The sequence below is a fragment of the Leptodactylus fuscus genome, chromosome 8 (assembly GCF_031893055.1).
Source record: "Leptodactylus fuscus isolate aLepFus1 chromosome 8, aLepFus1.hap2, whole genome shotgun sequence".
Taxonomy (NCBI): Eukaryota; Metazoa; Chordata; class Amphibia; order Anura; family Leptodactylidae; genus Leptodactylus; species Leptodactylus fuscus.
In genome coordinates this window covers 53,385,367-53,507,262 of record NC_134272.1, presented here as the reverse complement: position 1 = coordinate 53,507,262, position 121,896 = coordinate 53,385,367, and the positions used below count along the sequence as shown (strand labels likewise).

At 41.2% G+C, this 121,896-nt stretch overlaps 2 protein-coding genes across 2 annotated transcripts; both read left to right on the top strand.

The window, feature by feature from the left end:
- Window positions 1-787: 787 nt before the first annotated feature.
- Window positions 788-6,829, top strand: LOC142216886 (fibroblast growth factor receptor substrate 2-like). Its single transcript, XM_075284983.1, has 5 exons — window positions 788-853; window positions 2,642-2,825; window positions 5,473-5,586; window positions 5,672-5,805; window positions 6,002-6,829. Exons 1-5 carry the CDS (start codon window positions 788-790, stop codon window positions 6,827-6,829), a joined length of 1,326 nt encoding a protein of 441 aa, XP_075141084.1.
- A 5,744-nt stretch (window positions 6,830-12,573) lies between these two features.
- PARN (poly(A)-specific ribonuclease) lies at window positions 12,574-82,464 on the top strand. The gene is made up of 24 exons (XM_075285784.1): window positions 12,574-12,697; window positions 15,423-15,500; window positions 17,449-17,528; window positions 20,491-20,558; window positions 20,648-20,729; window positions 20,917-20,977; window positions 21,058-21,235; window positions 22,222-22,287; window positions 24,295-24,333; window positions 24,817-24,859; window positions 27,368-27,448; window positions 28,058-28,114; window positions 32,256-32,333; window positions 32,991-33,034; window positions 33,177-33,219; window positions 34,028-34,103; window positions 38,070-38,180; window positions 38,281-38,350; window positions 41,113-41,168; window positions 46,799-46,885; window positions 51,853-51,927; window positions 76,457-76,646; window positions 79,144-79,301; window positions 81,444-82,464. Exons 1-24 carry the CDS (start codon window positions 12,679-12,681, stop codon window positions 81,494-81,496), a joined length of 1,893 nt encoding a protein of 630 aa, XP_075141885.1. The 5' UTR covers window positions 12,574-12,678; the 3' UTR covers window positions 81,497-82,464.
- The last annotated feature ends 39,432 nt before the right edge of the window (window positions 82,465-121,896 follow it).

Genomic DNA, 121,896 nt, shown 5'->3' with positions numbered 1-121,896 from the left:
TTTAATGTTTTTGTTTAAAGCAATGGCTACACGGTAACTTTGGCTATGCCTCCTGATGTGTGACAGCAGACAGGTAAGAAAACAGGTAACTGCAGATGCATGCATATAGCACCAAAACGGCATTCTGTGATATTGCATTGCATAAAAATATTTTAGGCTAAGGCCCCTCATTGCAGAAACGCAACCTTTTGCAGATTATTAGAGCTTCCTTTATATTTCCCATTCCTTTTCTAACCATTCTTGGTTTTAACACAAAATATGCAGCAAAATCTGCAACAAAAAAGCTGCATTTCTACAAAGCGGGGCTGAACCTAAAAGATGTTTATGCGGATTGTGCAGCGTGTGCAGGAGGCCTTATGGAATTGTGGGTTGGTTATCCAATTAGACAATCCTATGGGTGGGCTCACATCTTCAATCAATATAAACTCGTTCACATGTAAAAGCATCTTAAGACAGCATCAGTGAATGTGACTATAAAACTTGTGCCTGAAGCTCTTATTTTTATTTACTTTCACCATTTTCTGTGTGTTGCTGGTTGATCGTTTTTACTTTTTTGTGGATCCTATACATTATTGGTTGTTATTTTATATAAGGTATAGATAGAAGATTACTAGTTAATACATTTTTACCATTTTGTGTATAGTATATATTACAAGTTGATACTTTTTGTCCCTGAAATCTTTGCTAGACCAGCAGGTTACCCCTTCTTAATGATTCATTAAATGTGTAACACATTAAACTCCAGAAACCATCATCCGTATTTGTGTCTCCCTCCCTTGCAGGAGTCATGGGTCTCTGTCACTGCAGTATGATCAAATGTGATGATCTTCAAGATGAAGGAAACCGTTTTCGGGTGAGAGTATACACAGGATTACATTTTTAGGACTTGTTCAGCTTTGTTGTAATTTGTTGCCATTGTTCACCTCTGGGGAGCTAGCAGTCTGAGGCAGAGATGCTACACCCTGGTATGCTGTCTTTACTTTCAGGGGGGAATGGTGTTGCAACTAGTACTGTTGTGTTATAAGGGTGCACTTACATAGGGCTATTAAAATTGTTACAGAATAAAAACCCACATGCAACTTTCATACCGTTTTTGGTTTAGTTCTTGATTTTACAGGTGAAACTTGTTTCACTGTTAAAACTGCGGATATCTTTTTTTGATCCGGTTCCTTAATTTTAACTCCAGCCATCTGTACTGTGTGAATGTACCCTTAAAGAAAAACTTCCAATCTGGCTGTAGAAATTGCATGTAAAAACTGTACTGTGTGAATAAGTCTGTTTATACTTCATAAAGGTGAATATAAGTAACCAACGTGTAAAATGTATAAACTGTCATATTATGTAAGCATAGATATACATTAGTTATGGTAGACTCTGTGGTGTGGTTGACAGAATGAAAAACCGTAACTTGTAAAGGTCCTCTCTTACAAAAGTTTGCCATAAATGTAAGATCTTTACTTGCAGACCTTTGGCAGATCCAGTGTAACTTGCTGAGACTATGTAGCCTTGCAAGCCTTGCACATAAGATTTTGGTCTCTTGCACATAGTGTGCGGGCTGACGGGGTTCCTATTTTTTAATGGATGCTTCTGAGTGCCTTTCATGTTACATTGACTTCCATTGGGGGAGGATTTGGTTCTGTTCAGATTGGTTTTCATGGAACAAAATCTGGGAAGCTCCATTCAGAGTAATGGCAGATGCTACTAAGAGGCTGGATCTGTAGATAAATGTTGTCTATACATAGGATATCTGTGTGCAGTCAATGGTTTCCATGAGCCCTATCCATAGAATAGACGAGAGCAGTCCTATTACTAGTCCATTTTTGCAGTTCTATCTTGAATTTTGTGGCTCAGTTCCATGGCCCCCACGCAAATCTGTATAAAATGTTATCAGTTATTCTGAACCTGTAATACTGGATAGCGCAAGATCAGAAATATGGTTGCGAGAATGGGGGGGCCTTTGGCCTCTTACAGACTAGCATATTTGTTTTGCATGTAAACATCCATATTATAGATAGACCAATTTTGACTACCGGTCGTGGAGCATTCTAGAACTGCATGATACGGGGAGTTCAGGTCATCAGACCAATGGTTAGGCTATGGTGCACAGCCGTAATGCAAACACTTATACATATAAGCGTACCCTAGGGCCCCATATGCACATCTGTATCTTTAGTATATCAACTGTCAATATACATAGGTGTGTGCATGAGACATAAGACTGGGTTCACACAGCTCTCTTTGGCTTGGCAGAACTGATCTTATCTTGTCTGTCTTATGCATCCAAGCTGTGGTCAGGCCTACACACAGGCTTTGGGGCAGATTTATCAAGACTGTTGTAGTTAGCAGAGGATGCATTTCATTTATACATATTTAACCGCACTCCCTCCTATGGAAAACTGGCGTATAAGTCTTCTCAGGTATTTTCCTGTCTGAGGCTACTGTATGAACACAGCCTTGTACACGAATTGCTTATCTTTTTAGTATATTGATACATTCTGGTTGTGTTCAGGTACCATTGTGAAATGCAACAGGAAAAAAAATAGTAGTATCTGTTATGTATAGTTTGTGTGTGTGTGTGTGTGTGTGTATACATCCTATAATGCAGCTGTGTTGATCATTCCTTCCTGTTCTTATTTTTAAGGTTACCAACGTAAATGACAATGGCAAAAATGTCTGCCCAGGAATCATGGAACTTACAGATTCCTCCATGATTTTTCATACTAAAGGAGGTTTTGTGAAATGGCCGTACATCAGCCTGCTGAAATATGGCTATGACTCTGATCTCTTTTCATTTGTCTGTAGTCGGAGATGTCAGACTGGAGAAGGTACAGTAATACTTTCAGTTCGCATAACTCTCTAGGGGCTGTACATATTATGTATAACAGACATATCAACAGGATAGCCAAAAAGAGCCTTGGATTTTCATTGTAGCCTCTGTTAGAGTTAAGTCTACTATTCGCTTTACACCAAAAATCTGGTGCAAATGGTAATGGTTGTGGTGCATACTTGTGTGGGCAGTCTTTGCCCCAGAAATGTGCCACTTCCTTCTATTTGTAGGACATGTATGCAAGTTCCTGACTGTTACAGCTTTGTTTTGGTGCTCACAAACTAAGAGGCCACAGCCTCTTAATAATTGAGTTCATTAGCGCAGGTCAGGGACTTCATTAAGACTGGCAAATAGAATGACAGTCTTAGGGTAAGTTCACACAGTTTTTTTGGTCAGGGTTTTGAGGCCGTATTCGACTCAAAACCATGACCAAAAAGATGGCTCCCATTGAAAACAATGGGAGCCGGTCAGGTCTTTTTTTCCGGGAGCCGGAAGAAACGAGAGAAAAAAAGAAGCAAGGTGCTCATTCTTCAGGCCGATTTGCCTTGCGATTCGACCTGAAGACACACCCTCCTCCGGACTAGGCCCATTCATTGGGCCTAATCTAGAGCAGAGTGCATGGCTGGATGCCGGTGCAGTACACCGGCTTTGTTGCGGCTGCCCGGTTTTTTGATCTGAACCTGAGGTGGCCTCCGCCTCAGGTTCCGATCCAAAAACCCCCGTGAACTTACCCTTAAGAGACAGCATGGTGAATTTATGAAGTCTAAACTGATAGTCCAGTGATTCTCTCCAGCAAGTCCTTAGAGATTAGGCTGTTCTTGTGTTGGAAAAGAGACAGGTTTTTGTTTTTGTTTTTCCTGGCCTCATATCTAACCTAATTGCTTTGCAAATAGAAACTGCTGCTGAGCTCCATCTATGATGACTCTGACCAGTCTTGTGATCCCGATACGTCACTTCTAGTTAACAAAGCTTTTGCTTCTCCTTTACTTAGCAATAATTACACCAGGATTACTAGTGTTTAAGGACATCAGAAGCCAAAGGTCAGCAATTTATCTGCATTCCCAACTAGAATAGAATGGCTCAGTAGAACCTATGTGTCATTTTTAAAGGTAACACTTAATGGAGGGAAAAAAAAAACATTTAAAGCCGTAAATCAGAAATGCAACAAGGCTGATTAAAACAGTTTTGTCTTAATGCAAACTTTTACTAACTAACAACAAAACTTTTGCCATCAAGGCAAAACCTGACAAAATGCCACTTGCGCTAGGTTCACACTAACATTTGGGTCTCCAGGACCAAGGCCCTGTCTGTTTATAGACTATAACAAGGTCTGCCGGTTTGGAAAATTTCCTTGCAGGATTTTTGTCAAATTATTTTTATAAGCCATTCAATTAAGTTGTACATGGTTTACCACTTGGTTTTTACTTTAATTTTTATTCCTGAATTGAAGCAGGTGATAACAATCCCACTGTTGGCTAATAAAAATAAATATAATAATAATATAGACCTCAGTCTAGAACCACTAATTTAATAGATTACAAATTAGGCTAGGTTTACATCTGCACTGGAGTCAGAGACTCTGCCACAGAAACCACCAAAAATCAGTGAAGAGAAGTCCTGAACAGAAGACTTTTCTGTGCTGTCTCAGTATTAAGAAAGAATAAATAAACAGCCACACCGAGGCCCTATTATAGACCATGATGTCCATAGGTAACTGCTGTTTGACTCTGTCGTTTGGGTTCCCTGGCACACTTAAACAATGGAGAGCCCAGCACAGCAGGTGTGACCCTAGCCTCAGACCACCAAACTAAAATTAGAGCCAACCCCCAATACAAAATCCATATCACCTAAATTAATTACTGTGGGAGTACAATGGTATTTATGTAGGAGGTTCTTGCTTAGGGTGGCTCAAGTAGGCGACTCAGCCTCCGCTCTGGGCATTCGCTCCGTTCATTCTTGGGTCTCCACCTCAGCATTTGTTGTTGCAGCATGGTGCAACCTTTGAAATGGTATTTTCCTACGAAGTCCCAGGAGGTCATGTGAACACAAGATGGTAACTAAATCGACTAGAAGCACCTTACGCATAAATGTATGCAGGGTTGTGCCTAGAAGGTATGGCTTCTTATGATGATCCAGAAACTACTGTTATCCACCATCCAGTGGCGTAACGAGGAACGGCTTGGTCCCATGGTGAACTTTTGACACGTTGTTATGCCCCATAGTGGCCCCTGCACACAGTATTATGCTGCATTCCAGCCGGTAACTGGGGGGAAGGGGGGACGCAGCGGTAGCAGCTGTCGCCAGGCCCCTAATGTCCCGGGCCCCGTGGCAGCTGCTACCCCGCTACAATACAGCAATGTGCAACAAATCTTTGGGTGCTTGAGAGTCTCAGGCCCAAGGTGTTCATGCTATCCACCACTGGTGTTACAAATGACTTATCAAAGGTTTCCCAGAATATCCAGCAGAACTAAATGCAGGTCTGGGCTATAACAGGATATAACGGTTGTGTGAGGAGTCATGCAGTGGGTCACCCTGGGTTTCCTCTCATGAACCAAAAACCAAATGTGAACCTAACCTTACTCTGCTTTGTGTGTGTTAGGCTACAAAACCACTTACAGTATATTTTATCTTTTTCTGTGATTTAGGGATATTTGGATTCCGATGTAAACGTGCAGAAGAGATGTTTAACTTATTACAAAGCTGCATGGAGAATAATCGAATAAGTGTCATTTCTGACACTGATGGTGACAGTCCAGTAGGTAAGTGGCTGGGTAGCAATTCTAGTTGCTGTTGTCTTGTTTATGGGTGGTTTTACACAAAGCTTTCTTTTTTTCATTTTAGTAGATGCTAAACGACTTCTACCATATCGGTATAGGATTTATCCCTCTTTCCCAGCAGCCTCATCCATCTTACCTTCGCATAGACCTGAGCCTGTCGGAGGAGAACTCATTTCTGCTCCAGTCTCTACATCTTCAGAAGTAAGAATCTTTCCACACTTTATATATATTCTTTATACCTTCTGGGAGAGAAAAAAAAAATAAAAAAAAATAAATATATATATATATATATATATATATATATATATATATATATATATATATATATATATAATTTTTTTTTATTTATTTTGACTGGTATATATGATTTGATTTTTATTTTGCTTTTTCTTTCTAGAGTTCCACATCTGACTTCAAGGAGGCAAAACTGCAATCCAAATCCCATTTATCTTTGCAGCCAAAGGTTTCAGATGGTGGCATGAGCCAAGTATCTATTCGCAGTTACCTTGATGGAGAGGATCGTCGTGGAATTAAACTTGACCAAGCCTGTGTGCTCAAGACAGAAAATGAAGAGATGGAAACACTTGAAAGCATACACTCTGGAGAGTTAAATGGTGCCGTATGGGATACTGGCTATGACACTGATGATCGGCGAGAAACTTCATGTGCGAGAAAAATGGGATATGAAAATGTTCCTGCTTTTCCAAGAGCATTTGTTAGGCCACGAAGCATGTTGGTCTCAGTCAGTAGCTCTGACTCTCAAAGTCCTAGTTTTATTCCATCCCGTTTTCCACCAGGTTATTTTACTAGTCAACCATCTTCTCCTTGTATATTTGAGGAACAAAGTAGCTTAGAACAAAATGGATCCACCAGGAATGGAGGCAGCTATCAATTACGTACATCCATACAACGGTCTTCAGTAAGACACTCTGTAAACCGCTCAGACTGTGCTCCTCTCTATTTTAATTTTGATCTCAGGCAGTCCTCTCAGGAGTCAAAAATACTCAATTACATACAGGTAGAGATGGAAAGTGGCTGCGATTCTGACAACCCAGAAACTCCTCAAAGTCCTGATAGTTCTGGGAAATGGAACACAGGCCAAGAGACTGAGGCTTACGCAGAATTGGACATGGAAAAAACCACCGCATTGTCACTGGTGCATAGAGTCCATTCCAAAGATGGCACAAGGAGAACTAGACATGACAGCAAACTTCTCCCAGTTTGACCTTCTGCTTTTTTCTGACGTTTTAAAATTTTCTTTTTTTTTTATCATTGAGTATATAGTTGTGTATTGAAAATTCAATGTTTGTTACAAGTTTCTCAGATTAGTTCTTAAGAAACAGGAATCAAACAGCAAGCATACTAGTCTAGACTATATCTTGATGGATTGTATTAACGTTTCATCAGGATTATTGGTTTATAAATTATCATTTATTTTGTCATCTACAAAATACCACTCGATCATTTGCAAATATTGAGAAACTTAAGGAATTGGGCCTTAATACCTGCATGTGTTGCTCAGTATTTTTAAACCAAAAACAGAGGGGGGGAAAAAACCCTTTCCATTGTACTTTATTTTTCCAGTTCTGGTTTTGCCTTACAAATTCTGATAAAGGGCAAGCTCTGCTCATGCTGAGCCGTACACGCTGGCACTTCCCATTCACTTCAATGGGACTGCTCACAGTGAAAGAAGCAGCCCATTCATTTCTATGGGGAGCGCTCGTATGCCGGCTCCCATAGAAATGAATGGAGCTGCTTTATACGCCGCTTATTCTGAACGTGTTTTACGTTCAGAATAAGCTTCAGGAAACATAGTGTGAATGCACCCAAATACTGCTGTGTGAGGGTCCATTCACATGGCGTTCTCTGGTGCGGATTCTGAGGTGGGTAAAAAAGGCCTCCATGCGGATTCTGAAACAAATTCCGCCTTGGCATCCGTGCCAGAAAACTCAGTGTGAATGGACCCTGAAATTGTATGAAGGAAGTCGTAGGCCATGTATGTGTGCTGCTGCTTCATTCAATTCTATGCTGGCTATGATGCTCAGGTTCTCTTCTACAATCCTATAGAGATTAATAGAGCAGCATTACACATGTATGACCTAACATTCTGTTCTGGGGCACAAGGGATCCCCATGGTTGTGATCAATAGGGGTTCCAGTAGTCAGCTCTTCAGAATCAGCCAGTTATCCTGTGGATAGGGGATAGATTATAGTAACTGGAATATCCTTTTAACTACATCACATAGTGTCAGGTCAAATAATTCTAGACATAAAAAAACATCCCTCATTCAATAGAGGGCTTCTGTCATTACTAAAACTTGGTTTTTTTTTTTTTTTTTCATGAATTTTGCAAAGTTATATACTTCAATTTCAACTGACAATGTATCTCTGTATGTAGAGGTGTGCTCTGTTATTAGAATATATTGAGTACCTACTCTTTTATTAGAAAATAAAAACTTGTTTAAAAGGATGGCAAAGCTGAAATACTGGGACAGATCTATTAAGTATGGCATGTTACTAGTGGTATATCCTGGGCCTAGGTCATGTGGTAGAACTGAAATCTAAGCCAGCAAAGAGCCCTCTTAGAAGACAGCCATAAATTACTGCTGAAATCTGACAAATTATAAAAACAAAACTGGTTGTGGTGGCGCTGCCTGTGCCCTGCAGACACACACTCTTACTTTTTCCTGAAGAGGCGTGAGTGGTAGATCAAAGTGACACAAATACTGTTGAAAAATGATGTGCCAAAACTGCAACTTTTAAATTTTTTTTTTTTTTTTTTTTTTTTTTTTTTTACAGAGCTATGGTGCATGGCTAGTAGTAATTCTGCCCCATTATGTTCAGTGTAATGTCTGAGTAGATGGTCTATGACTCTGTATCTTCACCTCCCCCTCAAGACTTGACAATTTATTAAAGAGGACCTTTCACCATATCTGGGCACAGGCAGTGTTATATACTGCCAGAAAGCTGACAGTGCGCTGAATTCAGCGCACTGTCGGCTTTCCCGATCCGTGCCCGGTGTAAAGCGCTATCGGTCCCGGTACCGTAGCGCTTTACAGTCAGAAGGGCGTTTCTGACCATTAGCCAGAGACGTCCTTCTGCCTCGCGGCGCCAATTGTGCTGTGGAGCCGGGAGGAACGCCCCCCTCCCGCTCCTGATAATGCTAGTCTACGGACAAGCTGTGTGAGCAGAGGGAGGGGGCGTTCCTCCCCGCTCCACAGCACAGCGCGATTGGCGCCGCGAGGCAGAAGGACGTCTCTGGCTAATGGTCAGAAACGCCCTTCTGACCATAGAAGAGCTACGGTACTGGGCCGTAAGCTCTTCACACCAGGCACAGATCGGGAAAGCCGACAGTGCGCTGAATTCAGCGCACTGTCAGCTTTCTGGCAGTATATAACACTGCCTGTGCCCGGATATGGTGAAAGGTCCTCTTTAAATAATTCTTTCATAGAAATATATAGCCTGCATTTATTTCCTCTGTTTATGTAATGGTAGGGTTTGCAAACCATTACACAATTTGATAGGTGTGTATAGATCTGTATGAAATCTTATAATTTTAAAATGTTATACTTTTATAGTGGCATTGTTCTAGAATAACTGCCAACATCGTAAAATTGCAGTGGGATGGGGGAAGTAAATTAAAGTGGCCAAGTATGGGTTTTGTGCTGTGCACTAGGTCGGTTCCAGATTTTTGGAAAACAGTGTCTTAGAGGGAATAGCATTCATGATACCTGGACACCCCACCACACACAATTTTACTGACACTAGATCACCATAGAATCCCATGGTAACTGGCGTTTAGTTTAGTAGAACTATGCAGGTTCCGGGTCTTGCCAGATTGAAGTCTCTGGATTTCCTTAAGCTGAGTTCACAAGGGTGTTTTTTTTTTTTTTTTTTAAAACTCAGAATCCACTCCAAAATACTTCTCCTGGTGCAGTGCACTGGCATCTAGTCGTGGCATTCTGCTCTGGATTAGGCCCAAATGAATTGGCATAGTAGGGAAGGAGTGTCACGCTGTGGCAAGATAGGGCAGCTCACTTTTTTTTTCTTTTTTTTCCCGTGAGCAGGAGAAAATCACTTTGGGGGGGGGGGGGGCGGGCGAACGGCTCCCAATGAATTCAGTGGGAGGTGTCTTTTGGAGCCTGATTCTGAGGTGGATTCCATGTGAAAATCTGGGCCAAGAAACGGTGTGAACTCCGCTTTAAACAAGCACGTCGTAAAAAAAACCTTGTTGATGACAGTGTAACTTTCCTCTCACTTGCATGCTGTACAAAGGGCCCCATATAAAACACCACATATATAGTGGTCCTTCAGACAAAGTATGATTGGTGGAGGCCCAGGGGAGATGAATAAACCTAATGGTGTTACTCTCCTCCCCTGGGCTATGGCCTCCAGAGATGGCATCATAGCTTTAGGATAGAGTGTTAGGGTAAGTTCACATGGGCTTTTTTTTTTTGGATCGGAACCCGAGGCTGCCTCAGATTCCAATCCAAAAACTGGGTAGTTGTGACTGGAAGCCAGTGCACTGTGTCTTCAAGCCAAATCCTGGGGCAAAATTGCCTGAATGAGCACCTCACTTCCTTTCCTTGGAAAAAGCTCCTGAGCGGCTCCCACTGATTTCAATGGGAGCTGTCTTTTTGGTCAGGATTTTGAGGCGAATACGGCCTCAAAATCCTGACCAAAAAAACTCTGTATGAACTTACCCTTACAATACTGCTAGCATGTGCAGTCGACTCTACCTGAGGCCTAGAAGATTGAAACCCAGGAAGGAAGAACACACAGGAAAAGGGAGTTCCAGAAGAAGATAGCGGTGTTGCTGGAGAGCTTTCTCTCTCAGCATTGGAGATGCCCCCAGTGCTGTTTGAGCACTGAGGACCGCCCCCAATGCTGGGGAGGAGTATTATAGACGAGTATTATCAGGAGGGGAGGGGGCGTTCCTCCCCACTCACACAGCACAGCACGATAGGCGCTGCTTTGAAGAAGGATGTACCTGACTGACTGTCAGGAACGCCCTTCTGACTGTAAAGCGCTACGGTACTGGGACTGATAGTTCTTTACCCGGGGCACAGATCAGGAAAGCCGACAGTGCGCTGAATTCAGCGCACTGTAAGCTTTCGAGCAGTATATAGAACTGCCTGTGCCCCAGACCATGAAAGGTCCACTTTAAGGGACCCCATAGCACCTGGGAGTGAGAGAACGAACTACTCAGTCCAGTGCTGGACTGGTATCATCAGATGTGTGATGGGGACAGATTATTCCATTATACCTAAGGCTAGGTCACATGGCCTGTTTACAGCTCATTGAAGTGAACGGCCAGAGCTATGACACTAACCACAGCCACTATACTATTATGGCTGCGCTTGGCTTTATGTGTAGAAGTTGCAGCACTCGCCAGACCGGTCATGAGCCCAGGAAAACATGTAGAAGGCTTTGTAGATCAGAGCTCGTTCTGACCTAGGGTAGGAAGACCTGTAGGCCAGTGATGGCGAAACTATGACACTTGCATCATAGGTGACACCCCAAGACATTTTAGGTGACACACATACTACTTATTGTGGTATTGAAGTGTACAGCGTCCTAGTGTTCTTCAGCGTTGGCTACAGCCCACCCTGGAGTCGCCAGCAGAAGGTGACCAGGACAAGTGAGTAAAAAGTATTGGCCGCTACTCAATGTGGGAGTGGAGGGATAAAAGGGGGTGGGCTTAAAAAAATAAATAAAAATAAATCATATATTGTGGGGTGGCATAAGATAGGGATCATACACTGTTGGGAACCATAAAAAGTGTGGTCATATACTTTGCAGGGGTAAAAAAGGGGGTCATGTACCGTGTGTGAGGGCTAAAAAAAAAGAGGGGGTCATATACCATGTGTGGGGTATAAAAAAGGGGTCATATACTGATATACTGTGTGATTGGCCACAAAAAGGGGGTCAGAAACTGTGTGATGGGCCAGAAATACATATAATACAAATACACATTACAAAAATATAACTCTTTTTTTTTTATTATTAGAGCTACAAGTATCACAATATTATGGATATTTCTAGATGTGCTATGGCACCCGAGTTAACCTAGGGGCTTTTTTTTTTTACAAATTTTTACACACTGAGCGCAAAAGGTTACTGGTGGATACGGTCACATCACCCCTGCTTTTCCATTAGCTGTTCCATTATACGATCAGAAAAACTGAAAATGTGGCAATGATGGATTCATGATGTGATGAACACTATCAGCAACCAACGGACCTTCTTTTATGGTGTCCAGAGGTGTAATCAGAAGAGATGCACAGGGTGCCTGGGAGCCATTGGGGACCCATATAAACAATACGTTATAGTTTTTTTTTTTTTTTTTGGGGGGGGGGGTATAAGGGCTGGTGCACATTTTGCATTATGGCCTAAGAGCTTCATGTCACTCCTCTGATGGAGCCTCTGAGACAGATATGAACAAAGCCTAGAATGTCATAGTGTAGACATTTTAAGCAGAAATAACTCTGCTACATAAGTCAAATCAAATCAAACAAGCTTTATTGGCACGTCCGAATAGATATTTGGCATTGCCAAGCTAGTAAAATGTGTGTGGGGGAGTTGGAGTGGGTTGATTTGGGGTATAACAGTCCGTGGAGTCTCATCTTCCTCTTACTTGGCGGTCGCTATATGGGGAGGTGGGGCGGGTGTTTTGGGGTATAACAGTCCGCGGGGTCTCATCTTCCTCTTGTTTGGTGACAGCTGGACGCCCGTCACCCCGTTATTCCTCAGACATACAGAACATAGCAGTCAGTGCCAGTTTGGTATGCCTTATCTTATCCTACACATGAGGGCGCTATTTCTTCTATTCACTAAGATGTAGCGCCAGATGTAGCGCAAAGTGACGTCTAACAAGCTAAGCCGGGAGATTGGTCGCCCTCTTCTGATTGGCCGCTCGTCAGAGGGCGAGCCCACCATGTAGGCGGAGCCTCCTCGGATTCCAAGATGGTCAGTGTAGCGCCGGGCTGTGTGAGATCCGGAAGTGTTACCCCGGGGCGGAGCTTCGTGGCCTCCTAGGCTACACAGAGAGTCTGTGCTGGTGCAGTTTACAAGCATGGAAATCACCTGGCGCAGTGAGTGAACCACGTGTGTGCGTCATGTCGCTCTACAGCGTCCCCGCAGGCTGGAGGAGCTGCCCGGTGTGCTGTGTCCGGGCTGCCGCTGCCGTGTGTGCGGCTCATGCTGTGCCGGAGACCGGCGGCTTCTTTTTGCCTTGACAAGCCAGCTGGGCTGTGACTGCGGCTGGCAGCTTGGCCTGTCTGCTTGCAGCCTGTCAGGGCATTGTGGGCCTGACAGTTCTACATGAGGTTATGTCAGTGGGTTCCAGACCACTAATGTATATACTAGCTTATGTGCTTCTCTATGGCAGAAAATGTATCTGTCATGGTTTTGTGTTAAAGGGGTTGTCCAATATTACTCATCTGTATTAGAGACTGTGATCAAGTACATGTAGAGACCATCGCTGGTGCGGATCTGACCCATCACATAACAAGATTTGTTGGGTTGCTACAAATATATCCCCATATGCTAAAACAATGCCAAGCTCCAGATGTTCTACTTTTACTCTCTTTATGACCTACACCTGTTTTTAGCTTCAAAGTTTGCTATAAAAACCAGAAAGCTTTGTGTGTATTGACACTTAGGCCTTAGTCACATCTGCGTTTGGAGTGCATTTGGGGACCCTCCCCAAACGGATGCCTATATGTATAAAAAAGTGGTTATCTAAGGAAACCCGCGGACCCCTAGACTATAATGAGATCAGTGTGGTTTCCGCACAAAATTTGCAAAGAAAAAAATTGCTGCTTGCGTGACTTTGATCTCCGCATGTTTCATGTGGAAACCACAAGGACTCCATTATATTCTATGGAGTCTACGGGTTTCCTTAGGTAACCGCTTTTTTATGTGTACAGGTTTCAGTTCGGGGGTCCCCAAGTGGACTCCCCAAATGCAGATGTGAATAGGGCCTTAGATGTCTCATGGCATTTTTTTTTTTTTTTTTTGTTGGATGACCCACCCGGAAAAAAGTTAACTAGGGCAGAGTCCATGCATATGTATGACCATGGTCATGTATATGTGAAGAAGGTGGAGTGACCCCGAAGAATGAGGGCTGTTTCCAGACATGTAACATATGGTCAGATCAAGCCTGAATCCCCTGGTTCACCATGAGAAAAAAAAAAGAGGCCGGAAGAAGGAGGGTAAATTCCTGAACAACCCCTTTAAGATGTGGGGCTTTGGATCCCTGATGATTTGGCACTTTATTATCACCTGCCCTGTGCATAGAGGTCTTGATACAGCCAATTTAAAAGGATTGTCCAATCACAACAAATTATCTCCTATACACAGCATAAGGGGTACCTTGCTGATTGGTTGGGTCTGTCCGCTGGAGTGCCCACTGATCACAAGGACAGCGATGTTCAGAGGGAGCAGCCAGTTAGGAATTTGTTCTGCAGCTCCATTAATTTCTTTGGAAACTCCTGCAGGTAATCGAGCATTGTACTCAAGCTATTTCCAGCAATTCCCATTGAAATGAATAGGGCAGTGGATCAGCCATCGAAGTTGTCATGATCAGTTGAGATCCCAGTGGTCAAACCCTCCCCCCCCCCCCAACAGGCACAGGGTTTCCCCCTTATTCTTTGGTTCACATCTGTTGGGTTTCCGTTTTTTCTGGTTCTTTGATGGAAGAATAGTGTATGCGAATTGAGACAGGAGACCTCTTTTGTTATAATGTGGTCTATCAAATTTCCATTATTTTTAACTGAAATTGTCAGACAAAAGTCAGGCTTACACAACTTTGTCTGCCTGTGCAGATTTCCAGCATAATTTGTAGTTACCAGGCAATCCCTTTAAGGCTGGATTCACATGCACTTGTTGCCCATTCAGGCATTCCATCCATCATTCCGCTTTAAAAAAAAAAAAAAAAAATTGCAGAGAAAAGTCCTGCAAAGCATTTTTTTTTTTTTTTTGGCATAAACCCAACAAAACCCCATTATAGTCTATTGGGTCTGCGTGTAACCATTTTATTTATTTTAAGAGAATTAGGTTTCTGCTTGTGGGGTCTCCAAGCGGAACCTACAAACAGAAATCCCAATGCAGGTGTGAACCGAACGTAAGATTTTATTTGCTGTAAGTGAACTGGAGCTTAAGGCCTTGTTCACACGGGGTACGGAGTTTATAACAAAGTATTATGACAAGGTGGAGATTTATGGTACTGCTGATGTTTGTAGTTCATTGAAGATTGATATACAGCTGTAGATGGATGTCTTATGTGTTAGATGTGTGCAATCCAGACTACAAAATCCAGTCCATACCCAGTCAGGAGAGTGGGACTCCTTGCATTATGGAGATCCATGGTTCTAGGGGTCCCTGCTTGCCGCTCTACTGCCCATACTATATACTGTTGAGACAGTGAAGCAGAATTATGGGCCATTATGATGCAAAGGGTCTTGGTTGCCTGATTTGGAGAGGTTTTTCCCCAAAGACAAAAATAGAAAATTACCTATTTTTTGATGGTCCATAACAAACCTTCAAAATATAGGTCATGTGAATAGCCCCCATTCCCAGGCAGTGAAATTAGTGCAGCCAATATAGGGTTAATCTTTGCCTCGCTTTGACAGCCATATAGATTATATAAGATTATGTTCACATTGATACAAGGCTGTTTTTTTTTTTTTTTTTTTGTTTTTCATGAAAATAGTGGCAAGAATCATGCTCCCCTCCTCTTCATGTGAATATGCCCTGGTAGCCCAGTTATAAGACAAGTTTGTTAAATGGTTTGAAAATATTTTTTTTATTTTCCAGATTTTAAAGAACAGTTACCGAATGTTTGCCAGGCTATTGCTGATGCAGACTTCTTGGCTATTGATGGAGAATTTTCAGGTATGTGGTGCAGGGATGTCTTGTAGGGGGCCCATCTCTGTCCTCAGCTGTTGCTGCGAGCACTGGCAGTGTATTGCATCCTGAGCTGCTGTGACCATTTAATAACCTCTCCGCTGCCGCTTTCTCTCTTGGGCAATGTGCTATTACTTCTGCATAATGCTGCACCTTAATCTACAGTCAGGACCTCATGGTGCCATCACTCAGAGCACCCTCCTCTGTTTTGCAGTCAGTAGGGAAATGTCTCCTGTATTAATCCGCATAAGGCATTTTTACAATGTGTAAACTTGTATGCAGAGGCGTCTATACAGACATTATTGTGATCTCGGGGCCATAGCGTTTTTAAAGGGATTCTTCAGTTTCAGATCAATATAAAGAGTCGAATGTTATAGATTGTATAATAAAAAGTTTTACAACTTTCCAGTATATTGTCTGTATCAATTCCTCATGACTTTCTAGATCTCTGCATGCTATCATTAATTCTGCTTACTTCCAGAGGATACAAATCAGCCCGTAGGGTGGCAACACGATGGCTCAGTGGTTAGCACTGCAGTGTTGGAGTCCTGGGTTCGTATCCTAACCAAGGACAACATCTGCAAGGAGTTTATGTTCTCCGTGTGTATTTCCTCCCATACTCCAAAGACATGCTGATAGGGAATAGGTAACCCCTATATGGGGCTTACAATCTACACAAAAAAAATAAATAAATAAAATCGGCCGGTGGTCATGTGATGAGCACACAGGTGTATAGCTAGTTACCAGGCAGATGTCTGATTACTGAGCGGTGACTATAATGAGCAGCACCTGCGTCTATCACATGACCATGGACTGATTTTTTTTTTTTTATCCACTGGGATTAAGCAGAATGAATGATTTCAAGCAGAGATTTAGGAAACGGTGAGGAATTGATACGGAATTTTGATTGTACAACTTTTCATTATACAAACAATAATGTTTGTCTTTTAATATTGGTCTGAAACTAGAAAACCTTTAATTCACTTTCATACGGCTGAGCATTGGCAGTTTTGGCAGATCACTGTGAATGCAATGGGTATATGTAATACTGCATTGGTAATAAGACGTTTCTGGTGTCATTGGTGATTGCTGCTACTTTTACTGCCCACTATAAATTCACCTGTGTATAGTTCATATGAAGGGTTCACTTAAAGGGATCCTATCACTCAGACAAAATTTTTTCTAAGTGGCACATCGGAATAGTCTTAAGAAAGGCTAATCATCTACTACCTTTCTTCGTCTTTTCCGCGCCGCCGTTCTCCTACAATCCTGGTATGCAAATTGGCTCTCTCGCAGCACTGGGGGCGTCCCCAATGCTGAGAGAGAACTCTCTCCAGCGCCGCCTCCATCTTCGTCAGCAGCGTCCTCTTCTTCCGGCGGTGGCTTGTATCTTCTAGGCCTCAGGCCTTGGGCAGAGCAGACTGCGCATGACCACAGGCCACGAGAAAATGGCCACTTGCAGAGTATTGCAAGCGGCCATTTTCTCGTGGCCTGTGGGCATGCGCAGTCTGCTTTGCCCGAGGCCTAGAAATTACAAGCCACCGCTGCAAGAAGAGGCTGGCTGACGCTGCTGACGAAGATGGAGGCAGCGCTGGAGAGAGTTCTCTCACAGCATTGGGGACGTCCCCAGTGGTGTTTGAGCGCTGAGGACCGCGCCCAGTGCTGCGAGAGAGCTAATTTGCATACCGGGATTGTAGGAGAATGGCGGCGCCGAGGAGACGAAGAAAGGTAGGAGACGAATAACCTTTCTTCAGGCTATTCCGACGTGGTACTTAGAAAAATTGTGACTGAGTAATAGGATCCCTTTTAAATGCCCATTCAAGTCAATAACATGGACCACTTGTTTACATTGTGATAGTCTTTAGCTTTACCTTGTAAGTCTTGGTTTGGCTTTGTGTAATAACCTGCTCTGCTCCTTTTGTTTTTTGTGTATTAGGTATTAGTGATGGACCATCTTTTACTACTTTAACAAATAGTTTGGACACCCCGGAAGAAAGATATGAGAAGCTTAAGGAGGTCAGTGTAACATTTCCCTTCCTAATGTGCAATTTCCACATAGATAAATGGACATGAGTCAGAATTCACCTTCTTTATAGGTTTTCATTGACACATTTTGAACGCTTCTGTTTACATTATACTGAAATCCCAATAAAATCTAATCTTTCCTTCCCACGCATGTGAAACAAAGGTTTCTACAGCCTTGTTCACATAATACATCTATACAACTTTTGGTGTTCTGTTTGTTCAAATCTGTTCAGCCATTCCAAAGATTTAAGGCTTAGTTCACACGGGGGGCGGTGGGGCAGATTTTGGCACCAAGAGTGACGCGGGGAGCCGCATCACTCTCGGGTCAAAACCTGCCTGCCACGATTGTCGTGGCTTCCGACAGTCGCGGCTTCTCCCTCCGGAGTCTGCTCAAATGAATGGGCCGACATCGGAGGTTGCTGCCGTGGCTCAATTAGCCGCGGAATCCGCCAGAACAAAGGGCAGCCCGCTTCTTTTTTCCGTGAGATGCAGCTTGCCGTTCACGGGGAAAAAGTAGCTTGGCGGTCTCCATAGACTACTATTGTGAGGGGGCGGATTATGATGTGGATTACGCACCATAATCTGCCCCCTTGGTGCCCGTGTGAACGAACCCTAAGGAGGTCGTTCACCCTACCGCTGGTGACCATCAGTAATGTCTGCTGCTATTGCCGTTACAAGATTTTAGCAAAGGACACTAGCTGAACCGTCACAAATCTGTTAAAATTTCCATCTGTCAATGGGATTTCATCTGGTGTCCGTTAGAGGCTGTTATACACACTTTTTTTTTTTTTTTTTTTTTTTTAACGCACACTAACAGATATCCAATGGTAGTGTGAACCCACCCTAAGTCTTTATAGTGATCATTCTCACTCGTGTATTCACTATTAGTGAGTTTTCTGTGCTGTATATTATGGAGTCTTGTTACCTACTTGGCTAGTATACCCTAATTTCTAACACTATCTTTGGAACGGGTATGGATATACAAAATGCTCAGGGTGACGGTACCTTTCAGATAATGTATGTCATTAGGCTTTTCCGACCCGGACACAAGTCCAAAGGAGCTTTTTCAGTTTTGTATAACAGAACGAATAGTTCTGAAGCCCCCATAGATGTGAATGCACTTGGATGACACGGATGTCACTCAATGTCATCCTTGTGCATTCTGCTGCAAACTCAGACCTCAGCCCAGTCATGTCCCTGAGGTTTGAAGGTGAATTTCTGCATTACATGTAGTTGACAGTTTTGTTATATACAGTACTGTTTGTTCAGTTCACAGCATTCTTTTACATCCTGAATCTAAGCATCTTATCCTGCATATGTTTAAGTGACCTAGGTCAGCTGTTTATTTCAGGCCTTGTGAATCAGCGCTCTCTTGAAAGTCTGAGCTCCCACTGTGTAACAGTGATGCAAATTAAACCGTGCCAAATTGCAGATCAACGCAGTTCTCAAATTCCCAAATAGATTTCTGATAAGAGGAGTTTGGCCGTTAAATGACCATGCGGTTTTTCAACAGTTTACAGCTCGGTCATTACTAATCAGTCTCCTTTAATCTGCTGTCCGTTTACAGACTGTGCCAATCTAGTCTGCACGTCACCCGCAATGAGGTACAATGTGAGAAGCTGTCCTAATAAACCATACACCTATGTTAGGTTTCTGTGTTTTGGAGTAAACAACAATGCTTTATTAACTGACTGCATGTTGTTATAATAACTAACATATTAAGCGCTAAATGTCACTATTCTAACTATTTGTCTCTATCTGATAGTCGCTCTGAGTGCTGCAGTCACATTAGTCACACCTGTGATTTTTATAGCTGCTCCTGTAGCAGAGATAAAGTTCTGAATCTCCATGCTGTAGTTATGGTCCTGCAGTTACACTGTGATAAGTGAAGCATTTAAGGTTTATATATATATATATATATATATATATATATATATATATATATATATTCCTTCTTGTCTACAAAATGTAACTCTTTATGGTGACCACAGTGAAGTGAAACAGCCTTCCCATTAACATTGTGCCAGCAGAACTTGCTCCCCTGCCAGACCATCTGTTCCCCCTAGGTTTGCCCTTCAGCAGGGAGCCTAGCTAGTCATAATACCAGCAGTTTACAGCCCTCTACTATACTAAACTACTGGTTAATTTCCACAATTCTAGGGGTCCATAAAATAAGCCATGCTGAACATAAAACATGTAAAAAAAATATATTTTTTTAAACTATATCGATATGTAGCCTCTGTGATCAAAATAACTGTTTATGTGCAATAGTATATATAAAAGTTTGTTTTAGGTAAAAGCAAAATTTAATTTTAGCGAAAGTAATCAACTTTTTTTTAATAAATAATGCTACTTATTTCAAGCACTATGTGTTTCCTTCAAAAACAGGGTAAAAATAGTTGATACGCAAAGCCATTAAAGGGATTCTATTGTTAGATTCCCATTTTAAGCTAAACCCATGTTGAAATAGCCTTAAGAAAGGCTTGTTCCCCTACCTTTAGATGTCTTTTCTGCGCCGCTATTCCTTAGATATCCCGGTTTTCGTCCATATGCTAATTAGATTTCTCGAAGCACTAAGGACGCCCCCAGTGCTGCGAGAAAACTATTCGTTGCCTTCTTGTCCCCCCTCCTCCTTCTTCCTTGTCCCGTCGTCTTCAAAAAGTGCCGACTGCGCATGTCTGTGGCTATTTTCCGGTGGCTAAACGAACATGGTAAAAATAGTTGGCATATGCAACGCGATTAAAAAGATATTGCTGTGTAAAGCAATGCATACAAAAATCCTAAATTTGGCCTGTTTGTTTATTTTATCCGTGGAAACATTTACCATTCTTTTTGGTGAATGAAGAACCTCTTTAAAGTGAAATTCTGCCTTACCGATCTTAAATATATTTCTAGCTATATGCATGATCCTGTTTAATACTTTGCAACTTTTTCCTCTCTTTCAATCTTGTAGCACTCTATGGAGTTCCTGCTGTTTCAGTTTGGTCTCTGCACCTTTAAATATAACAGTACGGAAGCCAAGTATGTTGCTTTTTGCTTTATTTTAATCCTCTATATTTACTCTTACCGTATTCGCTGACTCTGTTTTTTGTCTTTTCTCCTACTTGCAGGTATGTCGTAAAATCCTTTAATTTTTATATTTTTCCAAGACCATTTAATAGAAATTCTCCAGACAAGAAGTTTGTTTGTCAGGTATGTTATATGGTCTTTCCACTTTTATTATCAATTAATTCCTTACTAATGACCGGAATATTATATGTGAACCCGCCCTAACCGTGCAGAATTCTTGTAATGGCCTGAAATATTGTTACTTGTACACCTGATACACTCTAATATCATTATGTACTGCACTAACTATCCCCACCGTCTTCTCTTCCAGAGCTCGAGCATAGACTTTCTAGCCAATCAAGGTTTTGATTTTAATAAAGTTTTTCGTGACGGTGAGTTATAGATCAATACCGTAACAAAGGCTGCAGAATAATTCTATGTGAACAGATGATGATGGCGTCTTGTTCCCTAGGTATTCCATACTTGAATCAAGAGGAGGAAAGACAGCTTAGAGATCAGCAGGAAGATAAGCGTTACCAATCGAATGGTGCTAGCACAATGTCTTATATGTACATTTCACCTGACACACCCAGGGCTCCAGTTGCCCCTGTAATTCCTGATGATCAGAAAGATTTTATCGATAAAATTGTGTAAGTTTGCAGCACCAGTTACTGTATATGGACTTTTATTGAAATAATAGCCTTGTGTCCCTACTAGTTGTATATATGAGCAAAGAGGATCTCGCAATGCCTGACATGTCTGCTTTGGTATATACCTGTGTCCTGTATTCTCCATTATGTAAAAAGTCTGTGAAATTTCTATCTATTTTTATTCCTTCTGAATATTGCTGAAAAACTAGAAGTTACCATCACCTTTGTCAAAGGGGTGCGTCCCTCCACAGTCTGACACTCAGTCCTGATTGTTTAGTCTCGGACTGTGTAGTAACGCCCAGCTGTCAATTCATTGATACATTTCTAGGTAGAATAATGGAGGGTCAATATAACACGGAGCACTAGAATTATGTCTATTTTAGTGAATGTTCTTCATAAAATATCATGAGTTGTGACAGGTCAGTATCTAACCATCTCTGATTTAGGTGAATAATCAAGTAATGCCCTTAGATGCAAACAAGCATGTGTGCACGATGCCCAAGTCCTCACTGTCATACGTATAGCCAAAGATACCCAAGTGACAGATGTTGGCTCTCTAACAGAGTAATGCCATGTTCCTTAGTATTTTTAATGCCAGAATGGCTTCCATTACAAAAAATGTTCTGTTCTAACAAGGAGAATGTGATCAGCAAGCAGCTGATCTGTGAGTAGCCAGACATTCAGATAAATGGCCATCAATGATATATTAGGACAGCGCAGATCTGCCAACACAGGAGACTTGCACAGAGGGGCTCTTGTTCTTGCTCGTAGAGGGTTTCCTGAATTTGGCAACCTGTATGAAGTCTGTCTGCCCTAGCAGGGCGTTATAAGCACTGGGTGTCTTCATGAGACATCCCCTTTAATTTCTTTATCATATAACAGCTATTGGAAATAGAAGTGAGAACCAATCGTGTTATTTGCCTGTACAGTTATTGGGAACGTATTCACATATGAACCATCATTTTTTTTTTTTTTTTTTCTTCTAGAGGATCTGTTGATGAATTTTTAAAAGATGAACAGAAGAAAGTTCTAAAACTAGAACCTTGTACTGGGTTTGTATCTTTAATTTTCAAATTATTTTTTTTCCTGGTTTAATGGCCTCCCGAGGTTGTTTAGGTTTTATGGCAAGCTCACACTGAGTTGTTTAGATTTTTGAGGTAGAATACGCCCTTAGGCTAAGACCCCATGGGCTGGAAACGCAGCATTAAAGCACTGCGGGAACAACTGCAGCATGAACACATCGCAGTTCTTACCGCAGCGCTTTGAACAAAAAGTTCAGAGTTTTCCCTCCATGGACTTTTACAATTATGTCTACGGGGAAGCCGCCGGCATTTCCGTAGATATAATTGACATGCTGCAATTTTCAAAACCGTGACTTTTTTTTTTTTTTCTTTCCGTAAAGTGGGCATGGGATTCCACTTTGCAAGTACTGCAAAACGCCATCATTTTTCCCGAGGTGTTCCCGCTTCTGGCAAATTGTGGCGTTTCAGCCCGTTGGGCCCTGGCCTTAAAGACTTCCCAACTCCTCCATTCATTTCAATGTGAGACTTGCAGATATTCTCAGCTAGAGTGGGGAAAAACTGTTATGATCTATCTTCAGGTGGCTTCTGCCTTGCAGAGCAGAAATGTTTTATTTTTGCCTCCCACTAACTTCACTGAGTTTTGTAAGGTGGAATTCATCTGAAGGTTGTTCATGATGGTTCCCCCCCTCCCCCTTCTAGCGGAATCTGCTATTGAAATGAATGTCACAGTTGAAAGGTGTATTTGTAGGTTTAGTCCGCCTCTAAATCTGACTGCAAGAAAACTGTATGAACATATACTTAGGACTCGTTCACACGTGGGGCGGGTTTTGACACCGAGAGAGACACGGCGAGCCGCGTCACTCTTGGGTCAAAACCCGCCTGCCATGACCATCGCGGTCACGGCTTTCCCCTCCGCAGCCGGCTCAAATGAATGAGCCGACATCGGAGGGTGCTGCCGCTAGGCGGAAGCCGCGGCTCAGCGCGCAGCGTCTTCCGCCTGCAGAAAGGGCAGCTCACTTCTTTTTTTTCCGTTAGCGGCAGCTGCCGATAGCGGAAAAAAGAAAGCTAGTGGTCTCCATAGACCATCATTGAAAGGGACGGATTATGACGTGGATTCCGCTGTCAAAATCCACCCCTTTAGCCCCGTGTGAGCTAGCCTTTAGAGCTTCAGTTTTTGGTGTTTCCTATCTATGTAGAGGATGGATTACATTTTAGTGGCACACATTGCAGGTGTTCTGGTGGAGGAAACAGACATTAGATAACGTTTTATGCTACATATGCAGTGTAGCTTGTAGCTAATATTGGGGAATGGTGTGAGAGTTGACGAAAATCTGGGAAAAAGCTAAACTGATTGTAAATTTGTATGTACAAGTTTTATAGGGAGTCTGTCACCAGGGATGAGCACATATAAGTAGTCACACAGCTAGCTAGATCAAGGTCACCTAACTATAATGGTAGTGGTACCAATTCAGTCCTTCGTACCAAAGATCTCTTTGTAAACTTAATTATGCAGATGAGCTGCCTGGATTATACTATTGATGACTTATAATGGGTCATCAATATCTGATCGGTGGAAGTCTGACACCAGGGACCCCTACAGATCAGCTGATTGCAACCGCGCTCTGCTGAACACTACTGTACTCTTGTCATAGGCCAGTGATGTCATGTGGTCTGAGTGCAGATCAGTCATATTCATGGATCTTGGACTCCCACCAATCTGATAGTGATATCCTATCCTACCCAATCATCGCAATGATTCTCAGAAAACCCTATAAGTAGTTATGTATCTCTCCATAAACTAATCAGCTGTTTCCAGGGGACCTATGGATGTTCAGTAATTCTGGTGTATAATCCAAACTTTAATTCTAGTTGGATGATGGAAGTTGTCTCTGTAGTTTATAGACTTGTCTGGAAATGTTACTCTTTGATGCATTTTTTGTCTATGCATTGCTCATTGTTATCTCTGTGCCTGTTCTGTGTATCGTAAATGTCTTACTACAGGTTTATAGTTATAGGAAAACTTTTCTCTCATTTTAGGTATCAAAGGAAACTTATCTACCAGACAATGAATTGGAAGTAAGTGGGAGTAGATCTCATGTACTGCATGAGATGATCCTAAAGCCAATGAATAGGACTATAAATCTGTTTTGCTTCATGTACGTTATGATAGTTCCCAGCATCTGTCATTCCAAGGAAAGTAATATATCTATTTGGGTTTGAAGTGTGTACGTGCACTACCTTATCAATTTGCTTCTGGGCTTTGCTGCTCATGTTGCCCCTGTGTCACTCATAGTAGTAAAGTCAGGGACTATAGTGTTTGGTTTGGTCACATCACTACTATGTATGTCGGATCAACTGAGTACTGAATCGTCCTCTTTACTATTTTCTCTTAACTGTTGTGTGTGAACATGCTCCTAAGGTTTGGTCAAAAATTCTCCAATTTTCAGATGAGAAAGCTGAATAAACGTTTAATTTGCATAAACTGCAAATCCTTCTTTTTCCCCCCTAAGCCTGAGCTTTGTAGTTACTATAAACTTTTTTTTTTTTTTTTCTTCCTAGGTTTCCACGAGGCACTCATGTAGAAACTGTAGAATCTCCAAATGTAAGTTAAAGTTTTGGAGTTTGGTACATATCAGGGCTGTGGAGGCCACATCACATTGTCTCCACCTTCAAAATACAATAACTTGTAATTGCCATTATTTATATTGTATAGGCTAGACACATAGTTTAGTTCCATATTTATAAGAATTCAAGCATGAGTTTTTTTTGTTAATTTTTTTGCATTTGTGCCATCCTGTTTCACTGCCATTCAGTAAAGGATGTCACTAGCTGTTGGCTATCCAATCAGTGTTGCTGATTTGCAATATTCAATGACTTATCCTAAAGGTGGATCACCCATGTTAAAGAGGACCTTTCATGTCCTCATGCATATGCGATTTTATATACCACTAGAAAGTCAATACACTGTCTGTTTTCCTGTTATGTTCCCTCGGGGAGGAGATACCATTTCTGTTAGTTTCAATACTGATCTCTCCCTGTTGTCAGGAGGGTGTTCCTCCATAGCTCAGCGTCATCTCTGGGCAGTAAGGAATGCCTCCTCTGACAGTACAAGTCTGTTAAAGTACTATCAGAGGGGCACTCCTCACAACCCAGTGATGACGCTGAGCTAAAAGGAACGCCCTTCTAACAGTAGGAAGATATCCACGTCAAAACTAACAGCACTGATCTCTCCTCCTCCAGGGCACATACTGGAAAAGCAGAGTGTGCCGAATTAGCCTTCTGTCTGCATTCTTATGGCATACAAAACTTCACTTTCACAAGGTCCCCTTTAAAAGCACCAAAAACCCTTTAAATGTGAAAACCTTCTTGCTTGTTTTCTTAAAGGGGTTTTACAGGACATATTGATAACTTATCTATTCAGTGGGCTCCCAACACCATCAACTTTACGAATGAGCACCGTGGCCTCTTCACTGATTAGTAAGTGCAGCGCTGTACATTTGATAGGTACTGTGCTTGGTGTTGCACTTTGGCCCCATTCACTTGAATAGAGTTGAGCTGCAAAGGGGCCATGAATGATGGGAGTCAAACACCTGGGAACCCCACAGCTCAGATGCTGATGAACTATCCTTGGTGTAGGTCTTCAATAGGTAGGTCATGGAAAACCCCTTTAATTGACATACCCAGTGTACGGTGATCCTGTACTGCAGTGTTTGTAGTCCCTGTTATTTTCTTGAGATATCACAGGATTCTTTATGCATTAGCAATAAATGAAATCAGTCATTTCTATAGGTCAGTGATGGCGAACCTATGGCACGCGTGCCAGAGAAGGCACGCAGAGCCCTCTATGCCGGCACGCGAGCAGTCGCCCTGATCGTTCACTAACGGGGAATCCAGTACAGGATTCCCCGTTAGTGAGCGATCGCTGCCTTCTGCTGGTTGTGCAAATGCGCGGCCTACACTGACTACAGACTGTGACTTCTGCACCTGCGCGGGTGTGATGACATAAGTCATCAGTGCGCGCAGTGAACAGAAGAGAGGACGCCCAGCAGCTCTTCAGGTAAGTATATTTATGTTTGTGTACTGTCTGAGGAGGGGGCTACTGTGGACCACTTGATGCTGTGTGGGAGGGGGCTACTGTGGACTATTTGATGCTGTGTGGGAGGGGGCTACTGTGGACCATTTGATGCTGTGTGCTAGGGGGCTACTGTGGACCATTTGATGCTGTGTGGGAGGGGCTACTGTGGACCATTTGTTGCTGTGTGGGAGGGGGCTTCTGTGGACCATTTCGTGATGTGTGGTGAGGGGTCTACTGTAGAGTATAATCCTGTGTGGAGGCCACTGCGGGGTAGATTGTACTGTGTGTGTGGGCCACTGCGATGCTGATGGTACTGTGTGTGGGGGCCAATGCGGGGCAGATTGTACGGTGTGTGGAGGCCACTGCGGGGTAGATTGTACTGTGTGTGGGGGCCCACTGCGAGGCTGATGGTACTGTGTGTGGAGGCCACTGCGGGGCAGATTGTATTGTGTGTGGAGGCCACTGCAGGGCAGATTGTACTGTGTGTGAGGGCCACTGTTGGGCAGATTGTACTGTGTGGGGTCCCTTCACTACTTATATAACACAGTATCTGTTTTATAGCTGACGTGATATTAGTACAGGCTGTAATTACATTGCACGGTCACTATAAAACGGATCCTGTGCGATGTAAGTAGTGAACATTAATTGTTCAAAAGAAAAAAATGCAGAGACCTTTACCTTTCAGTACAAGCTCTGTAAAGCCCCAGTCATACGACTGTAATTTGTGGGTCCATAATTGTCCGCAATTGTGGATCCACAGAGTTTTAAGGTTAAATTGCCATGTTGGCACTCCGCTATAATTTATTGGGTTTTGGGTTGCAGTTTGGGCACTCGGTCTCAAAAAGGTTCGCCATCACTGCTATAGGTGCAATACTACAGGTCTGTATAATAAAGCCTTTTCTATTTGTATGTGTTTAACAAGCCGTTGGTACAGCTTTTTGTGTTTTGTAATGGACGTATGGCAGATTTGCCAGATTTATGTTTTAAGCTATACTTGCATGCTGCTCTATGTTTTGTATACATTCTGTATTCCAGAATGAAAGGCACATGGTTATTACCAAGGTAGATGACGATGAGCGGAAGACAAAAGAACTACAGAAAAAAGCCAAAGAACAGGTATAGCTGCAATGTATCTGCTGGGTGGAAAGTATGGTATTTATGGGGGACCCGGGGACGTTCAGGAAGGTAACCCATGGGCTTATTGAAGTCCTTTAGGTCACCTTCCAGAAGTAATTTTAAATGGTGGGATAGTTCTGTGCTCTGCTGGTAGTTGGACAGATGTTTTGGTCCCAGTGACTGGCTGTGATTGGCTGTTCCTGGGTCCGATTGTTGCAGGGTCTCAGAAGGTTTTCCCTTTTGACCCATTAACATGTTTTGAATGGTTGCTGGGGGTCAGGAAAATGTGTTATTTATAATATATATTTTTTTTATTTTTTTTTGTATTTGTTGTCATGGCCATATTAGAAGGGGTTAGTTGCTCATGAAATGAGTGGACAGATTTGATATTAAGTCTTGAGTTTATGGCTAAGATGTCTTTTATGGTTTAAAGTCCTATAAGTTTTGAATTTTAGTTCTGCCTTTAATAAAGTCTGTAGCCAATAAGTTATTACCAATCGTCATTAGCGGTTAAGTTTGGTTTTAGTTATTTATCTAGTAATTACATCTAATCCCATTGTGGTGGGCATTTAGTAACAGCACTATGTATTTTCTATTGTCTTACTGCAGGAAGAGCTGAATGACGCTGTGGGGTTTTCTAGAGTTATACAAGCGGTTTCATCCTCTGTAAGTATTAGGCTCCGTTCTCATGGAGTAACGCGCTGCTCATTTAGACACGTATACACGTGTCAGAGCGTGGTGCTTCAAAAAAGATCCTATTGATATCAATGGGTGCCGGCTTATGCGCGTAACACATGGAGATCAATGGGAGGCTTTGTAACCCATTGATTTCAATGTGTAAGCCGGCACCCGTTGAAATCTGGAATCTGTTTTTAAGCGCTGCGCTTTGACATGTGTATACGTGTCTAAATGAGCGGTGCGTTACTCCGTGAGAACGGAGACTTAATGTGTATGTGATAAACTTTTGTCTATTATTAGAGATATTGCCAATGTAATGGTATCCCCTCTAGAGCTGAAATAGCCATGTGGTAAACTTGTCAAACCTGCCTGTAACATTTCCGCACATACACCTGGCGCCCTGGTATGTCTACAAGCTGTAATGAGCTGGATCTGTTTTTAACAGACTGTCCTTGTGCTTTCTCTTGGCCTACATACAGACAATGCTTTCATTGATCTACAGCTCATAACTGTTGACGGTCTATTTTCTTTTCATTTTTAATTTAAAGTGGTTGATCCAACAAACGACACAGCAGGATGAATGTCTTGTGTCAGATCTTTGCACTCTGCCCCTTTAAATGTCTAGGGAGTTAACAAATGATGGAGTAGACTGCTCACTGCTTCTGTAAGCTCCATGGACAAAGTCTTTGACCTACTTTGCTTTTAGATACATGATTGCAGGTATATCTAGACTTGTGAAACACAATTAGAACATTGTTACTTTCTCCCAAAAGCAGCACAACACTTGTCTGCAGGTGGTTTCTGATATTACAGGTCAATTCCTTCTGAAGTGATTATTGCTGATCTGCAATAGCAGACATAATGTATGCACAGGTGCTGTGCATTTTATTTATTGTGTTTGCCAGAAAGCAGCCTTTTGTCTAATCCGGTACAACCCTTTTGGCAGTTTAGACCATTTGTATCTGTCTTAAGCACTTCCGGACCACCCATTGCGTTTTTACGTCCAGAAGGAGGCTACCTTGTTCTGCAAGGACGTACCGGTATGTCCAGGCAGAATTCAGCAGCTGCACGATATGGTGCAGCAACTGATACTGGGAGCCGGCTGTAACTTCAGGTGGAGCTCCTAGAGAGAAAGCAGGGAAGGTTTATTACCTTCCCTGCCTTCTCGATCGCTGTGTACCCAGCGATCAGTGAGTCACATGATTCACAATAAAACACAGTTATTAACTGTTATATCCCTACCCCGAGGACACCATATACAGTCCTATGAAAAAGTTTGGGCACCCCTATTAATCTTAATCATTTTTAGTTCTAAATATTTTGGTATTTGCAACAGCCATTTCAGTTTGATATATCTAATAACTGATGGACACAGTAATATTTCAGGATTGAAATTAGGTTTATTGTACTAACAGAAAATGTGCAATATGCATTAAACCAAAATTTGACCGTTGCAAAAGTATGGGCACCTCAACAGAAAAGTGACATTAATATTTAGTAGATCCTCCTTTTGCAAAGATAACAGCCTCTAGTCGCTTCCTGTAGCTTTTAATCAGTTCCTGGATCCTGGATAAAGGTATTTTGGACAAACAATTCAAGTTCAGTTAAGTTAGATGGTCGCCGAGCATGGACAGCCCACTTCAAATCATCCCACAGATGTTCAATGATATTCAGGTCTGGGGACTGGGATGGCCATTCCAGAACATTGTAATTGTTCCTCTGCATGAATGCCTGAGGATTTGGAGCGGTGTTTTGGATCATTGTCTTGCTGAAATATCCATCCCCGGCGTAACTTCAACTTCGTCACTGATTCTTGAACATTATTCTCAAGAATCTGCTGATACTGAGTGGAATCCATGCGACTCTCAACTTTAACAAGATTCCCGATGCCGGCATTGGCCACACAGCCCCAAAGCATGATGGAACCTCCACCAAATTTTACAGTGGGTAGCATGTGTTTTTCTTGGAATGCTGTTTCTTTTTGGACGCCATGCATAACGCCTTTTTTTTATAACCAAACAACTCAATTTTTGTTTCCAAAATGAAGCTGCCTTGTCCAAATGTGCTTTTTCATACCTCAGGCAACTCTATTTGTGGCGTACGTGCAGAAACGGCTTCTTTCTCATCACTCTCCCATACAGCTTCTATTTGTGCAAAGTGCGCTGTATAGTTGACCGATGCACAGTGACACCATCTGCAGCAAGATGATGCTGCAGCTCTTTGGAGGTGGTCTGTGGATTGTCCCTGACTGTTCTCACCATTCTTCTTCTCTGCCTTTCTGATATTTTTCTTGGCCTGCCACTTCTGGGCTTAACAAGAACTGTCCCTGTGGTCTTCCATTTCCTTACTATGTTCCTCACAGTGGAAACTGACAGGTTAAATCTCTGAGACAACGTTTTGTATCCTTCCCCTGAACAACTATGTTGAACAATCTTTGTTTTCAGATCATTTGAGAGCGGGCTGTCCATGTTCGGCGACCATCAAACTTAACTGAACTTGAATTGTTTTGTAGAAGGAAATGGTCCAAAATACCTTCATCCAGGATCCAGGAACTGATTAAAAGCTACAGGAAGCGACTAGAGGCTGTTATCTTTGCAAAAGGAGGATGTACTAAATATTAATGTCACTTTTCTGTTGAGGTGCCCATATTTTTGCACCGGTCAAATTTTGGTTTAATGCATATTGCGCATTTTCTGTTAGTACAATAAACCTCATTTCAATCCTGAAATATTACTGTGTCCATCAGTTATTAGATATATCAAACTGAAATGGCTGTTGCAAACACCAAAATATTTAGAACTAAAAATGATTAAGATTAATAGGGGTGCCCAAACTTTTTCATAGGACTGTAAAATAAAAATTACCGTAATGGAGATGAAAAACTATTTTTTCTAAAGTTTTTTTTTTTTTTTTTTTGTAGTAGCACTTTGTTATTAAATATTAAAAAAAACAAAAAACAACTGAGACTCTTTCCCTCCTCTTTTGGTATTTTCCTGGATATAAAAAAAATAAATAAATTCAAACCCTTGCAAAGATAAAAACATAAAAATAAAGTCCTATGTGTCCCCGAAAAAAGACACAAAAATTAGTTGAATAATCCAAATAATAAAATTGTTACAGCTCTCAATACCACACATACAAAAAAATCCTAAAATGTGTCTGGCCCTGGACCACAAATTGGCCCGGTACTCAAGTGGTTAAAGGGGACAATAGACTCAAACGTAATCTCGGCTATAAATGGCGTTTGTTTTCCTTTTTTATTAATGCCAACCTACCCCAGCCCTGGCAGTATCGATAATGAATTATCATGTTCACGTGACCAATGCTTTGGATCATAGGCCTTAGCAGTGACCTATACACAAACGTCACATGTCTGACTGGTCTCAGTAGTGACTTCTGGAGGTCTTGTGATACTTGGTTCATACTAGTATCGCCAACCAGAACAATGGGGAAGTGCACAGATTTAAAAAAAAAATTAAAATAAAAAAGTAACAATTTTATAGTTCAGCATATTATGCTAATTTTCAGTTGGGCACTGTGACGGAATCTGTGAACACAGCTTGAATTGTGAGGTTCTTTATTCATATTTTAAGTCAGATAACCCTTTTAGGCTAAGGCCCCACGGGACGATACGCAGCGCTAAAGGTGTCGCAGTAAAAACCACGGTGGGAATGCTTCGCGGTTCTTCCCTCAGTGCTTTGAACACAAAGCTCACAGTTTTCCTCTGGACTTTATCATTGTATCTATGAGAAAGCCGGCTTTGTTTCCAAAGATATAATTGACATGCTGCGATTTCCAAAACCTTGCCAGTTTTGGAAATCGCAGTGTGTCCGCACGTCGCTTTTTACTGCGAAGTGGGCATGGGTTTTGCATGAATCCTATCCACTTTTCCTGTACTGTAAAACGCTGCGATTTTTTTTTTTCCTGCAGCGATTCCGGCTCATGGGGTCCTGGCCTTAATCTCTTTTAGATGTGATGTGATGTTGAGCAAAAGAGCAAAAAAAAAAAAAGAAAAAAATAATCCAGATCTACAGGCAAAGTTAATTTTTCTGCCAGGCTTCCTTGATGACATATTCAACCTTTTATAGTTTACTAATTTTTTTTATTAAAATGTTTGCTTATTTTTCAGGGTAAACTTGTGATTGGACACAACATGATGTTGGACGTTATGCACACTATAAACCAGTTCTATTGTCAGTTACCTGAAGTAAGAATTTTTCTACTTTATAATCTTAACCTCTTTTTATAAAGGTATCAATGTAATTACATAATTACATTCCTTACATTTAAAGGGGTGCTCTGAGAGGGTCAGATATGTAGAACCCTCTCTGATCAGCACAGTGAAGTAGAAGCACAACTCCTTTAAGTGCTACGTCCTCTTTACACAGATGCCGCTACTTTTTTGTGTAGGCTTGGTGCTAAAATAACCAGTGTTGGCAAAGAGGGAATGGCTGTCGTAGTTGGGGATTTTGGGTATCTGATCCCAATTATCAAACATTGGTAACCCCAATGGCGTAACTAGGAATGGCAGGCCCCATGGCGAACTATTGACAGTCCCCCTTCCCGACCGACGCCAAAGACCCAGGCCTATTAAGAAAAAAAAAACGCAGCGGTAGCTGCTGTCGCCAGCCCCTAATATCCCAGGCCCTGTGGCAGCTGCTACCCCGGTAGTTACGCCCCTGGGTGACCTATCTTATAAATAAGTGATCTATATTTGTCTAGTCCTTACAACAGAAAATTGCAGGACACTCCAGCAGAACTGGTCCACACTGCATTCTGGTTTATACATGGCTGTGGTCTATGTAATGTGTTTTTTTTTTTTTTTTTTTTTTATGTACTCAGTATCTTCGTTTTTCTTATCTAGGACATGGAAGAGTTTAAAAGACTGACAAACTGTGTTTTCCCAAGGTAAAATTTACTACATGCAGTGCTATTGTTTGTTCTGTATGGATGTGCATGTAATATATGTATGTGTATATCTATAGAAAAAGCGATCTATTAATCTATATTGCACCGTTTTTATGGGGTTTATGTTTTTTTTCCCCTCCAGAGTGCTGGACACTAAGCTTATGGCATCGACACAACCCTTTAAGGTAGTAGACGAATTCTTTCTCTTATAGCCTTGTCTTATCGCTGCTTATGTGAACACAAGATGGAAGACATTATTTCAAGGGCCTGTCCAAGCTTCTGAATGACCTATCTTTAGAATGTGTTACTGATGTCTGAACCAAAACTGGAGTTGTCAGTAGGCCGGACAATTGCATGCACACCTCTAATGGATGCCGTTTTTTGGAAGGCCCTATGAATGTCTGTGCACACTTGAAATATATAAAGATAGATATGATTTTGTACTTATGGACTACCCAAATCTGAAGCTATCGCCACTCTACAGGCATAAAATGTGACCACTCTCCCACTGGGTACAGTTTCTCCTGGAAAACCTTTATTGGTCCATTTTCCGTTCTTCTTGTGTTCTGATGGCCCAGAAAATATGAATGTAGCGTTACCTTTCATGTTATGGGCTGGATTTATTTTTTTTATTTTTATTTTTTCTCCCCCGACTCATAAAAATGCCTTTTAGCTCCCAATTAGATTGCCTAGTCTTTTTGGCTGAATGGACTGGTATCTCTTGTTAATACTTCCTAGTACTGCCAACTGTATCTTCATGTGGTACTCTAAACCTACTGAAAAATATTTCATTTTTATTTAGCATTAATTATATTTTTTCTGACACTCTTTATAGGTGTTATGTTGTGTGCATTATTTTCTAATCGCGTTTTTCCCTCTTATGAGTTGTCATGCGTTTTCTAGCCACATGGTGGCAGCGTTGTTGATTGTGGTTTAGCTAAAGCACAATGTACATCTGGCATTAATTGTTCGGTCTCCATTATATGCTCCTAGGCAATTATTTCACACACTGTCCTTGCCGAACTGGAAAAGAGATTACAAATGGCTCCTTTCAAACCTCCTAACGTTGGTAAGAATTCAAGAACCAGTTGGCTTCTGTCAACTATCTATTAAAATCAGTAACTGGCTTCTGTGAATAAACAGCATTTTCAATATCTGTGCTCAGCAGGGCTTTAGAAAACCATTAAGGATATTTATAGGATATCAGTGGTGTTTTCTTAGAGGGAAGGATGTTCTCAAACGCTTTGGCAATATTTTATGGTTTTAAAACACTTAGTTGGCCATTTTTAGTAAGGTGTGTGTGTGTGTGTGTGTGTGCGTGTGCGTATGGTACTTTCAGAGATTATGGATATAGCCGATGCAGGTTTTATGTTTTTAGCTTAAAATATTGTCTCTCTCAAAAGTTCTAACATGTTCATAGTGTTCTGATCCCTAAGCAACTGAGTAGTGAAACTTGTTGAGTGAAATTCTTCTGTACCATCCATTGTATGGTCATTGCTGTCAACTCACATGGTCGTTTTCAGCAGGCCTAAAAGAAAAGGGCATCTCTTCATTCAGATCAATGTATGTGTACCGTTTGGTGAGACTGCTTATAGAATACACTGGATTCAGAGGTGTAAACAGGGGTCCAGTACGGGGGTCGCAAACATGTCCAATTGGGCCCCCAACTTGGGTATACCGGTATATCACCATATGTTGACTGTACAGTAGTATATATATCTGCTCTACACAGGGCTCTGCAGACCATTTTGGTGAATACAGCGCAGTAACATTTGCTCATTTGCTGACTTGCTGGTGATGTCTGACTAATCGTTCCTGTTTCCCTTCTCTTCCATCTGGACCTCCGTGACCACTCTTTTCAATCTCTGTATAGTTTACAACACAGGCATCCTTGGCTCCTTACTTTTCCTGGCACGTTGTCCTTTAACCACACACCCATCCTAATGCTACCCCAATTATAAAATATATAATCTAACCACCCATAATGAATAATACCCCAAAGTGCATCTTTAACTTCCCTATATACTTTCTGTAAATATACTCTCTGCTTATTAATAATGTCCCAGGTATTTCCTGATTAAAAGGTAAAAAAAAAAAATTAGTGTGGTACTGATACCCGGGACCCCCAGAATCAGCTTTTTGAATGAGCCGTGGTACCTGTGTAAGTCTTGTGACCCATTCTCTGTGTACATAGTGTCTTACGTCTCATAGCGGCCATGTAATGTAACTACATCCTTGTCCTATACACGTCTATGTGACAAGACTGTAGTTATATCACACGGTCACTATAAACAGCGTGTGATATAACCAGGTGCCATAGCCCCTTCATACAGCTGATCAGCGTGGAGTCACTTCTCTTATTAATCTATTCTGAGCACAGATTATAAACAAAGATGAGCTGTAAACTCCTTAAGACCAGGCCCCATGTGGCAAAAACGCATTGTTTTACAATTCTGCAAAGTGGATGGGGCTGTTGTGAATCCCATCCACACATTGCATAAAAATATGTGCAGTAGACACAATGCGATATCCAAAACCTTTTTTTCCCCAAATACATTGGTTTTGGAAATCGCTGTCAATTACGCAGGTGGTTTCCTTATAGGTATAATGGAAGAAAATCCACAGAGGAAACCACTACAGACGACCTGTGAAAAGCATTGCGGTTAAAACCTCAATGTGTTACTGCTGTGGTTTTTGCGGAGGCCCACTTTATGGGGTTGTAGCCTTAATAAAGCCAAAGTGCCACCTTAATTTATTTTAATTGAACTCTCATATTATGCCCCTGACATAAATACTACAATACTACACCCCTAAGTCCCCTTATATAAATAACCACCCTCTTATATTCATAAATACCCTATATAAATGATGCCCCCTAGTGGCCCTTATATAAATAACCTCCCCCGTCAGTATTCATAATGCCTCCTAATATCCCATATATAAATGACTCCCTGCTTGTCATAATGCCACTAATTATCTTTTGTCCTCCACCACCAAAGGCCCCCGGCTATGCCAATGGCTGGATTTAAAGGTTCAGTGTATTATTGATGAGAAGACTTCTTCATCCTCCCCTTGCCCTACGTGTATAGTGACTGGCAAGTGTTGCTATTCATTCACCTATACACAGCAGCCTTGCGTGGTGGGGAGAGCACTTTCCTCGTGGGATTCAGAACTCTGCATTTGCTGTATTCTTTCAGTGTCCTTCTTAGAAAAGCAGCGCCAGCCTTCGACCACTAGATGCAGTTTTGGCCATCAGGACCATAGATCTGTAGTTGTAATATACTGCTGTTGCATAGATTAACAGTGACAGATCTGCAATAACAAGTCTGAAACATGAGCAGATTCTACAAACCTTATATTCTAAGTCTTATTTACAAGCAGTTACTTTTACCTCTGCAGAGCCTTTTGATCTAGACCCAGAAGCCAAGAGCCAATGTACTGCTTGAGGACTAGTCATAGCGGTCTGCCTGTGGCTTCGTTTTAATAATTATGATGTCACTGACTTGATTCATGCCCCGTAGTGTCTGCAGTGGTGGAGCCATTGGTTGGGTCTGTTATGCGCTTGTAGATAAGGAATGAATCATTTCAATTTCACTGGTTTGTGTGGTGGGTCTGATTTAACCCTACGACAGCCAGTTATTCCAGTATAAGGCTATACACATCCTTTTCACTTATCATATCTGTCCCAGTAATACTTGCTGAATGTTTGGTCTCCGTGTCAGGGCACTGCTGCCTTCATTGGGTCTTGTGTATGCTTTATCCCTCTACTGATATTTCCTCCTTTAGACCATGAGAAATGGTATTCTATCTCAGACAAGTTTGTATTTCTGCTCTATTCCCATGCATTGGATGCTCTTTTCTTTCTCGCTCTGTACACAGATACACAGCCTGTATCTGCAAACTGTGTTTTCACCTCCTCATCTTTAGTACACGTGTGGTCTACCCTCCTCAGAATATTGTATGCTTTCCCACATCTCCACACTCTGGTCTGCTGTTTACAACCTACGTCACATACCTGCTGCTACAGATGTTGCAATGTTAACTTCAATCTCTCTCGCTGCAGCCCTTGAATTTTTTAAATGACTAAGGTCATAGTAGCGTTTGTTTTTATTGTACCCATCTTGGATACAGGCGCCATCTTATCATTTAACATTATAGCAGTTTCAAGCATAAGCAACTATATCTAGCATTCAGCTTTAAAGGATAACCATGTTTTTTTATACATTACATAATTATAGACGTCACAATTTTCTAAAGTTAAAGCAAACTTTTGGTGTTCCTAAACCCCCCTGCCCCACCGGTAAAACTGGCCCTATCATGTGCAGGATGGATTAATTCCCCTTTCTTTGGTGTGCCTTTCTAGTCAAATAAGGCAAATAATTGAAGACTGTTTTCTGTGATAAAGTATATTAGAGTTTCTTTTCGTATGCACTCTGCATTGATTTATGAAAATATACAGAGTAGGGAGTGAATGGAGAGTTAATGCAACTAGAATCATTGATCTATATGAAAAGCAGCAGGACAGCCAGCTAGGAGGAGCTGCACAGATTCTACATCAGTGAAAGGGAGAATGTTCTAAGGAAGACTATTATAAACTTGCTTTTAATTGTGCATTTGGGAAACTAATAAGAATAAAGCAAAAAAAAAAAATAATTCAGTAGTCATAAAGGTTCCAACAAAAGTGCAACGCAATAACTGAAGACAGAGTAGAACTAAAAATGGAAGCCGCTTGCGCTACTCAGTTATACACTACCAGTCATTCACATTACTCTGACCCCCTCCCCCCCACTCTTGATCCTCAAGGACAAAACCAATCGGAATACTGTCTTATATCCAGCCAACATGCCAATATCTCTAAGAGTAACTGGTATAAGGGGAGAATTTATTCTTTAATAAAAATCTACATTATATGCGACTTTATGTGAAGATACAATTTTGGGTACATGATCGTAAATAAGGCAAACATTTGACACAATTCAGCAATTCTATCCTACCGGAGTCATACATTTCTTATAACTTTCTGTCCCTTCTTCAGAGAGTGCTGAAGGTTTTCCAAGTTATGACACTGGCGCAGGACAACTTCATGAAGCTGGATATGATGCCTACATAACAGGACTGTGCTTCATTACCATGGCAGATTATCTAGGTGATTTTCTGGGCTTTTATAAACCTGTACTGGTAGTGGGTTTACACATTAAATTAAACTTAAATCTTTTTTTTTTTTGTTTCTTTTCTTCTACCACTAGGTACATTTTTGAGTCCACCACAAACTCATGTTACTGTGCAGTCTGATGTCATCACCCCATTCTTTAACAAGTAAGTCACTTACCACAGTCTCGAGATGAATATAAAGTATTTCTGTAAACTTTTCATATTGCGAAGGAATAATATCCTGTGTTGGCACCAGACTTGGCACCGTCCCAATAACATTAATGGCCACCAATGAGACCCTGAGATGGCAGTTCTCGCCTTGCTGTCCTGTACTGCATCTACCTAGTTACACATGACGTATAATTGGAGATTTATCTCTGGATAACTAGACAGGTATGCCATGCAGACCTCATGAGAAGCTGAGTGATGGTCTCTTTGGGCGTGTGACCATGTCAAAGAAAAAATAATTTTGTCTTACAAATGATATAAAAACTTGATCCTGTTGTCCGAGCTGTAATTCTTTTTCTTCTTAAGCAAGGAATGAAGTGTGTGTGGGTTTTTTTTTTCCGTGTTGAAGTCTCTAGATGGTTTCTACACTTGCGTGGGTTAATTTATAGTACTAATTTAAAAAGAATAAATAAAAAAATCCTCCATAGACAGGCCTAGTTTCCTGTGGAGTTGTGCATAGATTTAGAGGCCAATCTGTCCAGGAGGTGCCTTGGGTCTATGATTTTCAGCTGTCGGAAGTCCCTTAGCTGCACGTTTATTTGCCGTTGGTGAGGTGGAGGGGAAGCATGCAGAAGCTGAGTGGTGCATTTGTATGGTGATAAATTTTCCCTCCTGCTGGGCTACTGAGTGCTGAAATGATTATGGAGGCCACTATTTGAGTTATGCGTGAACTAAATGTTTTTGACTTCATAGCGTGTCTTTGGCTCAGAGAAGTAGGTTTAACTGCTTCCTCGTAAATTAGCGCAGCCAACCTGAGAACGGGTATAGGAGATCCACGCAAGCACCATACAAAGGGTTAGTGTCCGACGTGTTGCTCTTGGACCCTGTCAGTGTTTATTAGATAACTGCCCAGCCCATAAAGACAGCGTGACTTTGATTCTGTCCACTTGAAATAACACTGGGCAGGATGAGATAACAAACTTGCACATTTTGTAAAGCTTTTTGGTTAAATACCAAAGTATTGATTTATTTTAAGTAGGAAACTGTGCAAATGTTGTTCTCGAAAGACGTTTTTATTTATCTTGAAAACCACAGTGTAAATGTTCCTCAGGATTACAGTGTAAGACATGGTTTCTGGTGACCCTGTACATTCCCATATAAGTTTCTCCGACTCTCCAGTTGTATCCCTTCTTCTGAATTTAGGTGACCTATACGTAACGGTGTGTGTGTCGCCACACTGTGATTGAATAGCATATAGATGAGTTGCGATCCACCCTGTGCCTCCACGGCCCCATTCATTGAAGTCAGTGAGCAAGGACCAATGACCAGACAAGAATAGGACCTGTCCTGAATTTTTCTCATTAGCCCCATACACGTGAAATACATAGTTGTATGGGGCCCATAGAAATGAATGGGTCAATGGACTAGCACACTGACAGTTGTGTGCATGAGTCCTTACTCCAACTCTTTATTTTCAGTTCCAGTAGGTGAAATGGTATATTTGAGCTGCTCCTTACATACTCTTGTAAATTAGATTATAAGACTGCAAATTTATCTATAAACTAAGATGTTTACTTTAGCTTTAAGATGAAAGTTAAACTTTTGCAAGTGAAGGTGACAAACTTTGTAATAAACTTCATTAAAGAAAAGGGTTTGTTTCTTTATTTTTCTCCTTCTGTCTGTACAATGGATGTCTATAGAGGGGAGGAAGAGGAGAGCTCCTAAAAACATTCTTCATTATAGGGAAGATGGTATGAAAAGCTGGATTTTCATGAATACAATCCAGCTTTCTCCTGGCAGATGAGGCAAACTACAGAACTACCGTTGTCAGAGTGATTTCCATCTCACATTCCTCCACCCTCCCCTCTCCATAGAGTTCTTTGTAAACTGACACTGCTTGTATACAGATCACTTAGATAATAAGTAAAGACAAAGGCAAGTACTTAGACACAGGGATTGTCCAGGCAGAAAAAAAATGTGGAAAAAACTGAGCATATTATGAAATGGCAAGAAATGCGCTCATTACTACCCCTCCAGTATTTTATGTGCTCGGCCATTGTTTTAGCATTGTTCTCAAAAGAATTAAGAAACTAAGTAGATAGAAAATACAAAAACTTTCCATGCTAGGTGTTAATACTGGACTTGTGGGATATTTTAGGCAGATTTCACAGGCAGCACTGCAGTGTTAGACCTGGAGTAAGAGTTGGTTGAGTGTTTCAATAGCTCAGCAGGTAGAGAAAAACGTCAAGGAGATTTGTATTATGCCTGCCTTTGGTCTCAGTTTAGATGTTTCAGGCTTTATTCACATGTAAGTGTTTTGGTTAGTGACTAGCTTGAGCCAATTTCAGGAGTGTATACTACACAGAGATAAGGTATCGTGGAAAGTTTTGCATCTGTTCTATATTTTCTGCCCATTCTAGTTTTTGCTTACATTCACCGATGCAAAGCTCTGACTTGTGTACAATGGGCCTAAGAATTTATGCACAACTGAGAGTGCTTCCAATGTGGGGTCAAGTTTGCAGCAGAATTCACTTGGATGATCGTCTAAGTGTCACCCAAATGCCTTCTGTTATGCATTCACATCTGTAGGGCTTCCAGTTCATTCTTTTCTGAAAGCCCCCATAGACGTGAATGTCGCTCCGGGTGTCATCAGAGTGCATTTTGCCGCACATCAGATGCACACTTGCTTCTTATAATGGCTGTTTATAATGTTCTTCTGTGGTGGAAACTTTTTTTAATTTCTTGTGTCATTCTTTCAGACTGTTCTTGATGAGAATTACTGACATCCCATACCTCAACTTGGATGGTCCAGACTGTAAGTAATTTTGTGAGTGCATCCTTTATCTGAGAGCACCATGTATACTTTATTTATTAGCAATGTATTCTTAGGCAGAAGCACAGGTCACGAGTCTTAAACTGGGCCTGTTGACATTTAACCTGTATAAACAGATGGTGAGGATCAGTATCTATCAGTATTTCAGCTATCTGTATGTTGAAATCTTACTGATTTATATTCTCAATAAGGCGCACTAGAGCATGGGAACAGACATATTAGGGTTTGAACTCGGGGGAGATTGGTCTTGACTCTCAAGCTTACTTTATGTACTGCAAAACGAGATGGGAAATGATGACAAGTAGCAGCTAGTGAGGGAACCACACCTTGGCGTTCTTCATGAAACATTTCTGCAGGAGGCAACAAGCAGAGTAAAAGATGATGATATCTGAACATTGATGTAATATAAAACCTGCGGGGTCATTGTACTCATTTTCTAGTGTACTTTACGCTAAAGATTGCTGCAATGATGTTTTCACGTACTGATGGCCTATACTGTAGACGTAAAATCGATTTTAGAATGGAAAGCCCCTTTAAATAGTACCATCAAAACAACATATAACACTTTTTCCAAAAAATAAACAAAAAACGCCTCACTTGGTTGTGACCCATAGAATATAAGTTTTTAAAAACAAATACTGAAAAAGTTGCCAGTGTCTTCGAGGGGTTAACTGGGAATTTCTGTCTTGCATGTTTCCTGTCACTTTCACACTTAATACTTTTCTGTCCATGCAAAAAAATTTGGACAACTCAATGACATATTATAGGAAATGGAGGCATTCACACGTCTGTTTTTCACAGACCCCAAAAATAAAAATCTTAACATGTAGTTTGGTTTGTGTCCCCCCCCCCCCTCTTCTAGGCCGTTCAAATCTATATAGGCCCATTAAAAAAAGTGCAAGAGTCACAGATGTGGTGGATAAAGGTCATAACTTAAACTCATATTAGGCAACAACCCGTAATGCCCCTTTAAAAGTTCTTGTCCTTTGACGCTATAAATTGAGTGTAATGGCACGATCAATCCTTTCTTGATTGTCGGCTAATTCTGTTCATGTCCAATCAATATAATCATTTCTTCAGCTAATAAATTGCTGCTCCACAAGGTCAAAAGTTCCTTTGTTCCATGTCGGGCCTTAGCTGATTTCCATAAAGTTCTTTTTTTGGCCTTTGTTGGGCCCAGGAGTTACATCATACATTCCTTTCCATCATCCCTCATTATGCACAATAATCATGGCTATAATTTTAGAAGTTTGAGCAATTCCTCCGACATAAATGTAACAACTGGAGCCAAAAATACAATGTCTTATTTTATACTTGTGTGACGGAAAACCGAGCTTGAATAAAGGGTCTGAGCTTCGTGTTGAAAATGCAAAAAAAATAAGATTTCTGGAGTCCATTGAACATGTTGGTAGTAAAGTGGGTGTTCAGTTTTGTACAGGCTGTACTATTAGTACTTGTCCTGAGAAGGATCACATTGTACTTTGTCGTAAAACAAATATTCACTGACGCTTTTGCCCCTTGTCATATGAGAAGTAAACATGTTCTACTCTAAATATGGATTTCTGTTAGATAAATCTCTATAGCTCCTAGTAACATTTCTGAACCCTATAGAGACAGTCAGTCTCTATTCACACTTGTGACGGGTTTTTTTTTTTTTTTGGATATGGCAGATTTCAAAACCATGAAAAGCCGATGGGTCAATTGGCATGTCCATGGTGTGTGTTGACATGTCCTATTTGTGGTCTATAAGGGGTCCATGAACTTTGGATGTCGGCAAGTTCACAGTGGATTTCAGTTCTGCTGAAGGGTTGTAATGCTCTAAGAAAATCGGACATTGACATTCTGCGGATCTTAAAATCCGCACCATGTGTCAATCTCTCCACGCAAGTATCCACAACATGCAAATAAGATTTGTTTCAACCTTAGTACACCATTTTGCCCTTGTAATGTAAAAATAAGAGCAAATGTTAACTTAACTTTGTTCATGTTGGAGTCGTCATTGCCTTGGCAAATTACTTTAGGGAATAATTGACCAAGTCTCGACCACCAGGGCAGGGCTTAAGGAAAGAGGGACACAGTATAGAGGACTGCTGCTCATGTAACTCCCATAGAAGGGACTGGGAGCTATGGAAATGTCCTGCACTGTTATTATAGCTTCCATTCACTTCTGCCTGTTCTGTAAGTCCCGCCATGATGGTTGGGACTTGTGGCCCATTATTACAGTCTCTCTCTTACTGAGATTCGGATAACCCTTTAATTTGTCATTTAACCCTCTACATACCATTCAGTTCAATGGCATGTAACACATTTAATGTCATGGTAATATTGTTAATAGAGATGAGCGAACACTGTTCGGATCAGCCTATCCGAACAACACGCACCCATAGAAATGAATGGAAGCACCTGTGCGGAAACGGGTGAATGTGCTGTTTGCAATTAAAGTATTATATGTGCCATAAATGTCTTATAGATGCAGACTCCACTTCTCTTGAAATTGGGAGTTGTGGACCAGACCATTGCCCTGTGGTCCCTGTGAATGGAGAATTGGCTGTGTCTCTCTTTCCATATATTTCTTCAAAATGAATGCATAGAGCAGTCTATGTTCGCCACCTTTCCATCCACATGGGCTGTGAGACTGGTGTTCTCAGCCACCGTTCTCAAGATGGAGGCAATTTCCAGAGATTGGACCTGCATCTTTAAGAAATTTATGAGATGGCAAGTCCTTTAACCTCCTGTTGACAGGTACTGTCAGGATAGCTTGTCTCACTCATGTATTATCCAATATCTTTGGCTAGCTTACACAATCATAAAAATAAAGCAGAGTCTGCTGGAGTTCTGCCACTTCTAGCTGATATCTGGGGGACTCTTTATATTGCTATCTAGCACTATGGTAGATTTTGGAGATATTCACACAAAGGCACGAGTTGCTGAATTTTATTAAAGCAGATTTTCTTTTTTTCCTCTCTGCTTCAGGAATTTGTATTTGGTTTTAGTCGAGCACAAAAAACTTCAGATTTTGACCCTGAGCTAGGAAGTGGAATTTGGAGACTGTCATTGTATTTTACCTATTTTGTCTATATTGGGCCAAATTCTGCAAGCAGATTTTAAAGGGGCTGGCCACTTTCAGACCAATATTGACAGACAAATGTACAATAAAAAGATATACAATTTTCCAATATACTTTCTGTACCAGTTCCTCACAATTTTCTAGATCTCTGCTTGCTGTCATTCATTCTGTTACTTCTAGAGGATAAAGGTCTGACCATGGTCATGTGATTTACGGTCCATGGTCATGTGATGAGGACACAGGTGCCGCTCGTTAGTCTCAGCACAGTAATCAGATATCAGCCTGGTAATCAGCTGTGCACCTGTGTGCTAGTCACATGACCATGGACCGTAAATCACATGACCATGGACCGTAAATCACATGACCATGGACCGTAAATCACATGACCATGGACCGTAAATCACATGACCATGGACCGTAAATCACATGACCATGGACCGTAAATCACATGACCATGGACCGTAAATCACATGACCATGGACCGTAAATCACATGACCATGGACCGTAAATCACATGACCATGGACCGTAAATCACATGACCATGGACCGTAAATCACATGACCATGGACTGTAAATCACATGACCATGGACCGTAAATCACATGACCATGGTCAGACCTTTATCCTCTAGAAGTAACAGAATGAATGACAGCAAGCAGAGATCTAGAAAACCGAGAGAAAGTATACAGAAAGTATATTGGAAAATTGTATATCTTTCTATTGTAGATTTGTTTGCCAATATTGGTGTGAAAGTGGCCAACCCCTTTAACAAATTTCCCATTAAATTCTTAAATTCTGTTTTCAAATCTGCCTTATATTATGTATAATGAAGAAAATGTTTGTTTTTGTACCGTGTTAGCCAGTGGTTATGAAATATAAAAAAACAAAACACTTGAGTCTTCAGTAGATGATACCTTTTTTAATGGCTAACTCACAATGATGACAGAATATGACGTTTCAAAGCTCTTTGGCTTCTTCAGATATAACTAAGAACAATTTCTGCAGGCTGCATATTTATGTACAACAGGACACATAGGGATAGGATTTCAGGAGGGAGTGGGATGAGAAGAGGCTTATTAGTGTAAACATATAAAGAATTCACAGGTCCCAGGTTCTTATCTTTGTGGCTGTCTTAGTTCAGTGATTTCTATAGCATGACTTGAACCCATGTGATGCATTTATTCCTTTCTCCAGAGTGTTAAATAGGGTCATGCTCTTGTATTCATGAATCAGTCGCTGTTTCCTTGATTTAAAATTCCCTCTTAAAATCAAAATTTTCATGTCATTCGTGATATTATGATCTTCATTGCAGAAATGTTTTGGCACGGGAAGGTCCATTCTCTGTTCTCTAATTGTATGGCGATGTGCGTTCATTCTCATTCTGAGATTCTGACCGGTCTCTCCAACATAGTTTTTCAGTGGAACATTCGGTGCACATTATTAAATACACTACATTAGGTGTGTTACAGGTGAACATACCTGGGATTTTATATTCCCTGTTAGAGTTTGGTATCTCTATCCTGTCAGTGGTCAGTATGTGAGAGCAGGTTTTGCACCTTTTCTGTCCACATGGAAATGTTCCTGTGTTAGTTGGAGGTGACAGTGAGCTGCTAATAATCATATTCCTGAGGTTTGGTGGCTGTCTGTAGCACAGGAGAGGGGGATCCGGAAATATGGATTTTAGACGGTTGTCTTTTTTGCAGTAGTGGATGTAGTTTGCGTGTGATTCCTCTCAGCGTCTCCAGGTGGGGGTTATATGTGACCACCAGGGGCACCCGATTGTTTTCCTGTTTGGTATTGTATTTTAATGAATCCGATCTTGGTATTCTGGTGGCCCTGGTGATTTTGTTTTCAACTGTTCTTGGATTGTAACCCTGCCTCAAGAATGTGTTTTTTGAGGCCTCCAAGGTGTTTGTCTCTATCTGCAGGGTTTGAACATATGCGATGGTATCTGATAGTCTGACTGTAGACAATGGAGTTCTTTGTGTTTCGGATGAAAGCTATCCCATCTTAGGTAGGTAGGGCGGTCTATTGGTTTCCGATACAGTGATGTTTCTATTTTGTTATCCTGTGTCTTGATAACTGCGTCCATGAAGTTTATTTCAGAGAAGGAGTGATTGAGCGTCAGGTTGATGGTGGGATGGAACTGGTTGAATTGTTCATGGAAGGTTTTCAGCAGCTGTTCAGACCCAGTCCAAATGATTAGGATATCGTCAATGAAACTGTAGTAGGCCAGAGGCCTGGTGGTGCAGGTGGAGAGGAAGTCACTCTCAAGCTTGGCCATGAAGAGATTAGCGTACTGTGGTGCCATTTTACTCCCCATTGCGGTGCCGGTCTGCTGTAGATAGATGCAGTCACCAAAAGTCATTTTCTTCTGCTAGCTAAAAAAACAAAAGAAAAACTCTGAAATGAATAGGAGACAGATTTCAGATGGAATTTCAAGGCCGATTTCCATGTGTGAACACCCCTTTTGCTACTTTTATTAATGAACTTATATATGTTTTTTTTTTTTTTTTTTTTTTTTAAATATTTTCTTGTTTTCCAGTGCTCCCAAAAAGAGATAATGTCCTCCACGTGACATTTCCTAAAGAATGGAAAGCCAGTGATCTTTATCAGCTGTTCAGTGCCTTTGGTAAGACTTATTTCTGCAAATATTAATGCTCCATAATTTTTTCTTTTTTTCTCATTGCTTAACTTTGTGAAATATAGAGAGGCTCAGTGTAATGATGTGTCAAGGTCTAAGGCTGTGATGGTGTTCAACAGTCTCCCTCCTACTCTTATACAATTTTCCACTTTTTTTTGCGCATTTGTTTTCATATATGTATGCAGATGTTCCCAATGAAGGAAATATTTTGAGATAAATGGTACTCAATTTTTCATCATCTAAAGATTTGCCAGGCTGTGCGATTTTCCCAAAAACTATCAATTCCTTATGGCTTTCAGCATCCTTTCATACAATCATGCAATTGTTACGTTAATGTTTTGCTTTCCCTGAGTAAGAATCCCTCTCTGGCCACCTGATGGTCACGCAGGTGTATGGCCTAGTGAAGCTATTGGATAGTTATCAGAAATGTTTTGTAAGCGTTTAATCATTATGACTTGTGTAGAATTTGGCCAAAATTAAAAAAAAAAACAAAAAAAAAACTATGGTCCTATTGATTTTTTTTTTTTTTTTTTTTTTTGTCACTGGCTTTTGGAAATACTTGCTGCAGAAAGAAATGACTTGCTGCTCTTTACTTTGTTTTTATGTCAAAGGAGAAGAAAACACTCTGGAAAGCCTCATGGATATAAAGTTAATTGAATTGAGCTTTTCCTATGCGTGGACCCACAACTATAATCTGCCTGTAGTGAATCTACTCTGTTTTAGTTTATTTGCGAAGGCCGGTTAACATCTGCGTTCAGTTTTCCATCCGGAGAGTCTGCTTGGGGACCCCCAGAACTGAAACCTATATTTATTAAAAAAAAAAAAAAAGTCGCCTAAGGAAACCCACAGACCCTATAGACTATAATGGGGTCCATGTGGTTTTTTGCTCGGTTTCCACACAAAACATGTGGAGAGAGAGAGGTCTTGCAAGCAGCACTTTTTCTCTATGGATCTTTCAGGTGGAAATTGAGCAGAAACCACAAGGAACCCATCATAACCCATGGGGTCTGCGGGTTTCCTTAGGTGACAGGTTTTTTTTTTTTTGTCCCCCCCCCCCCCCCCCCCCAAGTGGCCTTCCCGAACATAGATGTGAACCAGGCCTTACGTGATTACACCAAGGACAGACTTGGCACTAAATATACAGAACATTCTCACTTAAAGTAACTTTTTTTTTAATGGTGGTATCCCTTTTACACCACTATTGCAATGTCCAAAGGATGTGTCCTAAATATCTGACTGATGCAGGTCCACCTCTTCAGCCTACTCCAGTGTTTTATAGGCATCCGCCAACTCCTGTCTTGGTTAGAGAGGTGGCTGCCACATACAGGCACAGATTGAATCGAGAGCTTGAAACTGTTTGGTTCGCAATTCCAAATCTTGACATAGATTCGGGTTCTAACTCCTAAACTTGCAGCTAGCAGATATTTATGGCGGCTTCTATGAATATACCCTGAGTATTTGTAGTTGGGACTACTCCTATTAGATATACATGACTTTGGGATGCATTGCCTACTCTTTCCCTTCTGGGTATGGTTTAGCCAGTGTTACAGTAGTGTATAATCTGGAGCCCATTTACAGATTACAAACTGCCGTAAACTGCAATAGGAGAGGAGTACAAGCATGAAAAGTGGAGCTCCAGTTACTTGTTTTATGCAGTACGATGGTTTTTGAACCAAAATTAATGTCTTATCTGCTGGGAACATCTTCGCTTTGTGTGTCTTGCATATATTCAGTTTTACTTGTGGAAACTTGAAGAATCAGATCAATAAAAATGTGCAATTAAAAAAATATCAAGCAGCTGGAGTCCATATTATAGTTTGCTATTGCATTGCTTATTTCATCTCCTCATCTGGCATATAGGATTTCTATAAGAAAGTTGGCTCACACATGAACCTGTGCAACCTAATCTTTACGTCTCTTAGACATATTTTGTTCTGATTACATTAGCTGTCTGACATTCTCAATTTGCTGTTATGTTTCACAGCGATGGAAGGAAAGTTTTGGGGGTTGTACTGAAAATCTGCATAAGTATGAGTAAGTCTTATTTGAATAGGTTTAGGCGCAACTTTGCAGTGACCTGATGGAATACATTATAGGTCTGAGTCTATGAAACGGAAAAAACAAACTTTAAGGGGATCACTGCACACAGCTCATGGTGTGACTGCACCCTAGTCATCCCTGCGTCAGATGCTCCATCTAAAATTAAAGAGGAAAAAATCCTGCAAGTACAAGTTTTTCATCTGATGATGTGCCTGCTAGAATGGCAGATACCAGATGGACTCTTAAAAATTGAGCCATCAAGTAACCATGTATTCTGAGTGATCCCCATTAACTATGTTTAGTTTGTTTTATGGATTAAAACCACACAAGTGTGAAATCTACCTAAGGCATATGGATATCTCCCTACATGGGACGCTTTTTGGCACAGGAAGCTGCAGCCAGCCAGACAAGGTCAGTGGTTTGCAAGGGGTTGTCAGGTTTAGGGCCTAGTTGTACAACTTCAGCCATACCAAGGGTTACATGCTCTTAAAGGGGTAGTCTCTGAAACAGCCCATTTAATACTCTACTTGGCGAACAAAAAAAGTTACAATTTAAACAAGTTTTTCCATACTTTGATATTGATGGTCTGTTAATTAGATTAGTTATTATAGCTCCTAGAAGCCATATCTTATGTCTGATACTGGACTTGTATGGAGGTCCTTTACACAGACGCAATATCGAAGGCCTTTACCCTCTAACTAAAGGATTGAAGAACCGCATCAAGAAACCCACCACAGTAAAATCTGTGTTGCATGACATGCAGCACTAACAGATGGCAAAAACCAATTTTTTTTTTTTTTTTGCATGGTGATTTTGCTGCATTTTACCCCAAAACTGTGATTTTCTGAAAATTGCGGTAATTTGAAACTACATACAACACTTGTGTGCTTTTATGGCTCCCTATAATCGCAAATGAGCTAATCGTTGGGGCGGTTAATATGTATTAGCCACCTGGACTGAAGTAGACGGGTCTGTAATCCATCTATGTCCACCCGTACTGAGAAGACTGCTGTAGAGGATAAAAGGACTTAGTCTGCTTCAGCCAAAGACTCTGATGAAAGGCCAGACAATGTGACCAGGTTCCTCTGTAATGCTATAGTCTCCCTCTACTTCCAGTAATAAGGAAAAGTGTTGCAGAGTTTAATTGCTCAATTTTCTGCTTTCTCGTGTGACTTCCAAGTATGCAACAGCTGAGACTACAGTCCTCCAATTTGCTCTTGGCAAACAATGTTATCGTTTTTTGGTAAGGACTTGCCCTGTGATGTTCTTTACCTGCTGCTGTTGTAAGGGGCTGTCATAGGCCTGACTTTCCTCAATATTAATTACCCTTAATAAGATGTGGTGCTGTGATACGAGCGGCAGGATTTAGGTTTCACGGTGTCTCGGAGATCTTACTGAGAAATCATTCTGCAGCTTGGAACGGAGCAGAGCCAGACAGACGTAATGTTTGCTTTAGCTAAGCACACTTTTTGTCATTCGTTCTGCTGATGTCGGCCTTTTTGTTTCATGCTTGAAGCTGATTTGTAGCAGGATGTTCATCCTTTATAATGCTTTACTATGAAATCCACCCATGGTAGAGGTTTATTAGGTGGTATGGTATCGAGCCACATGGCCTGATGTCAGTAGTGACTAGGAAGTTTGGAAAATGTGTTCCAGTTTTTGACGTAAAGGGCGGTGGTGTAATTTGAAAATTCTAAGCTTGAATGCAAAATTTGCAATTGGGTCCCTATTTACCTCATACCTTTTAGAGTATCTCAAAGATGTCTGACTTTTCAAGCGGACAGAAAAAAACCTACATGTCGGGTTTTGCTGTCCGCTTGAAAAGTCGGACATCTTTGGGAACAGACAGTTAAGGACAGACACGGACTGTAAAAGAACGCACCCGATGTCCATTTAAATGAATGCAAAATGTCACGGACACAGCTACTGTCCGCACAAGATTTTGAACGGACATTAGCAGCAGACACTAGCTGTTGGACACAGACTGTAGTGTGAACGCTCCCTAAAGGGGTTAGCTTATGAAGACATATCCTGTCTATATGGCCAGTTAGGGTATACAGATGATCTAGACTAGGGGTCCCCCGCTGTTGGCTTTCTTTGAGAGTCCCCCTATCTGAAAGACTTAAGCGATCTTTGTATTGCGTTGACAGCCAATCATCTGAGTGGTTGCTGTGTAAGGGCAGGTTTACTTGACAGTGTTCTGTGCATACTGTATATCCCGATTTAACTTTCGCTGCATGAATGGAATGAGTGCTTCATGGTGAGTTATGATGTTGTTGCGGGAATAGTGGGAATGCTATTGTGCTGAACAAGTGACTTTGCAGTAGTGATCCAGTGGTTCCAGAGCTCACTATTTAATAAATCACTATCATGCAGTGAAATTGCATTTCACAGATGGAATATAGTTCTGTAAATAAGCCTTAATACTGAATTTGCCATGTAGTAGCTGCAGAAGGAATAAATGTTTACCCATGGCTTGCCAGAAACTAACCCTGGGGTGATCAGCTGATTGTCTATGGGTTTGCTTCTGATGACGTCACCTCTGTAAAGTGATCTTTCTATCATAGCAAGTTATAAGATAACTTTGGGATCTGACCACTAGGAAGACTGACTTTTATGGGGAACTCCAACTATCTGCAAGCTGTTCCCTCTCCTTTGGGTTGTGGATAACTTGCTAAGATGGGGGGTGGAGGGGGGGGCATTTAAACTGGGGAGATTTATCCTAAGTGTCAAATTAAAATTGAGAAGTTGTCCACAGTAATCAGTTTTATTATCAAGAGTGTGTCTGAATCACAAGGCCCGTTTAATGTGAGCAAAGTAACTTATTGTATTTTATTGCATGTGTGAAGTCCACTCTCTACATCAGAATAACTTTTTTTTTAATTAATAACTTTAACCTTCCTGTTGCTCTCTAGGTAAAATTCAAGTCTCCTGGATTGATGACACATCAGCATTTGTGACACTGACACAAACAGATCAAGTACAGATAGGTAAGGAGTAATGTTTTATTCTTGTCCGTTTGATTATATTGTGGGTAAAAAAATATGCAAAACTATTCTCCAGGATGTAATTAGGAGAACAGTACCTCTGTATGCCGCCCTCTAGGGACAGCCCCCTTAACATCATGCATGACTCAGTTAATAAGCCTACTAACATGATGCGGAGTTTATTGCCCAAATTAGTATTTCTATTCCAAAAGGAACAGATTATATTGTGTAATGGTCTGTGAATGTGTACACAGCATTGAACGAACTGTTTCTGTAATTGCCAGTCACTTACATAGTTGTATCCTAAAAACTACACTTAAAGAAAATAAAAATTCTGGTAGTCAGAATTTATTTTATTTAGCGAGAATGTCACTTTTTTTTTTTTCTCCCTCAATTCTATGGCCAAAGATAAATAGCAGGTCAGTGGGGTTTGACCACTGGAAACCCCAGTGATCTTGAGAATCCAGACCCCTGTTCCATTGATTTTCAGTGGGAGTCGATGAGATAGCTGAAATACAGCATACAGCCATCTCTGACACTCCGAATTAAATAAATGGAGCAGTGGTGTGGCAACCTCTCAGTGGAATAGACCCCAAAATACTTTATCCTCTATCCTATGACTAGAGGATAGATAAATAATTTGTGGCATAATCCATGGAAAAAAGGTCTTAAGTAGAGATGAGCGAGCACTGTTCGGATCAGCCGATCTGAACAGCACGCTCGCATAGAAATGAATGGACATAGCTGGCACGCAGGGGGTTAAGCGGCCGGCCGACGTCAAAGCAGAAGTACCAGATGCATCCATTCATTTCTATGGAGCGTGCTGTTCGGATCGGCTGATCCGAACAGTACTCGCTCATCTCTAGTCTTAAGCTCTTTGTGGACGTTGAATCAAACCTCAAGCATCTCCTAAAAACTGATGCCAATTGGAGATAACATTTTAAGTTGTGTTTTTTTTTTTTTTGTTTACTAGTGTGCAGTATTTATCCTACAATGTTTAAATTTGTAGAATTATTATATATTTATAAATATATATTTTTGCTAGAAAACTATTTGTCAGTTTGAACAAAACCACATATCCTCTAAAAAAAAAAAAAAAAAAAACCCTGGTTATGGCCCTTCTGGCTACTGTTGAGTAAGGATGATTTTATTTATAGGTCTAGATTAGTGAAGCTGAGTGTTTTTTCTGTATTTATTTTGGTCTGTATGGAAAACCTCAAAGTATCATTTATCTTACATTTAACATTGAATCAAGAGGCAATTCTTTCAACTCTTCATGTGATGGCTCGGGTAGCAGTGAGCATGTGACAGTCACAGCTTCCTCATAAGCTCGCAGCTCTTGTGATCGCCATTCACTTGTAATAAACATGGGGGACACAGAAGCCATGAAGAGATGTGCTGTTCTGGCAACTCCTGAACTACAAGAAGTTATAATAAGACAGTCTCCCAAATCCAGATTACGTGTCCCCAAAACATGGCCAAATTCTGGCATGTTTTAAGATTATTTTTTCATTTGTAGGTCTTACAGCCCCACTTATGTTTTCCATAGTAGTCACTAGAATTTTCATTTTATTTTTTATTTTTAGAATCTCCCATGATTTATGTAAACTGGTGTAGATGGGATTGTAGTCTCAGTGAGAGCGTGACGTGTTGGTGAACAGAATAACCTCTGACTAATACCTAGCTTCCGTAGTTTTGCATGTACATACATGTGTACACCACATGGGGGCGGTATAGATTCAGGAACATACTTGGCTTTGTTGCTAGGCCTTCAGAAGAAAATCTCAGTGGGGGGACCAGGTTTAATATTATCTCTTTGCCATTTTTGGCAGAGCGATTAATCACTGTATGCTTTCAGAGTCCTCCGTTGTTTAGCTTTGGCTTATACCTATTTCATATGGAAATAAATATACATAGGTTTATTTTACCTGGATATTCACATATTCTTGGACCTTTCGCCTCCAAATTTCTGGTTTTGTAGTTAAGAATTTATTTTTTCTTCACTATGACTTATGGTTTACTCTTTTGTACATTGACTTCTTTTGGGTATGTTAATGTGTCTTCACACTAAAGACTTTTTTTTATTTTGAGTATTTTGTGCATTGGGGGAAATCACAATATTATCCTTACTGATACAGCAAATGAGAAGGACTTATTTTTTTTTTTTATTTAAAGCAATAATTTACCATAATTAGAAGCGACCTATTTTGTATAAATTTTGTGTTTATTTTAATTGGGAAGAAACTTCATGCGTGTAGCTTTTGTGTTCAACATTTTGCATCTTTTATGGTTGCAGACACAGTGTGATATCTATCTATCCATCTATCCAAACTCCCATTCTCTGTTTTTCTCTGAGTGACTAGATTTTTATTGGCCTGTGTCCTTTTGTAATGAGTTCTACCTACATGTTTACAAAAAAAGTGTGTATATGTAAATAAAAAAAAAAAAAAATATATATATATATATATATATATATATATATATATATATATTTAATGCAATCTATACAAAAATATACATTGCTAAATCACTTGCATTTTGAATTCAGAATCCCACTCTTAACCTGTTTTTAGGGTATGGTACATGACTGAAGAATACAAAGATTTTTTTATTTTCAAGAAAAATAATTTTGTAGTCCAGATACTTTTTTTTTTTTTTTAATGTAGTCCTTATTTTCAGCAGCTATATACACCGGCACAGTTCACGCCAAATGGCAACCAAACAAATATATTGTATTTGTAGTGTATCTTTTACCTTCTGTGGGACAGATAAATTCTTAAACTGCTGCAAGAAATGACCCACAAAGCTACTAGATGTGATATATGTATTCTAACACCTTTTTCCTTATTGAAATCAATGGGAAGCTGTTTGTAAAAGTTTTTCAAAGCGTCCTTAGCTCCGCAATGTGTGTTAATGTTATTAGACTAGTCATGTATTATTTTTATATTTTTTCTATAGCTTATTTGATACAGAATATTCACTTTTGCCCTTATTCCTCCTATAAATGGAAAATCAAAGGTAATGCTCTAGCATACAGGCTAAGCTGAAGTGTGTGAAAATGCTGTGCATTTTTTTTTCTTAAAGTTGAATTAGAAGCATCATGCTTTAGAAATCTGATTTGTCACTTTGCCAAAGAACACAAGCCTCAGCTCTGTACAAGCTACACAGGAGAAACAGATTTTTCTTTCAGTGCTAAAGTACTTGCAAGCGACTGGTGTGAAACCCTGCAGCAATCCATACTGAACGCTGAAAGCAGATTTTATTTAATTTTTTTTCTTTCCCTTCCCTGTACCCCACAACTCCCATGATAGCAGCGGGCTGGTGTTTCCAGTAATCCATGATGTGACTAATCCTGTTATGTAGATCCTAATGTATTGAACCTGTTACTTAATTTATTAGTCTTAGTTTATCTATAGGAATGATCTTACAGGAAACCTGTAGCTATTGTGTCTATACCGGGAAAGCTGCATAGAATTGGCTCGGTTTCACGCTATTGTCACTGGGTGTTTGTGACCTTGGACTGTGTGTGGAATTACTTGGTTGTATTGGCATAGTAAATGGTAGAGTTAGGGAAAGGATAAACCAGAAATGTATATTTTTCTCTAGTTTTGCAGAAGTTATATAATAAAAAAAAAAAAAATAGTAGTCACAAAATAACAATACTAGTTATTGGGCAAAATTAGCCAAAATTTGAGCTCCGATTGACACCTTTTAATCCGGGGCCACATATTCTGGAAAAATACACACCGTTTCCAAAACTGTTGCAGTTTCTGAAAACGCTGCGTTTCACATTACCTGCACATTGTAGGAAAAAATCTGCAGCGGAAATTCTGCAGTTTTAAAAACGCTCACGTGTTTGTAAATCACAGCATGTCAATTATACCTACAGAAATGTTAGGGTTTTCCATACAGGTATAATAGTGGTAGAAAGTGTGCACGCTCTTGCCACGTTTCTTTTTTGTTTTTGTGCTCGTTATGTAGCATTTTTCGGTCGAGGCCTTAAATCGTGGAAAGGCTGTGTAAATTTAATTATTTTTTTTCCTGGATTGAGGAATAAATATAAAGGAACCACTTATCTCTTCTGCATAACTTGTAATACGGTAGTTTCACAGGCCCTATAACTTTCTAAATCCTATCCTATTAATATTATAAATGTGAAAGTTTGTGGGTTTGTGAGTTTGTGTGTTTGGATGTTCGGATGTTTGTTCCTCAATCACGCAAAACCCGCTCGACCGATTTGGCTGAAATTTTCCACAAACATAGTCACTACACTCGATTGCGCAATAGGCTACTTTTCGTCACAATAGCGCACATACGTTTGTTCCAGGACCCCCACAAAACCCAAACTCACACCACCATCTCTGCAATCTCACACACTTTGGACCATAGCAAGCCACAAAATTCATATTGCCCTCTACAGCCTCGCCCCTAACCCCACACAATCACATATACATATACTTTACCACTTTGCCCCTCACCTTAACGATACTCCAGGAGGCTCTCTTTAACGCTCCGGAGCAGCCATGTTTTCCGACCCCCGCCGCTCTGACAATCCGCGACACCGCCCACTCATGTCAATACCCCTAGGCGGTCTAATAAATGCAAAAAAAAAAGTTTAAAAAAATATAAAAATAAATAAGGATTAAAAATTCAAATCACCCCCCCCCTTTCCCTAGAACACATATAAAATTAGTTAAAAGCTGTGAAACACCTACATGTTAGGTATCCCACATCCGAAATCGCCCGCTCTACAAAGCTATACAAATATTTTGCCTGTTCGGTAAACGCCGTAGCGGGAAAAATGGTCAAAAGTGCCAAACCACCATTTTTTCACTGTTTTGATTCTGATAAAAATTTGAATAAAAAGTGATCAAAGCAATAACATTTCCCGAAAATGGTAGAACTAAAAAGTACACCCGGCCCTGCAGAAAAAGACGCCCTATACATCCTCGTACACGCACATGTAAAAAAGTTACGGCTGTCGGAATATGGCGACTTTTCAAAAAAAAAAATTTTTTTTAACTTTTTTTTTTTTTTTTTTTTTTTAAGGGGTCAAAATGTAAATAAAACCATATAAATTTGGTGTCCCCGGAATCGTAACGAAATACAGGGGACATGTCATTTTGGTTGCACAGTGAACGCCGTAAAACCAAAGCCCATAAGAAAGTCGCAGAAATGCATTTTTTTTCTTCAAATCCACCCCATTCTGAATTTTTTCCCTGCTTCCCAGTACATTATATAGAATAAATAATGGTGGCATCATGAAGAACAATTTGTCCCAGGAAAAATTAAGACCTCATATGGCTCTGGGAGCGGAGAAATAAAAAAGTTATGGGGTTTAGAAGGAGGGGAGTCAAAAACGAAAATCAAAAAATGCCATCGGCGGGAAAGGGTTAACTTCAAATACTTCTGTCCCAAAGTCACTATGTAAAGTTTCTCACAACACCGTATATATAGCAGCTCAAATACAAATTAACTTCAACACAAAAGTCTCACGTATTCTCTGAATTATAGCAAAAACAAGATACAAAGTTACATTTCATATCCCATACCTTATAGATATTACGAAAACCTTACCCGCGCCTCTATATACCCACTTCTACAATCACCGCAGACGAAGTCGCGGGTACCAGCTAGTATCCTATAATTTTTATTTATCTTTTAATTCTATAAATTCTTTATTAGATGGTGATCAAAAGTTGACCCAGAGATATTTTGTGATAACCCTAAAAGTAATGTTTAATCCTATTTCAATTAACCTTACATGCAAATCTTTATGGGGTTTGTGTTTTATCGCAGCATTTAATCTTTTTCTAGGCATTTTCCTATAAATTATATTTTTTGGGGGGGGATATGGAAAAAAAAAAAAGCAGGAGAACTGCAGTATGGGAAATAAAAATAAGGGGGGAGAAATACCTTAAACAGTAAGTTTATATAGTAGTATTATCCTATGGGAAAACTGCACAGTAAAATCTTGTCAAGCTACCTTCACAGTGTTCCTAATTCCCAGTAAAGATGGAATGGCCACCTATATGGCCACAATTTCTGCTAGCCCTGAGTTTCAGGTCGTCTTTGATATGCCGGAGTATAGAAAATGGGTCACTTTACTGCGTCATAGACAGATTTGCGGAGACTAGTTTTATAGCAATTTTTATTTCAATTTGCTGTCAGTCATGAAGTTGTGCGGTGATTATTTATAGGTCTATCTCTTTAATCTAGAATTTACATACTATGCCGTAAGTTACGTCCCGCCTTTTGCTTGGTTTAGTATTTAATGCTTGCAGTGTTCAGGGCGACGCTTTAAGTAAAATGCCGGCGCTGTCAGTAAAGGAATGTGACAGGACTGAAGTGAGACCTCCTCGCAGGTGCCTCTAGGATGAGGAGAGGTTATGAAAAGAGTTCTTTAGTCAGCAGTGAGCACACATTTTTCTTCTGAGAAAAAAAAAAAAAAAACCTCTCAAAGACTCCTTAAAGGATAAATATGGAGGAGGAACGCTCCAGGCTGAATCAACAGCTTTATGTTTGCGGCAACCATTGAACCTGACAAAGAGACCATAAAAAAGGCTGAATAAACTTTCTAATTGTAAAACACTTACTGTAAAGGTGAAAAATATAGAAGACGTTATAAACCTCCTGGATAGTTATAAAATGGTCAAACTCCATCAAATCCCTACATGAGTCATTCTGACCCTAAGGGCTGTCAAACAGAGATTGGGGCAAATTCATCAATTCCTCTACACCAAAAACCTGGCAAAGTACCTGCCAATCTTTACTTTCCTGTCCAGTCCTGGATGCCATCTGCTGCCACCTTCAAGGTGCCCCAACATTCTGCATTGACGCAAGTGTAGCACCGCCTAGAGCAGGGGTAGGGAACGTACGGCTCTCCAGCTGCTGCAGGACTACAACTCCCAGCATGCATACTTACACTCCTGTTCTTGGAACTCCCATGGAAGTGAATGGAGCATGTTGGGAGTTGTAGTTTCGCAACAGTTGGACAGCCGAAGCCGCTGGTGTAGAGGAAGTTGCTGAGGGTGAACAGGCGAGTTAAAGTTGACAGGGGAAAAAAATTGACCGCATAGGGGAAAAGGACTTGGGCATAATAGTAGATCACAAATTCAACATGAACCAACAGTGCGGTGCTGCTGCAAAAAAGGCTAATAAAATTCTGGGATGTATTAAGACAAGCATTGAATCTAGATCAAGAGAGGTCATTATTCCGCTGTACTCTTCCCTGGTCAGACCACACCTGGAATACTGTGTACAGTTCTGGGCGCCTCAATTCAAGAAAGACATCGATATATTGGAGCAAGTCCAGATAAGAGCAACCAAAATGGTGGAAGGTCTGCAAACCATGTCCTATGAGGAGCGGCTAAAAGAACTGGGATTGTTTAATTTGCAGAAGAGAAGGCTGAGGGGAGATTTAATAGCAGTCTACAAATATCTGAAAGGTAGTCACAGTGCAGAGGGATCTACCCTATTCTCATTAGCACAAGGAAGTACAAGAAGCAATGGGATGAAACTAAAGGGAAAGAGATACAGATTAGACATTAGGAAAAACTTTCTGACAGTGAGGGTAGTGTGAGAGTGGAATAGGCTGCCACGGGAGGTGGTGGGCGCTCCATCAATGGAAATCTTCAAGCGGAATCAGGATAAACATATAGCTGAGATGATTTAGGAAAACCTGCACTCGCAGGGTGTTGGACCCGATGGCCCTTGAGGTCCCTTCCAACTCTACCATAAGAATAGAATAAAAACAGTTGCTTATTGTAATGACACATAAGTAGCTGTCAATTAAAAAATTGCTGTCCCCTAGCTTATCCCATGAGGTGCTGCCTGAGGCCATTGTATGAACAGTGCGGCCCTGCAGCTGCCACTTGGTTTGGACAATATTTGTCACCTTTGACACTCATGCTATAGGTTTGTCATCCCTGTTTTAGTATAATGCTCTGAGGTTGGGTCATTAGACCAGCGGTTAGGCTAGGTTCCAGGGCAGTAATATGAACTTCTGCCCTTCGACCAGTACTATGGAGTCATGAGGTCAGAAAAAAAAAAATCCAGCTTCAAAATAAGTCCTTTATAGTAGCCTAGGTCTTCAATATTTTTTTTTTTTCATTCTAGCATCCATACAATGAGAAGTAACACTCTTGTACTTCTTTAATATTACCTTTACAATGAGTTTAGTAATATGTACTTTACTAGAAATAACAATGATCAGACCCCGATAGAATTGCTCCATATTAAAGGGTTATGATGGGGAAAATAAAGCTTACTGGTAGATTCTCTGCACTGGATAATATGTATTGATATATTTTATATGGTTAAGGGGATATCGTCACTCCTTAGGGAGAGACCACCATGTAGGTGTGTGGAGTCTTATTAAGCCATATGCGCTCCACTGTGAGGGATCATGGGAAGAATATGCAAGTCTGTCTTCCATGATGTAAAATCCCACATCATTGCAGCAAGGGCCTCTGGGAAGGTTGGGCATGATGTTAAAGGGAGCGCCCCCTAGTGGGCTGCATGACTGAGGCACGGTCTTCCTGTTTACATCATGGAAGACAGATTTGCATATTCTTGCCATGATCCCTCACAGTGGAGCGCATATGGCTTAATAAGACTCCACACACCTACCTACATGGTGGTCTCTCCCTAAGGAGTGACGATATCGCCTTAACCCTGTCTGGAAGCCTCTCACCTCTGCCAAGTCAGTCTTCTCTACGCTGAGCTGAAGATATCCAAATAGATCGAAACAGCTATCCTCGGCTGAGAGACTGACTTGGTAAAATCCCATATCATTGCAGCAAAGGCCTCTGGGAAGGTCGGGCATGATGTTAAATTAGCATCCCCTAGTGGGCTGCATGACTGAGTCACTATCTTCCTATTTATGTCATGGAAGACAGATTTGCATATTCTTCCTATATTTAATATGTAGGGGTCCCTTAGAGCCTTGGCGACTTCGGCAGAATGCAGCAGGGTGATGGCGCATCCATTTCAGCCTTCACTGCTTACCAATCCTCCTCTGACATCAGTGACTCGGCTTTACTCCTTTCTGCTGCAGGTTTATAGAGTAGAGTGGTCATGTGACAAAGTGCCAACATAGCTGGCACAAGCATGAGACTTCTGACCTCCCTGCTGCATTCTGCAGTTCTCTGGCTTATATTTTAGTAATGATGCTTATCCACTGGGTAACCTGTGTTTCCCTGCATAACACTTTTAATATTTTTGATGGGGAAATATTCACTATCCAGGCAGAGCAATTGACAGTAAACTGTATTGCTGCTGCAACACCCCAAAATGGCACTGTGTGACCCTCCTTATGTGAAGGCAAACCTAGAGGTTCACTGCACCACTACTGGCCCAGGTATCCAAGACAGATGCAGCAGAGCTAATGTACAATATGCTTCCAGTCACTTCCTGTGATATCTTTTCACAAGTGTAAGTCAAGCGGTCAGTTCCATCATATTTATCTTGGACAGAAAGCTGAATTTGCTGCCACTTGACTTCCTGCTATGTGTCTGATTTAGATACACCAGATGGACAGCAACTGTCCTCCTTTTATTGGCAGGGAATATTGTTGAACTGTTCCATGTGTCAGCACCCGGATATATAAAACTGGAGAGACTTTACTGCACATCTGATGCTTTCTACAGGAACCTGAGCGGCCCAGTAAATTTACTCTTAAATTGTTATAAGATTTTACTTTACAGCAGCTGCAGCAGCTCTGGCCTTCTATATAATGGTCATACTTTGTGTCACTCCAGATAAATGCTGCATTTTCAGTTTTTTGCCAGAGTCAGAGGGCTGTGCATGCCCGCAAGATTGCTTTTACCTCAATGGCTCACCACTAGGCTACAGCTGAAGACCCTGGAAGATATAGGTGAAATGGAGAATTGCATGTACTATACGGACAACTTCAGTTCACCAGTACTGTATACTGGTTTATCGTTGCCTATAGGAGTGGATGGCTACTATGGAAGCTGCATAGCACACTTATCTATGCTTTAACCCTGCAGCTACCAAAACGAAGTCCCAGTTGTGCTACACTGTTTCCAAAACTCCCATTCATCTCTGTAGGAGTTCTGGAAACAGTGCCGAGGAGCGTCATTTAGCTGTGTGTGTGCCGTACTTGTGTTCAGAACTTGCAGATATTCTCATCTCTACCACAATTTTCCAAGATATTGACTCTGTTTAGGCTAAGGCCCTATGTAGTGGGCTACAGCTATAAAGGAATAAACTGTGGCAGAAATACATTGTGGTTACATAGAAAGTCTTGAGTTTTCCCCTGCTTTAATTATATCTATATGGAAAAAATCCAATATTTCTATAGGTATAATTGATATGCATCAATTTACAAAAATGCAGATACTGTGGATGATTTTTCTGCAGTGTGTGGATAGGAATCCCATCCACTTTGCAGGTATTGTAAATCACTGTGATTTTATCCGTGGCATCTACGCTGCGTGGGGCTCCCTCCTTAATAGAATGTTCATTATATTAGAATACAGCCTCTAACACAGTATACCCGTGGTGTCTTTGGTCACGGTCTATGGTCCATGCTGTAAAAAACAAAAAAGGCAATCATTTTAGGGATCTGTGTTGTAGACTGAAGCAGCGTGAAGCTTGGTTCTATATAGAGAACACTTATGAGTTGCGGTTAGGCCTCTGACAGACGGATCCCTATGCCTGTTCATTGTTTCACTATGGCCAAAGCCACATTACTAGGATTGTATACCGAATCTGAGTGTCTTTCATTAAGTATAAAATCTTAAATGGCCCGGTGGGTTCATCTATTTTATATGGCCAGAGTACAATAGAAGGTAGTGTGCATAGTTCTTATTACACGCCTTAGATGGGAACATAGTCCAGGACTACTTAATATGTCAAATGGCTCCTGCTGTTCATCAAATAATACTTGTGCGACTTTCTTTAAAAGGCATTTGTAGCAAATAGCTTCATGATTCATATTCTCCTTTTGTCAGGGCAGGCCTCTAAACACATCTTTATTCCCACAGCAAAGTTTGTCTTTTTGGTTCAATAATCAAATAATAAATGTGCTTGTGGCAACGGCCGGCTCCCACCGAGAATGCAGTGAATTCATTAAGTGCAACTTAAGCTCGCTGACCTTTTATTTCAGAACGAAGTTTGATGCCTATGAAAGAAATATGTTCCATCCTTTCTTGGCAAATGCTTCTCACAGGGTTTATGTCCCGGCTATAATATTATGGCTTGTTAACCTGTGTGTGTTTTGTCCTGCTAATAAAGATTGGCCAAACCGGTTCCCTGCCAGGCTTACAATGCCGTGCGTCTGAGTGGGTTTAATATGTACGTTTAATTTGTGTATGTGTATTAGTCTAAAGTGCAGGATCATGGATATTTGGAAGTGTATATTTATTCAGATTGAAATTGCGTAATGTACTTAAAGGGATCCTATCATTGGATATCTATTTTTTTTTTTTTTTTTCTTGACTAACGCATTGGAATAGCCTCTAGAAAGGCTATTCTTCTCCTACCTTTAGATGTCTTCTCAGAGTCAACTGCGCATGCTAGGGCCACAAGAAAATGGCCGCTTACACCAGCTTACTTTGTAAGTGGCCATTTTCTTGTGGCCTGGGCATGCGCAGTTGGCTCTGCCCGAGGCCTAAAAGATTGAAAGCCAGGACAGAAGAAGATACAGGGAGAGGGTGTTCCAGAAGAAGAGGCGTTGCTGGAGAGTTCTCTCGCAGCATTGGGGATGCCCCTAGTGCTGCGAGAACTCATTTGCATACCGAAGAAAACCTGGATTTCGAATGGCAGCGCAGAGAGGACTAAAGGTAGGAGAAGAATAGCCTTTCTTAAGGCTATTACTACGTGTTAAGGAGAAAAAAGGGTATCCAATGATGGCATCCCTTTAAAGGCGGTCTAGCACCACCAAAATGGCTTCTAAATCACTAATATACATGAGAGGTTAGTTCAACTGGGATTATACCAAAATGAGCTGTTCAGGTCACTCCGGGCATGGCTGTGTCTACCAGAGCAACTTTGAAAGAATACAAATCTATTTCTTTTAGTCGCTATTTTGACCTCTCTAACCAGGGCTGAGGAGTTGGTTGACCAAACCACCGACTCCAACAACTCATGGTAAAATGTCTCTTGATTTTCGGAAGAATCTTATCATTTGGGCAACTTAAAACCTCCTATATGGCTTTATAGCAGCCAAAGATAGACAGAATTCACTCCTGAAGGAGGGCACCAATTTGTAGTTTTGATGTGTTTCTAGATAAAACATTAGCACTGTCCTTTTAGTATTTTACTGGTGTTTAGCAGCCATCTGAATATCCTCGATTTGTTTTATTAATCTAGTATTCTTGGTATATACCGTAATCTTTAGCTCACAGAGGCCGTAGAATAAGAATCTACCTGCCTGATGTCATAGATGCACTGAAAACACTTCTTGTAAAAGAAAAACGAAAAAGCTTGGATCTGACACTAAACAATTCAGTGTCGGTAAATTAGCATTTCTGGAGGGTGCAGTCAGTTCTTCACATGCCAGAGCCGCCTGTTTGCAGCAATTTTAACACTTATTGAAAGCTTTCCTTGTTTTATAGCATTGTTTAATGTGAGCTGTAAAATGTTTGTTTTTTAATGTATGGGGAAAAAAAATTATATGGGAGTGCAAGGAATGTAGAAGTAGGCTCCAGTGACATTTGTGTGGGTTTTTTTTTTTGCCTAACTGGTGTCGTGATTTTGGCTGTGCTGCATAGCGATTACCTGTCAATGCAATGCAGACACAGGTTGACTTGAAAGCGTTCTCACGATGATGTGCCATAGCTTTCCGATTAGTGGGCTTCAGAACCCCCAGAACAAAAAGATAAAGGTTCCCTTGATATTTTTTTCTGTACCGTGGTAGTCCTGGCCATGTTCATGGGAATGTATTTGCCTTCACAGCATATGACTGGGAGCACTGATGTGTATGAGAATTCAATGAACTAGCAATGCGGTCGTTTCATTTTAACAGTAGTCGAACACTCCAGATAAATGTTGGTCTATTTTTATCTGCCTGTGGAGTGTCGAGGTCCCAACCTATGACACAAATTTCAGAATGGCGCAGGTCCCATGGTTTTATGGGAAATGAGCTTCTTCCACGTTTCTGGAGGTGGCTTATTTCCCAGTCATATGAATGGTAACTGTAAGCGTATGTTGAGTGTTTTTTGCAGTCTGAAAAATCCACTTTTTTTTTTTTTTTTTTTTTTCCCTTTCCCATCTAGCTGAAAAAAAATCTTCAGCTAGATAATTTTCAGCAAGAGATTGCAAAATTGCTACCGATTCCCATTAAATCAATTGTGGGGCTTGAGTCAGATTCGGCCTCAATCCTCCTGCAAAAAAACTCCCCTAGTGCTCACTGACATAACATATGCTCGGCCATTTTTTTTTTTTTTTTTTTTATGGCAGAGTGTACATCCAAGTGTGATCAGTTTTAGATAAAGTAAAGTTTATCAAGGGATCCATGAAAATGCCCCAATAGATGCCAAGTACTTTCATCAAACGGGTTGGTTCCACAGTCTAGATTTTTTTTTAAAAAAGGGAATAAATCAATTTTTTCTCTTCTAAAATTCTATATATAGTCTACACTGTATGTGTTTCTAAAGCGGTAAATAGTTACTTACTGTACTATGAAATTTGCAGTACATCCACAGGAAGAATACTTAATTCTAGAGGTGAGAGCAGGCGGGAACGCTGGAGACGCCCTTGCCGCTCCAAGCTGCTCATTTGCTTAATCTGGCTTAGAAACCTTGCTCTCCAACGGAGAACCAAATTTACCAAAAAAAAAAAACTAACGTTACATTCAGGTGACCCTAAGGTATATCTTACCGGATGTTTACTTCAATTTACTCATTCGAGGAGACCGGCTCCCTTAAAATGTGTGGAAATGTGCTTTGGAGCCATCCTGTGTGGACATACCCTACCTCCCTGACTTGTTTATGTTGGGAAACGTATTGAGTTACCAAAAATTTGCCTCTGCTAAACAATATATTTACTCATTGCACACACAGAAAAATCTGTTTCACGTAAATACTGAACAGCGACCAGAGAGTATGGCGCTACACACGTCTCGCGTGCTGTGTAAGACTGCTGCGAGAGGGGAGAAGTAGTAGAAAGGGTGGAGGCAGCTTATCTGCTTTGAGACCACTTCAAAGGTGTGTGTGTGTGTGTATATATGTGTGTGTGTGTGTGTGTGTGTATATATATATATATATATATATATATAGATATATATATATATATATATGATATTATGCATGCAAATATGCAAACTAATTTAGTATTTTCAGATGCAAGATAGAATTGCCAAGATCTCCAAAAACTTCACGTAGCTAGCTGTCGGCAGTACAGCCTATGTCCATTTTAAAGTGTCTTCAGTATTTATATTGTATTTTCCACAACCAACATTTATTTTTTTTACGAATTTATAATGGGGAATAAAAAAAGCTTATTCCTATTTTCTCTGGAATAACCTGCGTGAAAATGGTAGCTCAGACGTGATCAGTACGTCATACGCACTTTTAAGCCAAAACCTAAAACAGTCGTATTAATGATTAGTCAGTGATATTTTTGATGCACTATTTTGGCGCACTAAAAATATGCAAACTGTGACCTAGAACAAGCTTCACAGAACAGCTTGAATAACTGAGATGGGTGTGCATCCTGTGTATAGTATTTCTTAGAAATCATTTAGGAAACCTGACCTGGGAACTAACTGAATGCAGCCTGAAGTGTTTCATTGGCCTTTGTAATTTTTCGTTAGGGGATGAATTCATTGTAACCAGGCAGACTACGGACCATTTGTAAAGTTCATGCGATAACCTTTCCTGGAAATGGTTTCTTAAACAGATGGATTTGCATTGCATTTATATTGCATCACTCTGAATACTGAATCAGAGCACAGCCATTTGATGTATAATCTGGGGAAAGTGTTATAGGGAATATTTTTTTTTTTTTTTTTTTAGCACTATACTCACTGTATCATATTATATATACACCCCAGTTATCACTCTCTCAATTCTTACATTTATACAGTTCAGGGTATCTGGAAACCTGGTGGATCTCTCATCTGCTGATGCTTTGACTCCAGGTCACGTGACTGCCCCTGCTCTGATCAGTGTACGATCAGTGGGAGTAAAGTGAGGTTGGTCATGTGACCCAAAATTGGAGCATCAATAAAGAAAAAGTTATGGCTTCCAGCAACACGCAGAACTCAGAGAATGAAAAAATCAGTGCATTGGAATACTGGGATGTTTGTAAAAAAAAAAAAAAAAAAAAAAATCCATGCACTACAAAACTGCACAATGGGAATAAATGGGATACTTAGCTGTTGCTGTTGCTTTAAACGCTGCTGAAGATAGTCCAGGGGCGCGCTGAAAGTAATATAGTCCAAATGTCCACAGACAGAGGATGAACAGCGGCACACAACCAGACTTCAGTGCTTCTTTATTGGGATCAAATAAAAACCGGCATACCGGGGACAAAGCGAACAGCAGGAGGCTGATTCATGCAGCAAGTGCGTCTACAAGCTACTGTCAGACTTGCTGCGCAAAATGGCCCGGCGCTGCTGCTCGCTTTGTCTGTTTTTAATTGATCCCAATAAAGAAGCACTGAAGTCTGCTTGTGTGTAGCTGTTCATCTTTTTTCTCTATGGTGACTGGGATGTATTTTACACAATTTATTCATATGGTACAGGTTGTACACTGCCACAGTTAGTAATCCACACAACCCCTTTAACTACTTTGCACCAATTACTTAATTGACGTCTACTTATTAAGTTCATATACGCTAACCCCCCCCCCCCCCAAATGCCAATCAATGAAGCAAGAAGAGATGAAATTTGCAGTGTGGTACCATTGCCCAAACCTATAAGATTCATGTTTCGTTATGGTAAAAAAAAAAAAAAGGGGGTCTGCAAAAAGTTTGCAACTCTTTTTTTTTTTTTTTTTTTTTTTTTTTTAATTTAAGATTATATTGCTTTTTCATTGTAGTAATACCTTGATTATAACTTGTGGCTTGCTCTGTAACACTCTACGCTTTAAGCGCTTTGTCCATAAAGGAGTATAGTACATGTGAGGCTGTATAGGGTCTGCCAGCTTCCATGTATATGGGGTTATGCTTCAAGAGAAAAAAGCCATTATACATAAGGTATCTGATTAGAGCTTTCCATGATTTACAAAAAGAGAATAATCTATGTCTTGTTATTAAAATGAGAAGCCCAATAGACGTCCAGTAGAATAAAGATTTTTTTTTTTCTCTCCCATTCATTACCAAAATGCATCCTCTATGTATATGATCTCATAAGGCCATGACATTTTAGTTAATATTTACCCCTAAAATGGAGCATTGTGGTAAATCCCCATAACTGTAGTCTATGTACGCAGTGTGGTTTTTCCAGTGCTAAAGTGGCTGTTGCCCATGAAATAAAATGACTTTTCTGATTAAGTTCAGTATAATATATATCTGTGTACAGCCCATGTACAGGGAATACGATTTCCTTGCTAATGAGTTAATAAGGAGAGGCTGGGAAGAAGCGGAGCTACCACTCCTCGGCTCATAGGAGCAGATGAGTCACTTTGTTGGGTGCACAGGTGTGATAATACAGCAACAATATCTTTGAGTGACAAGAGTTTGGCTTGCTTCCCTTCTCCTTCCAGCCATCTCTTGGCCATGGACCAAACAGTCGCAATCTGCCTGAGGTGGATTCTTCGCTTTCAACAAAATCTCCATCAGGAGTCCTTCGATTAAATAGTTGTATTTCATTGTAGCATCATGATAATTGATGCCTAAAGCCGTATGTGGGTCATTGTACAGCTAGGCAGCTGCCTTTAAGAAGACCGCCACCAGTATGACTAAGTCCAAACCAATTCCTACGCAATTTGTGGTTTGACTAGTCATGTAATTATTTGCTTAAAGTAGGAGAAAATCCTTTTTATTAGAGCATTTTCTCTCTCATCTTCTTTTTAATGAACATGTATTGTGAATGAACCTCTTATTTGCACTAGCCTTGAGATATCCCTGAGGCAACTTATGCACCTCTGGCCTAAGGTTTTTAGAAATCTGTGAAAACAGGAGGAGTAATAAAACTCGTCACTTTTTTTTTCTCGTCATTGCAGATGTGGGTCATACCACTTGATTGTAAAGTTATTGTTGACCTCTACATTTCCAAAATGTCTGATTCCTCTTAACATTTCCCAAAGGGATATCCTCAAGGGATATCCTCAAGGGATATTCACATGTATCTGAAATAATCCATTGTGGATTTGATGGAGATTTTGTCATTATGGTTTTGATCCTCATGCCAAATGAATCCACATCATTGATAGTTATCTCTATGGTAACTGTATCATTCCCTAATTCTGACACTTTTTAAAATATTTTTTTTTTATCTAAATATTATTTGTTGCTCCAAAACTATTACTTGTATTTGGAGGCTTCTTGGCTAGAAAAGATCGAGGACCTAATGTTGTATTTGCACCAGAAGGTCCCTCTATGCCATAGGCAAGGCAACTTTTTTTTGTTTGGTGTGCTGATTTTAAAGAGGACCTTTCATGTCCTCGGGGGCACATGGTTTTATACACCGCTAGGAAGCTGACAGTGCACTGTGACAATCTAGCTGGGAACGCACAGAGTCATTTTTTTTTTTTTTTTTTTGGGGGGGGGGGGAATTTGAGACACTTGAGGCTAAGACCACTATGGTGAGATGCAGTGTTTTTTGTTGCCGATATTGCGGTGTTTTGGGAGGGTTTTTTTTTTTTAGCCTGTCAGGACTGGATTTCACATAAGGGAGACAGTTTAAGTGCTTGCTTTACGTTTTCCATTCCTTTTCAAGCCAGTCCTGACTTTGCAACAAAAAAACACAACGTTCCTACAGAGTCCAATGTGTAGCCTCAGCCTTACAGCTTCTGTCTGACCATTTAAGCCGGAGTTGGCCCACGATCTGTGGAAAAGTAGAAGTCAGTCAATGGTTTGACCTAAAGACTTACACAGCCCTGGTTTTGTCCATTTGCAAACACCATTTTATGGTTTACAGATGATGGAAAAACTATAGCTGCCTTGGCTTTAGCTTGTTCGTTCTTTTCTGGATCTAGTTTGTAGTGACTGGTTCATCTATTATATATTATGTAAGTGGTTGCAGCATTTGTCTTTTTACCTACTGACTTTGGCTTCAATCTATTAATAATTTTAAATTCTATATTTGTCATTTATATTGTACAGTTATATAGTTTGGTACATGTCTACTCTGCAAAGCTCCTCTAATTTTCAAAATATTTAGTGATTTTTTTTTTCCAATTTCTCTGACCATGGCTGTCAGCCATTTTATGAAGAAAGGAGTTGGAATCGGGCTATGGAGGAGTCTGAGTCGGTGGTTTGGCCTATCGGCGCCACAGCCCAGATGGCACGAGGAGGGTGTTGTGGTTATAACACAAATGTTAAGTTGCAGTTATATTGCGGCACCGCATTTCCTATGCCAAGTATATTTTGAGCCAAACGTTAGATATTTGTATGCTTTGCAACTTTTTCATGAAGTGACAAACTTTTTTGCTAGGTGTCGCAGTAATTGCGGAGGTAGATGAACTGACTTTTTTTTTTTTTTTTTTTTTTGACATTTGGACTTGTGCCTTGTTCTGTCCCAAATTTTTCTTGAAACTGTATCTGATTACTTTACAGTCTCCTTCAGGGCCTACAAACCATCCACTACTGAGTCCTGGCATTGAAATTGCAGATCTGAAAATTATCTGGCTGCATTTTTTTTTCCTTTCTACCTCCGTATGGTAATATAGCTGGAAACACGTGGCAATGTATGGCGTCTGGTCCCAGCTTCATACTTTGCTCCATTTTCAGTAGCTGGCCTATCCCTGCTGTGGTTTTAGTGCTCGCAGTATGGGTCTCTGGTGCTTTTTGCAGCATTTAATGCTCTTTTTCAGTCTGTGCTGCTGACATAACTTAGTATGCGTACATGTTATAGCGTTATTAAATAGCAGAAAGTCCTGGGACAATACCCTTTTTCTTTCTGTGAGTGTATTTTTTTTTTTTTCTATTCCAGACGGTTAAGTTGGAAACTGCAGAGGACACTAGTTGACAGCCAATTCATTTTGCTGATTCATCCGTTCTCCAGATGGCTTTGAGCCAGAGCTTGGCTTGCAGATTAAAGTCTGAAAGCTGCAAAGCTGCTGGGACTTGAAGGAATGTTGGTAAATTGTTGCTGTATGAAGGCAGGCAATAAAAAGAACTTTTTTAACTAAGTATTATTCTGTGTTGGTTAAGGCATGAAAGCCACCTAGTTTCTTCTAGCAGAACGCTGATCTCTTTTGTCTTGCAATAACTTAGATATAAGGCACATGCTTGAAATCCCGGCTTTTTGCCTTATGCTTTGATTAACTTCCTTAATGGCGTGCGCTAACTTCTGCAAGCACATGCCGTTTCCATAGAAATCATAGAGGGAGATCATTTTCACAGAACTTCTCAGAATTATAGTTTAGTCAGTCCACCTCCATGGCTGTATAAAAATATTCTTATAGGGTATTTGCTGCTTTACAAAAATCAAAAAGTAAATCGAAGTCCGTGACCTCTTTTAGCAAGTTGTTAAAAAAATGGCTGTTTCGCAAATGCAGGCATAAGTAAGAATGCTGGATGACAAGTAATATATCTAACATCATTGATTTCACAAGAGTTCTCACTAAATCTGCTTAGATCTGGAGTGAGGAAGGGAAAGTGGTGTCAGGGTTTCATTCAGACCACTACAATTTACACGCTCTAATAATGAAAATTATTTATTATTAAAACTGTGACCAAATTGGAAGTGTAAGCCGTCATTTTATCCACTCTCGTCAGTGTTTTATTGGGCTGCCTGAACCAGGATATCTACAGTAGAGCAAGCCCATATTCATCAGATCTCCATTGGGACTTCTATTTTTTTTTTTTGTCCTATTCCCTGAACAGAAAAACTAAAATCCTGATGGAAATAAACCCGTGCATGATAGAACACACAGATCAGCCTATTTTTTTTTATTTTTTTTTAAACCATTTTTTGAGAAACATACATTTGAGAATAAATATATTTTATTTATACATTTTTTTTTATTTTTATAAATACGATATCCTGCTATTTCCACTTTGCAGAATAGCAGCTTTAGGCTGGTCTTACACAACCGTAGTTTTACACCGCAAATGGTCCGCAATTGCGGGTTTAAAATTGCGGACCATTTAAGGTCCCATAGTTTTCTGAGAGGCCTCTTACACCACTGTAGTTTTTGTCTGTGGTGTGGCGAGCCGCAACCAGTATTACCGCATGTCCGTAATGGCCGTGTTTTTACGGCACGACTGTCCCATACAAGTCTATGGGCGCGTGCAGTTATGCAGATATACACTGAACATACATCAGTGTATATCCGCAATTTCGGATGTCAACGTGTGTTTTTTGGTGTGTTTTGTTTGCGGATCCGCATAATACGGATACACATTGTGGATGCACTTTGCAGTTGAGCATTGACGTCTGCGGAATGAGTTTTTAGAGTGAAATTTGTGTTGCGGATTTGCAAATTGCAGCCCGCAAAAACCACTACGGTCTTGTAAGACCAGCCTTACTCTTCATTTCAGCAGGGACCTCACAAACAAAACTGACACTATCACAATAGAAGTTCACACCTTTATAGATAACGCGCATAGTGACCCATCTTTACATCCATTACTAATAGTTGATGTCACAGTTTATCTCCTCCCTGCACAGAACATGCGTAGAAAACTCTCCATCGTTTTCAGAGTCAGCTCTGGACTATTGCCACTAAATGCTGCTAACAGAGCAAAGGAGAACCTCAGGCAAGATGATAGGCTTTATACTCATATTTATAGGCTTTGAAGTAGTCTTTATACTTCAAATCATATATATATATCTATATATCTATATATCTATCTATATATATATATATATATATATATATATATATATATATATATATATATATATCTGAGCCCCCTGTAGACTCAACAAGTGGATTTTTTTTTTTTTTGCTAGTAAAATTGTCGGGGAGTTGAAGTAGCAGGCAAGGATGAGACTTTACATATTTGTTCACAATCTAATTGTCTACATGACAATTGGCCTGTATTGCAAGCGTTAATATTTGAAGTACCGTATATCAATTTCTGTTTGTAGATGTTTATTGTAGATAAACTTTGAATAAAGTAGGGTAAAATCTGCCGTGAATTTTTAGCAACATCTACATATTATGGATTTTGCTTTGGATTCACTGTAATTCTGCTGCAAAATGCAACTGGACAAGCCTTTGGTATAGAAAGCCTCTCCTACACCATCTTCTGTATATTGGGATTCTGCAACACCAACATTGGCGCAAAAGCAAAGTAAACCTGCTGGTTTATGTAAAGACTTTACGAAAATTAAAAACAAAACAACTTCTGCTAGTCTGTTTATCCCAGTGAGCAATGTGGAAGGTATGTGATGAATTGATGGTCGCTCATTAAAAGAAAACTTTGTTTGACATGCTTTTGAGAGATGACACAGACTTGCCAAGAAACTGCTCAGTTGGGGAAGGCCTAAAATTTAGCGTTCTAGTTCCTTTGCTTTGTCAACCAGTTAAGGTGCAAAACAGTCCTTGTAGTTTCCACTTTGTGTTGTGCAGATGCTTTTATGGACTGTATAAATGGCATACCTGTTTGTGAGCTGTCTACAACGCAACTGCAATTCTACATGTCTACAATTCTATGTGTAAGGGGCTGGTTTCAAGAGAAACGTGACTCTCTGAACAGCTTAATGTGGCATTCAATGAAGTGGGAAGAGAATGTTCTCTTATTGGGAGTCTGTCATCAGAACCTGGTATAGTCATCCAGCCTGACAGATGGGTTGGGGTCAACTGGATCACAGCTTTCCTTTTGTGAATCAGTGCTTTTGTAGCCAAGATATTGTAGGTTTTGTTAATATGCAAATTAGATTTTTTGGGACAATGGTAATGTCCTCATTGCCTCAAAGAGGTAAGTGGCAACAATCTGATTGGTTCCCATGCACATGACAGTGTGTGCATCTGGAATAAGTGCTCTGATGCTCCGTTCCAATGTGATTTATATCGTAACTGGATGTAACCCCTATGCAAATAAAGTAATAAATGAAAGCACTAAAGAGGCCCTTTCATGTCCTCGGTCATATGCAGTTTTATACACTGCTAGAAAGCTGACCATGCACTGAATTCAGCGCACTGTCTGCTTTCTCGTTATGTGCCCCAGTGCCCTTACCGATATCTCTTCACCGTCAGAAGGGCGTTCCTGACAGGCTAGCTGAGCTGTGAAGAACACTGCCCCTGACAGTACTCGTCCATAGCGCTGTACTAGGGGGCATTTCTTATTGCCCAGACAAGACGCTGAACTGTGAAGAACCCAGCTAGCCTGTCAGGAACGCCCTTCTGACGGTGAAGAGATATCGGTAAGGGCACAGATATCTCTTGCATTGGGGCACATAACAGGAAAATTCAGCACATGGTCGGCTTTCTAGCAGTATATAAAACAGCAGGTGCCCAAGGACATGAAAGGTCTTCTTTAAATAAAACTTTATAAACTCACTGGGCCTGCATGGTTGGTTGTGTATATTAGGCCTTTCTCAAAAGAGATCGTTTGCATAGTAAGGGCTCGTTCACATCTGCGCCCGGTCTCCATTCATGCAGGTTTCCGTTTCCTGCACAAAATGGAGTAGGAGACGGAAACCTGCAGGACTCCTTCAAACCCATTCCTTTGAATGGGTTTGAAAGATGTCCGGCCGTGAGCGCCGGTGAGCATTTTATGCTCTCCGCTGCTAAACCGTTTTTTTAAATCGGACATACAGTACTCTGTGTCCGGTTTAAAAAAAAAAGGTTTCGCGGCGGAGAGCATAAATCGCTCACCAGCGCACACGGCCGGACCCGGTCTGAAAGCTCAGAACGGACTCCGGGCAATAGTGTGAACCTAGCGTAAGAAAAACTGTGCTATCAATCTAAGCAATGGTTAACAAATACTGTTTGATTCAGGTATCTGAAGGGTGTGGAGATGGTGGGTTCTGGTGACAGACTCCCTTTAAATTCAAATTTCTCAACTTCAGTCCGCCAAACTTCCTTAAAAGCTCATGAGGAGGTACCAAAAATATCTTGTCTGTAAAAATTCTTAATGCAATGACCTACAAAAAAATCACATCTTCTAGAAAATGAGTATATATAAAATATATAAAGTGTGTGTGTGTGTGTGTGTGTATATATATATATATATATATATATATATATATATTATATTAGTAGGTACTTCTCGCTGAACCTGACAAAATCCATTGTCTTGTCAATCATCGTTCACCAAGAACAGGAATGGATCCCAGCACAAGAGATAAGGGAACGTTCCTAACCTTTTCCTTTTGGGATACATTCCTGACTTTGGATGTGCAATGGTTGTCTGGACTATTAGAGTGAATCCAACCTTGTGTGTCAGTTCTTTTTGAAATACAGGATTCAGCAGCTTCCTCTATATGTTGACAGTTGACTTGCCGGTCATGTGACTGTATGCCCTGCAAAGCACCTGTGAATGAGGTTAGCCAAGAGAATACGTTTTATAAGATTGATTTGTAACAGCAAAATGCTGATGGATTCTCTTTGGAGAAGCCCTATTTGGCACTTTGGCTGACCATGCACAGGAGACTACAGCAATGAATGACTGGTTAGTGGTCTTGTGCTGTGTTTGGACGCTGTGGTCACCTGCACATGGTCGATGTGTCACCACCGCACGACAGCTAACAAAAACCAGTGACAAGAGAAGTAACAGGTGAGTAGTAGTCAGGCTTTTTTTTTTTTTTTTTTTTTTAATTAGAATGCTCTTCCTCAGTCATCACTAGTTAGGTTAAAATATTTTTCTGTTTTAGTAATAAATTTCATGCTGCAAGAGGGGGGGATTTTGGCGCAGAATGCATGTCATAATCCCCTCACATGGTGGTCTATGTAGACTGCTAGCATTCTTTTCTCTGCTAGTGGCACGAGCTGCCCTTTTCTTCAGGCAGATTACACAGCTGAATCAGCCGTGGTGTCCGCCTCGCGACAGCACCCTCCTGACTAGGTCCATTCATTTGGGCCTGATCCGGAGCGGAAAGCCGTGACTGGATGCCGAGCACTGCATCGGCATCCCGTCCCGGCAACCGCCACGGAATATATACAAGTGTAATCACGTGTGAGCTAGCACTTACAGAATCATCCTTTGTTTTACATCTGTAGATTATTGTCATGAGTGAGGTTTGTATTGCAACATTACTTTTATCAATTGAAATCATACGGTTACAATGTATTCCTACCAAAGTTTCACTCTCCCTCCTCTGGTATGAATTGTCTTCCTGCTTTGCCACTAGTAATAGGTCCTGCTATAACTGGCAATAGAAACTGAACACATTTTACCTCCTGTATGCATTCGTGTGACTGGCTTAGGCTGTAAACCTTTTAAGAATTTTTTTTTTTTTTTTCTTCGTCATTGTTTTTACATAATCCTTCCTTTTCCCTTGCAGCTGTAAACATCAGCAGATTTGCAGAGAGCTATTGTGTGCAAACGTATGCCGAGTATGTTGCAAAAAAAGAGAGACAAAGCCTAACTAAAAGAAAACGAACTGACGATGGATGGATGGACTTTGAGAGAAAGAGGACAAAAACGCAGTACACATATGTTCCCCAGAACTCAGGATATCCTTATTCAAGCAGGTGAACATCTCCTAGTTCTTAATTTTAGAAACTTTAAAAATCTGTTCAATTGACAAATCCTAAAAACACTGAAGTCTGATAATGCAGCATCCGTCTCCCTGAAGAAGACCCAATAGATAATTCACAGGCTGGCACAAGAATTTACTTCCTGTCCTTTATTTCTCGTGACAACTGCAGTTTATGGTGGAAAATGACGCCAGAATAATGAACCTAAGTTAAGAGTTGGGTCATATCTTGAGACTGAGGGAAAAAAAAAAAAAACTAGCACCAATCCAAGTTTGCTACAAATCTTGGAAAGATGCAAAAGAAAAAAAACAACCTCTCCTATCTATGGCATTCTATTGTCTAGTCCCGGTTCTGGTTTTCTTCCACGTCAAGACTTCCCATGCTGGAAGCAGAGGGGCTCACAAGACCATTGAGGTCATTCAGTGGCTTCAGCAGTCACTGGAGGGGGAACGGTGATGTCACTCATGTGTCACCAGTTCTTTACCAGCTGTGGATGATGATTCGCCTCAGCAGTCATGTGAGCATCTTGGCTTCTGGTGCTTATCGGTAATGGTGCTGGACAATGGAGCGCCAGGTATAGGCATGAAATGATTACCACCCCACCCCCCCCTTTTTTTTTTTTTAACCCACCACCAAATATGTTGTCCCAGTAAGTTGGATAGGAAATCCCAATGTTTTTAGCATATGTCACTGTAGAGTTGGTCTCTTTGGGAACATAATAAAACATAACTTTTATTGAAACGAGATGCTAAAAAGTTACATTTTATTCTCCCAAAGTGACCAACTCTAGTGTGACCTACTCCCCTGAGTTTGCTCCAAATCCCGCACAACTTCTCAACTCTGTGAACTATATTTTTTGAAGCAGGAACAACTCTGAATGTTATCCCTACAGTCCTGTCTTATGATGGTTGTTCCTATTGAATTGGCTCCCCTCAACATCCGGATATATCATGATTGTGTAATGCCCTGGTATAAGATGAATGAAATAATGCACAATGCATGTTCATGTGATGGATTTACATTTTGAGAATGTGTTTTATACATAAACAAGATATTTTTGGACTATGTATGAGAACTGTAGGCCCACTGTCACATACCCTATTAAAATTAATAAATCTCCTACTTTGGGATAGCTATCCATTAGTCGGAGCAGAGAACATCTGTATAGAAAGCTCGACCTGTCCATATATCATCCAGAGATTACAGCTGATCACTAAGGATTCCAGCAGCAGGACAACCTGTGATCTGCTTAGTTTTAGGAGCACCTTTTATCATGTATTGTAAAAAGCAGATAATTCCTTTAGCTTGTACTTGAAACCATCATACTTGCATGTCATTATCTGATTTGGATTTTTTTTTTTTCTTAAATCCCTCCAAATAATGTAAGCTAGATAGTCCTAAGATTAAACTGATAAAAGGTAAAATGATTATTTTTGCAAGACAGTCCAAGTGTTTTGGACATTTAGAAAAGCCATTAATCATGTTGCTCCCTTTTTAATCTATTGCTCGTAGTCCTTACAGGCCATACTGTGGAATAGCATTCATCCTATGTAACAGAACATTATATCTTTTAATAAAACATCTGGCTGGCAGATGTACAACAGTAAAGATAAATTTGTATTAAGTGGATAACTAAGGAAATGGAGAATATTGAGTCTTAAATCTGGCTGCATACTGTACTTTCCTCTGATCAATGCTGCCCTTGCACAATAGCTGAAAGTTTACATTGTTTAAAGTGGATGTCTAGTTTAGAAACCCATTTTTGAAGAAAATCTGTTACAGTGAAATATGGCCCTGAACTACAATAATGCGCGGGTAGCTGGACACCTCCAGATTCCAACAATATAATGATCTGTGAACTTCCTTTCATTCCCATACAGTAAGGCCTAGTGCACCCTTGGGGCTAGTTCATACAGGGCTCCGCATGAACACATTCCGTCACTGCTTTCCACTCTTGATTAGGCCCAACTGATTGGGCCTAGTCCGGAGGGTGGTGTCGCGAGGCGGGTGCCGCGGCTGAATTAGCTTCGGAATCCGCCTGAAGAAAGGGCAGCTCACTACTTTTTTCCGTGAGCGGTTTGTTTAGCTAGCAGTCTACATAAACCTCTATTGTGAGGGGGTGAATTTTGAGGTGGATTCAGCGTCAAAATCTGCCCCCTCTTGCCCCGTGTGAACTAGTCCTTATTGCACCCTGCTAGAGGTATTGCAAGGCAGAATTATTGCAATATATTAGTAAATTATGAAGTTTTTAAGAAGTTTTACAATTTAAATTTGTCACCCGCTTTCATCACTATAATTATGTTTTTAATTTTTTTTTAAAATTATACAAAGGACTATTGGGTACAGCAATGTACAGTATAGGGCATTTTTGAGTTTTCTTGCTTTCCAGTGCATTGTATGGATTATATTGGTGCCATTAAAAAATGCAGTTCGTCCCACAAAAAAAATGACTCTTCTTGGGAACCATTAAATGTTTCATTTTTAATGTCAGTTTTTCAGCAAAGAGATCTATAAATTCTGTGGAGGAAGAACCGGCCTCTGTCAATCCTGAAGAAATAGAGGGCCAGGGAAAAAAAGATGCATCCAGTCCTACAGGTTCAGATCCAGCAAATAGTAGCAAACGTCAGAAGATAGGCCCTGATCAAGCAGGTATGACACTATTCCTATGAGAAGTTTATACTTTTTCTTGAATCCCATTCAATTTTGGTAGGAAGATACTTTATCATTTTATTGCTGCTGTTGGTTAGAGAAGTCTTTAGCATATGTTGATGTTGAGAAATTTAAGATAAGATAATATTTTAATAGTCCCACCATGGGGAAATTCAGTGTGTTACAGCAGCATGGATAATATAGTAATATATTACAAGAACAACAGAAAAAAAGAAGGCTTCAGGATCATTTAGTTCTGTGGGGAGTGATCTTCACTTAGCCTGATGTTGATTATACAGCCTGACCACGGTTGGGAGGAAGGATCTCCGCACTCCTTCTCACACTTGGGGTGAAGCAGACGGTCACTGACAGTACTGCTCAGTGCTATCACTGTCTCATGCACGGGATGGGAGTTGTTCTCCAACGTGGAGCTCACCATGGACAGTATCCTTCTATCACCCACCACCTGCACTGGGTCCAGGGGGCTCCCCAGGACAGAGCTGGCCCTTCTATGAAGCCTGTCAATCTATTTCTGTCTCTGGCTGCTATGCTACTTCCCCAGAAGGCCACTCCGGAGAAGATAGCTGATGCTACCACAGAGTTGAAAGGCTGATTTTGCGACAGATTCCACTTATCTCAAAAATTTGCTCCAAATTCCAGTTGAACTCACACTCCATTCATTTCAGTGGGAGGCAGACACTGACTTGTTTCATCTGCATTCACACTGAGTTTTTTGGTCAGGAAATTGACTCAAATTCCTCCTCCTAAAAACGCCTCCTGACCAAAAAAACTCTGTGTGAACGCAGTCTTATGGTCACACGGCAGAATTTGCATTCTGCTTGTGAAGATTTCCTTGTGCCTAGCTGTGACGGGATGCTGGTGCAGTTCATCAGCCTCCATTCGTGGCCTTCCGCTCTGGATTAGGCCCGAAGAATGGGGTTAATCAGGAGGGAGCCTTGTGCCGCAGAATCCACAGCAAGATAGGGCAACTCTTCTTTTTTTCCACTACTAGCTAGTGGAAAAAGGAAGCAAGTGGCTCCCATTGAAGTCAAAGGAAGCCGGATTTTCAGGTGGGTTCCGCGGCAAAATACACTCCAAAAAAAACTGTGTGAACATACTTTTTTTTTTTTTTTTTTTTTTTTCCTTCTGCTGGTTTTAGGGTGTCATGCTCAATCTTCAGAGTGATTCCACCTGAGTACTCTTGTTGAAATGAATGAGGGATGATAAAATTCTGTCTGGCCAGTGTGAAATTTAATGCTCAAATTTGCAGAAGCTGAAAAATTCTGAATTTTCTGTGTGAATTTTACCTTTAAAACCAGGGCTGTGGAATCAATGCTGGCTTTTGGGTTGGGTCAGAGTTGGTCAAAATGCTCTGACTTGAACTCTGGTTTCAAAATATTCTGTAATTGTAATATTTTAAACCTTAATATGAATGATGTTAAATATTAATAACCGATCACTTGTAGTATTTAATAGTAATATAAAAATTTAAACATTTTGCTACAGTAACTTTTTATTACTAATCATTATACATGAGCCGTTTATGAAAGAGTTGGAGCTGGAGTTGGTGTGAGGATGAAAAAGATAGAAAGCTAATTTAGAAAAGAGTTTTACTAAAGAAACTTAATTTAGTCTGTACAGGTAAATTGGCATGAACACCGCCAATATATGCAGGCAAACCGAATGTAAAGATCCAATGCATCAATATCAATCTAATATAACATGATGTGGGGGGGGGGGGGGGGGGGGTGAAGGAACACACAATAGGAAGCCCAAAATTTATTTAAAGGAAAAAAAAAAAAGTGAAATATTTTTTTAGCACTAATGTTAAATAGAATGCAGTTTGATGGTGTTTGTTAAAAAGCTAATAAAATGCATCCCATAAGGAAGCAAGATAAATACGCTTAGGTTTTTCTGCAGTGTTTGGATGGGATTTGTTTAGCCACTGGTGAAACTGATGGGAATGTTTTATTACTTAGACATTTCTGCAACACAGTCATTTGAATGGGGTTCTTCTGGTTTATATAAAACGGATACAGATTATAATTTTAGTAATTTTTTTTGTTAAATACTGTAGAAATATATTAAGTGTATGCATTGAATTAAGAAAAAAATCATTTTTTGCCCTTTTCTATTTTCCAGAATGCAGCAGCAGCGTCTCCTCAGAAGAATTTGAACTGGTGCACACTTGGTAAAAAGCATTGGTCACTCTCATGTGATACAAGCTTTGAAAGCCATATATTTTACTTCTCTTTTGGACATGATTTGGATGTGTATGCAGGTCATACTGAAGTACCACCCAGCGACTAGAGCCCTTTTTCCCATTTTGTACAACCGAGAAGCACAACTATAAAATAATTGTGACTTATTCATTCTTTTACATATCATGCACCTTTGTGTTTTTTTTTGTTTTTTTTTCAGTGAGCGTCTTCATAAAACACAAAGCTACGGCTGGCAGTTTTATATCTTAAAGTAGATGACAGGCTTTAAGTCTTTGCTGACGGGAACTTTATAATAGGTGTACTGTGGCCTTTGCTACACAATCTCCAAAGGGACCTTTGTTCTGGAGTTTTATAGCAAGTAATGCAGATTCTATAGAATACATATATTAGACATTATTAATCTCCTCGAACTTGTTTTTACTGTAACATTGCTGTGATGTCTTTTGTGTGTTGTGAATGTATGTGGTTGTTTTTCATTTGTTTTGTACCTATACTATATGTGAGATTTTTTTTTTTTGTCACCGAATATCACAAGGGTTGTGCACATGGACCATTATTTCCATCATTTTTAATGTGTATTTATTGAAATAAACTTGTGTATTTAGAACACATATCTAAGCCATGTGATAATCCTCACCATTCAAGGCTTTATGCCTACATTTATTTTTAGAAATATCTGACTACTAATACAGCGGGAGATACTTAACAGCTATTCCCAACCTTTACTGTGAACAAAGTACTTGGCGCTGAGGTGCTGAGTCTTCTAAAATGGACAGGCTGAGGAGAATATATGGGCAGAGGGGCCACCGTAACCAGTCTCTCAGATTGCTTAAATCTTCAGCTGAAGGACAAATTGACTCTTACGGGAATATTCATCAGATTTTTGTAGAAAGAAATGTAGGTCAATAATCTTGTATGTTACTTCTGTTTTTCTTTTTTTTCCCCTCTAGTAGATTTTCCTAACTTTTTGGGAAAAAAAATGTATATCATAATAGAATGTGATTTTTGTTGTCTGTCCTGTTTTTTTAATATTCTATATTTAGTTTACACTCTTGCTTTGGAGAAAATGTGAGGTACAAAACTGATGAAGAATCATGTGTATGTGGAAACTAATTCACCAGTTTTTGATTTGTATAATATTTTGTTAAAGAAAAATATGAATTTAAAAAAATATGTAATAAAAACCTGAAAATGGAACCAGCTGTATAGATCTGCAAAAGTCTATTTATTTCAGAACTATTTAACTTTTTGTACCTTGGAAATAAAAAGTGCCTAGTTTATTTCCATTATGTAACATTAAAGACTTATTTGTAGTAACTTTTCGTGTTGCCTTTTTTTAACCCCTTAGTGACCAGCCTATTTTAGACCTTAATGACCAAGCCAAATTTTGGAAATTTGCCCTGTGTGACTTTATCAGTGAATAATTCTGTAACAGTATAGCGCATCCAAGCGATTCTGATATTGTTTTTTCGTGACATGTTTTACTTTACTGAGAAGGTAAAATAACTTGTATAAATTTATTAAAAAACTCGCAAATGCTGAAAATTTTGAAATTTTTACAAGGTTTTCCATTTTCAGCTGCGATATCTCACATATGCACAATAATACAGGGCAAAAAAGTTACTAGTTATATATTTCCAAATGTTCCTTTTGTGTTTCAAGCATATTTGAAATAATTTTAGCATATTTGAGTAATTTAGACAATTTAGAAGTTTATCAAGTTTATAAGCAAATTTTGGAAATTTTGAGTTTGTGATTTTTTTTCCTGTACCAAGCTATGTTTGCAGACAAGAATAGGTGACATAATGACAGAACTTCCCATTAAATGACCCAATTTGTAAAACTAGACCCCTTCAGGTATTCTTTGAGGGGTATAGTGAGCATTTTGATCAAACAAATATTGTTTTGCAAGAATTATTACAAATGATGAAAAAAATTACATTTTCATTTTCTTCAAATGTGTCATTTTAAAACCAGTTTTTTTGCACACAACACATCAAAAAGAAGAAACACACCCCAAAATATATCACCCCACTTCTCCCGTGTTAAAAAATGTACACTTTGTGGCCTTAGTCCTATATATGCACGTAAAGTAGGGCCTAAGAGGTAGGGAAGGCCAAATGGATTTCAAAGCACAAATTTTGCTTGCAGATATTTTAGGCCCATTGCACATTTGAACAAGATTTGAGTTACCAAAGCAATTGAAAACCCCCATAAATGACCCCATTTTATAAACTAGACCCCTTAAGGTATTCATTGAGGGGTATAGTGAGTACTTTGACCCCATATATTTTTAGAAAATTTGCGTTTAACAAAAAAATGTCATTTTGTTACACAAAAGTGTCATTTTATAGGCAGTTTTTTTGCACATAACACATGAAAATGAAGAAAAAACACTCCAAAATAGATGACTCCATTTCTCCTGTGTTCAAAAATGTACACTTTGTAGCCTTAATCCTATGTACGGACGCACGGTAGGGCCCAAAAAGAAGGGAGCACCAACTGGATTTCAAGACACAATTTTTGCTTCCAAATGTTTCAGGCCCATTGCGCATTCAAACAAGATTTGAGTTACCTAAACAATTGAAACCCCCCATAAATGACCCCATTTTATAAACTAGACCCCTTGAGGTATTCATTGAGGAGTATAGTGAGTATTTTGACCCTATAACCTTTTCACAGATTTTACTAACCTTGGGATGTGTAGGTTAAAAATTACTAAAATGTCCCTTTATCCCCAAAGTTTTAATTTTTACAAGGGGTTAAATGAGAAAAAGCCCCCCACATTTTGTTACACAATTTCTCCTGAACACGGCAATACCCCATATGTGGCCATAATCTGCTGTATGGGGACATGGTGGGGCTCCGAATGGAAAGAGCGCTATTTGGGTTTTGGAGGGCAGATTTTCCTGGAATAGTTTTCAGGTGCCATGTCACATTTGCTGAGCCCCTAAAGTATCAATACAATGGAAACCCCTCAAATGTGACCCCATTTTAAAAACTACACCCATCAAAGAATGTATCAAGGTGTATTATCACTCTGAGCCTAAAAATGCTTCCCAAAAATTAATGTACAAAATGAAAATTGAAATTTTGAAAGAAATCTGCCATTTCGGTGCCCAATACGTTGCACCCACTTTGTGTTGTCAGAGACCAGCACTCCTAAAACTATTAAGGGGCCATCCCGAGGGTCAAAAAATTATATATGTGGGTGTAAACTGCTGCTTGGGCACACAGCAGGGCTCAGAAGGGAAGGAGCACTGCGCTTTTTAGCTTTTGGGGTACAGATTTAGAGGGACCCTCTGGGCGCCATGATGTTTTTGCAGAGCCCTGGAGGTTCCAGTAAACTGGAATTCCCTAAGAAGTGACCCCATTTTGTAGGGGCAATTTTAGGGACTCGGCAAATATGACATGGTGTCCAAACACCAACAATGTAAATCTACACTCCAAAAGCACATAGCGCTCCTTCACATCTGCGCCCTGCTGTGTACCCAAATGGCGGTGTATGCCCACATGTATGACACTGGTGTACCCCGGATAACGGACTTAATGCCATATGTGGGTAGAATCGGCTGTTTGGGCACAGAAGGGAAGGAGCGCTATTTTGTTTTTTGGCGCACAGTTTGGTTTTTGGACATCACTTTTGCAAAGACCCTGAATTGCCAATAAAGTGGAATCTGCAGACATGTCACCCCATTTTGGACACTACCCCACTGATGGGATTTATCAAGTGGCGTAGCGAGCGCTTTTAACCCTTGAGGGTTGCATTTATTTAGTTTCCAGAAATGAAATCGCAACTGACAATGAGAAGTTAAAAATGAAATTTTTCCAGAGATTCGCCATTTCAGTATCTGATATGTTGTGCCCAACTTATGTCAGCAGAGATACACACTCCAAAAATTGTTAAGTGGGTATCCCGGGCACAACGGCTTTTAGAGCGTTCATCTCTGATACAAGGCGGGCACAACATATTATGCACTGAAATGACGGATTCCTGGAAAAATTGGTATTTTCACTTCTCAAAATCAGCTTCGTATTCATTTATGGATAATAAGATATAGCAACACTTGGGGGTTAAAAATGCTCTCTGTACCCCTGGAGAAATCCTTCAGGGGTGTAGTTTCCAAAATAAGGTCTCCTATCAGGGGATTCCACATTACTGGCGTTTCAGCTCTACAAAAGTGTCATGGCATCCAAAAACCAAACCGTCTGTGCTCCAAAAACCCAATAACCCTTCTTCCCTTCTGTGTCTGGCTGTGCCCTAATATCAGTTTATACTCACATATGATATTACGTCCATTATCCCGGGTACACCAGTGTCATACATGTGTCATACATGTGGCATAAACTGTAGTTTGGGCGCACAGCAGGGCGCAGAAGGGAAGGAGCGCGATGCGGCTTTTGGAGTACAGATTCAGATGTTTGGTATCTGGACGCCATGTCATGTTTGTAGAGCCTGTAAGGTACCAGAAAAGTGGATTCCCCAAAGGAGTGACCCCATTTTGAAAACTGCACCCCTCAAAGAATTTATCAGGGGGTGTAGTGAGTATTCATATCCCAGACGTGATTGCACAGCGGATGGCGAAGAGGGAATATATAATCTGTGCGAAGAACATTGCAAACACCAAATTCCCTACTATGTCCCAGTAGCTCCTATGATTGGTCGAGTCACTCTGGGGGTCACTTTGGGGGTCATTTCTGGTGTCCGTTCCCTCATAAATCTGGGGTGTCCCTTGATATCCGCTCGCACAGCTTATATATTCCCTACCTGCCGCAGCCAGTTGTATTCTAATGATTTGGCGATTTTTGTGGGTTTTTGTCTTCACATTGCTGGATGCTATATTTTCTTAATTTTTCTGGTGACGTGGCCATATAAGGGCTTGTTGTTTGCGGTATGAGGTGTATTTTGTAATGACACCATTTTTGGGTGCTTACAATCTATTCAGTACATTTTATTAACTCTTTTTTTTGCTGGATTTAAAAAAATAAAATCAATTCTGGCATTGAGTTTTCCCTTTTAAATTTTGCGCCATGCAGCGTACAGTATAAGTAACATGTGACCTTTATTCTGCGGGTCGGTACGGTTACGGCGATGCCTCATTTATAGTATTTTTTTATGCGATACTAATTCTGCAGAACAAAAACACATTTGGGGACATAAATCAGTGATTTTTGCATCGCCGCCTTCTGAGAGGCGTAACATTTTTATTTTTCCGTGGACAGTGTTGGTTGGGGGCTTATTTTTTGCGGGACAACCTGCGCTTTTTATTGGTACTATTGTGGGGTGTATATGACTTTTTGATCACTTTTTATAGCATATTTTCTAAGGTGAGATGGTGAAAAATCACTACTTCCGGCGGGTTTTTTCCGTTTTTTTCCCCCGACGTTTACCGTATACATTAAATATTATTTCAGTTTTATTGTACAGATCGTTACGGATGCGGCGATACCAAATATGTATTGTTTTTATTAATTTTTAGTTGTTTTTTTTTACATAACTCATTTTCTATAGAAAAAAGGAGACTTTTGGGGCTTTATAACTTTATTCATTTTTTTCAAAAGTTTTATTTATTTATTTTTCACTTTTTTTTACTTTTTATTTCACTTTTTTGTGTGTCCCTCTTAGGACACTTGATTCAGCAATGATTTCATTGCTGAATCAGTGTTACAGGCTGGAGACGCAGGAGACACAGGCTGCACGTGTCTGTATCAGGAAGCCAAGCGATGTAGACGCATCGCTTGGCTTCCTGACAACGTGGGCAGGATCAACCAGGTAACAGGGGGCTCAGGCAGTCTGGGGTCACTGGCCAGACCCCAGACTGCATGTTTTGTATATCGGCACCCTCCGATCTCGCCGTGGGGGGTGCCGATCTCGCCGCGGGGGGTGCCGATACCGCCGGCACCATCACGGAACCGCTTCAGTTCCGTGATCATGTTTGATCACGGAACTGAAGGGGTTAAAACCCCCCCATCGGAGACCCCTCCGATGGGGGGTTATGGAGCAGGGTCTTAGCTGTCAGATACAGCTAAGATCCGCTCCAGTTACGTCGGCATTGACAGGGAATCCTTCCCTGACTGCCCGACGTAGTTTTCCTATAGGGCAGTCAGGAAGGACCTGTCAGTGCCGACGTAGATTCCCTATGGGCCGGTCGTTAAGGGGTTAATGCTCCTCAGAAAAACTTACAATTTTTTTTTTTTTTTTTTTGCCTTTGTTGATGACATAAATCTCTTTGGAGAGATTCAGTTCTGTTTAGTTTGATTTATAGTTTCTGAAATATAAGCCGTTTACCCCAATTTTTTTTAAAGAATTTATTTTTATCTGGGTTTATTTGAATTTTCTAATTTGTTACAGGTTTATTAAAAATGAATAGCCGTGTGATACCGCTACACCATGGAATAAGATCTAAATATCAGTATATGGAGGCAATTGCATTGTGGATTTCTTTTTAATATGTGGGCCCTATAGATTTTAGAACATAAGGTCACATCTAAGGCTGTAGGGAGGGAACAACCCTTTGTATCCCAGATCACTTCGATGCCAGGAGTCTGGGTTCCTGGACTGCGTTGTGGATAGAGTAGAATGGGAAATCCAGCCAGTATACAGATTTCCAGGACATATGCCTCTGTGTGTATGAGGCCTAAGGCGTCCCTCCCCACCCCAACAAGTTGAGCAAGCCCAATTTATCAATATTTCTTAATCTTTTATAATTGCAATTAAGAAAAATATATTAAAATTATGCCTGTGAGCATTGCTTTAAATCAGTGATTCCCAAAGTGGTCTAGTGGACCGCCATGGGTCCAAGGGAGACTAGATGAGACCATTGTTAGCTCTAATCTTCACATTTTTTTGACTAATTTTTGGAAATATGGTAGAAATGTAGAAGCAGGGGGTCCACTGAAATCAGTAAAATTTTAAGTGGTCTACGAGAAAAATTTTTGGGGAATTTTTGCTTTAAATAAACCATTTTTTCCCCAATTAAACATGGCATATCTCTGTACGAAATCCCTTCCTATATCAGTATTCCAGCTTTTTTGGACTTGTACTTTACCTGTGTAGTGTTGTACCTTGTTGTATGCCGCAGCTCATTGACTGTAGACTTCAATATGTTGTAGTTTTTTTATGCACGAACCTCCAGTCTTTTCGGCCAAAAGTTGTCATGTAGCCCTAGCCAAAGATGCACAAAGCAGTCGTAGGTGGTGGATCATCTATTACAAATGGGATTTTTCTTTTTCTGTTTGAGAGCATTGCTGGACTAGTGGTCCATTTGGCCTTACCGGAAAACCTATACTGCATACACAGTTGTCATCAGTATTTATATTCTGAACTTCTTTATATGTGAGAATCACATAACCTATAAATGCTCCCTGAAAAAACATCTGTTTAAACAAACACAAAACCTGCCAATTTAGTTTTAGGTTTATTGTATTTCATACCATGGTATATCCATTTTAATTCTCTTAGTGCTTTCGGCAAGAAGCCACCAGACAGCATTGCGTGATGTCTAGTTGTCTTGACTCATTGACATTAATGGCTGACTCACATGAAACAAGACTGAGGTTCAGGGTGCCACATGTTCATTCCCCTTGACCACTCTGAAGAGGCTATCAGCTATTGAGGCAACACTAATCATTCCTGGATGCTGGATTAGTAGTGGGTGGTTGGCTGCTTTTCAAGTAAATGGGTGAATTCTGTACCAGATAAACAGTGATTCATACGTTTTGTATTAACTCACTCGATGCCATTGAAAAAGACCATTGCAATGTTATAGGCCGTGTTCCTGTTACTTTTAATGTTGGTTTACATGGATAATGTTTTGTAAATATATAAACCAAAAATCGAGTAAAAACCTTTTATAGTACATCATACTGTATTTGTAAAAGGAAACTATTAGAATAGAGATATCTAAAAAGAACCTTCCCATCTCTCCTGACATGGTGAGATTATGGAGCATCACTTCGTAAGATTCTGTTGTACTGGGTTTTGTTTGTTTTTTTGTTTTTTTTGTTCCCCTCACAAATTTAGGAATAAAGTGACAACTGAATACCAGTTTGGCAGCAAGGAGACCACCATCTCTGTGTATCAACGGGCATGGCAACACCCAAAGATGTGTCAATTTAATCCTACATTTCTACATGGACAAAAGTTTTGAGACTGTTAACCTGTGCGGAAACCAAAATGTTTCTGCTTCAATGTTCAGTTCCTAGTCAGATGTTACTATAGTATACTGAGGTACAATTCTATAGCACTTTAATTTTTATTTTTTTTTGGTTTTAAGAGACCCATCAAGCTTATTCAAAGACTCAACATTTACAGGGTTACATATATGTATTTAAGCATTTTATAAGTGTTTAAAGTTGTACTTCTATGTAACATAAAGAAATCAAAGATCAAAAAACACTGTAGTAAACTATTGTGAAAACAGTATTCCTTTGTTATACCAAAGAGGTATAGAGAAGAATAGACACTAGGTTATTAAAAAAATAAATAAATGTTATATACACATACACACTTTATTACATTTTTCTATGTATTTACTATTACTATTTTCTATATATTTACCAAAATAAAGACCTAGTAACCAACCTGCGGTCACTGGATGATTACTAGTGGGGAGATGGATTCACAAAATTTCCTCATAATATTTTGACTGTACCTGGTGATATATCATTTACGTATAAAAAGTACATATGTGCTTGGATTTATGTAGCTATGGTATATTATATTTTTTAAATTCCCCCCCTTCTCTTGGCATACATTGATGTGGGCACCCTTGGTACAGCAGATTAGCTTATATGGTGCAGTCTACAGAAGCAACATGCTGGGTGAGGTTTAGGCCAAGACTCCGCATAGTGCGCTACATCGAAAAAGCGCTGTGGCAAAAACCACGTTTGAAACTAACTTTTTTTTTTCCTGCAGCACTTTACCTTTTCTGCTTTAATTATACCCAGAGTCACTGCCAGTGTTTCTGTAAGTATAATTGACATTCTATTTCCAAAACAGCAACTGTTTTCTGAATTGCAGCATGTCCGCTACATGTATTTTTCTGCAATTTGTGTATGGTATTTGTTTATGCCATGTGTTACCTTGGCCATGTACAGCTTTCATGTACATTGTGTGACTAACCTACAATGCAATATGACCTGTGCTTCCCTATTTAATCCTGCAGTACGTCAATTAGTACGCTGCTAACCAAACAACCAAATTTTGGGTGATCTTGTAGTGAAACATGTACTGGTCTTGTGTAGCCCCAGCCATATTTGATAAAGCCCTTCTATTTATGGGTCCTCATTATTTCCTATGGCTACTGATCCCTAATTCAAAGCCATACTGCTGTCTAGAACATTTATTTCACTATATTGCTTCATGGAACAGTAATGGCTATATGAATATAGGAATACACCATTTCTAAAGAAAGTTCTTAATCTTATTCCCAGAAGAACAATGTATTTTTTAAGCCTATAGAAATACTGAAACATTTAGTGTTTTTGATTTCAGATTGGAGTGATTAATTCTAGTCAATGACCTCATGGCCAAGGCAGGAAGGGCTGAATTTATCAACTCAACTGCAATACAAGTCTGTGGTATCTGCTCCGATGACATCATAAAGGAACCTTTTTATCAGCATGAAGGTCTTGTCAGACAACCCTTAATTTTCCTTAGTCATCTTGACTGAAGTCATTAATTCTTGGCTTACTGAGTGAATGTGCTGTTTCATGCTGGTATATATTAGTCTTCATGTGGTTTGCTTCAATTACCACACATGAATTCAAAGCAAAACCCACCAACAAAAATGTTTTATGTCAGACAAGGGCCACAGGATGTATCCGCTTTTATGGCAAAAATAGAGATGTACATGCCCTCCATGCAGCTGCTTTGATACATTAGAATATACCATTCTGTCATTAACTAAATTTAGAACTTGTACCAATAAATTTGTCAAATTACCATCGTCCAAAAATGACTCCTACTTCTCGCCTTATTCATCTTTTAGAGCAGGGATAGGGAACGTTCGGCTCTCCAGTTGCTGTGAAACTACAACTCCCATCATGCTCCATTCACTTCTATGGGAATTCCAAGAACAAAAGAGCAAGTATGCATGCTGGAAATTGTAGTTTTGCAACATCTGCAGAGCTGTATGTTCCCTACCTCTGTTTTAGAGTGTCAATGAAATATCCATAGCTATAGGACTGGCTGCTTTATTCAGCTTTGTACAGTACTAACCCCATTTTGCAATGACTTTTTGCAGCATGCAGAGTTTATAGAGTAGCGTTCTCCACTCACAACCAATATCAATTAATTGGAGAAAGGAGCTGCTTCCTAAATCCTTTCTGTACCCTCTCTCTCTTTAGAACAGGGGTAGGGAATATACGGCTCTCCAGCTGTTGCAAAACTACAACTCCCAGCATGCATATGTGCTCTGCTGTTCTTGGAACGCCCATGGAAGTGAATGGAGCATGATGGGAGTTGTAGTTTCACAGCAGCTGGAGAGCCGAAGGTCCCCTAAGGTTCCCTCTCCCTGCTCACATGTCTGGGTTACCTAGGCCATTGATTTTCTAAGGCACACAAATAGTTATGTCATGATAGAATTTTATAAGCAATTACGTATTAATTGACTTACTACCACTATATAGTGATAGACCTCAAGACACCAATTGTGTTTTTTTAAAGTGAAGTTATGAGTGGTGGCAGTGGCGGATCCAGGCCCCGCCCACTTTTATGTTGACTCCGCCCATTATCATTCATTTTTCATGTGATTCCACACAGTATAATCCTCCTACAGTCACCCGTAAATTATATGTCCCCCCCCTCCATCTCTCCCCATTTTCATATACACCCTTCATCTACCCCTAGTTTCATGTCCCCCCCTCCATCTCTGTCCCCAGTTTCATGACATTCTCCCCCTTTATCTGCCCACAGTTTCATGTCCCCCCCCCCGTCTCTGCCCCAGTTTCATATACACCCTTCCTCTGTCCCCAGTTTCATGTCCCCCCCTCCATCTCTGTCCCCAGTTTCATGTCCCCCCCTCCATCTCTGTCCCCAGTTTCATCACGTTCTCCCCCTTCATCTGCCCACAGTTTAATGTCCCCCGTCTCTGCCCCAGTGTCATGCCGTTCCCTCTCCCCTTCATTTGCCCCCCAGTTTCATTGGGCCCCCTTCATCTCTGTCCCCAGTTTCATGCCGTTCCCTCCCCACCCCCTTCATCTTCCCCAGTGTCATGCCGTTCCCCCCTCCCCTTCATTTGCCCCCCAGTTTCATGGGCCCCCTTCATTATGTTCCACCTTAATATTTAATACAAAACAAACAAACAAACACTTACACTCACCTTCCATCACTCACCTTCCATCGTTCCCCCGACGCTCCTCTCTCCAGTCACATACGCGATGCAGGAGCTTTGAGATCAGCTCCTGCTTAGCTGCGGCCCGGCTTGCGTGTGTAAGCGTGATGTGATGATGTCATCGCGCCTACACATGCAAGCCGGGCCGGAGCTTTAAAGCAGGAGCTGAGGTCACAGCTCCTGCTTTAATCGCGTATGTATTCCAGCTCATCGGCGGACGGACGCCGATGAGCTGAAATCGTGACAGGCAAGTGCCGGGGGGCCCCCAGAGGCTCTGTGGGCCCTGGCACTTGCCCGACTGCCGAGCTGACCGGGACCATTTTGTTAGGGCCGGGCCGCGGGGCCCTGGGCGGTTGCCCGGCTCACCCGGCCCTGGATCCGCCCCTGAGTGGTGGCATATTAAAACAGATCCCTCTATTGTAATGGCCGCCCTGAAATGGACAGCAGTTCCTTGTATCCTGCCACATATTGGGACGTATTTCATTTGTTTCTTGCAGTGCATATATCATTGTTTTTCCTCTGGCAAAGGGTTAGAAACTCGCACTGTAGATTGCCTATGACAGTTGTACCGTTTGCAATCCCAGATGGTAAAAAACAGCTGTCATGAAAATCTGAAGCTAAAATGTATTTTTTCTCCTCTTGGTTTAGCATTCAACTAATGACGATATTTCAGGAGCCATCATCCTCTTCTGAGAAAAAGCTAAATAAATGTAAAAGAGCATCTCTCCATCTGAATCTATTTCTCAACACTTTTTAAAGACAGAAGGAAGATTTCATCAAATCTAGCTCTGATTCCAAAGACTCTTATCTATTTAATCAGGACAGGTCTCTGTGCTTATTAATGCATTAAATGAGACACTACAGCCAAGAAAACAGCAGGATCTATCACAAAAAGAAAAGCTTAGTTTGTTTTTTTTTCATAAAACTGGAGTATGTTCTACTTGAACATCCAGTCTTATCTGAACTCTTAATTTTCTTCTTCAGCTTGATAGAATCTTGAGTACAAGGGGTAAGTTGAAAGCTATCAAGACATTCGATCCTGAGAAAGTTGTTAAGTAAGAGTAACCTCCTAAAGTAGATCTTCTGGTGTCTACTTGTCTTTATTTTTCCTGCCATGAATGACCCTATAGATTATAAAGTTTCTTGTTTAAAAAAAAATTGTTGGGTCTGGTGTCTTGACAATACCAAGTCAGGCGAGTTTGCTGACCAATCAAGCACAGTGATATTGTGGTTATTAAACCAGGTCTTGGGACTTTTGGTAGTGTGGACAGATGCCAAGTAGAAATGAGTGAGTACTATTCGAAATGGCATTTTCGAATAGCACGCACCCATAGCAATGAATGGAGCCGGCTACATCCATTCATTCCTATGGGCGCGTGCTATTCGAAAATGCCGTTTCGAATAGTACTCCCTCATCTCTAGTGCCAAGTCCTGTTGGAAAATGAAATTTCCATCTCCATTAAGCTTGTCTGCAAGAGGGAAGCATGAAGTGCTCTAGAATTTCCTGACAGACGGCTGCACTGATTTTGGTCTTGATAGAACACAGTGGACCTACACCAGCAGATGGCATGGCTCCCCAAACCATCATTGATTGTGGAGACTTCACACTAGACCTCAGGTAGCTTGGATTGTGTACAGCAGCCTCTCCACTCTTCCTCCAGACTCTGGGACCTTCCAAATGAAATGCTAAATTTACTTTCATCTGAAAACACATTTGACCACTGAGTAACAGTCCAGAACTTTTTGATAATATTCTAATTATTACGATGCACTAGTATTAGTACCTGGGAACGGGGATTGCTGTATGTGAAGTCCAGCTGTGATGTCTAGTGTCCAGCCGGTGGGGTTACCAGTTCATCACAAATTGAGCTACTTATCCTGTCTTACCAAACACAGATTTATATTGGCATCATTTGTGAGATGATTAATTCTTCAAATTCCAATTTGGTCAATCTTGTAAGTCTTTGTGGCAGAGGTCAGAGCCCACTTCAGGATACTCCAAGATATTTTACATTAGTAGGTTAAATACCTTCATGGCTTTGATGAGGTGATGTACCTTGCTTGATAGCTACATTTCCAAGGCGGGAATCCCTGCATTTCTCCCCTTATAGCTATCAAATAAATTGCTCAATTAAAATCTGAGATGTCCATTTAGGAAACATGGGCTTAAAGCAGCTTGAACTCATGAGACCTAATTTTTTTGTTCAAGAGTTTTGCCCCAAGTTACAGTTCTTTACTTTCAAAGTAATGCCTATAGTCCTATATAGCTATGTCGGAGATGTGTCTAACATAAAGTTTGATTGGTTGAGCCCCAATATTCTCTGGGGTGTGGGCTCTTAATTAAAATGTATTACTCTGTCACATCCAGTATTGGTGCATCTTAGATGTTCTTTCGACAGAGAAGAATGATTGATTAACTTTCCAGGTTTTGTTCTCTTAACACTCTCAACAGATGTCCTAGACATTTTTTCATTCAGCTGGAGTTGGACATGAATTTTCCTCCTTCCACTGTTGCTGAACATCAAAGAGAAAGCCACAGGACCTCTGGTCTCGGTTTTGGCTCTATAAGGCTCTTGGTTTTCTTATTAAATGTTTTGAAGTGCAGCTACCTGGAACTACTATGCAAACCTGCCATTCTAGCCCAGGTAGGGTTTTTCCAACCACACCCTGCTCATCTGCACCTCAAGGGCCTGAAAACTTGCAAGAGATACTTTTTGAAAGACATAATTAGTGTTATTATTGAGCCTTTAATTATTAAGGTACAACAGAATCCAGAAAGTTGCCAACTGGAGTACCATCAAATCAATTTCTACTCCCACCTAACACTCTTAAAGTTAGTTTTTGGAAAATATCCACCTTGCTGATAAAAATTTTTTCTACTATTCAACTGAGATGTTTTTGTAAAGGGATCCTATCACTCAGACATGGTTTTTTCTAAGTACCATGTCGGAATAGCCTTAAGTAAGGCAATCAGTCTCCTACCTTTCGTCGTGTTCTCTGCGCAGCCGTTCGCCTACAATCCTGTTTTTTCTCGGTATGCAAATTAGCTCTCTCACAGCACTGGGTCAGGACCCAGCACTCAGAAAGCACTGAGGGGCGTCCCCAATGCTGCAAGAGAACTCTCTCCAGCGTCACCTCCATCTTCGTCATCAGCATCCTCTTCAGCGTCTTCTTCTGACGGTGGCTTGTAACTTCTAGGCCTCGGGTCTTGGGCAGAGCAGACTGCGCATGCCCACAGGCCACGGGAAAATGTCCGCTTACAATACTGTGCAAGCGGCCATTTTCCCGTGGCCTGTGGGCATGCGCAGTCTGCTCTGCCCAAGGCCTAGAAGTTAAGCTAAGTAGCCATTATAATATGGGTCACACTCTCCAGGGGCCACAAAGCAGTCTCATGTCTTCCTCTATAGAACATATGCCCGTGTGTACCCATGACAGTGTTAAGAGTCCACCTACCCTGTCGGCACATAGCATGTGTAATAGCCCATTTCATAATATAACTGGAAACCTTGTAATATATAGTATGTATACAGTAACCTGGACCACTACACAAGATCACTAAATCAGTAAATGCTAATGTGTTTACAGCTTCATGGAAGCAGGCCTCTGGGTTCCACTTCTGAATGTCTCTGAAATGTAATATTCAGAATGCTATATTTTATTGTTAGAAATAGGAAACTCTTGGAATTAAGCTTGCTGCAATTCAGGTGCATCCTGTCTTTAAGAAGTATGGAGTTTTTTTTATCGCCACTTTCTTCCATTTTAGGAACTTCCACCATCTTGCTGAGGCGAGTGACAGTGTTTGAGCTAAAACATGCTTGTCTGACGTACTTGAGAAACATCTGAACATTGCTCATGCAGACCTTTCACTGTGTGACTCAATCTATATCAAATCCCTTCTGGCAATAGAGCACACTTGGAAGATCACCAAATATATTATGCAATATTTATACACTACCACAACATTAATATATGTCTATCACAGTGGCCAAAATCGAGCACTATGTGGTATATCGTGGATAGATAGATAGATAGATAGATAGATAGATAGATAGATAGATAGATAGATAGATAGATAGACAGATATAGATATATAGATAGATATATATGGTGGGGGATTCAATTCTGATTACGTTATAGGTATTATATGTCTTTTCACATTTCATTAATTTTTTTTTTTAAGATTTATTGAGTCTTAACATCTTGACTGAGTGAATACACCAATAATGGTGCTAGTGATATCTTTTTTTGCTGCTTTTTTTTTTTACTTATATTTTACTTTTTTATAGACATGACATACACTGCACAAAAAAATAAAGGGAACTCTCAAATAACACATCCCAGATCTGAATGAATGAAATATTCTCATTGAATGCTTTGTACCGTTCAAAGTTGAATGTGATGACAACAAAATCACACAAAAATCATCAATGTAATCAATCAAATGTATTAACCAATGGAGGCCTGGATTTGGAGTCACCCCCAAAATTAAAGTGGAAAAACACACTACAGGCTGATAAAATCAAATCTAATCAAATAGGCTTTATTGGCACGTCCGAATGGATATTTAGCATTTCCAAAGCTAGTAAAGTGTGTGTGTGTGTGGGGGGGAGTTGGAGTCTAGGGGGAGAGTATGGTGGGGGGGGGGGGCTGATTTGGGGTATAACAGTCCATGGAGTCTCATCTTCCTCTTAGTTGGTGACCGCTATATGGGGAGGTGGGGCGGGGCGGGGCGGGTGATTTGGGGTATAACAGTCCGTGGAGTCTCATCTTCCTCTGGTTTGGTGACAGCTGGACACGTATTGGGCAGCGATCTCCACAGTGGCCTCTTCTTCTCCCAGTAGGATGTAGTTTCCTCTTCTCGTCTGCAGATATGAAGTCTGGGATGTGGGCAGAGAGGCTTTGGTAGTAGATGGCCCTCACAGCTGAGTATTTGGTGCAGTGTAGCAGGAAATGGGTCTCGTCTTCTAGGGCCCCCTGGTCACAGTGCTGGCACAGTCTGTTCTCCTGTGGCTTGTACATTTGCCTGTTTCGCCCCGTCTCCATCTTCAGGTTGTGGGCACTCAGTCTGTACCGGCTCAGGGTCTGTCTGTATTTGGGGTGGCGTATTCTCTCCAGGTAGGTGGCCATGGTGTAGTCTCTTTGCAGTGACTGGTACACAGTGAGTTTCTGATCCAACTTTGATGTAATGTCCTTAAAACATGTCAAAATGAGGCTCAGTAATATATGTGGCCTCCACGTGCCTGTATGACCTCCCTACAATGCCTGGGCATGCTACTGATGAGGTTGTGGATGGTCTCCTGAGGGATCTCCTCCCAGACCTGGACTAAAGCATCTGCCAACTCCTGGACAGTTTGTGGTGCAATGTGACGTTGGTGGATGGAGTGAGACATGATGTCCCAGATGTGCTCAATCGGATTCAGATCTGACACACATGTTGAGAGATCTTACTATGAACATTTCCTATAAGTAGAATTGGCGTTCAGTTTCCCTGCAGTTCACAATTCACACGATGCATTACATGGTGACAATAAAAATCAATGAATTGTCTGTGCAAAGTATGAGCATGCTGGTGCTCCAGATAGTCTGGTTGGTGAATGGTCATTCTGTGCAGGTGCTGATGGTGCCATGAATTTACTATAGTAGAAAGAAAGATTATGAATGATAATCTGTTTTCCCTTAGCCCAAACAGCAGCACAACTGGGGTATTCCTGCCCCTATGAGCTGTTAGGACAGGTGGAATTTTTAATTACCTAACAGCTTTTGACCCCTATAAGAGGCCGGAAGACCTGCTCCTCCCTTGTGTTAGTAACAAGTATGATATACAGAGAGCAATCTATGCCAAGAGCTACACACACACACAAAATCTGTACAATAGCACCTCTTAGGGAGGGGCCTTGTGCTGCTGTTTGGGCTAAGGGAAAACAGATTATCATTCATAATCTTTCTTTCCCCCTACGCCCAACAGCAGCACAACTGGGGATTTAGCAAGTATTATCTCCCCTAGGGCGGGACCTCCTGGCAGGCCGATGCCAAGACGGAGTGCCCAAATGCTGTAGCATCGGCCGTACGCCAGTCCAATCTGTAGTGTTTGGCAAAAGTCAGCTGTGAGCTCCAAGAGGCTGCAGCACATATCTGTTCTAGAGAGAGGAACCGTGTCTCTGCCCATGATGCCGCCACTGATCGGGTGGCATGGGCTCGTAGGAAATCTGGAACAGGAAGATTCTGTGCCCGTAGGGAACAGCTGATAGCTTCTCTGATCCATCTAGACAGGGTTACCTTTGATGCTTTAGCGCCTCTATTGTGGCCAAACACATTAACCAGAAGATTCTGATCTCTGATCTTCGGAACGGTGCTGTACGATCCAGGTAGATACGTAGTGCTCTTACCAGATCCAGTGTGTGTAGCTTCTCCTCCTGCTCAGTGGCAGGGGAGGGAAAGAACCCCGGTAGGGTGATCACTTGATTGGTGTTCTGAACTGTGGGTACCTTCGGCAAGAATCCTGGGACGAACCTTAGCTGTACTCTGTCAGGAAAGAAAGTTATGAAAGGATCGGAGGCTGCTAGAGCCTGCAATTTACCAACCCTCTTGGCGGAGGTTATTGCCAACAGAAAGGTCACTTTAAATGACAGGTACTTCCAGTCCACTTCAGATAATGGTTCGAAGGGGGGCGCACATAGCCCTTGTAGAACTGCGGCCAGGTCCCACCTGGGGACAGGGGGCCGTACCTGGGGGCGGAGCCTGGCAGCCCCCCTAAGGAACCGTTTGACAAGAGGATCTTGTGATAACCGTGTCTCCAGGAGAGCAGATAGAGCTGACACTTGAACCTTGAGGGTGGCAGGTGCTAGTCCTCTCTCTAGGCCGTTCTGTAAGAACTCTAGGACTGCATCTCTGTCTGGATCGCGGTGGCTGCCTGTACACCAATCTCGGAATATCCGGGCGATCCTTTGGTAGCTCTGATTGGTTGCCTCTGCTCTTGAATGGGCTAAGGTACTTAGCACTCTCTGGGACAATCCTCTGTCTGCGCGTATGGCGCGGTTAGCCTCCAGGCAGTGAGGTTGAATTTGTCTAGGCCCAGGCACGGCCGACTGTTCAGTGACACCAGGTTCCTGACTGGTGGAAGCCTCCAGTAGTTCCCCCGACTCATAAGGATAAGGTCGGTGAACCATGCCCTTTTTGGCCAGAACGGCATTATCACTATTGCCGAAGTCTGGTCCTGCCTGAGTTTTGCCAATACCTTCGGTATCATCGGGATGGGAGGGAACACGTATGCCAGTTCGAACCTCCATGGTATTGACAGGGCATCCACAGCCAAAGGGTTGTCTTCCTGGTACAGGGAGCAAAACCTTTCTACTTTGGCATTGTGTTGGGTGGCCATCAGATCCACCTCGGGGAGACCCCACCTCCTGGTCAGGTAGTGGAAGATGTCCTGATTCAGGGACCATTCGCCTGCGGTCGGCCGGCCTCTGCTGAGTTGGTCCGCTAGGATGTTCAGGCGGCCCTGGATATGTACCGCGGCCAGCTGGGAGAGGTTTCGTTCTGCCCAGGAGAAGATCAGGTTGGTGACTTGCATGAGCGAGGGGGACCTGGTTCCTCCCTGCTTGTTGATATAGTGGACTGTCGTCAGATTGTCTGATCTTACTTTGACCGCTTTCCCTCGTAGAAGTGGTGCAAATGACAGAAGGGCTCGATGAACTGCGGTAAGCTCGCGCCAGTTGGATGAGTGCGTCCTCTCCCGCTGATTCCATGTACCTTGAACCGAGGTCTCCCCCAGATGAGCTCCCCAGCCTGTGAGGGAGGCATCTGTAGTCAACAGGGTCCAGGCGGGCTGGACTGAGGACTTCCCATCTCGCAGATGGGTCCACCAGGGCAAGGTTTGCCGGGTGTTGATGGTTAACTGGATTGGCTTCTGTAAACCTGAAGGACTGTGATTCCAGACTCTCAAGATCTCGTTCTGTAGAGGGCGCATATGCCATAGGGCCCAAGGAACTGCATATAGGGCAGCAGACATCAATCCAAGGACCTTCATCGCCGTCCTGATGGTGACCTTCCGTGTGGAAGACAAATGATGTGCTGCCCGAGCAATTTTCCTTTTGCGAGGAGAGGGTAGAGAGACCGTCATGTTGAGAGAGTCTAGAATAAGTCCCAGGAACTGAACTCATGTTGATGGCACCATCACTGACTTCTGCCAGTTTACCAGCCACCCCAGCTTGTCTAGTAGAGCTACGACGGTCTGCACCTGCGTGGTAAGAACCTCCTTTGAATGAGCCTTCAGAAGCCAGTCTTCCAGGTACAGGACTATGAATATGCCTTGAAGGCGCAGGGCGGCAGCGACCGGAGCTATGACCTTTGTGAAGGTGTGGGGGGTGGAGGATATGCCGAACGGGAGGGCTGCGAACTGGAAGTGCACCTCTTTCCCCTGTATGTCTACGGCAATCCTTAGGAACTTTCGGTGTGCCAGAAAGATGGGTACGTGGAGGTAGGCGTCCTTCAGGTCCAGAGTGACGAAGTGATCTCCAGGGTGCATGAAAGGTAGTACTGACCTTATGGTTTCCATGCGAAACCGCAGCCTGCGGATGAAGTGATTCAGATACCTGAGATCGATGATCATACGCCACTCGCCTGATGGCTTGGGGACCAAGAAGACTGGAGAGTAGACGCCTGTGCCTTGTTCTGCGCGAGGAACCATCTCTAGCGCGGCCTTGTCCACGTACTCCTGAATCAATCTCTCCAGATGAAGTTGTTTGGGGCCCTGAAGAGTGCGGGTTCTTACCATCTTCTCTGGCGGCTGGGAAACAAAATTAATTTTATAGCCTTCCTGGATCGTCTGGATGACCCAGGGGTCCCGAATATTCTGCCGCCAGGCCTCCACATAGTGGGAAAGACGACCGCCCACCCCAGGGGAGGGGGGGAGTAGGAAGGGGGGAGTAGGCCTGGGCAGAGGCGGACGAATATACACGCCTCAAAGATCCTTCGACTCGGCGATCCATGGGGTCCCTGAGGCCCGAGCCGTCCTCTGATGGAAGGATGGAGCGCCTTGATAACTTGGCCACGGTGACGTCCACCTTTGGCGGGGGACCCCACGCCTTTAGTTGACTCTCAGAGACGGGAAAAAGTGCCTTGAAGCGTGTGGATGGCGCAAAGGATCTCTCCGGGTGCCTCCATTCGCCCTCCATCAGGCGGAGCATCTCCGAAGAGGGCCTGAAGGTACGAGACCTACGGCTAGAGCCTTCCCCGCCTTCCCTGTCTCTGATTCTTAGGGTCTTGAATACTCTGGACATTTTGTCCAGGGGAAAAATCTCCTTCTCCTCCTCCGTACTAGAAGACGACTCCACATCCCTGAGGCGCAGCTTTTCCAAAGGCGGCAGGGACAATTCACAATCCAGCCGTGGCCTCTTGGCCAGGGAGACAGCTTCCATTCTTTTCATGGAGTCCTGGACGTACCCCTTCACCCAGGACACCATCTCTCGCATGGGAGTTGTTTCAACAGAGGGGGCCCTGCACCCCTGACAGAAGCGATATTGGGAGTCATCAGGCAGCGGCACTCTACAAGAAGCACCCGCCAGATGCTTCCTTTTGGAAGCAGCCTTCCTTCTAGGCGGAACAGTGGAGGAAGAAGAAGACATTCTGAGGAGGAAGAAAAAGGATACACTAACTACTTACTGCACTCAGGGATGCAACTCCCCAACCTTCCTCCCCCCTCCCCCGGCCATGTCCACCAAACCTTAGTCAATGAAGACAGCTCTCCAGCACAGAAATTGACCAGGGAGCTTCACCAACTGATGTGCTTGCAACCGGAGCAACAAGCACTAACTGAAGCTCTAGGGGGACTTAAATAGGCCAGGGGGCGGGGTATGGTCCCAAGGACCGGGGGACCCCCCTCCCGAACAACCACGGCAATGCTCGTGTCTAGGGGTTGTTCTCTTCCCGTCCGCCGCGAGACCCGCGCACTGCGCATGTGCGGCGGACCCTGCTAGACGGCGGACCGGAGGAACCTGAGAAAGGTTCCTAGGTCTAGCGTTCCTATACCCGGGGAAAGCCCCGACCCGGTGCGCCAGCCAGACAGGAGCGCGCACGAGCCGGCAAGGTCCCCGCCGGGAGGAGGGGACCCCTGCTGAAAAAAGAAGAGGATGTCCAGGAAAAAGATCTTCCGCTGTCAGGTACCGGTGGGGGAGAGTAGTGGACCTCTATAGGAGGTCAGAACACCTGCTCCCCCCCTGACCACCTGTCCTGTCCCACAGGACAGTAAAAAACACAAGGGAGGAGCAGGTCTTCTGGCCTCTTATAGGGGTCAAAAGCTGTTAGGTAATTAAAAATTCCACCTGTCCTAACAGCTCATAGGGGCAGGAATACCCCAGTTGTGCTGCTGTTGGGTGTAAGGGGAAAAGAAGATTGCCATTGATTTCTTTATTGTAAACCTTGAGATGTAAATGAAAGTGAGAAGCAGAGGAGATAAATAACAAGGCAAACTAGGTTTCATTTCTCAGTTACTGAACACTAAAATTGGGTAGTAAGCCTCTTCTCAGGGATTTGTACTGTATATACCCATTCACTGATATGCCATTATATCCATCTGCTTGGAATTATGGAGGTGCCCCTAGTACATCAAAGTACAAGGCATGGACTCCAAATGTGTCCTGTGGTATCTGGCACAAAGACATTGGCAGCAGATGATGTAAGCCGAGTGTGAGGAAGGGTCTCCATGGTTTGGACTTGTTTTTCCCAGCACATCCCATGGGTGCTTCATCAGATCGGAGGAATGTGGAGACTAACCTTGATTCCTTTGTCATGTCTTTCAGACCATTCATGTAGTGTAAATTATCCTACTAAAAGAGGCCATAGGGAATAGCATTGCCATTAAATGGGGTACTTGGACCAATGTTTCCCAGCATAACTGTCACTATCTCTACTTGCTTGGCATCTTCCCAAAGTGCGTCCTAGTGTTATCTATTCTCCACATAATAACTGATGCATATGCACGTGTCTCTCCATGTAATGTAAAGAGAAATGTGATTTATAAGATTAGAAACCACTTTCTTGCAATGCTCATTGGATTTTACTCTTGTTGAGATAGATATCTAACACATTAACTTCTAGACCTCTTAACTTGCTGTCTAGATATCTCACCCCTGACAAGTGCCATTCTCACAAGACTACTCATTTCACCTGTCAGTGGTTTTAATGTTATGGCTGAACCGCTAGTGACCATGGCTTATTATGTTCGATGTCTTGATATGTTTTACCAAGAGCACAAGTAAAACTTCCTAAGTATTATCACCACCTATTCAGCCACTACTGAGAAGAAGGCAGGGGCAATACTAAGCTTACTGCCTGGCAGATTCAGAAGATGAAATGAAGCTTCGCTTGGCCAAGATGAACATGAGAGATGAGATGATGGGGTGCACATGGGGTGCAGAGAATGTGCCATTTCAAGTGTTTTTAGATGTAATATCATGTCATCGATGGTCATATCATCAGCACAATCCTATATTAGCCCAGCAGCACCTACTATTTATTGTCCAATTTATTTTCTTAAAGTTTATAGGTGCTACAAAAGGGGCCAGTAAAATAATAAAAATAGACTTATCTCGCCAAATCCTCCATTTCCTTCAGCCGCTGCTGTGTACAGTTCCATAGTGTCAGCCATGTTGTAGTGACCATAGTGTCAGCTATATAGTAGTGGCTATAGTGTCAGCCATGTTGTAGTGGCCATAGTGTCAGCTATGTTGTAGTGACCATAGTTTCAGCCATGTTGTAGTGACCATAGTGTCAGCCATGTTGTAGTGACCATAGTGTCAGCCATGTAGTAGTGGTCATAGTGTCAGCTATATAGTAGTGGTCACAGTGTCAGCTATATAGTAGTAGCCATAGTGCCAGCTATGTAGTAGTGGCCATAGTGTCAGCTATGTAGTAGTGGCCATAGTGTCAGCTATGTTGTAGTGACCATAGTGTCAGCCATGTTGTAGTGACCATAGTGTCAGCCATGTTGTAGTGGCCATAGTGCCAGCCATGTAGTAGTGGTCATAGTGTCAGCTATATAGTAGTGGTCACAGTGTCAGCTATATAGTAGTAGCCATAGTGCCAGCTATGTAGTAGTGGCCATAGTGTCAGCCATGTAGTAGTGGTCATAGTACCAGCTATATAGTAGTAGCCATAGTGCCAGCTATGTAGTAGTGGCCATAGTGTCAGCCATGTAGTAGTGGTCATAGTACCAGCTATATAGTAGTGGCCATAGTGTCAGTCCCCATCACTGTGTACCTTTTCCAAATTCCTACCTCTGTTCATTGTAAGATGGGTACCTGTTACCTGCACATCTCCTATATGTAAGTTCGTCTTCTGATCTTGCCACAAATCATTACAGGAAAAGGATGTTTGTATAGCAGGTATGCTGGGACAGCCCAAGATTTAGTGTTAGGGTGGATGGCATATCTGCTCATATTCTTCACTCCTGCAGCCCAGAGAGCTTGTTGTCTTAAGGACATTGCTCCTACATCAGCACATATAATCTCTCAGTCCTCAAGGAGCTGAGCTCTGCTACAATAATGTAGATTTTCTTGGTATTGATCATAGGCACTACTATGTACAGTAACTAATCCTCTTCTGACTTTCTCAGTTGAGAGCTCTCTACAGAATGAATGATTAATGTTTCTAGGCTTGGTCTATTTATTGGGTACACATGTACAGTTGAGATGAGTACAATAAGTTGACCTTACCTTTGGCATTAGACGCCTACATAGTACTTGTAGTATTAGTGCATTATGTTCTGTATCCAAATTCTCAATAATTCATACTGATTTCTTAAAACATTTCTCAGCTTGATCCCGTGCTCCAGCCAGTTATTTTTGCAAGAAAAGTGTGTTTGATAAAGTCCTGAGAGAGACGTGTATTTTAGTAATGCAAAAGCCAGGAGCAAAGCCTCTGTACAGATATTTTTCTTCTTTAATGTGTTGCAAACTTTCAACAATCCTCTTAATTCCTTAATTTTCACATCTCTAAGTTCCCAGTAGGGGCACTGCTGAATTTACATCTTCAAAGGTTCTCAATGGTGCTAACACAGTTTTACTTGATATATTAACAGCAATATGTTATGTGACAAATCACATGTGTTGCATCCTGGGAAGCAATCCTTCTCTACAAAAATCTAAGCTGTAGATCCAAATCAACGTGCTAGACATACTCTGTTCCTTGCATTTGGCCAGGAAGTTAATCCATGTGTGATTATAAATCAAAACTTGTAATCTTTTATTTTATCTTCACATGTTATGAATGCTAGCTCATACGTCTGCTAATATTTACATGCTTTCTTTCACAATACTCTGTAACTATTAATGGCACCGAACATTCTGCTGATGAATTTGCAGGATAATTTTCAGCACTGCCATATTGCATTATTATGATGCTGTTGCCTATGAAGAAAATGATAGCAACAAAAAAGAAAAATATTAATCGCTGTATATGCAGTTTCCTAATACATTACACATTTAAGGGGTTGTCTTCTTTAGAAAACCCATTGTTATGTTTCCAATGTTAGACTTCTGAGTTTTTAGATAAAGGGTACCCTGTTCAGGATCCTTGTCTTTGGGCCAGGGTGGAAAACTGTTGTAAAGAGTGTCTCCAACTCTGGTACACCTTTAAGACATTGGGGAGAGACTTATAAAGACTGGTGTAATCTCCTGCTTCAATGGAGGATGTGTTTCACTTATGCAAACGAGAAAATAAGAGGAAAAACAGAACCAATCGGATCCTTGTGTATTAACCAACACAATTGAGCAGTAGAGAAGAGACAATATGCCCTCTCACCTGGTGAGGTTGTGAAGATGTCACAGCAACCCTTGGTGCATGTAATAAAACTGGTGGTAGATGGTCCAGGGTAGCCACTGTCAAACGCCATGAAGACGTCAGAGAAGTAATGACATGCAGACCAGCCTCCTCAGAAGATTCGGCCATTAAACAGCGCTCACCTGAACTGTAACACTTCTTTATTGAACAATACACAACGCGTTTCAGGCCCTTTCTCAAGTGTAAACATTCTTAAATAAAACACACATATAAGATAGACATCAAAATCGCACTCAGAATAATAGTATACATGATAAATTGGTAACTTGTCCCAAACTACTGGGTGAAAGAATAATAGTACATTCACATCCAGTACAACAGAAAGTAAGTGCATAGATGGATGAACTAAACATACAGCAAAGTGCCCAAATGCATATGGCAAATTCAATTTATATAAATAAATAAATAAATAAATAAATAAATAAGGTAGATATCAACATCTAATGTATCAGAATAGATGAACAAAATAAAATAAGACCTACAGGGCACCGTGTGGTACCCACCTACACTGCTCAAAAAAATAAAGGGAACACTTAAGCAACACAACTCCAAGCAACACTGATTGACAATCAATTTCACATGCTGTTGTGCAAATGGAATAGACAAGAAATGGAAATTGTTGGCAATTATCTAGACACACTCAATAAAGGAGGGTTCTGGAGGTGGGGACCACAGACCACATCTCAGTACTAATGCTTTCTGGATGATGTTTTGGTCACTTTTGAATGTTGGTTGTGCTTTCACACTCGTGGTAGCATGAGATAGACTCTACAACCCACACAAGTGGCTCAGGTGGTGCAGCTCATCCAGGATAGCACATCAATGCAAGCTGTGGCAAGAAGGTTTGCTGTGTCTGTCAGCGTAGTGTCCGAGACTGGAGGCACTACCAGGAGACAAGCCAGTACACCAGGATATGTGGAGGGGGCCATAGGAGGGCAACAACCCAGCAGTTGGACCGCTACCTCCGCCTTTGTGCAAGGAGGAACAGGAGGAGCACTGTCAGAGCCCTGAAAAATTACCTCCAGCAGGCCACAAATGTGCTTGTGTCTTCACAAACGGTTGGTGTTCACAGATGGGGGTGGTGCTCACAGCCCAACACTGTGTGTAATTTTGTTGACATCACATTCAACTTTGTACAGAACAAAGTATTCAATGAGAATATTTCATTCATTCAGAGCTAGGATGTGTTATTTGAGTGTTCCTTTTATTTAGTTGAGCAGTGTACATACAGCCAATTGATATAAATAAATCAGCAACACAGATGATGCATTTAAATATAAACTGTCAAGTAAGGGGCCTGACCTGGGCATATATAATGAGACATGGGGCAGTTGAAAGATACATTAAAAAATATCGTAAAATATATATATAAAAATGAATCCATAAGTGGGCAGCTATATGGTACTTGCCCAAAGTTTATATATGTATAAAATTCAGTTACCTACTACAGGTGTAAGGTGTCACAAGGCAACTGTAATATATATGAATAAACATAAGACATACATTTATATTTTTGCTCCGTGTCGCCGTTCCACTGATAAACCAGTTTTTCCCGGTATGCAAATAAGTTTCCAGTCAGCACGGGGGAGGTCCCTTGTGCTGCCTAAAGACTCTCCAGCGACACCTCCATCTTCTACAGCCGCGACTCTCCACCATGTCCTTTGTGTAGTCTTCTAAATTCCGCACTTATGCATTTGACTCTGCCATCGGGCTTCGGCAGAGCCGACTGCGCATGTCTATTCAGCCATTTTTCTGTGGCCACTTACATGAGTGCACTATCCCTGTAAGCGGCCACAGTAAAATGGCTGAATAGGTATGCGCAGTCGGCTCTGCCCTTCGCCCGATGGCAGAGCCGACTGCGCATGTGCAGAATATAGATGCCGAATGCAGGCTTGCCGGAAGAAGACTACACGAAGGACGTGGCGGAGAGGCACAGCTGTAGAAGATGGAGGCTTCACTGGAGAGTATTCATGCAGCACAGGGGACGCCTACTATGCTGTTTGAGCATAGGGAGAATGCCCCATGTTCTGTCTGGAGACTCATTTGCATATCAGGGAAAAAACATTATATCAACTGAAGGGCAGTGCGTAGCAGAAATATAAAGGTAGGGGATGAATAGCCTTTCTTAAGGCTACTCTGGCATATTACCTGAAAAAGGGATTCTAATGACAGAATCCCTTTATGGCTAAGGCCTCACGTTATGAGAAAGCTGCTTTTTTGTTGCAGGTTTTGCTGCATTTTTTTGGAGCCAAAGATGGGAGTGGATTGAGCAGAAGAGAGAAAGAGAAGAGCTTTCTTTATATTTCTAATTCCCTTTGTAGCCATAATGTTGGCTCGAAAAACTGCAGCAAAATCTGGAACAAAAAAAAAAAGCTGTGTTTCTGCAACATGGGGCCTTGGACTAAACATTATTTCCTAATGGTTTGGGAAATTGTTCTGTGTACACAGACATTTGTATCCACAGCTTCAACTCTCGTCTATAATGTCAGAGAGATGACTTGCTGTTGAAAACCATGATGCTATAAAGATAATGCTCAGCGCCATATATGTAAAAATATACATCAGATTTGACTTAAATAAGTGCTATTCATAACTATGACTATAAGACGAGACCAGAAAATATGGAAACTTTACTATGAATTATATGTGTAATATCAGGTTTCACTGTCTTGCTCATTCAAAACTCCACCAATCTCTTCTTTTCCAAATTAAATTTGTCTGCCTTTGTAATAGGAGTATTCAGTTAGATCCCGATTCTTGATATCTTTCTCATTATATGTCAGTAAGGCTGACAGAGCAGGCTGAATATACACTGTCTACCTATAAGTTTTTGGACATCTGTGGTAGAATAGAAAAACAACATTCATTCATATTCAATAGTTGGTAGAACCCAGCAGATGCTTCCTACGGATGGTATTGATCGACACAATACTCCCAGATGCCTGTTGAAACTCCTGGAGTATGTGAGCCATCGGTTGGGTGCAGTTTCTCTCGTCAGTCTCTATCTCCCAGTTTTGGGGATCTACCAACTCGGGACACATTCTACCAATCACCGTTCACTTTCCACTTCGTAATCACATAGGCCACTGTTGATTTTAGGTAACTCAGTTTGCTTGCTCTGTCCCTTAAGGATCGACCATTTCTGTGGTACCCCATAATTACCCCTTTCTCAAAATCGGACAACTCTGCATTCGTGGCATCTTGCATGCGACCAATGACAATGCACTAATGCAAATGCTGTTTCATACTTAACGTCGAAAGGCGTGACGTACATCACAACCGCAGATATCTTAATTTGCATGGGTGTACGAACACTTATTGGTAGACAGTGTATGCAGTAAGGTAAACTAAAAAACATTACTAATAGTATTAGACCACTTAGATTAATCAATCTATATACAGTACTGTATATGGCTTGTAGAGTGTGCTTGGTCTGCATTTGAATTGAAAGTTGACTGCTTGATGCTGGATGCACCAGTACACTCCACAAGTTGCCTGCTTACTGACTGGTGGAGAAATGGATGCACAGATATACAGAGAGTGGCCATACTGAGAATTGAAGTACCATGCAACCCTGTTCATGTGCTAAGTACACCTGAATGGCCCAGCAGGGAAATAAGGTGCTCTCATTGGCCTCTACCACCAATGACGTGAGGTGTGAGGTGAAGGGGAATGATCTGAGCTTGGGGGAAGAAGGGAGGTCATGCCTTGTTCATTGCAGATCCATAGCAGCAACAAGTGCTGTAGTTCCCTGATATCAATTTGCAGCGCCAAAGTCATCTGTGTAATCAGTATTCTGCACAGTTCCCTGCCAAGATGATCACCGTGTCTACTGCCCAGAGATTTGGATAGATCCAAGAAGGTATGGTATGGGCTCCCAAAATGTTTTAATGCCACCCCGTTTCCACATTACCACCTGTGACTATTGACAATAGACACCAACTCATGTGTCCATGTCAAAACTTGACAGTTGCATAGGTATGTTTACTCACTATGAGTAACGTCTTGGTGTAACGTCTATGCCTGATCAGGTCTCTGTGCCACCCTCCAGTCGCATGCTGCGGCACAGGCGGCGTGTTCAGTTTGATTTTATGATTAGAGTTTTTTGTTGCTCTATTACCTCTCCTCTGTAATTGAATTTCCACCACACCCTTCTCCTGCACCTTTTTTCCTTCTGTCCATCAAATAATTAATCTTAGTCTTGCCTGTGTGATTGACAGCCTGGCTACCAATAAAGTCTGTTGCTGGTCCTGGGCTTCCTATATACGATTCATTAGCCCACACAGGTTTGTTGGTTATTATGATTCTGTCCTGTGACTTTGTCCTTGCTAAGCGCCTCTTTTTGCTTCTATTGTATTACTGACCTCTGACTTTTGGCTTCCCTTGTGACTAATCTTTTGGTTTATGATTTTGTACTGCTTTGTCTCTCTGGCTTTGACTCTTGCTTGCTGACTTCGCTTCTCTGTTGTTTTGTCCTGTCTTGTTCTTTGTATAACTTATTCAGAGAAGGGATTGTCACCAAGTTGCTCCTGCCATTAGGACAGTGTGGCAAGTGGGTCAAGTTTAGGACTCACTGTCTCTGTCTTCCCTTCTTCCTGGTTTCAGTAGGGAATTGCACAACTAGCAATTCCATTACACTTGGGCTAGACTTCTACAAGCAATGTCAAGGTGGAGGGTGTGAATTGTAACAGCATCACCTACTCTATCAATGCCAATGTCCTAGGAATACATACATTTTAGAGACAACCTAGAGATGTGCCAGGAGTGCTTTGTAGAAAATGCAATTTCTTAGATTTCCTTGCTTGGTTTGGTTCAGGGGTCAACTGATAATATACAGGGTCATGAGTACAAAAAATTATGAAACTTTAGAATGGACATAATAAAGTTTCTGCCTTTTAAGCTCCGAAGGAAAAAGCCAATTTTGAGTTTTTGATTTGTTTGCCTCTTCCTTGCAGTCTTTTAATGCCTTTTAAGTACCACAATTTACAGGATGAGTTGTATCTTTGTAATGTTGTGGATATGCGACAGCGGCAAACTTTATAGACTCTGATTGCAGTTTCAAAATTATTTTCTTAATGGGATTGTCCAGGATACCCATTTTTTTTAATATGAGACCGGGGAAGGTAAAAAAAAAATATGTGAATGCTTAGACATATCAGTGGCCTAAAGGAGAAAGTGGTTATCCTAGAAAAGTTTAAAGGGGCTCTATCATTGGGAAAAGTCGTTTTTAGCTAAGCACATACTTGCATAGTCTTTAGAAAGGCTATTTCACATGTACCTTTTGTATGTAAATGTCCTCAGTAGTTTTTGAATGAGCCCATTTTTATCCATATGCTAATTAGCCTCCTCCGTACACCCCGGAAGTGTCTGTGTGCACCGTCTGCTATTCTCTATGTGTGTGAGTGCAGAGAGGCCGCTGCTGCTGATGACTCATCTCTCTGCTCTCGTACACATAGAGAATAGCAGAGAGTGCTCACAGACACTTCCGGAGTGCACGATGGAGGCTAATTAGCATATGGATAACAACGGGCTCATTCAAAAACTACTGAGCACATTTACATACAAAAGGTAGGTGTGGAATAGCCTTTCTAAAAGCTATGCAAGTATGTGCTTAGCTAAAAATAACTTTTTCCAATGATAGAGCCCCTTTAAGATGAGGTATAACATGAAGCTCCTGGACCTCAATGCAAATTTTGTACCAAATATAATATAGAACTTAGAGTACTGGTTTCCTCAGACAGAGAAGAGACAACTTGTGGGACTCTTAAAGGGCATACCCCATGAAGTAAAATCAGCAGGACCTTTGTCCCACTCCTCATTCAACCCTAGCACAGCCAGGCCAAATGTGAGAAGGACTGGTGATGGTCAGCGCTACGATTCACTTCAATGGGAGCGCCAACTGTGACCAGTCTCACCCACACGTTGCGCTCAGATTGAATGTGGAGCGGGACAAAGGTCCTAGTGAGTTTACATTGTGGGACAACCCCTTTTAATGTCAATGAGTGTCAGCTGTATAACACAACCAGTGTCTTCTAGATAAGTGGTGGGCTCAGGTCCTGGACCCAATCTATATTTCCTCTGCTTGTATCTCACTGTACAGTTGATGATATCAAAGGTTTTTTGTTTTGTATGTAGATTCTGATCCCCATATAGGGCTTTCAATATACATTTTCCCCTATCTTTGGAGTGTGGAGGAAATCCACGCAAACACAGGAAGAACATACAAACTCCTTGTAGATATTTGTCCTTGGCAGGATTTGACCCAGCATTTGAACCCAGGACTCCAGTGCTGCAAGGCTGTAGAGCTACCAGGCTGCCCCAACATCATATTTTTTTTTAATTGCATGATGTTTTGTTCTATGTTTAGACAGCAAACCAAATTAGTAACAGTGATACGTCTAGTCGTCAGCCATAAATTACCATAGTCATATTTTTCCAAATGACATATCTTTGTTGAAATTTTGATCTATTATGTAGGGTTTTTGGCTTTGGCTTATGTATTAATTAGCATTTTCTGTTTTGTTAAGATGGACAATTCAGCAAAAGTAACAACATGAAGTACTGCTCCCTTTGCTTTTTTTGTATTGTATCTATTTCTATTTTTTTTTATATTAAATCCTTTAATTCTGATCATCCATCATACAGCGATGCCATTTAACAGCTGTTATACATTTGACAATTTATCAGCGCATCTCATGTTAAAGCTGGCATTATAATGTAGCAATGTATTTCAAAGTGTTATACAGAAAAGACTATTTAGATGGATATTCTCTATACATAGCCCTATATGAAACGTCTTGTTAAAATGCCTCCCACCACAAAACTCCTATGTCAGCTATTGTGGCTCCTATTGTTAGTCAACAGACTATATGAAGCTCTTATGCAGACCTTTGTGTTTCCATTGTCACAGACTACAAACACACCTTGTGTGTAGTCTGATCATGCCGTTACAATTCTGAATTGTCCCATTTTTTCAAACATATCTTTATAGAAGGTTTTTTACATATTATAAGCAAAGAAAACAGAGTAACAATAGCAGTGGCGTAACTAGGAATGGTGGGGCCTCGTGATGAACTTTTGACATGCCCCTCTCGACAGTCCAGCACACAGTATAATGCCCCATAGTGGCCCCTGCACACAGTATTATATCCCATTGTGGGTCACCCATGAACAATTATTATACTTTAGAGATTCTTCAGACCTCAGAGTATAATAATTGGAGACTCAGGGGAGGATACAAACATAAAAAACACTGTTACTTACCTCTCCTGGGCTCCAGAACACTCCCTGCTGATGTTGATCATCTTCAATGATGGAAGAGACGTCACTTGAGCCATGACTTGCATTGCAAATGCATAAGGATGCAAGCATGCTCTACATGAAATCTGGGCTGCACACAAGTAGGCCTGAAGCTTTCTGGAGCCGAGAGAGGTGAGTAACAGTGTTTTTTATGTTAACCTCACCTCCCCTGGGCCCCCCATACTTGGGGGAAACAACTCCCCCCCCAAGTATGATAGTGTTTGTGGGGAACGTGGGCCCACGGCCCCACTTAGCGATCATGAGTCCTGCTCACAGCCGCCTCCACAGAAGGGGAAGCACTGGTGGCTGTGAGCAGAAGCCAGGATTGATAAGTAAATGGGGCCGTTACCTGCTGGAGTTACTCCAGTAGGTAACGACCTATTAAAAAAAAAACCCATAGTGGTAGCAGCTGCCGCTGGGCCCGCTAATGTCCCAGGCCCTGTGACAGCCGCTACCGCTGCTACCCCTGTAGTTACGCCCCTGAACAATAGTCTACAAAGGGGAATAGAATCAGTTCCAACACAGCAAGAAAAACTACACATAGATGCAGTAGGACTATGTACACAATAATACAGTTTTAGAAAATCAGAAAAGGGAAGGTACATAACAGGACAGGACAGGGGTTTAGGTGCTAGGAGGGGTGTTCACTTTTTAAGGTTAGAGATCACATAGGGGGAAGCCTAGGAGGTCTCGGAGGTGTTTGAAGGTCTTAGAAAATTGGAATAGATCCCATAGTTGTCAGGTCTATTGTGAGCGGGAGGAATCGGGTTTGAGTTTAGACGTCATGAGCTCCATGTGACAGATATAAGGGATCTCTTGGATCCAATCACGTGTTGTGGGAGCAGAACTGCTCTTCTATAATCTGGGAATAGTTGTCCCATTTTTGTGCTACTGCCCTAGCACTGGACTGCAGAGAGATGAGGCTTATGCAATGTACAAGAAGGCGGCACTTATAGGCTGTTTTATGGACATTTCCAGATCAAATAAAATCATAACTTTAATGTGCTGTGACTTGGGTTCAAATGCAGATAGTTCTATACCTGCTATCATACAAAGAATGGGGGGTTTAACTGCAGAATCCAGAATCAAAGTTTACAAGTGATATCTGTAGTCCGTGAAAACACACAAAATGGTCGGATTCTTTAAAAACTTTTTTTTTTACTTTAAAAGCATTAGAATGATACAAATTGAAATTTTAGATTATATTTGTTTTAAAATCTGTAGATTTGTGAAACACGAATCCAATAACTGTCCTGAATCCAAACTTGAGCGCTTATTAAACTGTGTGTCATCCCTCTGTTGTTATCATTGAACCTAATTGAAAATGCTGAAAGTGCGAGATCAGTGGTTAATCCCTTGTTGACATGCCAGTACAGTCACTGCTCTGTGTTCAGGTTCCAGTTCACTCTCCCCTATCTGCGGCTATCTCTCACTTAGCGCACTGACAAGGTCTTTAATGTCAACAAGGCAATTTAGAAATGACAGAACTAATGTATTTCCTAAGCACTTCATGAATGTTCTCCTGAAGGAAAGTCTCTGTGCATGCCCATAAACAAAATTAGTGAATGTGTGAAAAACAGACACGAGACTGTGCTCCATTCCCCTAATGCTTGTGTAGCTGAGGAACAGACGTGCGCTGTAATACATGCATATAGATATTTACTCTGCCATTATGAAAATATCCACATTGGGACTCAGTTACAGATAGTGCACTTGTGTAAGTCCATCATTAGATAATCTATACTTATATATATAAAAGACTGACCTATATAGCAACTAGGATCAGTATCAGGGGGGTAATTAGGAAAATCAGGCCCCGCAGCAAACGTTTGACTGCCCCACCCCCTCCCCAAGGAAATCAGAAATTACACACCACCATTCGCCTAAGACTCCATTCCTCTAGAAATCAGAAGTTTTAAATATGGGCTTTACTGTCCCCATACAGTATAATCCATCTCAACCCCGATACAGATAAAACACATTATAATGTCCCCTGGACCCCCACATGTTATACCGCCATGCATTATAACTAGAGATGAGCGAACACTGTTCGGATCAGCCGTTCCGAACAGCACACTCCCATAGAAATGAATGGAAGCACCTGGCATGTACACTTTGCTGGTGGCCGGTCGCCGTGCCAGGTGCTTCCATTCATTTCTAAGGGAGCGTGCTGTTCGGAACGGCTGATCTGAACAGTGTTCGCTCATCTCTAATTATAATGTCCCCTTGACTGGCCCCCACACACTATAACATCCCCTTTATTATCCCACACTCAGTATATTGTCCCTTTTTTGCCCCCTCACATTTTATTGTGCCTTTTATTGGCCTCCCTACAGTATAGAATTCAACTAGGGAGTTTCTTAACCCCTTCCCGACATGTGCCGTAATAGTACGGCGCATGTCGGGTCTGTAACTATGGCGACCGCCCGGGAGCCGGACGGCCGCCATAGCCGCCAGGTGTCTACTGCTTTAAGCAGTAGACAACCGTCTCTAATGCCTCCGATCGGTCCCTGGACCGATCGGAGGCATTAACCCCTCCGGCGCCGCGGTCAAAGGCGTCGGAGGCGCCATTTTCCCAGCGGCGCATGGGCGCCGCCATTTTGTCCGGGATCGCCGGCTCCTGGAGCATGCTCCAGGGCCAATGTCATGTTGCCATGACAGCCGGGAGCCTGTACAAGGCTCCCAGGCTTGTCTGCAAATTGTCTCTTTTGCAGGTTGGTCTATGCAGCCTGCAAAAGAGAGGATGATTTTTTTGCAATGCATTGCAATGCATTAGCATTGTAATGCATTGCATTAGTGATCAGACCCCCTGGGGTTCAACACCCCTAGGGGGTCTAATAAATGCAAAAAAATAAAAATAAAAAAAAGTAAAAAAAAAATATAAAATAATATAAAAAGTATTAAAAGTTCAAACCACTCCCCTTTCCCTAGAACACATATAAAAGTAGTTAAAAACTGAAACATATACATGTTAGGTATCCCCGCGTCCGAAATCGCCCGCTCTACAAATCTATAAAAATATTTTTCCTGTTCGGTAAACACCGTAGCAGGAAAAATAGTCAAAAGTGCCAAACCACCGTTTTTTCACTGTTTTGATTCTGATAAAAATTTGAATAAAAAGTGATCAAAGCAATAACATTTCCCGAAAATGGTAGAACTAAAAAGTACACCCAACCCCGCAAAAAAAGACGCCCTATGCATCCCCGTACACTTACGTATAAAAAGTTACGGCCGTCGGAATATGGCGACTTTTAGAAAAAATTTTTTTAACACAGTTTTGGATTTTTTTTAAGGGGTCAAAATGTAAATAAAACCATATAAATTTGGTATCCCTGGAACCGTACCGAAACACAGAATATAGGGGACATGTCATTTTGGCTGCATAGTGAACGCCGTAAAACCAAAGCCCGTAAGAATGTTGCAGAAATGCATTTTTTCTTCAAATCCACCCCATTCTGAATTTTTTTCCTGCTTCCCAGTACATTATATAGAATAATTAATGGTGGCATCATGAAGAAAAGTTTGTCCCGCAAAAATTAAGACCTCATATGTCTCTGGGAGCGGAGAAATAAAAAAGTTATGGGGTTTAGAAGGAGGGGAGTCAAAAACGAAAAACGAAATTCAAAAAATGCCATCGGCGGGAAGGGGTTAAATAATATATGTTACATATTATAATCGACTCAATATATTATTATATTATACTTACAAATTGTTTGGTTACAATTAGACATGATGAGTATTTGTATATGAAGTGCAATGAGTGTGCTGTGCCATACCAGTGTGAGCTGGGGCCTGCATGGCTTAGGGGCCCTCCGGGGGATTCACCTGTTCACACCTTGGACCAGTGCACATCTGGGTACAGAGTCCATCTCAAATCACCTATTAAAAAGTCCTACAAACACAAACTTCTGCTGATATGAAGGCAAAAACATATTCTGTTGCGTTTTTTTTTAAGACAAAGCCTGGAGTGGACTTAGCAGAAGGGAGAAGTATAAGAACTTCCCATATATTTCCCATTCATTTTGTAGACATTCTTGGCTTTGGCTCAAAAAACGGCAACAAAATCTGCAACAAAAAAAGCAACATGGGGCCTTAGCCTTATAGTCATTGGGTCCCTAGAGATCCATTGTTATCAGTCATTAGATAGTTTGGATTAATGTTTAGTCCATTCTTCTGTTCTGTCGCAGGATGAAAACGACCCAAGTGTGAACGCCCCCTCAACTGTGCGGCTGTACAGTTCCCTTTGTGTTTGGCCACTGTGACCCCTAGCTATACCACTGCATAGAGGGGAGAAGTATTCACCAGGTGGATGGCCCAGGGAAGGATTTTTCACCTGGCATATGCAGCTGGCAAATATTAAGCAGCTAAATATAAGTTCACACATACCATTTTAACAGTGCATTTTTTTAAGAAATAGCTGAAACTGATCCAAAACAGGGAAGAAGGATTGTTTTCCTTTGGGAAGCTTTATATTTCTTCCCTCTCTGGGATCCATTCCAGCTATTTCCAAGAAAAAAAAAACTTGAAAAAAGCTAAAACTCAATGTTTTAAACTGGCCTTAGTGTAATATTACTGGGATTCGTGGTAAGAGGCCCGTGACCCTTATTTCTTGGGAGCTGAGCTCACACCTTGGTTCTAACCATCATGGAGGACTGGAGTTGTTCACTGCCCTGTTTGCTGTTCTTACTCAGAGACCTAGTTTTCAGAATCTCAGCTTTGTGGAGGTCAAGTATTTCTTACATAACTGTCTATGCCTTTAGCTTAAAGCGGCGATGTCACTCTTTGTCATATATGAAATAAACATGCACACATTAGAAGCTGTATAGGCGTCATGCAGCTGCCTGATCAAAAATGGGGTCGTTCATACAAACAATCCTACCATCAACATTAACAGCCTAATAGCCCAATCAGAGGGCAGTTTAATTGTTAACTCCTACAGATACGGATCTCTATATACATCCAAATCACATAGAGATGTATTGAGCCTGCTCAGGAGCTTAGCGAGTGCCATAGTTGCCAGGTCTCTACTGTTTTACACAGCAGGGTCCTGGTTGGAGCTGTCTCTACAATTGCAGACCTTTAACCAGTCAGATGCTGTGCTTAGATGTGACTGCGGCATCTAAGAGGTTGGTTTCAAATGCAATTTTATTGTAGGCAATGGTTGGTTCTATTGTGGGGAAATGAGGGAGACATTCCATTCTGAAGGCTCCCAGCCCTGCCATAGGAACTGCGGCTCTTCTTGTAGTAGGGCTCAATATCAATGTAGTATTTTCACCATATATTGAAATACAGTAATATTGCAGTATTTGGTATCAGTGATCTAATGATTGCACGACAAGCCCCCCTGCTATAAATTTCAGTTTTGCTGCAGCTGGAGAGCACTGCCATAACATAATACTAAAAGATGCGGACCTCCATATTGACATGGTTCCAGTATACAGTAAATTAAATGAATGATTCCGCCATATTGTAACTGGCTCCATACAGAAACTGAATAATACCGCTGTTTCTGCAAGCTAATATGTCCCTGATACTCAACTTGGGACTGCTGATGCCAGTGATTATCTGCAACAGTCACCTGAGCTACTTCACTTCTGGCCTAGCCATTGCCTGCGCCTGCATGGGATGACATGGGTGACCTGACACCAGAATGTTAGGTGAATATTGCTCCTTTTTCGTAATTTTACCATCTCTGGCCCATCTAGGTTTTCCAGTTTGCCAGGAGATTTAGACATAGAGACATAGATTTATCTGTTGCTGGAAAAACCATCAGTCATCATCTAGGGGTGCACCATAGAGGACACAGAAATAGCAGTTGTCCTTGAGTCCTCATACCTGAGAGGACATACAGGACCCTGTGTCATAGTATTATAAATAGCAGATGGACGGTGGGGTCCTGTTACAGATTTGCAACGGAACCAAGGTCTACAAGATACACTTCTGTTCTCCACCATTAATGGTTCTTCTAAGCTAAACTGCATCGAAACCCAAAAGAAAAGGTTATGTTAAAGGAAATGACTATATATGAGTAACTGCTTTGAGGGATCATTTCACAAGGTGTTCGTCTCTTGCACATTGCTAGTTTCCCGGCATAGAGTCATTACTGGGACCAAGAAAACAACAGCAGATAATAGCCTCATTTTACAGGACTGCTTTGCTGCTGCTTATTTCCTGATCCTGTATTAGATACTATTTTGCAAAGAAAGGTAAAGAAAATTGTCCAGTAATTTGTAAGGCAAGCAACATATCCGTGTTTACAATGTACTAGACGGAGTTTTTGATGTTATCAGACAATCACACCTTGGGGTGAAATATCTTTGAGGCATAGACATTATTGTTCAGTGACCATATCACTCCAGGAAGGATACACGTAAATATGATTCATGAATGAGTCAGAAATCAGGTTTCGCCATATCCATTGTCTGTCTAGATTACAAAGCGTGAACAGTGCACAATAAGCACAATTCTATTTGACCCCCCAAAACATCAGACTTAATTGAATTTTAATGATTTGTTATTTCCCTGCTCAGCACTTAAAGTGATGGGATTAGCTGAGATGGATGATAGACCACATAGCTTGCTGTAAAATGATGCAATAAATATTAAGAATTTAATGAAAACAATACAATAGTCATTAGCCATGAACTGACTTCTGTATTTTGGTGGATCCCAGTGCAAAGGTTCAGCTTGGCCCCCCTCGACGCACATATTATCTACTCACATCATCCATACCTTTAAGAAGCATATAGGGGTCTTTTAAGTGACTCATTGATGCAGCACTATCAATCAGGTTTGTTGGTATGGTCTTAAAAGATTGAAGACACAGGCCCAAGGACATATACAATATATTACCCCCTCCTCCCCAGCAAAAAGATATACATATTGGAAAGTGTAAATTCATTGGCGTAACTACCGCTATGTTTTTTTTTTCTTAATAGGCCATTACCGGTTGGAGTTACTCCAGCTGGTAACGGACCTTATTTACTTATCGATTCTGGCAGGGGCCAGGATCGGTAAGTGACGCCACGGGCCCCACAAACATTATTATTATACTCGGGGGGTCTTTTCAGACCTCCGAGTATAATGATTGGATGCTCGGGAGAAGTAAAAGAATATAAAAAACTGTGTTACTTACCTTTCCACACTCCTGGCAGGCTTTGGGCCTAGTTGTGTGACATCCCAGACGTCACATGACCGGGCCTGTGTCCCGGGTCATGTGACGTCTGAACATCAAGGAAGATGGCCAACACCACCGAGGACTGCAGCGGAGCCAGGGATAGGTAAGTAACAGTGTTTTTTATGTTTGTATCCCCCCCTTGGGTCTTCGATTATTATACTCTGGAGTCTGAAAAGACCCCAGAGTATAATAATTGTTTCTTTGGGGTCCACAGTGGGCATGATACTGTGTGCAGGGGCCACTATGGGAACATCATAATACTGTGTGAAGGGGCCACTATGGGGCATATTACTGTGCGCAGGAGCAACTATGGGGCATAATACAGTGCACAGGGACCACTATGGGACATAATACTGTATAATGGGGGCACTATGGTGCATAATACTTTGTGCAGGGGCCACTATGCAGCATAATACTGTGTACTGGGGCCACTATGAGGCATAATACTGTGTACTGGGGCCACTATGGGGCATAATACCTTGTGCAGGGGCAACTATGGGGCATAATACTTTGCGCAGGGACCACTATGAGACATAATACTGTATAATGGGGGCACTATGGGGCATAATACTGTGTGCAGGGGCCACTATACGGCATAATACTGTGTACTGGGGTCACTATATGGTGCATAATACTGTGTGCAGGGACCACTATGGGGCATAGTAAATAAAGTGAAGGATCCCGATAGCAGTAATTGAAAATTGAGTAATTTTTATTTTTTATTT

What these genes read in the sequence shown, in the direction of transcription:
- PARN (XM_075285784.1), top strand. An exon ending in TAATAAAGTTTTTCGTGACG is followed by an intron (nt 20,978 to 21,057) that starts GTGAGTTATAGA and finishes CTTGTTCCCTAG; the next exon opens with GTATTCCATACTTGAATCAA. An exon ending in CATCGACACAACCCTTTAAG is followed by an intron (nt 33,220 to 34,027) that starts GTAGTAGACGAA and finishes ATATGCTCCTAG; the next exon opens with GCAATTATTTCACACACTGT.
- LOC142216886 (XM_075284983.1), top strand. Translation starts at nt 788, where the DNA reads ATGGGTCTCTGTCACTGCAGTATGATCAAATGTGATGATCTTCAAGAT. An exon ending in GAGATGTCAGACTGGAGAAG is followed by an intron (nt 2,826 to 5,472) that starts GTACAGTAATAC and finishes TCTGTGATTTAG; the next exon opens with GGATATTTGGATTCCGATGT. An exon ending in CAGTCTCTACATCTTCAGAA is followed by an intron (nt 5,806 to 6,001) that starts GTAAGAATCTTT and finishes TTTTCTTTCTAG; the next exon opens with AGTTCCACATCTGACTTCAA.